Source organism: Sturnus vulgaris, chromosome 5 (assembly GCF_052056855.1).
Source record: "Sturnus vulgaris isolate bStuVul1 chromosome 5, bStuVul1.hap1, whole genome shotgun sequence".
Lineage (NCBI taxonomy): Eukaryota > Metazoa > Chordata > Aves > Passeriformes > Sturnidae > Sturnus > Sturnus vulgaris.
The window spans coordinates 15,302,145-15,424,040 of NC_142247.1; the positions used below are offsets into that span (position 1 = coordinate 15,302,145).

The 121,896-nt window shown below is 39.1% G+C and overlaps 2 protein-coding genes across 2 annotated transcripts; both read left to right on the top strand.

Annotated features, from left to right (window-relative positions):
* Positions 1 to 16,546: 16,546 nt before the first annotated feature.
* CNOT2 (CCR4-NOT transcription complex subunit 2) lies at positions 16,547 to 97,875 on the top strand. The gene is made up of 15 exons (XM_014879627.2): positions 16,547 to 16,929; positions 66,728 to 66,850; positions 75,532 to 75,598; positions 78,944 to 79,091; positions 79,692 to 79,874; positions 82,256 to 82,335; positions 83,493 to 83,618; positions 86,133 to 86,257; positions 87,774 to 87,894; positions 88,006 to 88,162; positions 89,920 to 89,981; positions 90,078 to 90,127; positions 90,906 to 91,006; positions 91,590 to 91,734; positions 96,734 to 97,875. Exons 2-15 carry the CDS (start codon positions 66,740 to 66,742, stop codon positions 96,818 to 96,820), a joined length of 1,563 nt encoding a protein of 520 aa, XP_014735113.1. The 5' UTR covers positions 16,547 to 16,929; positions 66,728 to 66,739; the 3' UTR covers positions 96,821 to 97,875.
* A 6,061-nt stretch (positions 97,876 to 103,936) lies between these two features.
* On the top strand, positions 103,937 to 121,670 carry KCNMB4 (potassium calcium-activated channel subfamily M regulatory beta subunit 4). Its single transcript, XM_014879083.2, has 3 exons — positions 103,937 to 104,316; positions 113,430 to 113,557; positions 120,814 to 121,670. Exons 1-3 carry the CDS (start codon positions 103,978 to 103,980, stop codon positions 120,980 to 120,982), a joined length of 636 nt encoding a protein of 211 aa, XP_014734569.1. The 5' UTR covers positions 103,937 to 103,977; the 3' UTR covers positions 120,983 to 121,670.
* The last annotated feature ends 226 nt before the right edge of the window (positions 121,671 to 121,896 follow it).

The following is a 121,896-nucleotide window of genomic DNA, read 5'->3' on the forward strand; positions in this document are numbered from 1 at the left end:
TAATTTAAAAGATATAATTTTGTGCATCATTGATTATTTTTGGTTCACTACCAGTAGATATCCATTTCAGCATTTATATCATCAAAGAAGTGTACTGTAGAATTTTATTTCTTAGACCTGGGTATATAGAGGTCTGAGTTACAGCCCCTTTTTGTTAGTATCAGTGAATTGCACTGTCCTTCCCATTATTAAATATTTCACTAAAGTAGCTCAGTCTAAAAATCTATGGCATAGTATAACTAAATGTCAGAGCTTCAATACTGAAAAAACTCAGAGCAAAATTCAGCAGATGCCAGGATTTAATCCTGGTGGAAGGTGCCTACCTCATAATCCCAATTTATTGCACAATGGGTTTTGACTACAAGACCCTGCTGTGAGCTGCCAACACCAGAGACCTACAGGGGCCTAAGCATAGTGCAGAGAATAAAGCCAGTCTGTTCTGAGAAGGGTGCTCCCGTTAGAGAAACATTTTGCAGTTGCCCTCTGTTTTCTCTCTTGGTCAGCCCGTGAGTGGTGAAGAACCTCACTGTCAACAAGTGACTTTTGTTGGCTGCAGGAGATGGAGACAAACCCTGTCGATGCCTCAGCATCCTGACAGGGCATTGATTCTACAGTGACTCAGAAGGAAATGTGTCACAAAATGAATCACCAGCACTGCTACTCCCAACACCTCTGCTCTAACAATTTAGGTCTCCCATATAAGCTGACAGTGACCTCATCTTACTTGTGATTCCTGGGGACGGTGAAAGCAAGAGGTGTCATTACTATGAGGCAAAATTATCATGGAGACTGCTCAGCTGTTACTCTGGAGTTTGACATCTGTAGTAGGTTTTACTCTTTTTGGTTTTTTTTTTTTTTCCGTTTTATTTTTGATAAGGATGAACTGCTTAGGTTTTCAAGAAATGAAAACTCAGGACATAATTTTCAGTATACTGTGGCCACTATCAGGATAAGGATAAATACTATTTACAATAAATCATCATACTCTTTAGACTATGGATATCTAACTATGATTCACAGCAGGACAAAAATTGGAAAATGTTTTCTTTCCTTTTTTAAAATCTATTAAAAACATTACTACAAGGAAGAACCAGTTCACTTACAAAGTAAGCTGGAAATTAAGAAGGCTGGGCCATTACAGGAAGCAAATGTGCCCCAAAGAAGGTACTCCTAATAATATATACTTTTCAGGGGAGGACCTAATACAGTAAACAATCTCTCACTTTGTTTCCATTTAGATAAAGGTTTTGAGTTTTGCTTTTTTTTTTTTTTTTTTTTTTAAATTTTACTCTTAAATTTAATATTTCACTTTTTTTTTCAAAAACAATTTAAGTAATTTTTACTTGAAGTGGGTGGTTTTTTTCCTGTGCTAGTGTTTTTAACAATTGTCCCCACCTCTCTAGTCTGGCTACTCAGAAAACACAAGAAGATACAGTAGCACACTGTTAAGGGAAAGATGCTTCTCTAAAAGCTGGTATTTCTAGCAGCAAAATACCACAAAATGTTTTTGCTTTATGCATCTCTTACCAGAAGTGGATCACATTCCCCTGAAGATCTTAAATCTCTTTGTTTGAAAAGGCACCAAACCCATTAAGGGCACCTGAAAAATGAGAGCTTGCCATAAGGTGCTGTGTGACCTTTGCCTTGTCACTCCAAACCCCATCCTGGGTGCCATGGAGCAATGACCACTGATGTCTGAAAGATAGCTGGAGTCAAAGAGCATGACCAGAGGTGCTGCTGTGCTGGCATCAGGCATCCTTGCAGGATTTAATCTCCTGATTAAAAACACCTCACATAATCAATGAGTTGCACTCTATGAGACACAAGTTCCGAAACATCAGCAGTTTGGTGATGTGCTTTTATGAGACCTGTCATCCAAATATGCATATAAAAGCTTTTGATTTTCTAATCAAAAGGATGCGTTTATCTTAATTCTCCATATGCTGAGATTGATTAGTGAAAGATATAATATATTAAAACTTCAGCTGATTAAGACTAAATTATTCATTGCAAATAAGTTATCTGACAAGTTGGCCATTATCCTGTTTCTGAACAATCAAAAACCAATCTAACATTCTTAAGCTGTATTTTGGAAGTTTTTTCCAAGTACTGACAACACAGTACAAAAACATTTCAGAAGACAAACATGGGCACTTATGTTGATTGTCTGTCAATGTAAGATGGATAAGTCTGCATAACTTGGACTGCTCTTACAGTTTTACTGAATGGATGAAAAGAAATACAGATACATCTTATGCATCTTCCAGTACAACACCCTTACACATGAATTTTCTGTATCTTGCTAGAAGATACTTAGTTGTTAAAGAACTTGTTTTCTGTTAGAGGAGGGGCACAGTGAGGCATTTACTGGTATATTTTTATGTTTCTGAAGAGGTGGGTCTGAACAGCTGCAGGATGCAAAATGGTGGTCAAGACCTTATGGTCTTTTTCAGGTTTTTCACAGACTGCAAGGCTACAATAACCCCTTTCTCTTTTGTAACACCAGCTTTACACATAGTAATAGTGTTTTTTCCACTTATCTCAAAGCTTCCTGCTGCTTTCAAAGGATCAATTTAGCAAATGCTTACTGTATTTCACACTGACTGGTTCCTAAGGAAGCAGTGTAACATACCAGCTTGCCATGTTGCCCTGTGGTGCCCAGAGACTTTGGCATACCAGTGGGATGTGGCCCTGGCTCCACTGGCTGCCACCTGCAGAGATGGGACCAGTGCCCTCCCAGGAGCTGTCTGGCTGCCCCCAGCTTCCTTCAAGGCTCAGTAGCCACTAGCCAGGTAACACTGCAGGAAAGAAACCCAGAAGAGTGAGCAAAGGTTTTGTAATCCCAAAAGCTACTATTAACTGTGGGGTACCAGGTATCCTGCAATGCCTGTGTGCTCAAACAACCCCATGGCCCAGCTGCCTGGACGGTTCCTGTGATGGGGACAGAGGTGTCTATGCCTACATTATGGCACTGGTCAGTGGCACAAGCCCTTGCCAGCAGGCTGGATGCCACATGAACAGATGAGAAGCAGCACAGCCATGCCAGGGATCTGGCTGACCTCACCCCAGGAGAAGCAGCAGCGGGCTCGGCAGCAACACACCTGCAAGTTCTTGGTGCCAATGTGCTTGGCTAAAGATTTTATACTGAGGATAGCAACACGTGGGCCACATGGACAGAGGAGCATATTTGTGTCACTCCAGGCCAGAAGTAGATTATCCCAAAAATTTTAAATAGGAGTTTAATGGCTGCATGTGAGAAACTGCTGGATTCAGTTTTTAAACGAACAAAGAGGAAACAATTATTTGCAAGGAAGGTTTGGGCAGGGGTTTTGTCTGTTGGAGGGTTTTCAGGCTGTCAGATTTTTTGCATTTCAGAGTAATGAGATTAGAAATTCTTCACTCTAGAAAATGACTCGCGTGATTGGTGTCTGAATTTTGATCAGGTTTTTGAACATTTTTCTTCTTTCAAACCAAAATATCTACATAAATGCATCTTTCAAGGAAAAATGTCACCCAGTTTGTTCATAATTAGAAGGATGTTTCAGGAAAGCAAAAGCTTTTCTCTACCTTTTAAACATGAATGCCATATTTCCATCTGACTAGGAGGGTCACTAGAGTTTGAAACTGAGGTGCATAAAATGCATTTCCAGGAAAAAATCGCTATGTTATTGAGCAAGGCTGCAATTATTTAGACCCAACCCTCCTGTCACAGTTCTTTCAGACAGAAAGAAGTAAAGGAGCCACCTACTGTGGATTATGTCTTTATTATTCTGTCTTTTTCCAGTCTCCTTTTGCAAGAGGAGTGGCTAAAGAGGGGCATAATTTGCAGAGAATTGTGCTCATCTAAGTATTGCACGTCCTGGGTTGCCAGACTCGTGTGTGTGCATCTACTAATAGCAATGCCAGACTTTTTTTCTAATCCAAGCATGTTTTAGCTGCAATCCTTCTCACTTCTATGACCATTTCAGGTATGATGCCAAAGCATGACTGTAAGCAAGGCCAAGGCTGGGGAGAGCTGGAGTGCATGACAGACAGCATCCTGGTGGCCTGAAGCTGCTTTCCAGCCATCACTGCCTTTCCCAGTGAGACAATTCATGATGCATAGTCATGGTTGCCACACCCTTGGCCTTGGAGGTGATCCTCCATGATGTGTCAGTGCTGGAAAGAAGCAGTTGCCTCCAAGGTGGGGTTCCCAGATGAAAAAGCTTGTTTTGGCATGGTGGGGGATGAGAACAATCCCTGATGTATGTGTGCTCTGATGGCACTGAAGAAATCTGTGTACTATACCTTCCCTCTGAGAGCAGCACCATAGCTAAAGGCTTATAAAAATCCTGTCATGCAAGAGAGTAAACAGGAGCTAAAAAGGTCATTAAGACTTCACTCTGAGAAGGGGGGATGCTAAAGAAAGTGGATGCTGGATGGAGGCAAGTGTACAATGCAGAACTATACCATGCAGGGAACTCAAAACAAAGGTCCAAGGAAGTATGCAGGCTAGCAAAGTGCTTGCCAAAATTCGAGACATTGAGAACAGTCTAAAAGACAGAGGTTTATGGGCAAGAATGCCCTTTTCCACTGATGAGCCAAATGGAGCTGAAGAAATTGTCAAAGGCCAGAGGGAGAGAGAAAGAAAGAGTCCCTGATGAGATGAAGAGAGTAACCTAGAAGGGAATCCCAGAAGTAGGGGGAGGGGGTATAACGAATGGTGTCATGAACAATAAAAATTTACTGACCTAGATCCTAAATAACACCAAAATGCAGTAGGGAAATCAAGCAGAGATTTATATGCTAAATTTCTTACGCTGCTTAAAATGAAATTCAGTTGAACATATTTAAATCAGAATCGGTGTTTCCACAAGATTTGGATTCTGGGACAGCACAAACCAAACTAATAAGGTGTATTCAGTGGTTACCACTGCTCCAGTGATGTTCACCACAGCTGTATGGGAGCATCCCACACACAGTTCATTATCATGATATAGAGATCTATATATCATAGACTTTTACTATCTACACTGACACAGGGATCCAGAGGGTGGCCTGAAGGGGCCAGTGGCAGAGGCAGTGGCAGTGCTGTGGGTGACCCAGCCCAGGAGAGGCTGGCAACTGCACAGGTCAGTGCTGGCACACAGCACCTAGACATGCAGTGGATGTCCAGCATGGACTTTTGTGTTAGTTAGCTTATGACATTCTCCAGGCATTTCATGCAAGATCAGAATTTCATTTTGAAAGGTAGATTTAGAATAATTCAATGCTGAATATGTGATTTAGAGAGTACCAATGGATAAAAAATGTTTCTTTTATAAGATGTGAAGAGAAAAGCATTTCAGGTCACTCCTTTGAGGAGGTAAACAGGAAAATATTTTGTATGTAAGCTATAAACAAAATAGTAATGCATCTGCAGTAGAACTGATGTAGGGAAGTGAATATCTCTGAATATCTCTATTTTTGTTGTGTTATGGCATTTTGGTTCTTTCTGTATGTGAAGTAGATTTCATTTTTCTGGAAATTTTACTTTGATGTAGAAGTAATGTTTCAATACTTCCACCACTGACATACAATAATCAGGTTATATTCCCTCTGGTAAAGTTCACAGTCTAAAATAAACAAGAACTTGGACTTCAGAAGTATGTCTGTTGGCCAATGAGTGCAAATGCCAGCTATATCTTGCAGACAAGAGAAATCAGAACGTATTTTGAAAATATTTTGATTTTACCATTTTTTTCCAGTTAATTGTTATACCAGAATTTCAGGCTGGGAATGTTTGTGTGAAAATTACAACTGAGCATCTCTTTTTTTCAAGAAACCCAAAATAAAAAGAAAGTAATGTGTTATGCAGCAACAAGGACGACTAGTAAGCTTTTATTTCCATCCCAGGAGATGGGTTTAGAAAGTAGGATCCACAAATTCTCTGTTTTTCTCCAGAGAACTGTAACAGCACAGTATTCACACACAAGACACGCATGTGACACAGCCCTTAAAACACAATTCTTAGTTATTTTCCTTGCTGTGGGTGGGTAAAGCCTCAATGTTCTTATAAAGAAGTGAAAGACTGTTTGCCCAGTTTGGAGAATACAAATGAGGAATTATTCTAAACTAATTCAATAGCTTTTCTTTTCCCCAAACTGCCATAAAATGTAAAATATTTGATAACACTGTAAACAAAAACACCATTGTTTGCACTTTTCCAGATTAATTTGTACAAATTATTGCTACATTAGACCACAGAGATTTTAATTATATGTTACAAACGATAAATTCTTTAATGCATTAGATATGATTAAACTTATGAAAATGCTCCGTCGTGGTAAAAAATATGTAAAGATACATTTTTATGCCTAGGGTTAATTCCTTCCTGCAACTTAATTTTATCTATAGTATCAGGAACATCTTCTGCAGAAACTACTGTGAGGCTAAGACACAGAAGTCATTTGACACTAGACTCAAGATATTCACTTGCTGATAACTACTGAAAATTCCATTGAATCATGCATTTATTTTTTTTTTACAATGGCAGCAGATAATGAATGGAAAAGTTGAGGATGGACACTTGTAGCAGAGCAACCATCTGGAGAAACAGAGAACAGGCTGCTTCTGGGGGCAGGGCTCAAGTGATCTGCCCCAGGCTTTGCTGAAAAATGATAACCTTGGCTCCACAGCAGCTGGTTGCTGTTCAGGGAACCTTTCAGGAGAGGTCCTGACCTAACACACTGCAACCTGGGCTCAGTTAAACACAAATCTTCCACAGGTAATTAGCAATTATAACAATGATAATACCCAATAATACCAATAATAATGTTGAATCTTGTCTTCCCAAATCCTGCTTATGAAGGCCTATGGGAATTGCAAGGGCATCTATAAAACTCCTTAGGTAATTGTGAATTCACTCATGAAGAGATAAGCCAGCAGAGGTTAATGCCTAGCAATAGATGTTTCAGTTTCAGCTCAGATCCAGAAGATTTTGGCAATGAGTATAACAGTTCACTCCCTTTTATTGCTTTGTTGGTTCAACAACTGGAAGTGATGGCTACAGACACTGCTTCAGTGGTTGATGGGACAGTGAAACCCACATCTGCACCAGAGGAGAGAGCAATGCCACCTCAAGTACCCCAAAGGTTGTTATGAAGGCTGAACCATGCACTTCACCCAGGAAAAGGGGGAAGAAGCACCACGGCCAAACTTCCCTGCACAGCAGAGCAATGCAAGGCAGTGCTCTCAGGGTAGGTCCAGTTGATGTTTTGCAGACAGATGTGAGGCCTCTCTCACAGCTCATCCTCTCTGAAAACAACACAACTTTGTTAGCTGAGCACAGAGATCTGATTATTAGGTTTCCTGGGCTAAGCAGCTTTTTGTCAGTTTGCAATGTGACTAGCTGTGAAAAGAAACCCCAATGCAAGATATGGCTATCTACCCTCAGGCTGTGATGTTGTGATGCTCATGCTGGATCCATACACAGCTGGATCACTGCACACACTGGTCCACTCCAGAATGGGCTTGCTGACCCACACAGAGCCAGTTCAAAGCCGTTCCTGATTTTATGTCAGCAGCTGAAGGATGGACAGTACATGGTCTGGCATGAAGCTAGGCTAATGATTTGGCACAAGGCCTGCTGCCACAAAATTATTCCATTTACATTTTTCTAAGCAAATATGAACCAACAGAAGAAAGGCCACTGTCTTTGAGAAACAATTTTGGGAATGATGGTGTCAGATTTATTTTCTGACCAAACCTCAGTTGGTTTGAGGGCTCAGAGTACCTACTATCCTTATACTTGTTGAGCATGAGAAATGTCCATAAATGTCCTCAATAAAGAAACATCGGTGGCTGAGTGGGGAATATGGCACCAGGCCAGAGTATATCTGGTCCACTGAAGATACCTCAGATTATCTCGTATTTGTACACTTTTAGAAAAAAAAAATCATACTCATCAACCTTTGGCTAGTAGTTTACCTGGGTGCTAGTACAGATTGCTAACAAGGATGTGGCAACCACAACTATTCCTCACAAAATATTTTGCCATTCTAACAATACTAAAAAGAATACAATTCTTGCTCATGATATTCCATGTTTGGCTGTAACTGTGATTTTCCATACTGTTTTTCTCCCAAGGTAACTGGAGAACTGAAAAGGCCAAGCTAACTGTAGGGTAATCTAGTCCATCTGAAGTCCCAGTGAACAGCTTTATCCCCTCACTGGACCTTGGGAGAGGATACTGTTACCTGACTTTTAGCAAGCCACTTCAGTTCTTTTTCATCACCTCCTCTATTTCTGTCTTGTCTGTTTTGACAGTAAGCATTCAGGAAAAATTGTCCAGCTATGTATTTATAACACTAGAACCTTGATCTCTGGAGCTTGTAATTTAAAATAAATATGCCTTCATATTGAAAAAACAGACATAACTTAATCAATATGAAAACAGAGGATGTTAGAGTTGATGCCTACATTTTAAGAAGTTAATAACAATTTCATGCTAAGAAATTGTTTTCCTGCAGTTGAATTTTCCAGGAAGGAAAAAAGGCAGGGTCCTTTTGAAATTTTTTTTTCTACTAGATTCAATCTTGCAAACGAGAATATTTCTGATTTTCTTATGCCAACATGATAGTTCACCATATACTTTACCATATAGTGTACAAAAGACAGACCTTTGGCATACTTTCCAAACACAGGCCTGAGCAACAGATCTTTGTATTCGTGCATAAACTTATTTTTTAGGAAATACTTCCTGAATATGTAGAAAAAGTAATGTTTAGGCTTTTCATTTGAGGAGATGGACTGTACAATTTCTCCCAGCTAGCACCAGCCATCCAAGTGCTACACATCACACCTATGCCAGACACCAGCAGGGACACCTACCCTTCAGGAGGTGGCAGAAGGAGCAAAAATTCCTGTCTCCCCCGCTGACTTGCAGGAAGACTGGCTAAATAGCTTGAATCAGGCTCCTCCTTCTCAGACAGCTAAAGGTGGTAAGACGAATCATATTCCTAGCTTTCAAGTTCATCTGACTTAACATCAAAAGAAAATATAAAAAGCAAAATATATTTGTGTAGATGAGATACAGGACTCCTGCCAGTACATGATATTGTATCCATTCAGTTACCAGTGGGAACCAGTGTTATGCCATTGCTTAGGTAGAAGGGAAAGCACATATACCTGTCCCTGTGCCCAGGCATGCACCACCTGCCACAGCTTCTGCCTGACAAGCTGCTGCAGAAACGGGGCTTTAATATTTCCATCTCTATATCACAATCCATAATGAAACAGGAAACATCCTGGATGGAGATATCATAACCATAAGTTTTACACAATATGAGTCGTGTTTCAGGCCTGTACCAAAATCTGTAGGGGTCCCCAACAGGCACAGCAGTTTGTTTGCACAGGAGCCACAGCTGGAGTGAGGTTAGTCTCTTGTACTAGAAGGATTTGCTGCTTACTGCAATATTTGTATCACTGTGCATGTGATCTCTAAAAGACAGCAAGGTGAGACAAAGTGATAATTTGAGAGAGAGATAAAGAGAAGGAGAGGAGGAGAGACAGAGGGAGAAAGAGAGATCTCTTTGGATCTTTATCTCTGAAGTTTCACTTTCTTCAGTGCCAGTCCAAGCAAGAAGCAGTGCTAGGCAAGGAGCATGGCTGCAATAGGAACTCTGGGCTCTGCTGCTGGTGATGGGAGCATGGTAGGCGCTGAATTTAAAATTCTGCTCACTTCTGCTGAGACACGTCTGACTGAGGAAGCAGCAAACTGCCATGGTCAGTTGATCTCCATGTGCAGAGAAACTCCACTGATCTCAGATATGACCCGTTCTTCCACTAAAAGTACTGAAAATGATGAGCAGGATTAGAGTGGGAAGAAGTGTGAGAGGTTCAAATATTTGTGCTTGCAGTATTTACAGCTGAATTTCTGTATCATGAGACTTCACAAATAGCTTGGCTTCATGGTACACGAAAATCTGAATTTATGGTCCTGAATGGGACTGGAGTAGGGAACCATGCTTGGTATCCAAGGTGTCTGGGACAGTTTTATAAAACATCAGCATCCAATCAGCTGCAGCAAAACTCAGACCTAGGAAACTTTTGGAGGGTTCTGAGATGGCATGTGCACATAATTATATATCTTGTTGGGCAGTGTAACAAAGGTGAATAAGAGGTCAAAAGTAGCTGTTGTTGCTCCATTGGTGACCACTATAATTCGTGATACAGTGGTGTTGCTCAGCTGGAAAGGCTCAGTTGCAGCCCTGTGATGGTAACGGCTACTGGAGTTTCCCAGAAATGCCAGGGTTTGGGTTTATGTAAGCCAGATTAGCACATAATACAATTCAGTGTGCTGGCTGCAGACAGAGACCAGCTTTGGTGCAGGAAGTTCCCTCTCTCATCAGCCTAGCAACATTTTGCTGGTTGAATTGGCTAAGGAAGTAAGCAACAGCTCTGGACTTAGGATCTGGGCTTCAGCCTTCACAGAGATGAACACAAGATACACCAGACTCTCTGCTGATGTTCAGAGTCATCCAATGTGATGATCAGCATCCCAGCAAAGCTTTCAAAGTAGCTTAGCAGCTGACTCTCCTTTTCAAGCCCAGAAAAATACTCCTGCAGGGAAGTACCCTGGGTCTGTCCACATGTCAATCTATCTGGCTGTGGGGCCAGCATGTGACACAGGTAGTTAAGAGCACCACTGAGGAGCTCTTCCCCAAGTACGACCAATCTTCTAATAAAGAAATGAGTTGGCTAATTTGGGATGCCCTGGCAGCAATGCCTTGGGATTTTCTGCCCAGTGGGACAGTGATACTGGAATCCTCTGGCTTCTGGTGGGATGGCAGACTATCATCAGCTGGTGTAGTTAGAGTTCATTTGTTGTGTTCATTAATGCTTACTTAGAGGAGAGCACATTTTTGGAAATAGGCCTGACTGTCAATCTTGAAAAACTGTCAAAAAGCAAGAACTAGAATTCAGCACTTTCCAGCCCCTCAGTCTGTTCTCTTCCCCAGCTGAGACCTGTCATAAGGGAAACTAATCACTCTTTTGCCTTAGATACTGTGATGGCTTTCCTCAGGCTGCTGGTTACACATTTGCCCATCATTTTTGAAAAAACTGTTGCAGTAACTCTTTATTCCCAGCTAAACTTTTAATTATGACCATCTTAAACACTTAAGTTTATGTTTTTATCAATTGACACTGCAGCTTAATGAGGAGAATGTCCTATGTGGCTCATATTCATTGTAACTACAACAGTTAGTCACATGGAAAAGTCAGGCCAAGGAGACCCCAACACCTGAAATAAAACATTGCCCGTCTTTTGACATGATCGCAACTAATGTTCTCTAGGGCTCAGTACTGGGGCCAGGTCTGTTTAATATCTTTATTAATGGTCTGAAGGAAGGAATTGAATGCACTTTCAGTAAGTTTACAGATGACACTAAGTTAGGTGCAAGTGTTGATCTGCTGAAGGGTAGGAAGGCTCTGCAGAGGGATCTGGACTGGCTGGATCAATGGGCCAAAGCCAACTGTCTGAGATTCAACAAGGCAAAGTGCTGGGTCCTGCACCTCGGTCACAACAACCCCATGCAGTGCTACAGGCTGGGAGCAGAGTAGCTGGAAAGCTGGTCTTCAGAAAAGATCCTGGATCAACAGCTAGCTGAACGTGAGCCAGTGTATGCCCAGGTGGCCAAGAAGGCCAATGGCATCCTGGCCTGTATCAGCAAGAGTGAGGCCAGCAGGACCAGGGCAGTGACTGTCCCTTGTACTTGGCACTGGTGAAGACACACCCTGAATCCGGTGTCCAGTTCTGGGCCCCTCACTGCAAGAAAGACTTTAAGGCTCTGGAGCATGTCTAGAGAAGGGCAACAGAACTGGTGAAGGGTCTGGAGAACAAGCCTGATGAGCAGTGGTTGATAGAGCTGGGGTTGTTTAACCTGGATAAAAGGAGGCTCTGGAGGAACTACACTCCTCTCTACAACTACTTGGAAGGAGCTTGTAGCCAGATGGGGATTGGTCTCTTCTCCCAAGTAACATGCACCAGGACAAGAGGAAACGGCCTTGAGTTGTAACAAGGGAGGTTTAGATTGGGTATTATGAAAAATTTCTTTGCTCAAAGTCCAGTCAGGCATTGGAACAGGATGCCCAGGGGAATGATGGCATTATCAACCACAGAAGTGTTCAAAAATGTGAGGAGGTAGCACTCGGGGACACAGGTTAGTGATGAACCTGGCAGTACTGGGTTAACAATTAGACTTTCTGATCTTAAAGATCTTTTCCAACTTAAGCAATTCTATGATTCCATGACTCAATAGTTTCAAAAGAGAAATAGAACTTCTGACCAGGCAGCTCTCCAATGACCACCAGCTGATTACAACCTTGAGAAAGGTTTCTCTTTCACCACTGCTGTAACTCCCATCTCTTTGGGGATAATGTTGCTCAGGAATGTCAGTCAGCACCTACTCTGGCACTGGATTGTGTGTCTAATGCTGCTCTCGCCTAGAAAACACATTTCCATCTGCATCATTTTTCTTCTATTTGTCTGAACAAACACTTGAAACTGCTATCTCTAATTCTTGATTTATCCTCTCATTTACTAGCACTCTGGCAGACTTCTTAGTTGCTATACAGCAATGTGAAGGATCTTATTTTGGGAAAATGCTACATTTTATCTCCTCTTTGGGGTCACATTATTTTCCAGAATTGGCAGACTTCTTTTTAAACTTGGTATTTTTTCCCCCTGATACCCTGTTATAATTAGCACTAAATCAGACACTGAAGGCACTAGAGCAGAAGGCTGAGAAAGGGTTTCCTGGTAGTAAAAATATGAGAGACTGAGATAAAGATACTTCTGCTCCCAATATTCCCTCCTGGAAACTACAAATCCAGCAGATGAGAAACCATCTGTGTGGATACCTTGTGATGCATTTTAACGCTAAAATAGTAATTGAGCTGCACTTCCAGGGCTTCCCTTGCCAGCAGCCATCCCTGGAAATCCCCTGTAGGAGTGAAAGGATAGATAAGGACAGTGCCATGGAAACAGCTGATCCTTCCCTTACCTTTCCTAAATACACTAGCAACTGGAGACTAACTTGCAAAAGTCAAACTAACTAACCAAATTTGAACAAATCTAAATATTTTGTGCTCAATTTCAGTGTAATAGTTAGGAACTATGAGAAAATACTTTAAGAAAATATGAGGTCTCAGTGCTTTTATTCTTGAAAAAATAATGTGTTGTCAACACCTCTTTATGGTGAGAGCTCTAATAATAGATTTGGTGTACATTTTGACACACCTTTATCCTTGCGTTTTAGAAATGTTAAAAAAATCAAATTGGCTATACTAATGAAAAAAATCTGCTATTTCTAGGGCAAAGATTAATGCAGAGCAGTGCTGTAACCCTACAATCTTCCAAAGAAAGCAACGGAGAGACTTTTGAACATCATTCGATAAGAAAGACATTAGGGAGAAGCTGCAGCTTCAAATTCATGAGTCTCACACTCACATTTGTAAGTCCAGCAGAAAACAGAAACCTCCGCTTTCTGCTGAAGAGGCATTTCACTGTTTTAGCTGATCAAATGCACTTTGCAATCAAGGGGCAATATCTTCTGGTTCAAGCTGTTTCTTTCAAGGGACTTAATCACTAATCTGGGAAAGAAAAATACAGCCTGTTTCACCACTGCTGAAAAGCTGCCAACACTTGCTCTAAGTGATTGCACTGTATTTGTTCTTCCTGAAGAATACAGTGACAATACGTAGGTGGGAGAAATAAAGACCCCTGCTGCATTCCAATTAACTTTTTTGTTCTATTTAAAAATTACTTATAAGGTTGCTAATTCACCATGTTCTGCCTCCAGTCATAACTGAGGATGGTGTTCTTACTACGATTAATTTGATTTCATGTTTTGGTGAAGTGGAACAGCCTAACCCTGGTCTACACATACTCTGGGTAATTTCTCCTACTTCTGCAACTGCATTGCCCACATCTGTTGGTGATACTTTGAGTCACCAGGAACTAAGAAACTCTCTGGAGTGAAGCCTCAGAAAAACTGCAGAGAATTCCCAATGAACACTGAGATCCATAAAGCATTTGGGGATTCTAAGCACACCTGACTCTCCTGATGACCTCTTCCCAAACTTTCCAGCAAAGTGCTGTAGGCTTTTAGCCTTCTGTAGGTATTAGCAGAAGCATTAGTCAGTGAAGTCCAAACAGCTGGTAGACAAGTGTTGTGACTGCTTCAGAACACACACATTCAGGGCCCAGCTCTCAGGAACGTTGGGCAGAAGGCTGTGTCAATGGCACCACGTGGATTGTTGACTGCCAGGGCCTACACACACGATCACATGCAGGACAGGATTTCTGTAATCATGCTTTATAGTTCCTTCACCAGTGCTGCTATAAACAAAAGTTTTCAGATTAACTCTTACAGGCATTCTTACACTGATTTAAGATGGATCTGTATCAGCCTAGCCTGTGAAATAAGTCAAAAGAAAGAGAGCATCGGTTAAATGAGAATAAAAATAACAGATGCGTATCAGTTTGTGGACAAAGACTTAACGAAGGAGGTAAAACTGTACCATACATGGCTCAAAATTGATTAGGACTGCCCACACAAATTAGCAGTCCTTGTGTTAAATGAGCTCCAAGCACTTCTTTAATTAAGCAGATGCAACTATGGGAAACAAGCCTCACCTTTGTAGCAAGAAGTATTGAGTGAAGACTAAAACCAGCAAATGTATGAACACATACTTGACAACACACCTTCTTTATTGGTGGCCTTGGATGTTATTTTAACAATAACATTAAAATACTAAATGCTTTCACTTTCTTTCAGAAAACAAAAGAGGAAGTAGAATACACAGCTACTACAGCTTAAGTAATTAACTTCCTCAACTAAACACAGTCTTAGGCAGCTCAGGTTAGATTTTTTCAATTAAGAGAATTTAAATCACAATTTACACACGTTGTGAGTGCTGGTTAGGTTATTTATACTAAGCTAACCAGTCTAACGCAAGATAACACACTTTTTTTCCCATTATCTAGCTCTGCTGAGCTATTCAGGCTTCTTGTCCTATAAATGCTAATTGATTTGCATGTAAACTGCAGTTTTGTAATGGACAGAGAGATCAGTCCATGTAGATGCAATGACAATATCAGGTTCTTAATTTACTTGCATCATATTGGGGGATACTGTCTGAAATGACTTCTCTTTGGGAAAATGGAACGAAAACTAGCTTTTGAAAGATTACTAAACTGTGAAATGAAACATAATGAAGCAAAATGTTTATAAACAGATATAAAAGAATTAGACTATCTAAACACATATTTAATAACAGTGAAGGTTAGTAACACTGATTGTATTTTTCAGTCTGAAAGTACTGCTTTTATATTTGATTTGTGGTAAGAGGAAATGTTGGATTTTTCAGACTGAACAACAAAAGCGGTCCAGAAGTTCATACTCTAAATAGCATGTCACTTTTGGTACTTTCTAATGGTTTGATTCTAGCAAATGCATGAGTGAGTCACAAAGGAAAGGTTTATGATTAGAATAATAAAATGCAGTGCTTTCCTGGATGGTGTATATACACATTCATCTCAATGACATGGCAGCCATGCTCACCACACAGCTAAAGCTGGTGACATTAAGAAACTGGTCTCCTGGCTTAAAAGGAAGATTGCTCTTTTATCTTCAAAACATATTTATGTTGACAGACATGTTACTGTAGTACCAATGTTTTTATATAATATTAGTGTTGCGTAACCTACTGAATTCTTCAGTAATTCTAAATTCAGCTTGGAGGTTCAAAATCAAACCTGAGAAGAAAGCACATGTGTGAAACTCCAGAAAGAAACCTGCTATTTCTGTTCATCTCTTTGCTTGAAATTTTTAACTTGATGATTTTACAACCAAACTAAGGTGTCTGTGCCCTTGTTTTTTCTTGATGGAGCAGAGCAGTCAGTTCACAAATGATGTTGGCCTTCATCCTGTAAACACTTCTGAACACTTTTACACCATTGACAGTTTGACTAAATTCAAGGGGATTATTTGCATGAGTGTTTCATGCATCGGTGCTTGCTGTATTCAAGCCATACATACATAACATACATGTTCTGATGCTCAATAAATTAAAAGTCCAGTTGTGTCATCTTGTAAATGCTTTTCCACTTTATTCACACACAAAGTGGATGTCAGGACCTGCCTCTCCACTGCTACCACACTTTAGAAAAAAGAGGAACTTTCACACAATTTACCCCATCGTCGGGTCGTTCCTGACCTGAAATCTCCACAGAGTAACGCACAGCCTGGGGGGAGGCCAGGCCGTTCCTTCTGTGCTCTGCTACCCCAAGGGAGTTGACAGAGCAGGGCCACAGGGGACGGGACAGCCCCTCTGGAAGCTGAGGCGCTTCCCAAGGGAGCGCGTCCACCCGGGGTAGGTCTGCACAAGCCGCTGGCAGCCCCGGGGGTGCACGGGTGAGGGGAGGATCGGGGAGCCCCGCTGTGCCCTGACCCTGCTCACCCCCACGCCCAGATCTAGCCCGGCGCTCCAGGCCTGAGCGCCGCCCTCTCCCCTCACAGAACGGGATCTGAGCCGGGCACGTCCCCGGCCAGCAGCGTCTCAGTGGGGCCGGCGGAGAGCGGCAGCATCCGGCAGCCCTGCGGCCTGCGGGCCCTGCCCCCAGACTGGGCCGCGTCTCCCGCGAGAGGCGGAGGGAGAGCAACCGAGGGAGCCTCGTTGCTCCTTCCTCCTCCCCTTCCTCCCCGTCTCCCACAGCCTCTCCGCAGGGCCAGGCCGTTGCGGGCGGTGCAGCAGCGCTGCCCCCGCCCCTCGGCGCTGGCGGCCGGGCCGAGCGGCGGCGGGGTCACGGCGGCGGCCGGGTCAGAGGGTAAAGGTTGCTCCCCCAGCATCCTCCGTGCTGGATACTCAGCCATCTTGGATTCGCGGGACAAGAAAATTCATGCGGTGAGTCCGGCCCCGGCCGCCCCTCCCCGGCCCCGCCACTGACCCGAGCCTCGCCGCCGTCCCGGCCGCGGCCCGATGTGGGAGGCCCGGGAGGCGGCGCGGCTCTCGGCGGGGCTCGGTGGGCCTGGGGCCGCACAACCGGGTTTCCGTTTGCTTTTGTCTCCGAGGGGGAGCGGGGGGGACGCGCGGAGCCCGAGCCGGGGGCGCAGCCGCAGGCCCAGCCCGGCCTGCCGCCCCCCGCCCTCCTCCGCGGCCGCGGGCGGCGGCGGCCTCCGGGCGCCGCTCCGGGGCCGGGTGAGGCCGCGGCCTGGCGGTGTTTGGGCCCCGCATCCCTGCGGCCGCCGTTGGCAGCTCGCCCTGCGGCCCGCTCGGCCCGCCCGAACGGCTCCTTCCCGCCGCCGCCACGCCGGCTTCTCCCAGGCCTCCTCCGTCCCTCCGAGCCCGGCCCCGCGGGGCTGCACGGCCGCCCGGCCCCCGCCCGCCGCCTTCCCTGGGCCCGGCGCCGGGGCAGCGGAACCTGCCGCCCACGGCCGGGGCTGCGCCGGCCCCGCGCTCCGCCGAGCGGCCGTGCGGCCTGCGCCACGGGCCCCGGGCGGAGAAAGAGGGTGAGACGGGGGTGCTGCTGGCTGGCTTTCGGTTGAAAAATATATATTTTTTTTTTTGCCTGCGCCTCTTTCACTCTCCTCCTCGCGGCGGTTAAGGCGGTGTGTAAACAGGTTCTGGCTTTCTCTCGGACGTGTTTGTAAAACAAACTTGAAAGAGACCGAAGGAACCAGCTTTCCCCTGCCCGCCTAGGCGGCGATGACAAGCTCTGGCGTGAACCTGACCCGTGCTGGGAGAGGAGGTGGCACAGGGTGACAGGTTAGGGATAAGAGGGGCACAGTAGGGCGGCGGGGAAAGATGCAGTAATCGGCGTTTGCAGTCTAGTTAGTGTATGTATGCTCCTGGTGAAAACAAGGTACCAACTAATGGTATTCTCGGTTTTCGGGTGGGTTTTTCTTGGTGAAGTTACAAGTAACTTTGTTTTGGAGGCTCTGTAATGTGGGAAAATGAAAATATGCTTGTGTAAGGTGTTAGTTGCTTCTGCTGCTTATCCACATCTAACACAAGCATGTTTAATTTCTGCTGTCTCTTTTATCCGGGAAAAAGTTGTTTCCAACTTTGCACCGTTTTATCCCCAGGGGAGGATAAGAACTTTCTGTGTACCTTTCATAAATATATATGTGTGTGTGTTTGTGTGACTTGAGTATGTGAAGGAGACACTCCTGTGTGCCTGCACAGCAGCATCTGATGCTGGTGTCTGACTGCTAGTCTTAACTCTTTGACTGGGGAAAGAGAGATTAAGATGAGCAAACCTGCTGTCATGTCTGTTACTGGAAAAATTTATGTTTTGGGAAACTTGGATTTGCTTCAGACTGTTAAGACTTGTGAAGACCTGCTAGAGCAAAATTATTGTAGAAGTTTATATTGCAAAGACATCTTCCTCTGGACCTGAAAGAATTGTTGTGCATGTGTTGATGTACTTTGAGTTCTCTTATAATGACATATTAATAGAACATAGCTCACAGGATCAAGTTTTGTCATCTTGAACATGGTGTATCTGTCCATGCTTTTTTTCCTCTTCATTTTGCCCCCAACTTTCACTGTTGTTTATGTTGAGTATTCAGCTGGTATGCTAAACATCCAGGCGTTGACTGCTTCTGATTTTAGAAAGGGATTTGAATACTCACTTATCAAGAGCTGACTGTCTTGACTTGCAAGTGTATTTCCGTTTCATTTTCAGGAAGCTGTTGATAAAGCTAAGAGTGTGGTAGTAGATAAACCTTGTCTACACATCTCTTCTAGAAACTTAATATTGCTGTCAAAGTAGTCATTGTTATTGCCACCTATTTGTGTGTCAGTTCTATCAAGAAATGAAAAAAAAGCCCTTGGCTAAAAATTGTAAATAAAGAACCCCCCGAAAATTATATTTAAAAACAGATTTGAGTTCTCTTTAACAGAATCTAATTTTAGGTAATTGTTATTTAGTGGAAAAAATAGGACAGTTAGTGTGTCCTGAAGTTTGATGCTAAAAAATTGTCCCATAAGTGGCTGTTTCCACCCGAAAATCTTGGTCTTTATGTCAGTTGCTTCATATGAAAATTCTTTGTGCCCGCAGCAGACTGGTAGATCTCAGACAGTATTTTGGTTTTATTTTTTATATTTCTAAATGCATTTCTGTCTGGATAGAGATTAGCTCTGAAATCAGGAACATTATTGCTTTTTTTAGCTTCTGTTGTAGCTTTCTTAAAAATTACCCTAATATTCATGTTGATGCAAGGTCTGTTGTGTAGTAATTGCTAAGTTGTAACCTCATTATGGTTTTAAAGAGGCCTTGTATTGTAACTTTGATTATTCAAAAATATCTTCCACCTTCTTTTTATGAACTCAATAAGTGAATAGAACTTAAAAATGCACCATATTTGAATTAAAGCAGATGTTTCTATCACCATTCTGACTTTATCTGGAAACTGAAGAGAAATATTGAATTACTTGTTTTCCTATGAGGTAGTATGGAAAATGCACCAAGTACAGGACTGTGTTCTAAAGGAAGTAGGCCTCTGTATCTAACTTTTAAAATTGTGTCTTCTCTTAAAGCTATAATGTGCTTGAATAAAAGGCGTCTTAAAAAAAGTGTTTTTAAAAAAAAATTCTTAAATTCTTGGCAGAATATTTGCCACATTTGTTGTGTGTGTTTATAAATGCTAGCTTAAATAGAAAGCCCTTTACCAGTTTCTATGGAAGTACAGTACCTTAGGAAGTCAAATCAATATTTTTACAACAGATTTAAACGCTCTGTAAATGATACAGTTTTTCTCATTTAAAATTACAATTAATGCAGTGTGTATGTAAATTTCAAGATTAACAAAAGCATAGAAGCTGAAGTTAGATTAACTTTGCTTTATCTAAGCTTTTGAGACATAAGTAAAAAAGTATGTGAGCATTCTGCTATACAGCAGAAATCTGCTAATAGATTTGCTTTAAATTTATGTCTCAGTTGCACTGCATTGAACAATTCAGTACAACTCGTTTCAGTTGTCTTTCCTGAGTAGAATTGGCCTTTTTTTCCCCTTTTCTAAAATTTCTTTCCAGATGTGCTTTAGCACATAGATGCTATGTTTATGTGTGTCTTGTTGGTCTCCTGACCCAGGTTCCTGGAAAAGCATATGAACACCTGAAAGTTTGTGTGTAGTCTCCTTGACTCACAAGCACCTGCTTACATGCTGATGGTTAACTTTGTGCAGGAGTTTTCAGGATGGATGGTGTATTTTGACAGCTAATTATGCTTTTATTGAGCATTATAATAGTGTAGGAAGAATTGTGTCACATGAAAATACTGCACAGTAGGATATTTTAAATTGTCCTTGTGGAATTATTTTGGTTTTGGAACAGGTGTGTATGTACCAAGCATAGTCTGTGCTATTCAACAAGATACTCTAACATAGGATTGAAAATATTTTTGCTTTTGTATGTGCAAAAATGGAAAAAAAACCTAACCAAAAACCCAGCCATAATATGTTCAGAGTGCTTATAACATATATTTTATCTTTCATTTTTAATACTCTCATAAAATATAATGTTTTTGTTGTGGTGATGTGCACTAGCTCATCTTCTGGCCTGGTTGTGTAATAGGTTCCAAGTCAAGGTGTAAATGGTTCTTGCCCAAAGGGGTTACTAAGCACCCTTAATTTGTCTTGCTGCAGCATTGGTTGTTAGTAGCATTACAGAAAAGTGTGCATTATTTTTCCCCCCCGACTTGATTACTCTGCCATCTGATTGCTTTTTGCAGTGCTAATATGTATAATTTTACAACTCTACATTTCCTTGGAGGATTTCTTTCAGATTATGCTGGTAGGTTAAAATTTTATTATAAAGAAGATTTTTTTCAGACACATCCACTTCTTGTTAAAGTGCAATGCAAGAGTTGTTAATCAGAAATTCAGTAGTAAGTAAACCATTGTTTCTTCCTGTTTTCCTTTTGATTTGGGATAATTTATGGGGGATTATTTTTAAGTATTATTTTTTTACCCCATGTCACTTGGTATTTTTTTCCTTTTTTTTTTTTTTTTTTTTTTTTTGTTTGTTTGTTTTTTTTTTTTTTTTTGTTTATTAAACTTCAGAAGCATTTTTAAAATCCTGCTTTCAGATTTTTTTTATGTGCTTGAGATCGCTCAGTGATGTTTGAATATAGTTCACAGAGTTCAAGTTATTCATCAAAAGGTGTAGTTTATTTTAACTGAAAACTGGTATAAAATAATGCTGTATTTGTGGTACATAAAATGGAAACGCTTACTTTTGCATTGCTGCTGCTGAGCAGCCAATAATGCAATAGGCTAAGTTGGACCATGCTTTCTGTCTGAGTTACCTACTGAAGTGATGGGTTACTCTGGGTAAGTCATTTAACCAATTCATAATCAAGTTCTAGTCTGTGTAAGGGAATAATGGTTTCCTGTGTTTTACTTGCCTGATTCAAGACTTGTGTGGAACCACGTACCAGTAGCAGTTAATAAATACGGTTTAAGAGGCTATGTTAACCCCCCCAAAATGGCCCTATACCAAATTCAGTAGGTGGCAGTTGTATTGTTTGCCCTTACATGTTTCAGAATGATATGTCCGCAATATTTTCATTACAGTCTAAATCTGTGTGCATTTGGAAACAATAGGAGAGAGTTTACAGGCACCAAAAAGAAGCAGTTGGACTCATTACGGCCAAGTATTTTTAATTATAAAATGTTAACATTTAGATTTGTAGGCGATATTGTGGCAAACAAGTTTTTCTAAAGCTGTTTTTCTAACACCAACGATGATACTGTAATATCATATATTATTTTTTCTGCCAAAGGGTTGTAGGAAAATGCCCGTCCTGGTGCAAAATGAGCAACTAATGCTTGTGTCAGTGCGCTTGTCTTGCACTCTATACAACTGTGTGAGTTTTTGCTTTGAGCTTCAATGTAATAGTATTTTTCCTCTTCCAGCTTATGAAAACCTTGCATTGTTTGGGGCAGAATGACTATTCCTTGTAAGCATTTTTTATTGGAATTGTGAAAACTATTCTTGAAAAGGAAATGTTGCCAGAGAATTATAATGATGGAAAAAATGTCTGCCAACCTTCCTTCTGTTGCTCTGCTGTGTAGGGGACTTGTTTGGGTGTATGCTTGAAGTCTTTTACCATTCAGTAGTGATGAGGTTTGTGAGAAAGTACTTGTTGCATATAAATATTTATTTTTTGAAAAAGTTATAAAACAGAAAAATAGCTGTGAAGCAGGTATTTTATGTAATGACTGAGTAGCCCAAAATAATGTATAAAAGAAGGTCGTCTCTTGAATAATGTGGAAAAGTGGAAATCTGAAAGATTTTCAAATAGAAATCAGCTGTAAGCAACGTCAACTTTTGAAAGACTGACAAGGTGATGAGCAATTCTGAATGTTAAAGTACCTTGTGATACAGCGTCCGCCTGTAAAACTGTTTGGCGCAAAAATCTTTTTAATGAGCTATTGGATTATTTATTGCAGTTTTGGTACTGTTCCTGATACTTTACTGTGTGGTATACTTTTCCTAACATGTTAAAAGCACCATCGTAAAGTAGAAAGGTACCTTATGTTGAAATCTTAATTTGTTGGGTTATTTGCTGGATGTGGATGCACATTTCCAGTAAGATGAAACTGATTAAGTTCAGCATTACTAAAGAGAGTAAGTCGGAGTCGGTATCACTTTTTATTTCATGGTGGAAGTTGAAGTAAATTCAGGAATTCCAGTTCCTTTGCTACTGTGGCATGAAGTTAATTTTGTTTGTTTGGGGGTTGTTGTGTTTTCTTTTGTGTGTATTTTGTTTTTTGGTTTTGAAAACTTTGGCATTTTCAGGATGATATGTTTTGGACAATAAATGCATGTTTTGTTTCCCCCAGTTTCCTGGAAGCATAGTTAGGCAAGAACATAAATGTTGTGAGACATGATGGAACAGTCACTATGAAAATTTCTTGCAAGGATAAAATTTAGTTTTCAGGAGTTTGGTGCTCTTCTGAGCTTACCTTAGATCAGTGTATGTTGTGAATATCAGCAGTGTATGGTTGATGGCAGGTAGTATTTTCATTTGGATTACTATTTTAATTAGGAATTCATAAACTCTTAATATTAATTGTGATCCTAATATTTTATTGTCTCTGAAAGACATGTAACTAGTTTAAATCATTTTTTAAGCAACAGCCAGTTCTTTTATGGTCCACAGGGTAGATTCAGTTTCACACTAGTCTGAATTAGGTTTTAAAACAAGAGTTCAGCAAGTCTTGAAAACTGGGATGGCCAATTGTGGGTCTGGTTGGTAATCTCACTAAGAGCAGGTGTCTTTAACTCCCCCTTAACAATGTATTCCAGTGTCCAGCTGCTGGCCGTTTCTATACTAATGAATACCTGCATCTGCTGAGTCCAGTTATTAAAGCAAAACCATTTTGTACAGTGTATATTAAAACTTAGTAGACTAAAGGTACTCCACAGGCCTTGGTGTTAATGTACTTAGGAGAGAGCCTGGAGAGGAGTAATAGCGGCTGCAAATGAATAAACTGTTGATAGTAGAATGTGCTTCGTGAATTAGTTTGTGTTTGTAACTGCAAGAAACATAAAAATTTAAAATAAGTCATATAGGTAACCCAACTTTCGAGTTAACTCTAAAGTTAAGCATTTTACTGAATTTATATAAATATGCTTCTATATGGAAACTGAAATCAGATGGAGAAGATTTGAGTTATGGTCCTACAGACCTCATAAAATTGTGTCTAGGTGAAAGAAGGAATTTCAAATTAGTGCACCCTCTTGAAAATAAATAGTCATACATGATTTGGTGTGTCTTTGGTAGGATGGCGGCTGGTTAAGCATCCTGTAAACACATGCAGGCTTTCAGAGTGTCTGCACCACAACTCTTCCCTGAAGTGGGGGGAAGGTCACAAAGAGATGTGGAAAAAAGGAAGTTGAGGTTTATCATGGTTTAAGTATTAAGAAACAGAACAAATCTTTAAGAAACTAATTTTTATTAATTCTGCTGCTCATAGCAAAGGTCTTTATGATTAGTAGGGTTTTTGTGTTTTAGTTTGGTTTTGTTTTTTGTCTACTGCATGTAAATTAACTTTTATGGTCTCAGATGGTTCAGTATTTTTGGGACTGTCAAGAGAGAGCTTCAGTCTGAGTCCAATCTAATATTCTGCTCCAACTGAGCAATTATTCTTTGTGCATATTGATGTAACTGTCCATGGCTCTGCAACAGATTCCAGTGCAGTACTTAATTTTGTAATGTGCTCTAAAAATAAGTGCATAGTCTTATGTAACACATCTTGTATTGTTAGCACCTAGAGGCTTCATCCTCACTGGTATGAAGTAGAACACATCCTACATAATTTTTGATTATGGGTATTTACATCTGAAATGCTTTCTTTGTCAGTGTCTATGGGCAAAGAGTAGCTTTGATTTAGGAATGAGTGGTAGTTTTAGGGATATCAAATACCTTGTTTGCATGCTGAAGTATGTTGCTCCTCTGCATAGCTGAGCAAAACAACAGTTGGAAAGGTACTATATAGTTCAGTAGACATTTGTTTCCACAAAGAAACTGTGGATTCCTGCTTACAGGTATGTGCACTTTCTCAGAGCTCTCACTTAATTTGGCTGTGCACTGCAACTCTGAGAGTTCTGAAAGTCTGTGGATGCTGCAAACATGAAAACGAGGTATTAATCATATTAATGCAGCTTTGACGTGAAATCTTCTTGAAAAGAAGAGTGACATTTATGATCAAATTACACTGTTCTGTTAGTTTTTGTACACCTCTTGCTGTAGTCTTAGCAATGTTTTGATCTCTTTAATATGGCTTTTCTCACGCTTTTTTGAATTCAGGCTGCAAATAACATATTAAATTAGGTAATAAAATGCATCATGTCTTGCTGATAGGATGACACCTGTACAGAGCAAACTTGGCATATGTAAATAATTTAAGGGACAGAAATCAAATGTATCAAGAATTATAGCTTTATCTGAGTAACTTGGTTCTCATTTTTCACCACTTCTTGAAGTAGGTGCTATGTTTTTATGTTGAAATTTCAGAGTAGAGAGTTGAATGTTCATATCTAAGTCTGAGGCCAAAATGGAGGCAACCATTCTTTTTCTATTAGTCTCCCTCTAAAAGTTAATTTTTTATAGTGTTGTTTACTGACACCCCAAATGCTTCACTTTACAACGTCTTTCTCTTTGCCTAAGAGATCTGGTGCTTCAGTGAAGAATGAATTCAAAGGGATCTGAAGAAATAGATACTTGTGAAACTAAACAAACAGGTAACCTCTTGATTAGGTTGCATCTTTAACAATAAATTAGATGTTTGTAGATGCTTTTAATGATTGCTTTGTCTGAACAATAAAATTATTTAATTTTCTAGCAATATCTAGGCCAGGTATCCATAACTTTGGGGCAGGAGAAGCACTGTCAGCCCTCAGACTTTCCTGTCAGCTATGGAGGTAATCTGTAAAGACTGAAAATGTCAAGCTTGGTATTTATGACGCCAGAATCCCAAGCTTCAGTGTTAGGGTTACCCTTGGCAAGGTATGGGTTACCTTTGTCCATCCTGAGGCCAAGCACATGTACATGTTCAGGTAGTTAGGTATGTGCCGTTTTTATGTGTATAGGCTTTGTTCTTTGTGTAGAAAGGCTGAGCCTGTGCCTGAGCCCCGGTGCAGCAGACATACATCTCTGAGAAGCAGCAAGGAGAAGGTGGGCAAAGGAGGGAAGCATCCCAGAGAGGAAGAGCCTGTGTGCAGGCCATGCCATGTTGTTCCTGGTGTGTCAGCCCAGGCCATGCTTCTCAATACTGTACTTGTAGAGAAGTAATGCAGTATTGTTATAGCAAATATGTTTTTCTCTTCCGTCTGGTATTATTTCCTCTTTTTCTTGAGTAAGAGTCCAGGGAGCCAAATGCAAGAATAATGCATTGGTTGTGTATTTCAGCATTTTTGTGCCCAGTCGGTTTTGGTTTTTTTAAAGAGTGTATCCCACAGTTTGCTCACCACAGCTGTCTATCATCTGTTCACTGGTAAGAGAAGACTGCTAACATGAGGTACTGAGCCTTCTTGGCCTGGTTTGAGTAGGGCCGTGTCAGGAAAATGTTGGTATCACCAGGTTTATGGGGTATTGTCAAGTGAAAGGAGTTTAATGAAAAGAATGTTCCGTTTATTTTTGTGTGGAGAATCCGTACACACTTTTTACTTTAAACACTTAATTGTCCTGTTAATATAATTTATCTTTGTGAAGTTAGTGTGTTTATCCCTGACTCATCATATAACTTGCTATTTATGAAAAGCTTCAGAGTTTTGTGGAAGATGATACAACCTCCCTTTCCTGTCTAATTAAGCAAAACTTTGAAGTTTTATATGAGGTTTATTCAATATCTACCTTCTTGACTTGCAGCTTATAGAATGAATGGATCGTTTATTTTATTGATTAATGCAGAGTCAGAATGAGCTTACATCCCTCTAACGTTGCCCTTGCCATGGCATGCTATAAAATTGTGTGGGTATGTTTTGATCCTTCTGAGATACAAATATTTTGGCGGCAACTTGTTTTCTGTGAAAACTTCTAGTCACTAATAATTGTAGTGACACTCTAAAGTATCTGTTACATTTTGCTTTTCCAGTAAAAATAGTGCCTAGGACCATGAGAGAATGACAGATTTTGCTTGGAAGGTAAGCTTCTGAAATTGTTATGCATGAAGACCATTCAAAATAATTCAGTTGTCAAACTAATACTGAAACAGGAAAAAAAGTGAAAATGGTCTTGCTTAATCAGTTGCCCTCATGCTTTGTAGTGTCAAACCCAGAAGACATACCAAATTTTGCATTGGTTTGCAAAAGAAAGTTTCCTCTCGTGGTGTGTTTTTTCTGTCTTAATGCAACTGCCATGGTCCTGCCCACAATATGATTCTTTCTTTTCTTTTTTTTCTCTTTCCTCTCTATTTTCCTCTCAGAGGTGAGAATCCAGTGGTGGTAGGGATATGGGTGGTAAGGGTGCTATCTTAAAACAAGATAGACAGCTGCTAATAGAATGGGTTCCACAGCAAGGCCTTGCCATTCCCAGGAAACGTCACCAGGTCCTGTTCCTGTCAGCAGTCTGACTCCTATGGAAACTGCTAAACTGGCAAAGTAAAATGGGCAAAAAATCAGAATTATAAATGGTAAGATTACTAATGAAAATGTGTCCCTTGAGTAAGAATGGGACTCCTAGTGATACCTTGTAATTACACATCTGTTACGAGAATCTAATCTGAATTTGAGGTTTGAAGTGATAGAAATCTATGCACCACTGCTGAGATGGTCATGTTGTTCACATATTGATTCTTTAATATCAAATATGCTTTAAAATCCTAGCTATTAAAAGTTTAAAATATTTTTTTCATGTAGTGTGAGAAGCTTTGAGTTGGGTTAGTACATAAACCTGGAGAGGAGTAGCTTTGTTCCATCAAGTCATGAAGGCATATAGACACATTATGCTGAAGACTAAAGTGTTGTCTGAAGACAGGGGTTTAGGTAAATGCAGGCCACTCCAGGTAGCCTTTTTTTTGTCTCCTGTACTCCCTGAATGCCTTTCGTTTTTTGCCTTAGGTATTCTTACGATTTCTTGGTTTGTTTTTGTTTGGGGTTTTTTATGCTTTTCTTACTCTTTCATCGCTTCCTTTCACTGAGTTTCATTTCTTCCTCTGCAATTTAAGAAATTGAAAAGTGGAGTTTTGGATCACCTCATTGTTGTTCCTGATGCTTAGTTTTTATATTGCAATGTCAGACTTGTCTCATTTTCACTTCATAAACTGAGAAGGATATAGATGACTGTTTAAATGAGTGCTTGAAGTTTTCTTGCAAACAAACCCCTCCCTCAGTACATAAAACCCTGCTTCAGTGGCTATTAAAATGGCAAACTTAAGGGAGTCTGAATTCAGGGAATGCTGGAATGAAGGGGTTGTTTTCCCATCTTAACTCAGGTTCCATCTGCATGTCACTGTTACATAGTTTTTTTGATCAAATACTGCACTCTGGTGCACTCTGCCCCAGAGCACTCTGGTCTCATTGCTTAGAGTGGTTTCATGGTGTTCTCACACTGAGGCTTTTCTCTTTTAATCCCGTTGTTCAGATCATGCAATCCAAAATTATAGGCAAACACAGGATTAATGTTTTCTCTCCAATTTCTTCATTACAATTTCATGGAAGTGCTTCATAATATGTTTTTGAAAAGTTATATTTTTATGTTGCCTCACTGAAGTGACAGCTGTGCATTACAAATAGAGAAACTGAGACATTGGCTTAGTATTTCATAACAGAAATACCTTAATTTAATTCGCAGCTGTGAATAATTAATGCTTCTCCATAGACTCATGAAATACTTCAAGCAGAAGGCACTTGTGAAAATATGTGTGTGGCTCCCTCAGCATTATTAAAAAAAAAAAAAGAAAATAGAAACCTTAATGGACAGACATAAAGTCGGTTTACATATGTGGCATTTAAACATCTTAGCTAGACGTTTTCTTTCTGTAGTCTCTGTGTCATTAATTAGAAGAGGACAGAGGTAGATCTTGACAGTGGTCCCTGGTCCATTGGGCAAAATAATAGGAAAATCCAGAAGGGGTGGGTCCAGGATCTGAGGCTCTGCATACTCTAGTGTCTTGAGTTTTTGGAGCTCTCTGCCTACCCATCAGCATCTTACACATCTGTCTCTTTCTTACTGCAATTTCTTTTTCTGTTCCTGTTCTGAACTCCCATTTCTCTTCTGATTTCCTCCTCCCCTGTGTTCTAGCTATTCTCCTGATAGCACCCAGCTGGTATTTAGGACAATGACAAGCATTTCTCAGTCCCAGGATGACGGGTCCTTAGCTATCTCATGGCTAAGCTTACATCCACACCAGCGCACAGCACTCCTGGGCAAGAGGGGGAAATGTTTTGTAGATCAGCAGAGAGCCTGCATGATCTTGGTGTAGCATGTGAGCAGGGTGGTGCAGAGTCTTGCAGCTGAAGCAGATTTGAGCAGATCTTCATTGTGGTGGTACACAGTGGCTTCCTAAGACAAAAACATACTGTACTTGCCACTGTCACACAGTATTGGAGTACTAAAGCATCCTAACAGACTAGATTTTAAAATGTTTTCAGCTGGAGGAGGGTATTTTTCTATTGAAGAACATTGAACTATCTTTGCTGCTCTAAAAAAGAATAAATTTGATCAGTTTGGCCTGAAATTGGCTAAAGGTTGTTTCATCCTAAAAGGCTTATGCATTCTGTAATTTGGCCAAGTGAATGAATATGGAGTCTTAATAACTACTAGTATACAATAAAATACTACTGTCTGTGCGTTCTGTAACAATTTTAGTTGCTCTTAATTTAGTAAGACTGAATCAGTATGTTTTCGTAGCTTTTTCTTCTTCCTAAGTAGTGCATTTGAAGGCAATTTAAAACAAGGCCCAGATTAAAGTGTATTTCCTGTGCATGCAATATATTGTTCTGAACGTGAAGCATAAGAAGAGCTATAGAAAATTTCTTGAAAATCCTTAGTTTAGAAATGTTTTAAACTTTAAATTACAGGATTTTGTTCAGAATTCTGAACTTTAAAATATACAGTTTTCAAAGTGGGCTATCTGCCCAAGATTTCTTTTGAAAATGGCTCTGGAGTTAAATGCTTTGAAAACGTATTTTTGTGCTCTTGAATTTTATTTTATTTTATTTTCTGAAAGGTAGTGTCACTTAAGGAGATAAGTTGTTGCCATGGGAAAATTACTGATATTTCTAGAAGTGGATTGGAAAACAGTTAGCTGCAACTTCATGGTTAAGCAATGACTACCATTGTTTATGTTGTAAATGAAGATACTTTCTGTGTAAGGGTATAGGAGGATTATGTCATGAGAAAAAGGATGAAGTAATTAAAAACGAAAGTGTTACAAGAGAGAGTCAATGTTCTCAGGTGAGGTGAAGGTTTTAATTTTATTTGGTGTGTTCACCTGCATTAAAACTACTGTGAAAATAGTGAAGATGTTTATTTAAGGAATACATGACTCATTTTCTCCACTTTGTGTTTTACAAGTGAGACTCAATACCCAGACTCAGCTGTAAGTCTTTGGGTGTCAGCTATAAGATCCAGATTTATCCCACATATCTTTCTCCCCTTAGTTTTATAGCTTTATTGCTGTTGAGTCTTCTGACTTCAGCTGGCTAATAGGTAGGCATGTAGGCCTCTGCAAGTCCAGGTAAAGAAGTACAAGAGCTTGAGTATCCTTGAAAATGTGTGCATACAGCATCTTTTCTTACTATGCAGCTCTTGGTTTCTGTGTGTAACCCAAGGTTTTGGTAAAAATCTTCCTCTGTAAATAGGCAGTAGAGGCTAAACCTGTGCTAAGCATAAGAACCCCAATAAACCCAGTATCACTTCAGCAACTACAGTATAATAATGATTGAGAAACCTTTGAATAATTTTAAAAACCCCCACAAAAAACCCAAAACCAAACCCCATGCAACAGTGTAAAGTCAGTAGCATCTCTATGGGATTATGCATTTTTGAAGACTGCCTCTATGTGCCTGTGTGAGCAGTGATTATAGAGGTCTCAAATGAGTATATGGCTAGTGTATTTTTCTGTTAGGAATCAGTTCTGGACTCGTATTTTCTTGTCCCTCACTCTGTCCTCCATGTGTTGTGGTGCTTGTCCTTCTTGGTGCAGGGCCTGTATTGAATTATGGTTTGTTTACTGGCTCTTCACAGGCTGCTTACTGCCTGCTTTTTAGACACAGCGTCTCTGGGACCTTTCCTCTTCAACCTTCTTTGTCTGGCAAAGCCAGAGTTTGTGCTTCAGAAAATTTATTTAGATTCTTTTGATTGAGAGATGTGATAATTTTTTGATGTATATAATTTTATAAGGTTGTGCAGTGTTGCTTTTGCAGTCTCAATGCGTGCTTCTCCTTTCAGATGCATATATAAGTGCAACTGGTCTTGACTAAAAAATGTATTTAAATTACAGTTTCATGCCTTTTTAATTTTTTTAAAATTAATCAGAACAGTATAAAGAGGATTAGGAGTAGAACATTCAGAATAAAAAGTTTGCAGTATGTAATATTTGCTCAATGACTCCGTGTCCTCTAATTGTGCTCTTCTCTTGAGATCTATTGTGAGAAGGTCCCTCCGAGGCCACCATGCCAATAATATGAAGTTACCCAAGGTAGACTTTGCTTCTAAAAGTCTCCTTAAAGTACGAGCTGTAGTACTTGCCACAAGTTTGTGTCCTAACAAAGTTCAAAATCAGGCTACATTATTTTCCAGTTTTTTCAATGCTTTATTGTTTTGTTTTTTTTTTTTCAAGTAGGTAATGTACTCGAGAATCACTGAGTGTTAATTTATCTTTCTGATGTTTTTGTTCTTTAAAATGTCTTTTGGGCTTTCTGACTCTAAAAATATGCTTGATACTGATGGGTTTGCATAAACTGATGGACTTGCTTATAAACAGTTGATTTTTTTTTTTTTTTTTTAAAAAGGGTCCTGGATCATTAAGAAATATAATGGAAAAAATCAAATTTTCTGAAAAAAGATAAGTAAATGGTTAAGGGAGCATCTGTTAGGGCAGCAACATACATTACTCTCATGTATATCATGTAACTGGCACATGTTAATCCTGTGCTTCAAAGAAGTAAACTACTGACACAATTGCTTTCATTTGGGTTTTTATCTAACTAAAACAATTAGAAAAGATCATGATATTCTTTCATACTTTATTATAAACTTTTATGTTCCATGTGGTTTTGAAGATTGTTGAAGAGTCAATTCTTTTAAAAGGTGAAATTTCTGTTGTATTATGCGTCAGCCTCCCTGGACTTAACTTCAGTATTAAAACTTACCTTCAGTATTAAAATAGTTTCTCAATATTGCAGTTAATAAATTTTGTTGTGAAAATTCCTTTTTTGTGTGTGTATCTGTCTTAATCCTCTTACAGAGAAGTCTTGAGATTTCTGGATTTTTTTTTTTTTTCTATTTTTGCTAATTCTTTAGTGAAGAGTATGTGCTTACTCTTAATTTGCAAACATGACTTGCAATCTCCAAACTGATATACCATCAGGTATATATTCCAAAATTGGACAATTGGTTTTTTTCCATTTAGATTTGTTTTGAGGGATAATGTAGCCTGAGATTGTGGATATGGTACGTTTTTCTTTTTTGCAGAATTAAGTAAACAATTCTCAAGTGAACGTCTTCCTTATAGAACCTTTTTATGGGAAATACACCAAAATTAAAAGCATGATATCCTTTTAAAAATATCTTTAGCTTGTGTGCATATAGGTGACAGAGAGTTCTGTCTCCTATTTGTTTCAAAGTACACCTTTGTTAAGTGAACAGTTTGGATTATTGGGGTGCTTAAAATGACCCCTGATAGACTTTCTAAGTAAGGTCTTGTCTCTAATATCTCTGTTAACCCATGAAGTAAATAAGGTCTCTATTAAAAGGTTAACACAGACATTACTTAGGTATTAAGTCTAGATTTCCTCAGTTAACTCCAAGGAACTTGTCAGACGGTTGTTGTGAAAAGTAAATGTTCAGATCCAGGGATTCCACTGTTGCAGCTGAATTAGGAGCAGGAGAACGGATTCAGAATCTCCTGTTTTGGCTTTCAGTGTCCTGGAAGTTGCCAGTAGTTGATAAACAGATACCATTAAAGACTGGGAGAAGGACTGAAAGCTGTTTAAGGGTTTATAAAGTAGAAGTCATTATTATTAAGCTGTCCTTAATTTACCTGATTTTTCCGATTCCTTGCAGCTGGTTTTGCAGCTCACCATTCCAAGGACAGAGAAAAATAAGCTCTGTGTCTTAGAATTATTTTTACTTATCTGTCATTTCTTGAGACTGCTGGTGTTAACTGTTTATAGCCTGAAAAAGGTGTTTTCTACAGGCTGTTGTAGTGGGTTTGGCTGAGATGAATTCATTTTCCTTCAGCAGCCCTCAAAGTGCTGTGCTTTGCATCAGTGGCTAGGAGGGGGTTGATAATACACCAGTGTTTTGACTACAGCTGAGCAGCTCTGTATCTCTATCATTTCCCCCACATCAGTAGGCTGTCTGGGGATGGGCAAAATCCTGGGAGGGGACACAGCTAGGCCAGCTGACCCAAATTAACCACAGGATATTCCATACCATATGAAGTCAGCTCAGATGTAAAAGCTAAGACAAAGAGGAAGAAGGGGGGCAGTGTTTGTCACTTTACAAAGTTTGCCTTCTGCAGCAGATGTTATGTGTGATGAAGCCTTGCTTCCTGGAAAGTGGCTTGCTGATAGGAAATGGAGAATTAACCTTCTTTTTTCCTCTTTACTTCTGCACGTTCAAACTTTTGATTTTGCTTTAGTAAACTGACTTAACTGTAGAGTTGTTTTCCATCTTGCTTTCTCTCCCCTGTGAATTTGGGAAGGGAGGGCCATAGAGCAGCTTGGTAGGCACCTGGTATCCAGCCATGATCAACCCATCACAGAAGCAAAAAGCATTTGATGAAGAGATTTTAGAAAAAATTGTGGGAATTAAGTTTTTGGAAGATGAGGACTGTTCAGAACAGTGTCATGTTTTTCTCTTGGAAGCAAGACACAGAAACCATTTATGCAAGATGATGGTTTCCCCTAGACAGAGATCATGGAGGAACAATATAAACCTACTCATGGTGTCAGCCTTCCGAGTGGGGTATCAGCTGCAGAGCAGTGACTTTGATACAGCCATGTCTGAGCAAGCTATTTATGATCATTACCAGCACAAAAAGCTCTGTGCTTCCTTTTTTCTGGACTTTCATACATGCTTCCTGGTAAACAATGGTCTGCCAGCACAGGTACCCGTATGACAGGGAAGTGAGCAACCCAGGAGATCTGGCTAGTGAATAAACTGTCTAGAAAGTTGCTGTGAGAACCAGTGGAGAAGTTGGTTGGCAGAGCCTGCTCTGTTAAATGAGAACTTTTTAAACTGTTCCTTGCTAGACAGTCTTGCAAGCACTGCCGTAGGCGCTAACAATTATCTCTGACTTCCAGCAAGGCAGCTGAATTAAAGAGAGCTGCTACATCAGGAAAAGAGGAAGAAGTTTCTAAAGAGATATTTCAGGTAGTTTACTGTGTTTCTCTCCATCTTAAGCATGATCTAGGAAGCTATTACTGTTCTTGGAGGTTCTCATAAAATTAGGTTTTGGAGGTCACAGATGGGAGTATTTCATAGATGGAGCAAGATCTTGGTGAGCAATTAATTTAAACGTGTCATTGAACTAGGATGTTTTTGGTCTGCTCATGGTGTGACTAATGTGATATTTCACAGAGTATCCATTGGAAATTGGCTGAGTTGAGCTGAAATCCAAGATTCTTTCTATATAGGATGCCTTTTTCCGTAAGTCTCTGCAAGCAAGTATGCTTCTTTTACCCAACATTTCCAGAATAAGTTCAGCTTTTTACAAACATCACTTAGTAAGCTCCTAGCCCAAAATAAAGCAGTTCAGTTGGGATGAGTTTGCAAAATTAAATTTTATGGAGGAAAATCTTCAAATCTGCCATCTTACATGTCTCTCAGTGGTTTTTTTTAGTTTGGCTTTGTTCAGTTTTTATCTGTATGCCTGTCTTATCCAAAGGTAGTTTTCTGATACTTTCCTAACAATCAAATTACTTTTCTTCAAGTGTGTCTGTTTCCAGGAGCCAGGCCTCTGTAGTAACAAGTCCTAAGTCGAGGTCTTGGCTGCTGTAGGCTGAGTATCCATTATAATAGACATATAGAATTTATTTTGCTAAGAATAGCAGTTTTTATAGTAAGTTCTGTTTGTCTTACTTCTCAAACTTTAAATGGAGACAGAAGCTGCATTTTTTGCATTCTATCCATAGTGGGGGAATGGAGGAGGGAACTCGTGCCTTTCAGTAAAGAGTGTAAACCTGGGTTTTGCTCTTGCACAGGGTCTTAAAATATGCTAAAAATCCTCTGTAACTTTTGTTTGTGCTACTACACTCAGCTAGTTAAGATCTGTCCAGTACTAAAAAAGTTCAGTACAGAATTTTAGCTTTGGAGACTCTTTGGTAATATGCAAAGGAAGAAGATATAGCTCCTATCACGTTAATTCTCATTGCCAGTCCTAGGGACAGTGGGGCTTACAGTATTACTGATCTGTTCCTCTCAGTGTTTAAATGGTACTGTCTGAGACCTTGGGGTTTTTTTTCCCCCGGTCTCAGTTGCACTTTACACTCTCATCAAAGTGAGCAAAAATGAATGTAGGCATGTTCAATTCAACTAAAAGCAAACTCAAAAAGAGACCTATTATTTAATCATATTAATTAAACATGAACTGTTACGTTAGCTTTTTTCAAATCTTTCAATTTGTTCTGTTACGCTTTTTTTTTGTTTTACAAGTATGTTGAACTTTCAGAAAATGTTTTGCATATTGATATTGTAACTTAAAACATACTCAGTCCAGATACGTGTAAGAACAGAGATTATACCAGCACTTTTAAAAATTGATTTGCCATGGAAGGGTTTTGAATACTTGTTTTGTTACTGTATTGTTACAGCAGCTATTTTTAAGGGACAAAAGGCTGACAAATAGGTAACAAGAAGTATTGGAATGTGAGGTAGCTAGGGCTGAAACTATTGGGAAAACTTCATAAAAATACTATATATTTTTATATTTAAATCAGTGTAAATATCATGATCTCTAGCCTTGACTTTGGGGCATTTTTTTGGATGCATTTACATGATACATATCTTTTAATCTTAATTACATATAGTAAAGATAATCTCTGGGTGCTTATTTCTAGATGCTTAATTAAATACTGCAGGACAAGGATTTAGCATACATAAGTAACATTTCTAATAATGAAATTTGACTTAGTCTGAAATGTTCTAGTGTATCTTCCCTTAAAAGGATGGTTCTTAATATATTGTAAAATAGACTGCTCAGTGTGACTCCATTTATGAGTGTGTCTGTGTGATGACACAGTTTTAATTAGGAGGTCATTGTGCTTTCAGGTGTATCTGTGCTTACGTTAAGAACTTGGTTTTTTTCTTTAGCTGCCATCTGAATGTTACTAGTGCCATATGAACTAGTGAGTGGAATTCCATATGAACTAGTGAGTGGAATTACTGTTCTGGTCCATCAAGAAATTGAGTGTGGGGTAGCATAGGCAATAATTAGCAACAATTAGACCCGAAGAGTTCTTGCATGATCACCTGTAATACATCAAAAGAAAGGTTTGCCATTTAGCTATTCCAGTTTAAAGAGCAAAAGGCTAAATCATTTGCTGACTTGAGAACTGAACAGGTTTATGAGAGATGAAATGGATAAACTTCATGTTGTTTCTAGGTACTTTGGATTTACCTACCAATCAGGAATAAAAAGGCATTTTCTAATCAAAGGAAAAATAACTTGGACACTGATCAGCTGGAAGAGATGTGCAGTTGGCTTAATTGTCAGTATTACCTTGCTCCATCTTATTAAATGAGTGTAAAATCTGGATGGGCCCTGGGAAGAACAATTGTAGGCTTATTTTTCATGTTAAGTGCAGTCAGGTTTTTGCAATTTTGATTGAGAATTACAAGTGCTCTGCCAAAACTGAATTATTTTATCTGTTAACCAGTGTCTAAATGTAAGTAGTAAAGTCTGAATTGTTAGTGTACCTGGCCAAAGACAGTTTTCAGTTAAACAGTTACAAGAGACTGTGCAGCCATATTTAATGGGAAACACAACTTTTTTGAAATTCCCATATTAAGGATATGTTATTACAGGGCAGTTATATATCATGGTGCTTTTAAAATATTTTTCTCCTTGAATTTTTCTCCCTTGCTGTCTGTTTAAAACAAGAGAAAGGAACAATTAAGGGGAAGGTAAAAGTCTCTTCTACAGTCCTTTTCTCTCCTTACAAAAAGGGGTATGGAGACAACTTAATTTTCAGACCCTAATTTAAAATAGTCTAGGCCCTATTAGTATCAGTAAAATTTCCTGTGTGTAAAAGCACTTGCTTTGGGGAAGGGATTGGCCCCAATCCCAAGCTAAACATAGCTTGATTTAAGTAATGAGTTTCTGATTTGACTTCAGTGAGGCTCGTTGTGTATATAGCATTTCCACTTAAGAGTATATTGTGTAAAAGTAAAGTAGCAGAGTGTTTCAAAGGGCACTGCTGTCTTAAGTTGATATTTTCTGATAATGCATTTTGAATACTTTACCATGAGGCCTTTTTATTTATTCAAATACGCTTTTTTTCCCCCTGCATATCACTTGCTGATTTACAATTTGCGGCAGAAACCTTTGCTAGTCACCAAAGGTATTTTGCTTCTCCGTTCTCCTGGGGCACCTTGTGCTGTCTCGTCAGGGGCAGGGTTGTTGCCCTTGTTTGTTGCTCTTGTACTCTGGTTGGTCTGGGCAGGTGGCAGTGCATGAGCAGAGCACAGCATCCACGGATGAACCACAAAGGGCCTGTAAGAATGAAACCAGTGATCTGCAAAGTGCTCTCAAGCCAAACAAGCAAAAAAGCTAATGATATTTTGAATTAACTTTCCTCAATGATTTGGCATTTGTTTGCTAGCAGGGCTGACAAGAGCATAAACCACTGTTTCATGATTTAATAAAGTCCACAAAGGGTATTTAGTGAAGTCATGTGCTCTTGATTCTCTACATAAGGGTGAAGGCATATCTCCTTACCTTTGTATTCCCGAGTCCTGCTTAGGAGATATGTAGCTGTTTATCATTAATTGCACTTTATTTTGCTCTGTTATTGTTACTGCATTACTGTAAAGTCACTCTACTGGCAACCTAAAAAATAAGGGCATTCTGGGGTTATCTTAATATCCACTTAAACGTCAGTGCATAAAATTCTTGAAACATGCATGGGATAACACCACATAATGTGGTGTTGTGTTCAATGGAGCAATTGGAGACAAAAAGATACAACTGTGTCTGGGCTGCATAGTTCAAATAAATTGAACACAATGGCTCTTCATCAGTGCCTGACTGGGCTAGACTAGCATAGGTGTGTGCTTATAGCTCCACGTAAATATATGATGATGGAAGAATTAAGCGAGAGAAAACTTGGAGAAGTCAGAATCTATTAGATGAAATAGAATGAAATTCAGTTTCAGTATATTAATTGATTTAGCTGCAATGGTGTATACTGACCAACTTAAACGAAAAAGCAGGAATATTAGATGTGTTCAGATGAGTGCTGCTGATATGTGCTGTACTCCCAGTGTCCCAACCCAGGGGCTGGGTGGTTGCTGTTGGGACTGTCTTGGGTCTGTTTCTGGACGTATTGTGCCAAAGGCTGCAAGTGCTCTAAAGCTGGAGCTTGGATCCTGCATACAACAGTTGGACAAGTACTTTGTTAACTTGCTAACTTATTCGCCCAGACATCTAATTGAATGTAATACTCTTTTAACTATACCAATCAAACAAAAAATTATTTTTGCAAGTTTTTAACAGATGTGAAGATTGCTTTGCTTTGCCTTTGAGGTGTGAGTCATGTAGGTGTTCACACAGGGATCCTTATATGCTCATAGCTATTTGAATTAGAGACCTCTTCTATTTGTAAGTGGTATTTAACTGGAGTATTCCTGGTGCCCTCCCCTGTTTGCTGACAACACTTGGCTATTTTTGTTTTTCCCTGAACTGCACAGTTTTTTACTTGGAGTTTCTGGCCTTGAAATCTACTTGCCCTACTCGTCATTGGCACCTGTGGTAGTGGCTTTGTGGTCTCTTCAAGCTCTGTGTATTGTAGGGCAGGGCCAAAAGATGGTGGCAAGGTGCAAAAGCTTCTCAACAGCAGATGAGATGGATGCTTGCTTATTTAACCTGTCTGAGCATGTGCTCCAGGCTGCGGATTTGTGGGGCACAGTAGTAGATCTCTCTCTCCCACATCGTCTGGGAATGAAATAACTTTATAATATAATACAGGTCTACAGCCATCAGAGAGAGCACAATCCCCAGGTGTTAGTAGGATAATAGCTTTGTGTCTAGGATTTAGCTGAAGGCACAGCAATGGCCTGTGTATTAGAAACAGAAGAGGGAAGGGAAACATCTTACAACCTCACAGATGCTGTGCGGTAGCTAGATTGTTCTTACCTGTAGGTATGGTGGAAACAGCTCTGCTTCACTGCTGATTTCTGTTTCCTTGCCAGTAGGAAGGAAAGGTCAGGAGTACTAGCCTTCTAGGGGGATATTTTTGGTGTTGTCATCATGTCTGGCTGCCTTGACAGTCAGAGAAATTTTAATTGTTAGAGTTTAGGGATAGGCAGGAATATACTTGTGTTTTGCCAAAGCACTTGTATCTTGTAGAGGATCTACCTGTGCTGTTTAATCTGAAAACAGATGGTCTCTCATGTTGTCAGGTTTTCTAGCTGACAGCATCCTTTCTTTTACCTCTTTTATTTTTTAGGGTTTTTTTTTCCCAAATGAGGTGGCTTTTACTCTGCTTGGAGACCTTGGCTTCAGCTTTTCCTTTTTCTCTTTTCAGACTTAATGAAAAATAGTCACAGTTGAAGGCTTTATAAGCTTCACCTCCAGCTCTAATGACCCATTTGTATGCACTCGGTTGCTGTTGCTGTAGGTGTCCCAGCAGGTGCATATGGCCCACTTTGTCCACCCTGCCTGCAGTTTCCTTTCAGTAAAGTGAAAAAAAGCCAAACCAGACAACCAACCCAAACCCACAACAAACTCTCTCTCTCTTGTTCTTGATGCACTTAGCCACAAGTCTTACCAGTCATACGTGTCCTACAGTTTGTCACTACCTTTATCTTTCTTGAGTCACTATGGAATTTTGCTGTATAAAATTTCGTTGCACTACAGAGAGAGGATTTTTTTTTACAGCCTGTTTTTCTAATATCAAAGAGGACAGCGATGAAATAATTTTATTCTGAAGCATTCATCTTCTCCTCACCTTTTTCCTTCAGGCCTTGTGACTGGCTATTTTCTTGGCTATTTAGGAAATTAATTGCTGTCTCTCTTGATTTCAAGACACTGCAATGGAAATAGAGAAGTGAGTGTCACAGAGGAAGTACCTGTATATTTTTAGTGATGCAGATTTGCTAACAGTAAAATACCTGACTGATTGGCTTCTTTATGGCACTAAGGTATGGTGATGACGTCTCCTTCAGTGGGAATAAGAGGATTCTCTTAACTGAGACTCAAGAAACTGTTATTGACTTGAAGCATCCCTTTTTCTTATCTTCTCAATGAAAGACTAAACTTTAGGCCCAGTGCCCAGAAATTTTGCCTATGTCCTATTCGGTTGGATACAGCTGACTGGGGTAATTTATCCTGCTACTTGGAGTAAGGCCCTTAGGGTTATTTTCATAACAACTTTCTCCTTCCAATGTAAAGTTTAATTAGGATTAGTTTTCCTTAATCTACAATGGGATGTCAGGTCTTGCACTTGAATGGAGGGACTGAATGGTTGCTGTCTTTGGGTTACAATGATGGTATATATCACTATAGTATAGCAGTATTGAAGAAAACACTGTAAAGTCACAGGATGTTCATCAAGACAGAATAATTTAGCATGTCAGGGATTGAGTTTGCTTTTTGTTGTACTCCGGATGTTGTGAGTACCTTAGCAAAAGTCTTGGTAACTTCATGGCTTGGATCCTGAGTGGGAGATTTGGACCTGTGAGACTGACATCTACAGATAGAGCTGTCATCTCTACTATGCATTCAGAGAATGATTCTTGAAATATCAATTCAATTTATGATTGTGCTGAAGTGGTGTGTGTTGTGAATTGAACACTTTAGCACAGCAGGGTCAAAGTTTGTCCAAGACCAGTGAGAAAGTTTGCTGCTCTTTTAAATAATATACATGCTCCTGTTTGGACTTGCTTCTGCCTGTCCTTGGAAGCCCGGAGATACTTTTCATTTTCCTTTTTCCACCAGTAATGTCTTCCAGTTTTTAGGATAATATTGGTCTAATATTTCTTGAATCAAAATTTGGGATTAAAATAGTTGATCACCTACAATGAACATTTTGAAATATCCTTATTGAGAAGAAAAACAGTGTGAAACAGCATAGACAGGTCTGGGTAGCAGTAATTTCCAAATAGAGGAAAGAAGAGAGATGGGACCATAAAAGCAGGTAGTATCAACAGGAAATTGGGTCGTTTCATTGACATTGTAAACATTTACGCTGGCACAAACCAGAATTACTAACTTATTTTTTTTTTTTTAACCGTGTGCCTGTGTGAAGGTGCTTTCATCAGCATGTTTATTCTCATTTTGGGTTATTTCAGCAATGGAAATGGCTCTATATTACAGTGATGTCGATTAACCACTTTTCGCACTTTTCCCTGTACATTAAGATTTTCTTGCTAATGTATTGTCTAGGAAGAGTAGGAAGAGTACTGGTGTTCATTCTTACCACTCCTCCTTGTAAGGAACCTTTTGTTATATCTGTGCAATGTGGACCAAGTCAGTGTCTTTGGAATGCTGTATTTTTATGGGCTTTTGTGGTGACATTTACTTGACCCTTTTTATCCATTTAGCAATCTGAAATCTAATTAAATGAGCATTTTGTAGTTTTTAGTCATCTGTATTAAAATTAAGTAGTCTTTCCATTGGAAATTCACTCCTCAGATGAAATCTTCAGTGTATCTGCTCTCCCAAATACTGAGAAAGACATGAGTTTCTGCACAGACAAGAGATGCTGATTTTTGTTATCTTGTCAGAGGTCCGATATGTGGAGGAATTAAATTGAAATATGAAAAGAAGTTGTCAAATTGTACAGGCTGATGAATAATTTTGAACGAGGCAGTTGAGAAATGCAATTGAATGTGAATATGGTTAGCCAGAAACTGAATATTGTCTTAGGTTTTATGAATTTGAATACTCTTCCATTGCTCTTTGTGATCTTTTCAGGACAGGAGGGATAAAAGAAAGCTTACATTATAAGAATTTTATATTAAAAAATAAATTTAAAATCCTACCAGTGGGTAAAGCTTTTGAAATCTATAGTCTGTTGGGAGACCTTTTTATTGAGATCTGCATGTACACACACGTGTGTGTATTGTTTATGTCTTTATATCTGGATTTGTGGATTGTTATACCCCAGTCCCCTAAGTTTGGTGAAATGAGAATTTTTGTTCTGCTGGGACTGTTGGGTTGTCTGTGTCATGCAAGTGAACAAGGATGTGGTTGTAAGGTACCAAGTAGAGAGGTTCGTTTTTGTTTACAAGTATACTTGACAGAAAAGTATGAAGAAATGTGAATGTTTTAGCATTATCTCTCCATTAATATGTCAAAGCTAGTAATTCATAATCCTGCGTTCTTTTTCTTCATATTTATCAGATGATGACTCTTTTTGAATGGAAACCATTGTTGTAATTTAGACTTACATAGCAAAGACAATGATTTTATTTCATGAGATGGCTAAAGAAGAAACTGATGCTAGAACAAGCTCCAAGTATTTATTTTTCCCTACTTAATTTTACCTGGATGTTTCTGTGCATCTGTACATACTATGTGTGACATGTGAGTCCTGGAGGTGACCTTGTCTGCAAAGTTGCTTTGAGAGCTGTGTCCTACTCAAATTAATAGTGGTAGTATCTGTAGTAAAAGATCATTCAAGATTACTGGTCCTTTGTGCTTAATGTTTGTTTTCTGTTAACTGTTTTTTGTGTAGTTATTTTGTGCTCTTGCCAAAGCTCTGCATGTTTGAGCAGTTCGTAAATAATTTTTGATTGTCCTAAGTGCAGTTCATTGATGCCTGTTCTACTTTAGGCTTCAAGTGCTGTGTCCTGAGATGCTAATGTCAATGTAGAGCTGCCTTAGGTGAGTGTAAGATGCTGTTGAAATAGAATATGGGAGAGAAAGAGTAAGTTACCTGCAGATAAATACAGTAAGTAGCAAACTTCATTTTAGTTTGTGTGTGGTTGTTCAGTTATTCATTTCAGATGCTGGTTGCATATCTGTGTGACAAATAAAATGATCTTATTCTTTTTAGCATGAGCCATTAGAATTCTAGTGTGACAAATTTAGCATTATTGGCTTTGTTCCAGTCAGTAAGATCAGAGGAAATGTGAAGTATGCTCCATTAGATGCAGAGCCTAGGTCTGCCTGACTTACATTTAACTACTACTTACAAGTTTGAAATCTGATTCACCTGCCTCTCAGACACCTTTTGTAGGCAGTGGCCTGAGATCACTCCCAGAGCGATTCCTTCCCTGGTACTTCTCTTCCTGTTGGTAAGGCCAACTTAGGCGTTGCTTTTGAAAGCAGGATTCTTAATGCAGCTGTTTCTGAGTTCTGCAATTACTGGCAAAGAACCTGTACTGCAGTCTTGGTTGGTTTGGTGGAGCATACAAAAGGGCCTTATTACCTAGAAAAACCTTTTTTTAAAATTATTTATGCATTAGTGGACAGTTTGTTCCTGAAAATGACCTGAAGTGAATGAGATTAGGAGCACTGATCAGATGAAGGTTTTTCAGGTGTGTAAAGTCAAAGCTGTATAAGAATATTTGAATTTAAAGAACGATGCTGAATAAAATTAATATTCAACTATGGCAAATGCAAATCAAAATTAAAAATTATGAATTGTCCATCAATAGTCAAGACTATTGACTCTGAGGTTACAGAGAGAACATCTTTCAAAGTAATTCTTCTGCAGGGAAAAAAGTGCAGGCAGTATTCAAAATGCAAGTATTAATGTATCTCAAATGGAAGTAGACTATAAAAAGCTATATCTGAGTTTAGTGTAGAGGAAATTTTGCAAAATTACATGCATATTTTAATATGCTTCAGTATAAACACTGTTTTGACTGGAATTTTTACTGGAATTTGAAAATTAAATAATGAAATCTTCCCAGTAGTGAAATACTTCCTGTTGGTTTTGCTCTATGTGACCTAAGGTTTTAATGTCGAAAGCACCTTTGTTTTAGCTTTGCATTAATCTGTATTAAAGTTTGGAATGCTAGAAGAAATACTTTTCAGTTTTTCTGTCCCTGATCATGTGTGCTTTGTTTTTGGGGTTTTTTTTTTAAACTGAGATTTCTTTATATTGAGACAGTTGTCCAAACTGTATGATCTGAGATTCAAGGTGGGACTGTCAGTATGAATACTGCATAGTTTTTCTGAAATCAAACAGAGGAGGAAGGAAGAGAAGCTGTTCTTCGAGAAAATGGTTTAATTTTTTGTTCCATCAAGTCTAATATTAATGGCCATTTTTTCTTTTTATTTTTTCATAGATTTTAATTTTTTTTCTGTCACCTCTACTCTGTCTTACTTTGTTCTAAAATAAGATAGTTCTTAGTTCTTTTGGGGGGTTGGGTTTTTGTTTGTTTCTTTGTTTTTTTAAATAATGTTATTTTTAAGATTTTTAAACACCTAGCAATGTTTTTTCTCAGTTTGTTAAAATGGAAGGGTGAGTCACTTTATTAGGGTTTGTAAAGCTAAAGCCTAAACTTAGGTTGCAGATGGAGTCTGATTGGGTGTTACTCTTGAAGCTTATTTTGAAAGGTTTTGTACAAAACCAAACTGTGCTGAAACAATGGTGTTCTCCAGTGGTGGAGCAGAATATTTGAGTAGAGAAGCAGTCGATCCTGTATATTTCAACAAGAGCTTTTGGCACACACTAAAATATATATACGTGGTCTACATAACTTAGTTAAGGAGATGAGTCATAGACTGCAGCTTCTATAAGTTGTTTGTAGTATGAATATTTCACTGTGAAATTGTAGGGAAATTTCACGTTTCATATGTGGTTTTTGGGCCTAGTACTTGTCAATACTTTTCCTGACTTAATGGCTGATAGAATAGAAGTAAAGGTATGCACCTTGAATAAAAAGGCAAATACAGAAATGCCAAGCAGTACAAATACATGATAAGGAGTACTGCTCAGTTAGCAGGAGAGGAGGTAGTGAGACATTCAAACCTGCAGTATGTTGTTGAGTGAAAAAGGGAAACTGACACTGTTCTGGCTTGTATTCGTGGGACTGCCTGTGTTCAAACACTAGTGAAATACAGTGGCTGTGTTCAACTACGTTAGGACCTCACATGGAACACTGTACTTAAAGAAGTATATTAACTGTTCCAAGGACTAAAAAAGAATCGTTCTAGCAATTTGGACCAGAAATGCAGAGAGGAAGAATGGAAGCTGTTCAAAAGGAAAGTCAGAGGAAAATGAAATGGACAAGGTTGTTATAATGCTTTGAATATTAGGAAGCTGGAGAGAATTTGGATAGGTGTGGTCAGATGCTGGGGATAGGTTCCTGAGGAACATTGTATAAGGGCTCTCATGGGTTTGAGAGCCATTTAATGGTGTTACCCAGTAGATACTGGCTCCTACCTTCTGGAGAACTGAAAGATCAGCCAGAAACTACCATATGGCAGCAACTGCTCCTCTTGACTATGAGGTATCTCTTTGCTAGGGAGAAGCTCATGTTTCCTGCAAAATGTTTAATTGAGTTAACATCTAATTTGGAAGAGTACAGTTTGATGCACAGCCTTTGGGCTGAAGAATTCTCATTTCCTATAAAACATGGAAAATTAGGTGAAATTAGGGTGATTTTAATGAGAATAGGGTTTTTTGTATGTGAAACAGACTAATATTTGGATAAGCATGTTGTCTTCTTAATATAACATTATTTACATATGTAATAAAATAATGAAGACTGGCATTCTCTCATTCAAAATGTAATTATTTCCGATTTGCTTTGGCTACAGTGCTCTCAAGTCTTGTCTGTTTTGATATTTGAGTAGGGTTCCACTCATGCTTTATCAATCCCTGTCCTAGGAATGATGAGGCTGGAGTGTTGTGGAATTTCAGCAGTACTGTTTCTCTTGGTCTGGTAAAGTTCACATTGTAATGGTGTGAGATGCCTTTCTTCTGTTGGAACTGAACAAAAGGCTGCTTTGGTGTAGTTGCTTGATGCTGTAAAGAGAGGAGAAGGAGCTGAGTGAAACCCAGCACTGCCTAGAGAGGCTTTGCAACTCAAGCCCTTTCCCTTTCTGCAAGGCAAATGAGCAATCTAGTTTTGTGTAGAAATTATGACACTTTAGGGATTATACCCTGATACCAATTGCTGATGCGGTGATTAAGTTGACAGATCTGTTCAGGAAAAGAATATAATCCTTTCTCTCTAATTTTTCTTACGACTTCATTATTATTTGCATGCCAGCTGTGGTGCATGCTTCCATCAGTAGGTTTATAAGACTCGTTGACAGGCGCCATTCCATGTATAGCAAGTCTGATTTAATAAAATAAATCTAGTACAGTCTTAATGACTACAGCGTTAGAAGGAATACTTAATATTGTTAAGTATAGAGATGCTAGAATTGAAATTGTAACATTTTAAGGCAAGTAAAGGAAGCAGCATTGGGGAATGTGAGGTGAATTTAGAATCTGTACAGAAGGGAGTTGGGGAAGCTGTGAAGTTTGATGACCTACGTCTTGAAGCAGAAGGATTGTTCCTGTAAACTTAGGTGGTCTAATTTGTGCTTTTTTATAGCCAGCAAAGTTGTTACAGAAATCTCTTCCTCACCTATGGTTTTCCACTGTATTTGATACTACCTCCATTTTGTCAGACGAAGAGCCAGCTGTCAGACACATGCCACTGCTGGTACACTTGTATCCAGCAGTGCCAAGTCCTGCTTGCTTTGGGCAGCAGTACTGCTCTTTGCTGGCTAGTGCTGGTGAAGGGAGAGTGTCTCTGGATTATCTGGTTATATAACTTGGGAGGCCAGGTTCCTTTTGCACACCCAGGGGCGTCTGAAACTTTCTGCTGGCTTTTTAGTGGTGCATGTTGGCTTTGCAACCTTTGTAAGTGGAATGAGGAAGACGGCAATTTGCCTGCTGTCCTGCTGTTTCTTTGCCGGATGTGACGGGGCTGAGTGTGCTGTACAGGGGTGTAGCAACATTGGAGACAGCAGCCTGTCCTGCTTCTCTTCCTCCCATTGCCCCACCATTGCCAAACTGGGTTGTGTTGCATGGTGCACTGGACCTGGGGCTGCACTTGAGTTGCTCAGGGAGTCCATAGGGCTGACTGCTGTGGACCTGGGCAGCTTGGTTTCTTTTTTCTAGGCTGTGTTTGGTGGTAGCCTCCTTGAATAGGTCCCCTAGGTGTCAGTGCTTCAGGAATAATTTCACTAAAGTGTTTTGGTTAAATGGCTTAAAAAATTTTGCAGAATAAGTATGTCCAAATTAGTTAGCAAATGTACTTTGAAATGTTGCCACTTTTCTGAGGTAAAGAACTGTAGGAAAGTAATGTGAGAAGGGATGATGCAAAATGCTGGGTGGAGTTCTACCATGCAGCTGCAGGACCCACACCTGGTTGTGTTATGCCTCTTCTGGGCATCACTCTTACAGTGTGGATGTGCTCTTTGGCTTTCTGGGGAAAAAAAATAACAGCTTTGTGATTGTGTGCAACAGCAGGTTCCTTCTCTAGACCCTCAGAGGTCACCATCCGCTTTCCCAGTTACTTTTTGGTGATCTTTTATGTTTGTTTTTAATTATTTTTTATTTTTTCTTTCCATTAGTTTCTCAAGAAACTAAGTTTTGTTAGGTGTGGTTTTTCTTTTCGTTCTTCTCCTTTGTATTTGGAAATAGGGATTCTGTGCTTTCAACTTCTGGTTTTGTCTTTCCAGTATCTCTGAAAATCTGTTGGTTCATGAATTTGAACTTGTTCTTTTGCTGTCCCGAGCATTGAGTTTGGAAGCATTTCTGTCTTTTTGTAAGGAGGAAAAATTCCCTGTAAGATGGGTAATAGAAAGAATTGTCAGTATTCAAGTTCTGTTGGGGTTAGCAGAGAATAAATTATACACAGTTAAAAATAACTTCAGGGGCATTTGTGATTTCTTATGTGGTTTACTTATGAGGCAGATCTGTATTACTAGAATAACTTGTCTGTACAGGATCAAGACATCTATGGCTTTCTGTCTGGAGAAAGGGTCTCTAGATACTGTAGATCTAGATCTGTGCAGGCTTTAATTTTTTTTTTCTGGGAAAAAAGAATCCAGCACTTACTGCTGATCCGTCTTTTTCCTAAATCTTCAAGTGAGTAATAATTTTGTTTCTAAAATGAAATTCCTATAGAAAACGACTCCTGCTTTAGTTTGAGAGTGATTATTGAGTTTTTTTGATGGCATTTAGGTTTTGCATTAAAACTACTCAGGACCTTTTTAGTTTATTCCCATTTTTATTTTCAGTGTATAAAATGTTTTCAAATGGATTTTTTTCCTGTTTATGGAACAGTAGGAATTGTAAGAAGGTTGGAAGATAATATATTTTGCTGGTAATATTTTATCAATCTACTTCATTTACAGGAAACGGTCATTGGTCAAAATTTGCTTACCTGAGCAGGCACAAAAAATTCATGGGCAAAAGTGCAGTGTGTAGGTAGGTTGCATTTTTCGGTGTGCTTAAGGTTCTTTGAGGAGAGCCTTATTCTAAGGGAGTGGGATTAGCTCTCAAAATGTAAGATTCTTGATTTTTAAAATATTTAGGTAGTACATTCAACAACGAGGTGTTGAAGCAACTGGCTTTGAAGTATGTTGATGTGCTCCCTACCTTTTTGAGTTTTTATTAAAAAGTGATGTGTATTTGAGTGGCCAAGAGAATTTTTTTTTAAATTTAAAAATTTTTGCAAACACTTTTCTTTAAGATTTGTAAACACGATGTTCCCAAAAGTGATAGTCTTCCCAAATTTGAACCTTACGAATTTATAAAGTGGTTTGACATCTTCAGTTTTTGATGGGTTGTTTTACTACATTCAGTGCATTGAAACATAGTGCAATAGCTGTTATACTTCAGTATCATTTACTGCAGTCTGTAATTATAACAAAAGTTAGCCGAGATTCTGTGATTGTAAATTTGCAGCAGCTCTGCCACACAGTCAGTGGTTGAGTTCTGCATTTTGGAATATAAATAAGAAACATGTTTTATCATCCCTTTGAAAAAAAAAGTCCTTCATATTAACAGTCTCCTTTACACATAAACATTCTTTGGAATCCCTGGTGTTGCTTCAGCTGAAGTGGCAATGGCTAAAAAGATCCACGAAAAGCCCCCTTGGTTTTGCTCATAGAGAAATATATGTTAATAATAATATGAAGTACTTTGGGATAGCATTGCATTTAATTCCATAAAATCATCTTTGAAGACGAAAGGTTCAGTATCAGGACTGTTTTGTTTTTTATTTTAACATCAGTAAGTGGAATTTCAGTGGGTTTTTTTTTATTGCAAGTCTCAAACTGTGGTGCTATGCAGTGCAGCCAGGTTTTATATTTATGGCCTAAACATAGAGTAGGAAGGAGGTGACGTTTCTAAATTGGGTATTACGCCATTTTAAATGTAAAATTTGTTACGTTCTTGTGAAGAAGGGAGGAATTTGGGTGGACTGACTCTGTGAATTATTCACTTTTTTCCCCAATAATTTATCAGCTTTTAATATGATAAAGCATGAAGTTCAAAACAGATGAGTTAGCTTTGGGGTTTTGCCAAATTGCATTTGAAAGCAGCATGGTCACGTTCCCAGGAACATGTCATGACATGCTTAGGATTCATTAAGCTAAGATGAGCAGCAGAGTCGGTAAACCTCAAGAATAGCTTGCTTTAGATATTACTCTGTTTTACAATTTGGCAATATGTGTTTGAATTTAATGATACACTGTGGAAAGTCCCAGAAGTGATTTTGAAGAATTTTTGCTTTCTGTTGTGATGTATTGTTTGTTATGCTCAGTTAGAATTCAGTTTGAGGATTTAAATGTGAATGTGAGCTTTTTCCTCTGGGCTCCTAGCTCTTGTCCCAGAATCCCAAATTGTTGGGAAAAAGTTATGCTTGGCATGGGTTGGTTTCTTGTTCTTCAGGGTAATTTATCAGTGTGCTTCTTTTGTGTCCAAGACAGTCTCCAGATTGTTTTGGCTTTCCTAGAGCAAGGCTGGGTAGGTAGTTTGCTGTTAGGGACTGTGGCTTAATGTTAGGGACTGTGGCTTTCACCAGTAGTTTCTAAAAATTATTTTTCTGGCTGTGTGTTTCTCCTCAGTCTCTCATGTAGTGCTTAAAAGGTAAGACCAGAGAAGCCTGTGGTGTGGAATTGCAGTTCCCTGTGCAGGTGAGAGCCAGTGTTTAAAGTGCAGCAATGGTATGTGTAGACTGGTAATTAAGGAGTTTGGAAAGTTGTAGTTCTGGATATCCTTGGTATCAGGACGACAAAAGTTGTCCTGACTTAATTGCTGTGATAAGGAAGGCAGATGAGCATTCTTGTTCATAAATTTATATATTCTGAACCAGACAGTAGGATCCCTTCTTAAAGTCAGTAGTGCTTGAGACACATGTAGGTGCTAGGGTAGGAGGAATAAGGACTAGTAGAGTCTGAGAACCCCATGGGATGTGATTCAGCTTATTTAAATTTGGACTAGATCTGATACTTCATGTAGCAGTACCAGACAGACCTGTTTTGAAAAACTGGATCCACAGATGAAAAGTCATTCATTTATTGAGAGCAATCTTCGGCTTTGTTCTTTCTGAAGCATTAAAATGAGTTGGCCTTGTAAAAGAAACCTTCTTTGGTTGAGCACTTCTATATCCATGTTGTCTCTCATTTCCAGTCTAGCACTTTTTGTACCAAGGAATTTTACAGAAGCCTCTCATCCCAGACTGTATGTTTTGGTTCCTTTAAAAGTAGGTACTTTAGAACAGGACTTAGAACTGAGGGATGCTTTTGTAAGAATATTATCAGATGTAGATTTTTGTCTGTATTAAATCCTTTGTTGATTTGAACAAGAATGAGAAAGTTGTATTTCAGAGCCCCTGATTCAGAAGATATGTTTGTCCCTATGAGCATATATAGGAAGAGGGAGCAAATTGTAAAGTTCTACTTTATGTTAAAGTGCAAGGCCAGTTATAAAATGTAGTAATCTTTACAGAAGGGGACTGGAAAATTGCTGTAGAGAGCTGCATGCATACTTTGCTCTTGATGAGAAGAAATTCAGAAACATCAATATAAAGCAGAAGATCAGATAAGTATTGGAAGTCACAAAGTTCCCAGAGGGCTCCTGTCTTTCTCCTATCTAGTCTAAGTCACAGCTTTTCTTCCTTGTTTGTTGGATCACTATAAATAATTGATATTTGAAATAATTTTTCCTCAGAAATTTAGTAACATTTTTAAAAAGAAGGCTGTTAAAGTGGAAAACAATAACAAAAGCAGAAAAATAGAACTAACCAAGGATGCACTTTCTACACAGAAAGTAGAAAACCTAAAGGTTTGCATTTCAATCTGTTGTCAGTTAATCTGACTATAGACTTCACAGGAAGCCCATAGAAATGAATACACAGAGAATTCAGAGAATACTTTCAAAGTGCACAAAGCCATGGTACAGTGAAAGTCTTAGTAGAATTAATTCTTCCTAAATAACTTGAAGTATAGAAACTTATAAGTCCTTTTCAAAAGAAAATTTACAGCTCCTTAATTTTATCTGCTTCACTAGGGCTATGTATGCCCAAACTAGGTATCTAAGCATTTAACCTAAAGTTTAGCAAATTTATCTTTATTAACAAAAAAAGGCGCTTCAGATAATGCATCTTTTCTCTGTATGCTCTTCATGGATTGCTGACAGATTCTTTTCCTTTAGTGTTTTTGAATCATTGCTTAACAGGCGTTGGTCAATATTTTGTTAAGATCTTTTAGTACCTGTGGGTTTATTAGGGTTTTGTTGTCATTTTTTCCCAGTGAAAAGACAGTTGAGCAAGTAAAGAAAACCATGCACAGATGCTGGGTGCTGACTGGCGTCCTGTGCAGGGGAAGTGGGATGGTGCATGTGGTTACTGCCCTCAGCTGTGCTCTTGCTCCTGTCCAAGAGGTGTCTACTTGCTGTAGGAATGGTTGGACAAGGTATTGTAGCAAATCCTGTGTGAACTTCAGTATAACCTACTAGAAGTAAATTGGTGGTACCTCAGTTGCTACTTGTGTTTGCAGCTTGCCAGCAGTCCCCGTGGAACAGGCATGATGGAAAAATTTAGGATGGCAAATTCATTGGCCACCCTAGTTCAATTTTACTGTCGCAGATGATCAGTTACTTGTTATACTTGCTTAATAGTGTTTTCCATCATACAAGAATTCATCCTTTTGATAAAGTGAATGTGGACAACAGGGTACTTGCCTTGATCTTCAGATACAGTTTCTTGGCTATTAAGATACTGTAAATTTGGGCTGTGGCTATTACATTGTCCCACCTGCTATGGCATAGTGTAACCATGGCTGTAGCCACACAGCACAGCTGGACCAAGAACCTGGCTGGCTAAAAATGTAAGGAGCCAGCCAGGAGCAGGACTGGGACAGTAGACTTCACTGCTGTAAAACACGATGAGAAATACTTGTGAAAATTCTGCTCCGTGATGAGTCACACTGTAGTGAATCTTTCATTATAAAACACAAGTCAAAATCGTCCTATTCAATGCCTTAGTATAAAACTTAGATTTTTTTATGTAAGAATTATCCACTGAATGTGTAGAAAGTTTCTCTCTGTCACTTCAAAATCCAAAAACTTGCTTATCATTAAAATTTTGTTGTTGCAGCCTGTAGTATATTGTGGTTGTGTTTGTATTCCACCTTCCCTGTAACTGATTTACTGTCACTTTTAAACTAATTTTAAAGTATCCTAAACAATCTTATCTCCAAAGAATGCTTTGAGACTTAAGTAAACGGCATTTTACCAGCTATCTATAGTATATCTGGTTTTCTTTGTTCTGCTTTCAAAGCTTTTGTTAGGTGTTTAATTTATCGAATCATTTAGACTTTTCGTTGCAGTAGCTTAAAAAAATTCATGTCAGTACTTAAGAAGTAGTAGATCCTCCTTTCCAGGGATCTCCAGTATTGGAGGCAAATGGTTTGTGTGCATTGGAATTGGTTTGATAGGTGTTTTAAGTTTAGATTCTTTTAAGAAAAATCATGTGTTTGTGTCTGATTCTTCTTCTGCATTTCACTTAGATGTGGGTGATATAGCTAGCCTTGTCAAGGTTTTTTTACGTTAATAAGCAAAAAGCTTTTGATGTATGAAATATATCCAGTCACTATATGAAATACATATTTTTGGCTCTTTTATACTTATCTGTATACATTAATAATGTCACAGTTTCTGAACTAGTTTGAAGATAAATGCTGGTCAGAGCTAGGAAAACCTACTTTTTTGTGCGTGGCTAGGTTTTGGGAGTTACAAATTGTGCACGATGCTTGCTCTATAGGCTGTTCATTTATGCTGCCTCCAGGAACATTATTCTTCATAGCAATAAGCATTTGGGTACGTCCCTTTTAAAAAGAGGGGAAAGATTAACAAAACTGCAAGGAATATATTTAACAGAAAAATATGGCAGCACAGAGATACATAAGCAATTTTTTAAGAAATGACATTGTTGAAAAGATCAAACACAAAGAATGCTCCAGTATGTGTAAATGCTTTTGACATTTGCAGATTTCGAGAGCTAGTTACGGTACACTTCAGTCGCTTAAAGAGAGCTGCAGTATCTTGGTGGTATTTTGTTTAAATTAAGAATAACTTGAAGTTATGCAACGTGTAGCTGCCTCCGGTTATCTGGTATATAGGTCCATGATGAAATGTATCACTCTCCATATTCTTGCCAGCCTGATGCTAAAGAGAAAGACATATTAATTACTTTACTGTATTCATTTAGATTTTGAAAATATGGTAAAGAACTTAGTTTTTATCTTTTCTGAACAAGATATAATTCTGCAACAATTTTTTTTTAAAACAAAACTTTTAAGATTCTGCTTCAAAATTATGCAGGCTGGGGGAGGGCAGAAACAGGATTGTATTGCTCAGGAAGCAAGAACTTCTTTCAGGACTTGGCTGACCCTGAGAATACTTCAAAGAATTTGGCATCAGATTGTGGTGTAGTGATTTAAATCTTCTGCTTTCCCCATCTGCAATACTGGTAAAATATGTTGAGACTAAATTAATTTGAGTGGTTTTTCTATTGCAAGTTTGGATGAAAGTGAAGTAATGCTGCTGGTCAGGATAACTTCAGAATCTTGTGAAATCAGATATAGGAACAGTGAACAAAGTGTATATGTTAGCTGAAGATTGAGTAGTCCCAATATCAGTAAAAATACATTTTTTTAAAATGAGACCAGAATAACAGGAAGCAATGCCCTGTTGCTTGTTTACCAGCCTGTTGAGGCACTAAACGTTGCTGTGCTGTTTTGGAACAGTGTATGCAACTGTTTTCTGAGAAACTGTGAGGAAGGTATGAGATGGAGGGAACCATCCCATGTCTGGGGCTTGGGCCAGGTTTCAGCAGCATTTGCAGTCTGAGCTTAAACTACCAATTTGAGGTAGCTCTCTTTTAAAATGTTGTGGCCTAAAGTCTGTCCATTCCAAGAAGAGTTGCTTTTAATTTAAAAGTGGTATGTTATTTCAGTTTCTGATATATGAACAAAGTTTACTGCATAAAGCCAGTTTGTTACAATATGAGAATCTGACTAAGTCCATGTGCGTAAATGAGAGGATGCGTAGCTGGTCTCATTCAATTTTTGACAGCTTTAATGGACAGCAGAGTGATTAGAGAGGTTTAAATTAAACATGTGGAAGATTTGTACAGTGGAAAGGCACAATAGCTACATTTACCATTTCCTTAATTTTACTTGTTGATTGCATTTGTGATAGCATGGTGGGAAGCTCAGTCTATAATTTATCTTTTCCAGTGTGGAGTAGTATCACTTACGTGATGAAAAATAATGAGGAATTGCTGTTCAGAAATTTAAAGTCTTAAATAATTCCAGTACTTTTCTATTATCTTTTTAAAAAGACCAGCAAAAATTTTTTGAGACTGGTTTGGCCTTGTACTTCAGATAGGATGTAAAAACATTCAAAGTTGTTTTGTCATACTTTAGTTTATGTCTGAACCTGGTACAGCTGTAGTCACAACATAGCCTGGCTGTGTTATCAGAAGGTTACAGCAAACAGGCCCTGGAATACTTAGGAAGCATCTGAAGAGTTTCATTTAATAAAAACCACGGTAAAAAAATAACTAAAAGGTAAAAGTCTGTAATTTGGACTTGGATTTTTTTATTTGCCCTGAAGAGTCACAGACTCATATGTATGTTACAGAAGGACACTCCAAAAACACATAAGTGAATTTAACTTTAACCTGTCTGTGCTCTTGGGAAATGTTTCTGCTTTTGCAGACTGTAACATTAGTCTGGAGAAGGAGAGTCACTGAGAGGTAAGTATGCTGCCAGGAGGTTGTGGCAGCTCGTAAATATTTCTTTTCCTTCAAGGATTCTATATATTAAGCATACTTGATGTTTCCAGTTGTATTTTAAGGTAAGACAAGATGTTTGATGTGCTGTGTGTGCAGAATAATTTTTTTGGCCAGAGTACTCTCAGCTATTTCTATTTTTAGAATACCTCGGGGAGGAAAAAAAAAAGCCCAAACCAAAGGGAAACCTGTGTTTCTTAAAATTCAGCTTAAATTAAAAATACTGTTATTACGGCTTTCTTGAGGTGCTTCAAACAAATGGTTTACAAAAGCTTACATTAAATACTGTATGTGTGAATGTACTGATAGAAGATAAATAGTAGCTGCTCTCTTACTCAGTTAAAAGATTTATCTACCTTGTGCTCCCTGTACAAAAAGCAGCCCCCCCAAAACACCAACAAGCACAACTTCCCCTACCCTGGCAGAAGCTGGAGTAGAGAAATGGGTCTAGTACTGATTTATTTAATGTCAATAAACTCCATCAGAGTAATGAAAGAAAAAAATATTCTGTTGTATCTCACTGTACAGTGCTTAACTGCAGGAAATGCTCAGGAAACCAGGGCTTATTTAAAATACAGTATTTTAGATTAACCAAACATGAAAATTTTGACTCTATCCAGGAGGAACTAGGAAGACAGTGCAGCTGTCTTAAAAAGTTAGTGGAATTGGTGCTGTACTTTAAAGAAAAAAAAATAAGAAAGCTGCAGTATTCCTGGAAAGAGGAGCCTGTTCAAAATCATTGTGGAATGTCCCAGCTGGAGCAATGGTTGCCCTTTTAGCTGAAGCACAGATGCAGAAATCTAGCCTCCTGGCTGAGAGTATCAGCTGGAAGCAAATAAAAAGTCAAAGGAAGCCTGTTCTTTAATTTTTAATCTTTTATTCTTATCATTGCAATAAATGAGATTTGACATGAGGAAAACACCTAAATAATATGATTATGAACCAAAATTGCATTAACACTTCAAAGTTTGTTTTTCCCATTTGGTTTATAAGCTTTTATCTCCATGTCTGATATATAGGGCAAAAGTTTTTAAACAGGAAATGAACCAACAAAAAACAGTGTCCAGTGAATAGATGCAAAATACCTAATAGATATTTTGACATACATCATCTAATAATGTTTAATATTTTGTAGGAATACAGATCTAGAAAGCTTATCAGTTAAATATTGCTTGAACGGTATGTATGGTAATGACTATAGAGATTGCTGGAGGCACTTAGCAGATGAAACTCTGTTAGTTTGGCTTAGGTGTGATGTAAGGGACCACAATAAGATTAAGAGAAATGGGAAAAAAATCATTCTCCCAGCAATAGAGCACACACGTGATCATGGTACTTGCTCACTGACAAGCATATCAACATTGTCCTTGCAACCATCTTCCCTTGCCTGTGAGGCCCAGCTGACCTTCATGTTTCCAACTCATCCACTCCCATCCCGGTGCTACCACCTCCTGCCCTGACAGTGTCCTTGATGCAGGTCATTTTCACTTTTGACCCCCTGGAGGGATCAGCCTCCCTAAAATCCCGGAGTGTTGTTTCCTCTTTCCTCACCACTAACTTTCCTTGTCAAAATTTCAGATTTGGCAGATTCTGATTTCAGTGTAAATGTTTGCATGTTACTCCACTAGGGGTTTTCTTTTTTTTTGATAGCTTCTTAGAGGATTCATGAGCATAAAAGGTTTTTGAGATGCTCCGTATAATTAAACTTTTGTATCATTTCTTTCATACTGGGAGCAGTTATCTCTGCTTCAGAAGTCAGACTGTAGTGCTGGCTTGGAGTAGACAAGGGCCTGGTTTGTTTCTCAGTTTAAGCTGTGTTGTGCATTTTCTGAGTTGATTGTTGTTTGTGGAAAATACTGTTGAACAGCTGTGAGTGATACCAAACATCAGAGGTGGCAGAGTATGTCATGCTGATATCAAAGCTGTAACACTTACTAGAGAAAAAATACTTAGCACTGCAGCTCTCTTAATTGTGAAGCTGGAATCCAAACCACTTAATCTTACTTAGTTGACTTCTGTTACAATTGCTATTTAAAATGTCTTTTTTGAGTATGTCACGACTATTGAATACCAGGGATGAATGAAAAGTCTTAAGTGTTTTTCTCCCAGAACTGTTCTAAGCTTTTTATCCAAGTCATGCTGTATTTCTTTGTATTTTTTAACATCTTTGACCTGTGTGGGGATTCAGTGAGTTAAGATGCTAGAATTCCAAACCTGGCTTATGGCCTGTCTGATTATCACTTAACCTGCTTAGCTGCCTTCATAGGAGTGCATTTATGTCCCTTAAGAATCTTTTCTCTGCTACATGCCCACACACGTGTCACGAAACATGTATTAAACAACTGCCCTGTTTGAGTGCATTCTAGCAAAGGAGGAGTACTAGCTGAAGAAAGACCAGTACTGAGGTGAGAATGGTATGTCCCTGTTATAATCCCGTTTTCTGTTGCCAATACAAGCTACAGCAAATTTTTTCAGACTCAAGCTTCCTGTTCCCTATATCTGCTTTGCCTTGGCTTGGCCTCCCTCTTTGAGTTTTCAGCTGAAGTTACTTATAACCAGTTACATGACTTATTTCATACAGAAATGAATTTTTAGAGTAGCAAGTGCAAACTTTGAATTGTTGGCTTTGGTCACAATTTCTTTTTTTGCTTCCATGAGAAATTTATAGAATGTCACATTTCTAAGGAATTCAGAGCAATGTGCATGTGCTTAGTGTGATTTTACTTTATGGGTTTATTTCTCCAGTTACCTGATCCTTTCAGCTTCAGACTGCACTTGCATCATGTGAGTTTGGCCATATACACACAGTTCGCTGCAGCAGAATTTTGCTGAACACAGAAGCTGCATTTTTGTCAATTTGCTCTGAGAATTGCAGTGTTTAAGAAAATGCCCCATTCCAGCTTCTTTCTCTGGGGCTTGGAGGGAATGGTAGGATTCTGTTGTATCTGAAGAACTTAGTGTAGTAGAGATTTTCTGATCTTTGAAAGCAGGGCTTTACAATTATATACGCTCTATTAAGGAAGTCTCCAGAGGGTATCTGAGTAGATCTAGAATTACTAATTGGGTAAAGGGTCTTTTGTTTTTTAAAAGTATATGCCACAAAGCAACAAAAAAGACAATCCCAAGTATGAAACTGGAAATAAAATTCAAATAGATGAACTTGCTGAATAAGACAATTATCTTATTCTAATTTGTTATAAAAGGGTAATTTCTGAAAAAAATGGCAAAATTTGTGTCAACAGTGAAATAGTCAAAAGCACTAAGGCAGCTCATGTGGCAAACTAATGTTTTTCAATTGCAAAATCAATTTTTAGTTTCAACTGCAAGTAGTTTTCAAGCAGTATGTTTCTGAATTACATAATGGGATGAGTCAAAGGTTATCAAGCAAAAGAAGGTAGGAAGGTGCCGTTCTGATACCTTCCAATGGTAGTATTTTATTACTGCTGACACTGAGAGAAACTCACAAAATAAATTTTTGAGGAGCCAGGAAAAGTGCCACTGTAGTATTAAGTCTATTATGAGGGTATCTGAGGACATTTCATTGTCTTTCTGGAATGGAATTTTGAGGGTTTTTTGCTTCTTTATATCCAAACTTTACAGCTGAATTTCTCCTAAGATTGACCCATTCCTACATTAACCAAGTACCAGTTTTTATAGGAAAAGTTTATTTTTATAATAATATCAGGCAAGTAGTCATTGTTCCCAATGGACAAAATTCCTAAACCATGTCCTTGACAGAAAATACAGGTGTGTGCTTTACAGTATGTATGTCGGTGTGCAGATATGTGCAGTAGTCAGGACTTGTGATTTCATTGCCATGTGTACAAAGGAGACACAGGGCTCCTTCTCAGGTCATATTACTGACTAAAGTGGAATGCATGTGGCATCATCTTGATTCCTCCCCAAGCTGCTCTTGACAGAGTGTTTGTTTGTTTGCCCTCGTCACTACTGCAAATCTATTGCTGCCTTTCTTGTATTTGAGAAGTCTTTTTTGTATGGATTTCGTTGAATGGTCTTGTCAGAAGATTTTTTCCGTACGAGTATAACTCATTGATCAGACCCATAAAAGGCATCCAGCTTAATGAAAAGTCATATCCCCAACTACTTTTGGTTTCTAATATATTCCAAGAGTTGTGTCTGTAGCAGGAGGAGAACCTGCAGGACTTCATCCCAGGATGGCATGGTGTCAGCCATGTTACAAGACCAGATGGAGTTTCTTGTAATCACAATTTTCAAGTTCATCTTTAGTAATTTCAATGTAGGTTTATTCTTATTTTAATATAGGATAGTTTTTCCTACTCCTCCTGTGCTGTTCTATTTCAGGAGTGTTTTAAGATGTTTATTTCATAGAAGTTAAATATGGTTAAAAACAAGAGCGTTGATCTTGTTCAGATTTTCTGTGGCTTGTTTAATGTTAGGGACTGCATTTCTTGGGTAGAGTTTTCATGCAGCATAGATACACAGTGTAGCTTTTGAATGCATTGTTATACTTCATGGAATACTTGTAAAACTTCATCCTGTAGATGATTGTTCTTCAGAAAATGAGTGGAGGGTAGTCTAAAATTATAACTGTATATGTCCTTTATTTCTTGGATGCTCAAAATTTTTGTGTGGAGTTCCTGCATGTAGGTTGCTGTGTATCTTGTTTGTCATAGTTACTTTTTGAAAGGACAGACTATGCAGTGTTTTAAGGAGATTAGTTACATCTTCAGCTACTGGGAGACTTGACCTGTGTAAGTCTGTAATTGCTGTTATTTACTACAATGCTGTGTGAATTTGGAAAATAATTGATTTATCATATGACTCAAGTACCTGGAATTTATTGTAAAGACTGTTCAACTTAAAGAGTTTTTTGACAGATTTATCTCTCATGTTGTGGTGGTGTTTTAGTCTTCCATATTTCTGAGACTGAAACTTAAAGACTTACATAACTTAAAAGAATATGAAGCCAGTTGGTAAAGATAACAGAATCATTAGGGTTGGAAGGGACTTCTGAAAATCATCTAATCTAACCCCTGCCAAGGCAGGGTCACCCAGAGCAGGTCACACAGAAACTAAACATGAACAAAATACCTATTACACTATTGTATGCTTACAATGGGTACAAAACTGTGCCAGTATTAAGCTAATCAAGGAAAAAAACCCAAACCTTTTAACAAAAAGAGAAATATATAGTGAAATATTCTGTTTGCCATGATGATGTTCTTTTGATACTACAAAGCTGCTGTTTGAGAGACTATTGTGGCAAAATCATAGAGTGTGTTGGTAGAGGTTATCATTCACCTTGAAGAAGTAGACAGACTGTGATTATGAAATGAGAGAACAAAGCATCTCAACTTGTAGTTTTGCTTTGTCTTTCATGTAGAAAATGAAATCTATTTGTAGCAGTGTACTTTTTTTTTTAATAGCTTTAACTTATCTCTACAGTTTGGGATTTGAAAGATTTTTTTGCATTTAGGAACTTGGTAATATATATTCTACTGTATATCATTTCCATTTAAGGTTAAATAGGAATTACCTTTGACACTGAGAAACAAGACCATAAACAATAGTATTTTTTTACTACAGATTGAATTTATGCTAGCAAACCAACTGATGGAATTCCAAATTCTGTATTTTGACTTAAATTGCAGGCTCATTTGGTGGTTCATGTGATTTTTGGTAGGCATTTTGAGAGACACTTATTTCTCACTGAAAGGCTCATTAAGGGTCCCTTTTGCTGATACTTCCAATGTGCAAGTGTTTTATCTTCTGTGAAAACAGTGATTTGTGACAGAAAAGAAACAGAATAAATTATTGCCTTTGCTTATTAAGACCTAGGCAGGAACATCAGAAGCAATAGTGTATAAATGGGTAGAAGCTCTGTAACATCAAACCGAGATTACAACTTAGAATTGCTTCCATGTAATGGTAGCCTGCCTGTTGACAAACAGTGTAGTCTCTGGAGAGGCAGGAAAGGGAAGATATTGCTAGAATTCCTAAAATGGTTTCTTTTTTTTTTTTAACTTGTATTACTGTATATAGTTTCAGTCTCTCATGAAGATGATGAGTTTAATCAGTTGTAGTTCAATGTTGGTTTTTCTACTCTATAGAAAATTACAGGTATTCACTCTCCTGTGAGATTGTATAGTATCATCTTAGTTTAGGTTTGGCTGTGTTAATGGTGTGAGCAAGCTTTCCTTGGGCACTGCCTATAGTAACATGGCAAAACAAAAAATGTAGATAGTTTTCATTTTTTAAATAGTATAATTTGCTTCAGGCTGTTAAACTAAGATTGCTATACAATCATAGAACCTCTTTATAAGTAAATTTTGAAGAAGTTTTTCTTGCAGTTAAAGACAAAATTTTTAATAGTTTTTCCATACAAATTCAGTTCAGCAAGATGTTTTCAGTTATTGGTGAGACATTTTTATGTGCTGAATTATGCTATACTGCAGTGTTCTTCGCAATTAAAAATATTTCTGTTTAAATATTCTTTTAAATAAGTATTGATTGTTGTTTTCTCAGCTGAAGGATGAAGGTCAATGACCACAGCCAACTGGATATTAGATCCTTCAAGTTCCTAACATTTGTACAGTGCTTCTAGTTCTCCTGTAGTGGTTGTTAGGAAATGTTCCACAGAAAAATTTAAAGGTCTTACCAGGTTTCTGACTGCATTTTGCTTGATGACCATAAGCTTGAAGTTGTGAGTTTTAAACACAGAATCATGGAATGGCCTAGATTGGAAGGGGCCTTAAAGATTATCTATTTCCAGCCCCTTGCCATGGCAGAGATACTTTCCACTAGACCAGGTTGCTCATGGCCCCTTTCAAACTGAAAACTCTGGGAATAGGGCATCTGCAACTTCTCGGGGCAGTCTATGCCAGTGCCTCATCATCCTAACAGTAAGGAATTTCTTCCTAACATTAATCTAAATCTACTCGCTGCCAGTTTAAAGCCATTCCCTCTTGTTTTGTCAGGTACTGGTAAGCCACAAGTAAAATATCCCCAAACCTTCCCTTTTCCAGGCTGAATAATGTAATTTCTCTCAGCCTTTCCTCATAGGCGAGGTGCTCCATCCCTGTAATCATCCTGGTGGCCCTTCTGTGGATTAATTCTATTAGGGCAATGTCCTTCCCTGGCTGGGAATCCCGGAGCTGGATGCAGCACTCCAGGAGGGGTCTCGCCAAAACAGAGGGGCAGAATCCTCTCCCTGGCCCTGCTTTGGATAGCCAAGATCCAGTTGGTGTTCTGGTCTGAGTACACACTGCTGGCACATGTCCAGCCTGTCACTCATCAACACCCCAAGTCCTTGGCAGTCTATTCATCCCCCAGCCCGTGTTGGTACCAGGGGTTGCCCTGACCCAGGTGCAGCTCGTGCTTTGAAGAAGCACGTGTGTTCACTTGGTCAGAAGTGGATGTGGTTTGTGGCCACGTGTCTGGTTAGTTCTCTTAACTCCATCCTAACATATAGTTCCTCCCCTTTCTTTCCTCTGTCACCATGAATATTTTCTAATAATATTTTGCATGGGACTACCAGTGGGAGTTTGAAGTACTTTTGCAACATTGCACTAAAGAATGAATTGACCTAAGTGCACTGTTTCTGTATTTTTAATGAATGGTTACACTGCCAATATGTCTTGTGCAACAGAGAACTGAGTTCCCACAGCAGAACAGGAAGAGTAATTAGAGGATTAGGAGAGGGATCTGCATGACATTAGTCTCAGAGACAAGAATTCTTTGCATAATAAAATTTCCATGCAATTGACATACTACTTCTGTGAGATTGTGTTGGCATATGTGTGTGTATGTAATATATATGAAAGAGGAACTTAAATATAAGAGCTGATTTCTACCTTTCTTCACTCTACCAGTCCAGACTCTGTACATGAAGGTCCAAAACCTCAAGTTCTTGTTATGTTCCAAAGGTTTTAAAATCTATTTGTAAGGGCTTCATGAACTTTGCTGTGTTTACTTTCATAGCTGATTGGGCAGTGTTCTGTCAGTCTGTGAAAAAGGAGCTGCAGTGTGTGTATGATGTTTCACAGTTGCTTCTTGTCCTAGGACATAAGCAACTAAGTTCCGTCTGCAGATCTGCCTGCATTTGGCGCAGACCCAGTTATTCTCACACCTTCTTACAAAGAGTACCACAAAAGTGTTTTTCCAATATCTGTGCATATGCTTATAGCATGAGTGACTAATGAGTATGTTAGTGAATACTGGAATAAGTTTACATGGATCAGAAGGTGCCTGCTGCTAACCTGGCAACAGTATGACACTGTCACTGCATAAACCTGCTGTAATATGAAAGTCTGCATGGGGATAAGTGCTCTGATTCAGAATTCTGCCAGCCGTTTATTGTCACCAGTGACTATCAGGAAGTAGATAAATTGGCTGCTGGTTTTAGCTTCAGAGTGAGCACTAAGTAAGCAACCTGGCTACAGCAGCTGCAGCTTACATCTCTAATCCCAGTTCCTTCTTGTTCTGTTACTGGTTTTTAGCAGCTTGCCTCATGTTATTGTGCTGTTAGTTTTGTGACAGGGCTGGATAGCGGTGTGAATTGTACTACCGCATTTCTCTGTTGTGATCTTTGCTGTGGTTCACCCTAAGAACAGGTGACAGCTCTTTCTGGTGGAGTGGAATCCTGTTAGGGATGCAGGCAGTTGCCAGAATGCCCTCCAGTGCCTGTACCACTTCTCTCACTGGCAGTTTGGACAGCTTGAAGACTGCATGTGACCGCTTCACTTGACAGTGTTGAACAACACAAAATCAAGTACAAAAATGCTGCTGTGAGGATGTGTCGGCCTGCAAAAAGTTGGGTGCAGTGATGCAGCTGAGTAGCAGATAGGAGCACTGCAGGCTCCTTAACCTTCCCCTACAGCTGCAGCCTGCTCTGTTCTCTGGAGTTCATCAGCACAGTTCTGTTAGGTGTCATGTAGAAATACGGATTTCCAATAAAAGTATCAATAGTTATCTAATTATTGAAAGTTTTCTTAATTTCTTTCTTTATAACCATGCTCTTGACAGACTCCATATTTAATATCATTGTACTTCATCAGTCTTCAGGGAATAGTCTTGATTCGTTTTGTGGGCCACTGTCGTATATGATTATCAGTATAGAAAATAATCTTTTAGAAAGATTGAATTTAGTGGAGAATTTGAAATATCTTTCAACTTAGTAAAAAGACTATATTTGGACATACTAACTTTCTTGCAGCAGCTATAGACGTATATTTTGAGAGCTCTGACCAACTGAAGTCTTTATGGTGCATATGTAGCCAGCCTTATGTAAACCTTTGCAGAAAGAAGATCAAAATCTGCAGGGTCGAAGACAGAATAGTTTATAGCTCCTTATATAGCTTATATAGCTCTTGTATTGTAGCTCAGGGTTGTGTATTACATTAGTTCAATACCACGTATGCATCAGTGACTTGCTTTCTATCACAATTGAGTTGTTATTCTGATGATGTGTCACAAGAGAAGGTTATGTGGCAAAAAAATAATCATTTTCTTATCCCAGGTATTGTTAAAGGAGCACCAAAGAATTCTTTGGGACTTGAGAAGCTGCTTTTCTGCTTCTCAAGAGCAGTAGTTGAGTGTGAGTCCAGCTTCTCTTCGTTGCTGAAGATAGCTTTGCCAAAGCATTTCGCTATCCTTTTTACTGCAGTTAAAGATAACTGCTGGTCTCTCTGCACTTTACTCAGGCAGAGCAAAGGACAAGATAATCCCCTTAGCCTGTTAAATGCTCCATCCCATCTGGTAGGTGATAATTGCATTGTAAGGGGATTAACACAGTGGGATATGCTTACAGTGTAATGAAAGCTTCACTATAAGTGTGAAAGTCAGCTGATTGCATTCTATCACTTGGGGACCTTATATTTGCACATATTTTGTAAAAAACATAAAAGAAATTTCATCTGGGGAAGGTATGCAGTAAATTTACATGCCATCCTTCACATATTTGTAACAGATTTTATGTTTCTTCTGGAATATCAGTAGTCTGAATATCTGAAATCCTGTTGTGGGAGTAGTGCAGTAGACTTTTGTTTAGCCAAATGTTTTGAGATCATTCCGTGGAGTATAGCTATATTAAATGCATCCCAGGTGTTGACTAGTGTTAATCAAAAGTACTATGACTTTTAAATCTCAGGGCTTAATTGTTACCAGTCTAAGAACAGTCATGTATTTTAAATACTGCCTGGAAATATTCATTAGTAAAGGTGAAGTTTGAATAAGCCACACTGTGAGGAATATCACAGTAATTTTGTGTCAGCGGGGATTTCTGTCAAGAGGATTTCTGGCTGAAAGTAACTCTTCTTGCAGCCAGCCAAAATAAGTATTTTGAAATTTCAATTTCAAGCAAGAGCCTAAGGTAGTGCAAACTGACTATTGAAAAAAAAAAGTTTAAAATTCTATGTTTTTTAAGTTAGTAAATCTTAAGGTTCAGAGTATTTAATAAGCTAACTGTACCTTAGCTTCCTTACCTTTCAAGATGATAAAGATCCTTGTGAAGATAAGTTTTATGTAGGGCAGTAGCTCAAGGTTGATTATCACCCCGTTGATTGCACTCTCTCCGGTCTCCCCGTACGGTACAAGGCGCTGGGTGAGTTGCTGTGTGCTGACCTGCGTGTGCCGCTTTGCTGGTTTGAACATTAACCTGCTTGGTTAAAGCGGGGCTTGGTTGGCGCACGCTGTGCTGGGATATGGCTTCAGCGTCAGATGATTCCATGAGAGTCAGGTATAGAAGTACACACGGTGTGCAGTAGATGCTTTAGTGATATTGTATGACCTTGCTGCTGGATTAAATTTTCTAATGAATTAAGATTCTGTGACCAGCTGTGTGGCTGCTGTTTCTCTGGTTTCCATTTTCTGAATTAGAAACTGTGTCTATGTGCCCTTTTGGGAGTAAGGGTAAAATAAAATCTAGTGGGTTTTTATGGGCTGTCTGCAGTAACCTTGCCAGTCTGTGATGAGGTTGTTGAGTGTGGTTAAGCTCAACCTTCTCTTACTGAATCATGGAGCTGAGCGGGGTCAAGTAGAAAGCTGGTTTTCCAAGTTCTCGTGATGAGACATGGAAGATATCACAGATTTTTTTTTTTTCTTCTTCTCTCTTTTATTTTTGTTGTTTCTTTTAAGGTGACTGAGCTCTAATGAATATTCTTAATTATTTCCTTTTAGGCTGAAAATGTTTACCCGAGGAGAGGAAAACTAGGGAAGTTTGCTCTTATATTCTGGCATGTTGTAGTTTTAAGTAAGCTTGTGTGTAAGATTGTGGAACTCAAAAAATAAACATAACAATACCCTTCCAAAAAATGAAACCATGTCCCCTTTCCCTACCCCAGTTGTTTCTGGAATATAAGTGTGTCATATGAAGATCTTTCTTGAAAGAACCATTACACTGGCAATATATGGAAAGTAACTTTAAGAGGAATTTTCAGATACTTAATAATAGATTTTTAACAATCCTTCCATATATATATATATATATATATTTAAAATATATACCAACTATGTAGCAAATCAAATCATATATGGTATATAATAAGTTTTCTTCTCATTTAGGTGACAAACAGCATGTTTGGTGCTTCAAGGAAGAAGTTTGTAGAGGGGGTTGATGGTGACTACCATGATGAGAACATGTACTACAGCCAATCATCGATGTTCCCACATCGGTCAGAAAAAGATGTAAGTTGAATAAACTTATTTTTTCTCCTTTTAGTACTGAGGTGGTTTCAAGTATGTGAAATGTATGTGAGGAAGGGCTTCATTTAACTTCAAGCTGTATGTGGCTCTTTCCAGTGGCAAGTGCTTCAATTTCAGTAAATTTATTCATGTAAACTTCACCCATATGCTTGCCAGTGTTGTTTGTTTCTTTTTTTCATCTTGAAGCATTGTATTTGTAATTTAAATTGAGTTATTGATTATATCTTATGCTTCCATGCAGTGTCTACAGGATTTTTGTTGTGGTTTTGCATTTTACGTCTTCAGCCGTTTTCAGTTTCTGAAAATGCTTCGTGCAATTTATTTGCCAAAGTATTCTAAGTTAGGTATTTAAGCTAAGTTAGGCAATCCTGCCTTAAATTTCGAGGACTTTTGATATGGGTAAAGAACTAGCAGTAAATAATTTTGGACATACTACTTTTATTTCAGCCTCAGTGTAGCTAAGAGCTACCTGTTTTTTACTAGAGAAAACAGTTGTAGATAAACAGGACTAATATGGTAATTGAAATTGAAAAGTTGCATGTTACTCACATGCACAAGTTCTTCCAAGGTCATACGGATACTGACTGGATAGGTTATTTTAGGCCCCCAATTTTGATGGCTTAGATGAGATTATATCTTGCTTATGCCATTTTATGCTTCTTTTTTACTAAATAAGTGGCTTTGACTTGAATCATTGCATGCTTGCTGAGCTAAATAGAGAAGAGGAAGAGAGTATATATGCATGAGTGCTCTGTAGATTTTTCTGCATTTGGTCAGTGCATTATAACCAGGTGAATAATCCTTTGCAAAGAAATTAGGTGTTTTACAGTACTTTCAAAACACAGAACAGATTAAGAAAATAGTTTAACTTTTCCCTGGTAACAAATGGTATCCTCGTAATATAAATTGGCAAGATGATGCACTGGGTGCCCACAAAACGATTGCAGAGCTTACTTGTGACTAATTTCACCAACCTGATTGAGCTGTCTATGCACTCAGCAAAATGATTTTCAGGACATGGATACATGTATTTTTATTTGGATGGAGTGACAGTGGTAGAAATTGGTAACTCAAGGCCGTCATACTTTTGAAACTACAGTTGTTAAATGAACAAAACAAAAATGCAGATGAGAAAAGATTGGACTGATGCAGTCTGAACTTCTTTGATTTCTCATGAATGAGAATGTAAGAAGGGCTCCACAGGGTTTGACCAGTCTAGCCCAATCCACTGAAAAATGTGTACATGAGCATGTAAGATCAGGGCATCTTCTGTTGGCTCTGAACTGTAGTCATAAATCTCATAGTAGGCACACATGCATTTTAATGAAGGTCTACCCAATCAGAAAAGGAGATTTTTTTCAATTAACATTTCTTTCAAATCTTGGCCCAGTCCTTTGCTGTTCATTTTCTTTTCCAGTCACTCAACAGATAGTAGAATGCTTGCAGTAAGTTAGTATTAATACTTCTAATTTGTAATTTTAATTGTGGCAGGTGAGATCTTGCTTGAAGATTGGATTTGTCTCATTGTAATTGTTTATCTAGCTCCCTAGCACCAGGAAGTCCTCAGATTTGCATATTGAGTACAGGAAAATGGGTTGTTGCTTCTGGGAGCCTGCTTTCCAGAGGTTTCTTCCATCCTGAGCTGAAGTCATGTCTATGATGGATGAAATTCAGAGGTTCCTCTGTCATGAGACAGTTGCACAAAGGCAGATCTCGGTGGTGCTGATACAACAAAGGGAGGTCAAAGGGCTTTTACTGTGATTCTATTAAAGGGATTTATAAAACCTTTACTTTTACTGGGTTTTGAAGTACTTGGCCTTATAAGGAGATGGTACTTTCACAAGAGAGAAAACCCTGAACGTTTAGCTTGCCTTTGTGGTTGAGATCCAGAATCTTGCTAAGTTTTGGAAAGGAAATGTGCAAGAGTTTAGTCAGTTTTTTGGAGACAGCTTTGTCTTTAAGGCTGCTGAATCTTATTGATCCAGATGAATTGCTGACTTTTTAATGCTATTATTTCAGGATTCTGAGGAAATCTATGGTGTCTTCTTTCCTAAGGTATCTTTCTTGCCTTAGTCATAATTTTACTTCAGATGCTTCATATAGAGTTGTATGTATTTAAGAATTCCCATGAAACCCCCTTGTGTCAGGAGCAGTTCACACTAATGCTGGTTGGCCGAATAGAGATAGTGTACATTAAACTAACTTCTAATTGTCTGAATAGTTTTGATCCATTTGTGGAGTGAGAAAAAACCCTAAAGTTTTATTTTGAGAAATAAATAGATTAATGTCTTAATTATAAATGGCAAACAAATATTTTCACATGCATTACTTTGCGTGTAAACGTTCTTGTAGATTTGATTGAATAGTGAGTTGGTTTGTTCTACTTGCTTTGTGAAACACGTGGCTTAGGCTTTGCTCTTTGAAGTGTGAGTTACAAAGCAACAGAGTTACTTTCCACCTTCCAAAAGAGTGATTAAACATTCCTTGCATGTATTACTGAGTACGCAATAAGGGTATTTTTTAAAAAAACACAACCAACAAAAGAAAAGAAAAAGTAAAAAAACTGAAACCCATACCCCTAATGGAAACAAACAAACTTTAAATGTGTGAAATTTGCAATGCCCTTGATAGTGGCAAAAGTGGTAAAAAATAGTTGGAAGGAATTGCAGAGAATGAGATGAGTAACAATTGAAGGAGCTCCGTGTTTTAATGCAGTTCACTTTCAGAGCTTATCATCATCTGCCTATAGTGTGCATTTTCATAAGAAAGTTACACAGTATGCTGAAAGAATAAAAAGTTTCAAATACAAAATGCGCCCTTTACTGTGTTGCCTATAAGTTTGCACCTGAGTGGATTTATCAAATAAAACAATACATCATAACCTAATTTTGCTTAGAGACAAAAGTGTGTTTTTATACTATTTCACACAGTATGCAAGTATGTATCTGAAAAATATATATCTGAATATAAGATAGTTCACATCTCTTTACAATTTGAAATTTATGTCACAAGGAAATTAATTCTACTGTTGATGACTGTAGTATAATTTTCATTATGATTATGTTTGTATTTAGGATTTTTATGGAATAATTGAATGACTATGGTAGGTGTTCCATACTTTTCTGTGCTTCATCTTCACTTCATCTAGAAGCTTTATTTTACTGCATCTCCACTTCACAACATATAATAATTTTTACATGTCAGCTCTAGCTTTTGAAGTGGTGCCTTTAACTAGATTAATTCCATGCATAAAATCATGTGCATTTAATAGAATGTGAAGATTATGGTTTTACCCAGTAACTCGGTTCATTGAACATGCATGGTGGGTATTTTGTTTAGTTTTTGGTTTTTTGTATGCAACTGGTTATTTAGTTGGCATAAAGTATTTTCTTTGTTGTCCTAGTTCTTAATTGCTTTGGCTTTTTTTACAGCATCTTTCAATGAGCTTTCAGTAGTCATGTGGCTCGTTGATAAACTGTGCTATCAAACAGTGTCTCTACACAGGGAAAATTTGTTTTTACTTGGTTAGCCATGTTACCCTCACAGTAATAATGTCATTGTCATTCAAAAGCAGCATCTTTTCTCTAAGATCTTGAAATATTGCTGCCATCAGCAGTGTGGTCCTACCTCCTTTGCTCTCCAAGCGCTGCTGGAGGCAGAAGATCACAACCAACCTGAAACTATGAAATATGAAAGACTGAATACAATTTCATTTATTTTACAGTATTGTATTTGGGTTTCTATTTCACAAATTATTTACATCAGTGGTTTTCACTGGCAGGTAATACCCTGTATTTATATATGTATACAAGGTTTTCATTGATTTATGATGCTGAGGTTTGGAAATACTTTCTTGTAGCATGAGAATTTTGTGAGTGCTGTATTAAAAAGTGGTTTAAAGAGGAAGACTAAACATGGCTAAAAAACTGTCGGAGTCTAGAAAAATTAATATTTTTCTCTGTTATTTGTTGATTTGTTTTACTTATTTTTTTACGTCAGTGTAACACTTCCTTCTTTTGAAGCTGTGGGTGGGTCAGATGTTGTTATTAAATAGTGCAGCACAGATGGCAGATACTAGAAATAAAGTAGCATAAATACAAAATGATGCTGATGTTTGCATCTGTGAGAAAGAAACCATCATTTATCAGGCCAGATATTACTCACAAACTTGCTTATTCTAAAATATTTTGTTCTAGGACTTGACTTTGTAGTGCTAAATAAATGTATTTTAGCTAAAGCTTGCCTCGTGTTTAAGAAAGTAGCTTTGGGCTATAACTACATAATGTAGCATCCTTCACAGAATTGCTTTCCTGAGTTTTCTTGGTGCCACCCTGCAGACCGTGGCAGTGATGGTGGCAGGCAGCTGTCCCCACGCTGAATTGGGGCATTTCGTGGAGGAGGCAGGATGCTGCAGTGCACGGGGAGGCAGGAACCTGCTCGGCCAGCTCTGCTGCTCAACCTCCCTCCCATCACCTCCCTCTGCTTTCAGGAAGGCTGAGCCTATGTTCTCCACTCTCCTGAGAGGGTCGTAAAATGCAGTGTTTCTTCACAGTTCTTGGCAAATTTAAGTATTTCCTGATGCTGGTTTTTTTTTTTTAGATTTGTTGACACTCTCAAATGAACTTATTGCAGTAAACTGATCAAGAGTAAAGAAAGCAGTTACAGTAAAATCTCTCAGCACTAGGGTTAGGAAGTTGTCTGATAGCCCCTTGCAGCTTACTGATTCTTGGTGTGGACCAGTCCAGGAAAATTGGGCCATCTTCTTGGATCATCAGTTGGTTTGAGTTTAGATGTGTAATCTTCCATGAACAAAAGTGCGCTGTCACTGTTTGAGACACATGAATAAAATGTCCATGTCTTAAGCTGAGTGTCATGGACTCAGTCTTTCAGCCTGCCAGTACTGAGTGTTGGTCTTTCCTGTATCCTGGCAAGATAAAATGCAGCCTTCATGTTCCACAGGGTCTTTTTTGCTCAGTAGTCCCCCTGTCCCATGGGAGAGGCAAGTCTTAGGCCTGTTCTGTCTCCTAATAACAGCATAGGAAAGCTAATTGAAAAAATCTGTGTAGTTCAATGATAGAAATTTTGAATAGAAGCAGAAATCCCATGCTTGGTTTTGTGGCTGTTAACCACTAGCAAATTGACTTAGGTTTTTACAACTATAAGTCTGAATGTTCTTTCCCCTAAGATTCTAACATAACTGGGTGAAGCTTAATAGGTCTTAACAACTGGAAGAGGATTTAGTCACCTTAAGGCTGCTTTGGTTTTTATTAAGGTTACGGCTTGGCTGTTTTAGACAAAAAGAAATTCAGATGACTTCCAGTCACAGTTGCAAGTATGCTCTTGGAGAGTTGTTATATTTTCTGTGTCATGTAGCAAGTAGCCCAGTCAGATGAAATAATGATTGCAAAATGGCATAAGAAATGCTTTTAATACTACTAATACCATTCATCCTGAATCTTCATTATTTTTGCTAGGGGGGTTTGAGTAGGCTATAATGGTGACTCAGGAGGCTTTGAATGCAAGTCAAGGTTCTGGTAATATAGGTTAAAGTTTTGCTGAATTTAATTTTTGTTGTATGGAAATAATTAAAAAACAAGACAATTTTAAACTGTTTCTTACATAGATATGACAGAAAAAGGTGTTTAATAAAGTAGAGATGGACTAAGTGAGATACCCATACAGCATATTCCTGGTCCATAAGGTTTGAGAAATGCTGCATTTAATCTGCCTGGAACAGATCCACAAGATTTTTTATTGATTTTTTTCTTGAGGCTTGTTATCTTTGATGTTCTGAGTGTGTTATGACATTAAATTATCAGACTTACTGAATTTAACACTTGGCCTTTTTTATGGTTTTCTATAAAGGTTTCTCTACAAGTAATTTTGCAATTAACTTTTCGTGTAAAAGTAAGTGACATAATAGATATGACCTACTTTGCAATGTTTCAAAAGAAAATCTTTCTACTAAGCAGTGTTCAGTGTATATTATTTGCTACCGCTTTTAAGTGAATTTTAAAAATCAAGTAGTACTCATTGTACAACAGGTGGGATTCTTTTTTGAGTCGTTAAAGTAATCAGTTGCCTCTTCGAGGTTTTCTAATTATGGTTTTTTTTTACTCCAAATGAACATTATAAATAAAAGAATTTATGCTGAGGTCTGTACTGTCTCCTGCTTATTACATCACATGCCATCACAGCAGTTTTTTAGTTCCCTGAGCAGCTGTGCTTATGGGATATTCTTTTTTGGCATAACTGTTTTGCTTACCTGTCCCAAAGCTGGTAGTACTTTTTGGCTGATGTTTCTATCACAGTGTCTGGTGTGTCGACTTTTATTTTTGACTTGTGTGCCTTTGTCATTGTCTCAGAAAGTGAGACAAGGTGTAACTCTCAACCTCTCATTTTTCCCCATCGAATTACAATTTTTCACACCTTGCAACATGCTCTAGTATTTTCCAACTTGTCAAACTTTAATGTTTTTTTTAACCTCACCATTTTACTTTGTCTTTCCTTATCTTAAAAACTACTGTGTCAGCTGGTTTTATCAATGTTTAATTAATATAAATTTGTTAATTTGGGGAGGGGGGGAGGGGGAAGTGTGCATTAGAAATCATATCTCCCAAGCGTGCTTTGGTTAGTGTTTCAGAGCAGTATTAGTGTGAATGAATTCTATTCTTTCTGAATGAAAACAGGTTGGAAGAGATGCTCCAGCACTCACTAATGGGCATCTAGTGCATGGCATCAAGTGTTTTAGTTAGGAATGCATGCAGTAGCTGGTAGGCCCTCAGAAACAACTTTTTTTTTTTACAAATGTACTTCTCTCTAGCTGCATCACTTGTTGATGCAGATATAGCCTGTGAACCTGGTTAATATGAATGCTGAGCTGAGGCCACTGGGTGTTAAAATTAAAGTGAGTTTTTGTTCAGTGAGTTCTTCAGTAAAAAAGAAAATCTTGTCTTGCTCTTTCAAGCCTCTTTGTGTGCTAGTGTGGTTGTTTGTTCCTGTAGTTGCTTACTATTAAATATCTGCATGTTGTTCTTAATACATGTGAGTAAAATGTATGCTGAGTTAGGTTCTGATACATTTTATGATGATCTACAGTAATTGCCTGCTGTAATTTCTTATTTCATGTCTTCTGTATATATTGAAAAAAAATCATAGATACCTAGTGACTTACTGATATGAATGCCACTTAGATACTTAGTGACTTACCCTGCATGTCTTCTTTCTCATTTCTACCATCTGGATTTGGTCCCAGTATAGACAACTAGCAGATTCAGTTTGTAAGGTTTGTTTGAATTTTACATCTGCCTTGATTATATCAATAAAGCAATTTACAGTTTATTGCAGTTATTTTGATTTGGATTCTTTACTCTCAAGTTGAAAACTCTTGAAATTGCCTGATGTCTAAGAATCCAGACATTCCTTTCCTTGAAACTATCCTAAAATTCAGTCCAAGTCCAGATTAGTTCACTAAATAAGCAGCTATTTGCCCATGTGTTACTAAGTAGAAGTAGCATGTTCTGTTTTGGGTGAAGGGATTAGGTCAACTAATAACTCTTCTTAGTTTAGGGGGACAATCAGCTACATCTAGTGTTAGTGAACAGTTAATTGATGAAAAGTATACAGGGATGGATGTTCCAATATTTAACTTCCCTTAAGACTGCAAAGGATTTGTTTTCCAAGTGTTTAGATTATGTCTTGTTTCTCAAATTCATTAATTCTTTACATTTCTTCAGAAGCATGGAGAACAGTTTATTGTTTTCCTCTTAAAATAGTGACTGGAAATCTGGTGTCATGTGCCTAGATTAGTTGCCTTCTTTCTGGAGTATGCAAACCCAAATCTCTGTCTTTCTTCATAGAGGGTGATGGTGTGTTATTTTTGTGGGGTTTGTTTGTTTGTTTTGTGGGTTTTTGGTGGTTTTTGTTTGGTTGGTTTGGTTTTGGTTTTGGTTTTTTTTTTTTTGGTTTGTACTCTTCCCAAGAGTCTCTGTAGTTTGTCGCATTTCTGGTGTGCTGTCTGAAAGTTGATAAAGAAGGGTTTAATGGAAATACTTGGTAATACGTGATTTCTCTAAAGAGGGCATGGTAGAGCAGGAAATACTGCTTCTGACATTTGTAGGTCCTGTTCATATTTGTGTACAAGCATGAAGCCAGCTCTTAGGGCAGTATATTACAATTTTAACATTGGAATCTTACCTGAAGTTCATATCTGTTCATACATACCTGCTGCTACCTATCCACTCATATTGTAAATGATAATAGGAAACTCTCATTTGTTGGGCAGGGAAGGATCTGTTTGTATGAGGCATGTTTTGCAGAGAAAGAAGACCTCTGATTTAAGTAAATGACTATTTCTTCTTTCTGTAACAATGGGTCTTCTAGCTGCAAGGGTAGAAAACCTGAAAGCTTTTAGATCTTCTGTGTTCTTTGTTGCAAGTAAAATCTGTGTTTACAGGTAAAGTAATAAATTTTTATTGATGTGTAATATACTGCTACAGGTGTTACTGTGCAGGTATTTCGGGGAGTTTCTAAAATTTTTCATGACTTTGAGCAAGTTTTCAGTTATATTGGTTTTCTTGGCATAACATAATGTTGTAAATTTCCAGAGCAAGATAGCACAATATCTTTGTCTTTAATAACCTCTTATTCTTCTTACATTTTAGATGCTGGCATCACCATCAACATCAGGTCAGCTGTCTCAGTTTGGGGCAAGTTTATACGGGCAACAAAGTAAGAATTCTTTTTGTCAATAATACGTTTATTTTATGCTCAATATATTAAACTTTGACACTCTGGAACATGCAGATGGCTTTGTTTTCTGGTGATTATAAAAATGACAGTGTGTCTCCTTATGTACAGTTATTTTAAGATACATTTTTACTTTGCTTAGAATGCATTTTTGCAGTGTTTAGTGTGCAAAATGTCATTTTGTCACTTTAAAACTGCTAAATATCCAAATACAATCATGCTATAAAAATTTTCTGTGATTTAACAGACTCTCTGAAGGAGAACCTAAAGAAAGAAAGCTGAGCCAAAATGAGCCTAGTTCAGAAAGCTATGTGAGGAATAGAAGGAAATTATACCTTAAATATAACTGATACTTCATGCTCTACAGGAGCACGGTAAATCTTGTGTACATGCTTGGCAACTTGCATTTGGCAAAGAGCTGTGCCATTAAGATTATTGCTTTCTGCACCACTGTTTTTTTCTTTCGGGTACCTTGACAATTTCGTGTGTCTGGCAGTCATATGGACACTGCTGCAATAGAAGAGCTATAGAACGGCAGTCATGGTGTTAATGCTAACTTAGGGACCACCTAACTTAGGGCCAGCTTTGAGAACTGAACCTCCTGCTAACTGAGAGGTGCACTCAGGCAGTGACTCCGAATATCTGGGTTAGATACAGTTCCACAAGTAAAACTGGTTGTGAATATCATCTCTCATGTGTCACTATATGCTTTTAAATGTTTTCTTCTGTCTTGCTAAGTGCATCTGACTCGGGTTCCAAGAAAAAGTGTCTTCAGAGTACTTTAGAGAGTCTGCATTTTTTTATCTAGACAAACTGAAAGCTTTGTTTGCTAAATGCATGGCCTTCCCTACTTCTTTTTGGTTTAAAAAACACAGTGGAGTTTTTTGTGGGGGTTTTTGTTTGTTTTTTGGTGGTGGTGTTTTTGTGGAAGTGTTTTTTTTCCTTTCTCAGTGGTTGTTGATGAGTGACCCTGTAATATAAGCCACCGTTTTATTTTGCTACTGAGATTTATATGAGCAGCTTCTAGTCAGTCTGAGACTCATGTTTGGCTCTTATCTTTTAGGTGCTGATTCTGGCACTGTTGAACCTTTCCGACTTTGCTGTGTACAGATATTGAAATAGTTTATTCATTCTGTTTATCACAGTTATTTGTTGTTTATTTTTGAGGTCATCTTTTTTATCAACTGGGTTTTTCACTCGGTTGCTGTGCCTAGGATGTAATCTCTGTAACATGGAGACATGCATGCCTAAAACCTTCAAAGTAAATGTTATCAGGTGTCAGTTTCTACCAGAACTTGACAAAAAGGGGCAAGAAACTTTTTTTGTTGAAGTCATGGCTATGATTAAAATACTCTTTAGGAAAAACAAAGCTGATAATGCCTGTACACTTTTAATGATTGGTAGCTGTCAGTCCTTAAGCAAGATGTCATGTTACAGCATTAATGTAACTTAAGCTTGACCAGTAGGAAGTAAATCGACCATTTCATTGGCTTGCCTCCAACATAGCCCGTGTAGATCTCATCTTAATTAGAAAAGTGGAAAAAGAAACTGTAAGAGAAAAGGGTTTGGGGTTTTATTTTCTTCTTTCAGTGAATATTTCAACTTCCCCCCTCCTTGCCAGGAATATGATTCTACTTCACTGTAAGAGCCCTCATCTATAAAAACATCTAGTTTAAAGAAAGCCAATAAGAAGAAATAGTCATCAGTGTGAAACTGGCTTTGCTAAAACAAATGCTTGCACAAAATTTAAGTTGAATATCCTAATTGTGTTTTTTGGTGTGCTCTATCTAGTTTGGAAGCGTGTGTATTTTTTCTTTACTGTTTTATTTTTAAAATCCCACGTAATTGTAAATCAACATGAAATATTATTTATAATACAAATTTATGCTCATTGAAATTATTCTGAGGCAGCAAATTGCCAAAATATTTACAGTGAACATTTCAATGTAATCAACTTTTAATGAAATGTTAGGATGCTTATTATAGCAAGTCACACTACCTCTTAATCTGAGTGTATAGAGATAAATCTATCTGAGTGTTACACACTTGAATTTTATTGCAAACTCCCTGGATTTGCAAATTGTAGGGTAGGACACAGACTGTAGTTCTTATTGTGTAAAAGCTGAATGAGTGGGAGATTTCTTAAGACCTTGTCCATGATAATAATTTGAGCATATGCTGTGTCTGTTCTTTGCATTCTTAGTGTTTAACCACTTATACATTGGCATATTCAGTTCTTCTGCTGGGGTGTTCTACCATGGGAGAATGCTGATCCATCAGAATCTTCTTTTGTTTGGTCTGCAAGATTAGGTTTTGAGTTCTGTCAGTCTGCCTCAGCAGCCTTATGTCAAAGCAATGGGAACTGTCACAACCATCATTTTTTATATGCTAAGTTTGTTACTATTGACATGTTGCACTAAATGACATTTTCTTGTCTTTGAACATAATTCTGAAACTTCTTAAACACAGAATAAGTGATGTGAGAATGATAAAAAACTTAATAAAGTTTTTCAGCATTTTGAAACATGGCAGTTACTGGTTATTTTCTACTGTTCTCTTTAAGTAATTTAATTTTTTACCTCACGGAAGTGCTTGCTTTATTCTGTCACGCACCATTGTTTGTGTAGGAAATACTTTTGATCACATTGCTAAGACCATTCTATATGTTTTTAAATGCTAATAGAGGGTTGTTAAAATTCTGCTTGCTTTCTTTTCTGATAAGGTCAAACTTGATCACAGACACTGAAGTACTGTTGCCATAAGCAACTTGAACTGTAAAGAGAGAATTGGCCTCAAATGTTGCTTTTGTTGTCCTAAAAAAAGTGTTATTGTTAATTAAAGAGTCATCACTTTCTTTTTTTATCGGAGATTTGCTTAATTTTTAGCAAGAGAAATCAGTGTTCTAAATACTGGTCAAATACATACTTAATTTATTCAAAAGTAATTAGCATATTTCTTGAATGCAGTTACCGATTTTCCAAAAATGCTGCCTTCTTTTGAGATAATTTGTAGATTTTCATATCCTTATCAAAAAACTCAAAAGTCAACCCTTCATCTGCAGTATATGTCTCAAAGGAAACAAAATTTCGTGACTTCAGAGAAATTCCTTTAAGAGCCTTTTCCAGAGTTAAACAAAAATGGGGCTAAATTTGATGATTGAGTTTCTACTATCCAAACAAGAACTTAGTTTTTACACTGCACTTTCCTTCAGTCTTTACACTTTTTTTTGTACGTTGTCAGCGTAAATTGTTTCCATCTATACCTGATGGAGAAGACTTTGTTCCTGATTGCTCTATATCTCCACCCCTCTGAATTTTTTTTCAATAGGTGCACTAGGCCTTCCAATGAGGGGAATGAGCAACAATACCCCTCAGTTAAATCGCAGCTTATCACAAGGCACTCAGTTACCGAGCCACGTAACGCCAACAACAGGGGTACCAACAATGTCACTTCACACGCCTCCATCTCCGAGCAGGTATTTATCGATAGCCAATATTGCTGCCATTGTGTCTTTCTGCAGAGCTCTTGTTAAATGCTCTGCATCTTTTGCCTCATACGTTACAGTCTGATAAATTAAAAAAAGAAGAAAAGTGGTTTCTCTGGGCTGCTGCCTGTGTTAGGGAAATAATACCATAAAAAAGTAAGGGTTTACTGTAAGACAGTATTTAAGTTTTGTATGTAAGGGACAAATTGCTGGCAAATTCTGCTTCAGAGTGTAAGAGTTTGTTATTTGATTGTACAGTTAATATTTTGCTTTGATGTCATACACTGCATGAGAATATAAAGATAGTAGGTCTGAAGTGCTCATTAGAAAAGAGCTGTAACAACTTTTCATATATATAATACTGAAGTATTTATCTGATGAAGGACTTGATTAGCATGTAATGGGTAATTTGGAATTTCTGAAGAAATACAGAGCTGCATTAATTATAGAGAGTTAATCCAAACACACTGTTTGGTCACTAAGAACAAATTAAGTTGCAACAACTCAGAGTCCATCCTGCGTTAGTAATCTAAATGAGTAGCCAAATACTCTTGTACAGATTCATCTCTGTGGATGGTTTTTCTCTTTCAGGGGGATATTGCCTATGAATCCTAGGAATATGATGAACCACTCCCAGGTTGGTCAGGGCATTGGAATTCCCAGCAGGACAAACAGCATGAGCAGTTCAGGGTTAGGCAGCCCCAACAGAAGCTCTCCAAGCATAATATGTATGCCAAAGCAGCAACCCTCTCGACAACCTTTTACTGTGAACAGGTAAGGCTCTTTAACTGGACCATCCCTGTACAGCTATATACATGCTACTCTGGAAATGTAATTTTTTTATCCATTAGAATAAATCTTGAAACCTGTGTCATGTACTCATGTCTGGGCAATAAACTTGGAAGCTCCTTGTAATGTTCTTGTAAGGTCTTTGAGGCCTTTAAGCTAAGTTCACTTTCTGACTATTGAATTTCTGTTGCATCCACTTTAAAGTATGTGATGTTTCTCATGTATTCCCAAGTTTATTTTTGAAGCATACCTTGAATTTTTAGCATCTGCATCTATTTTAAAATTGTTCATCTTTGGGAAGAAGTAAGGCAAATTTAAAAACGTGATAGTTATTCTGGAAGAGTAGTAAACTGATTTAGACAAAGTAAGGATCTGGTGTTTTACTTCTTTAAATTCTAGAATGCTACCGAGAACAGTGGCTTACCATTCGTTTAAGGATTTAGTGCTCATTTGGAGGCCAAAAGTTTCTCAATTGCTTCTCTTTTTCTAACTCTGGGCAGGATACTAACATCATAAATCATTAGGCTTTAACTGTGTTACAGTGCTGTGTTTATGCTACATTCATATTGATAAACTTGTAGTAAGCGCTGTCCTAGTTCTAATTATTTAATGTGTGTAGTCACAGCTTAGCATGGCTGACTGCTTTTGCAGCTTGGTTCCATTACCTCATGATCTCTGTGCTCCCAGTTAAGTCCTTTTTCTTCCTTCAGACCCTTCTTTAGAGGAATGACTTAAACAGAACACAAACAAGCTCACGATGGTCAGATCTAATCCAATCTAGTATTTTACAAAATAGATAAAGGAAAGTGAAGACTAATGTCACAGTTATCTGAATCTTAAGCAGATTGTTTCATTTTGTAATTTCACACTGATACAGGCATACAGGTAGTGTTCTCAAGCCCAGCAAATAGTGAGGTAGCAATAGCAGTTTGTGGTCTTGGAGCATGAAAAGACTTCGTATCTTGCCTCTAATTATGCAGTATTTGCCTTTTCTATGCTGTCTAGTGGCAAGTAGAGCTGATAATTTTAAAAGATAATATATTTTAAAGTGATTTTGAAATTTGAGATCACAAAGAGATGAAATAGTAACATACTTAAAAACTCTGTGTTGAGGACAATTATATTGGATATTGATACATGTATACAAAGTACTTGTTTAAATATCATTCAGCTGTAGGATAGATAATGAAATCCCTGTGTGTAGGAACATTTGAATTAAAATGCTCTTCTTATACTCTTTAGGTTTCTCACTTTGAATAAAAGCTACACGTTTTACAAACTGAGAAGGAAATATCTCTGAAACAATGACTGGTTCTTATTCCACAGTTTATTAACCTATGGAAGTATAGTAGTAATACATGTCCTCTGTTTGAGGGTGTTTAACAAAATTTTGAAATTACTCTTGGGGAAAAGAATTTATGGCATTTGCTTCTCAGGTGTATGAATTATGTGACTTTCAATAAGCATTTTCTGAATAGTTGCTTAGTTGGAGCAATGAAAGTTTTTAGGTTAGGTTTTTGAACATGTAGCATTTGAAGGTATTTCAAATTAGAGTTAAATGCTTCAGATTTGTAACTAAAAAGTTTGCATAGGTGAAATTTCCACTAGGGAACCATTTCATATTTTTATTTGTGGAAACTTGCAAAATATCAGCTTCTCTCCTGTTAGAGGGGAAAAGTGGATGTTGTGATTTCCCACAGGGCAGACATTCAGAATTTCACTCAGCTGGGGGCCTGGCTTTGAGCTTCTTGACATCTCCGGCTCCCACAAGATGAAACAGATTATTTGTGAACCTTTCTGTGCAACCACAGTAGTCCTACATGATATTTAGATATTTTCAAACATTTTTGCTTGACTATATGAAACTTCAGCTCATGTCCTTGTATGACAGAGCCCATTCCTCTGCTCACAGTAATGCCACATGTCCATGGTCATGATTGCACACTGTAACTGTTCAGCTTGTAAATAGGTCATGACAACCTTGGTCATTTTCATGATCCAGCTTCCCACCTGCCAATGAATGGATTACAGCCTGACTTGTAACTACTGCATTTAATGCTGCCTCATTTTTATATATGAAATTATTGAGTAATGATCATGTTAGTCACAATTTGTTTGTTGAGAGATGTCTTAATACACCATGGCTATTAAAAAACTAAGCTTTTTGAAGTCATTCCAGTTGACCTGATTGAGCAGTGCCTGTTGCTGCTGCGCAGTGTTTTCAGAAAATAATTAAAAACCAAGTTTAGGCTAATATGGGTTGCTTAGGCTTGAAATAATTTCAGTTTTTTCCCCCTTTAATATCTTCCACTAAAAATACAAAATATGTATATCCTTTTGTCTGACTTCCTGGATTTTCTTCACAGTATGTCTGGATTTGGGATGAACAGGAATCAGGCATTTGGAATGAATAACTCCTTATCAAGTAACATTTTTAATGGAACGGGTGAGTTTACTCTCTTTAATGTTGACCTTAAACTACAGTAGAGATTTTTTTCTAATAAATCTAAATGAAAATATTTTGTTTTGTTAGAGTGCAACTTTCTAGTAATTTTCAGATGTTCCATAGAAATGCTGCTCCAAGAGCAGTGCTAGATAACTGGTACTATTTTATAGCAGTGAATTTCAATTCTTTTGAAGACAAAGTGAAAATAGTTCTGTAATACATTTGCTGTACGTCACATGCCTATAGATTATACTTACTCAGTTAGAAATGCAAAACAGCTCTTGAATTTTAAAAGAGTGTTGGGGGAATAAAAGATATATCGATATTCTATGAAAACATTAGGTATGTAAGAACAGTGGGAAAGCATTTTTTAAAAAAAATCTCAAACTCCTTTTGAACAGCTGTTTTATCGTGATCCTTTCAGTCAGTAGTTAAAGTTGTGATTTTTCTCTGGGAATTACTTCTTCACCTGAATTTAATGAACTAGAAAAGGGAAAACACCTTCATCCATAAATGATTTAGGTTCATGTGTGCTGATGTTTCTGTATGTGGCTGTGTATATGAAGCAACCTGAGGTGCTGGTGATGTCACAAGAGTGGAAGGGTTTGGACATTCCATAGGACGTTGTGACATTTTTATAGATCTGCAGCTCTGGCCTCACTTATGTAGCATTTCCTGCTGCAAATCAAAAAGTGTTCCCATGTAACTTGCACTGCATTGGCTTTTCAGCTGCTTCAGCTTTATCTTACCTAATCTGAGGACAATAGAGCTCTTTGATGCTGCTGCTAATATGGGTTATTCGCTCAAATTTCTTCTTGATAGTGTTTCAAATTTAAAACAGATTTTAAAAAAATTTTAATAGCTATTCTAGAACTGTAATTTTGATAGTTTGCCTGTATTTTGTGTGTACAGTCTTTAATTCAGGAGGAGTAGACCTTACTAAATGCTATTGACTAGCTGCTGTTTGAAAGCAAACTTCAAATGTACTGATATTCTTTAGGGTAGTCTTGTAACACAAAGGCTGTAGTTATTTGTAATAATTACAGAATGAGAAAAAATACCAACTTGAAAAAAATCTGTCCTACATTTATCTTGCTCATAATGAAGTCTTTGAAAAAAATACATATGGGAGTTAAAAATGCCTGTTTTTATTGTAGATGGAAGTGAAAATGTGACAGGACTGGACCTCTCAGATTTTCCAGCACTAGCAGACAGAAACAGAAGGGAAGGAAGTGGCAATCCAACTCCATTAATAAACCCTTTAGCTGGAAGGGCACCCTATGGTAAGACCATACTTTTGAAAGCTCTTCAAATGAAATGAAACTTGCTTGATTCACCTTTCGCTATTCATAAGTCAATAGATAGTCTTTTCAAAAATGCCAGACATGAGCTGCTAAGAATAATTTTTAAAAATGAATAATCAATACCTGTGATTGGAAACTCCTGTTCATAAGGTTTAGAATTCATCTGTATTAGTTTTACTGTCAGTAGGGATTGTTGGGGTTTTTGGTCTGTATGGTATGATTGCTCTGAGGCTGCTCACTCTAGAAATTTCTTAGGTACTAGGTTTTATTCAAATCGCATGTATACAAGAGCTGTTGATGTCTGAGTAGCAAATTGCAGAAATAGTATTTTATTAGTAGAGGTGTTATTGTGTAGGAAGTCATAAGCTGTAAACATACTGTAAACTTGTACTGTTTATTGGTAGTTTTTGCTCTTGTAGTGTTCAGTATCACCCTTATGATAAACATCAGATTTCAAAAAATAACCTGTAAGCATCAATTATTATCACTCAGATTCCAAGTATGTGTCATATAATTCTTGCTGTACAGGTTAAAAAATAATAAAAGGAAAAACCTTTAGGTGGATGCAAATCTTATTATTTGGGTCTTGAAAATATTCAGGTAAGCTTAGCGTGAGGTACAAAACTTTATTTTTTGTTACTGCTTTAGTAGATTTTGTTACGCATGTTGCATCAGCTACTGTGAAAAGTTGCTTTTATAACTGTAAGTTATTTCTGTGACACTTGTCAAATTTTGAACCAAAAATAACCTAGTGTTTTCTAACTATAAAACGCTACTGGTTTTCAGAGATAGCGCCAACTTTAATTGGACAAAATAGATACCCCTTTATCAAGGGAAAGTAGCCTCATGGATTTGGCATAACTAAGGCCCTCTGCATAAGATAGCCATGAGAAAGAGTTTAACAAGTTAAACTAAATTGTTAAACACAGAAGAAAAGTGACTTCCCCAAATGAAGACACTCAAAACTCACACTATGCATGAGCAGAAACTTAGTATAGCTAGAGGCTTATGTAAGATTTTGCCTAACATAGGGTGACTTGGGTTGTAAGGAACCTTAAAGACCATCTAGTTCCAGCTGTGAAAAAAGAAGACAGGTTGTGAAAAATTGATAGAAGATAGGAGGGAAATCCACACAGATGTACTTCCAGCGTGGAGCTTGAATTCAGTATTAAACAGCACTGCAGCATAAAAATATCTGTAATTGCTCGTGTGCTTACACCATTTCCCCATTTGGTGCTAGCATAGCTGTTTGCATGACTGCATGATAAACCACAAAATAAAGTTCTCTGAAGAGCTATCCTGAGCATCTGCTTAGTGCAGCAGATGTGTATGGAGGTAGAAACAATCAAAAAAATTAAAAAATTGGGTGTTGTCTTCCTGCACAAGATGTGGAGAACACTTTTGGTTGTGGACAAGAAATAAAAGGTTGGAAATACAGCAGAGACCTACTTTCCTCATGCTTAGTTATTCAGGAAAATTATGCTTCAAATAACTTTTAGATGGAATAAGAATATCCATTAAAATTAATTCATTATCAATTTTATTCATCCAGTGGAAGAAATTGTAATAACTCTGGATGAAAAGGCTGAACAGCAGAAACAAGATTAACTGAGTGTTGGGTTTTTTTCTTAAATAAAGAAACTTTGATCTCTAATTCCAGAACACTGGAGAAAGTCGTATGCCGTCATCTACTGAACCATTTTAGTCCTGTCCATCTACTAAGAATCTTCAAAGAACAGGACCTAGACTTCCTTCTGTCATCTGTTCCTCTAGTGCAGTGTTCTTTGCCACCAAATCACTGTATTATGTCTCAGTAAAGTCTTCTCACCCTTGGGTGCGTGGTATGGTGGCTTGTTTGGTTTTGTTTGAACTGGCATTAAAAAAAAGTTCCTGTTAAGTTGTCAGAATCCTTTTTCCAGTGTGACTGGCCTGCTTTTTTTTTTAAATTAGGATCAGAGCAATGAGAGTTGCAGGCTAAATGTTTTCAGTTTTCGTAAAGTTGGAGTAATTTTTATGTCAGAGGCAAGTATTTAATTGTTGACATGTTCTGCTGCAAGTTAGCTGGTTGTCCTTTGAGAAGGACATGCTTCTGAAGAGATTATGCAAAAAAATTCTTCATGCACTTAGGGGACAGAGAGAAAATGTATTATGCTTTTAAGAGCAATACATTCTTCATCAGTGGATTTACCTGAATACATCTTTAACAATGCCTGTGAAGATTATTTGATTATTTAGATGTGCAAAACAGGTGCAGGGGATGTGTCTATGAATTTAACCCGCAGTGTTTCTCAGCTCACACTTAAATAAGAGGCTTTAGTCTAATATGTGTGGATGTTTTGAATGAATATGCTTCGTTTTGCTTTACCTGTTTTCTAAGTCATTGCTATACAGCTTGTGCAGTAAGCAAGCTTGGACAGTAAGCAAGATCAGCAGCAGAAAAATATTTTACTTAGCAGTCATTTAATGTTATTCTTGCTTTCATTTTGATGATAGTTGGAATGGTAACAAAACCAGCAAGTGAGCAGTCCCAGGACTTTTCAATACACAATGAAGATTTTCCAGCATTACCAGGCTCCAGCTACAAAGATCCAACATCGAGTAATGATGACAATAAATCTGTAAGCAAACCTTAAATCTTATTTTCAGTGTTCATACTTCTTTTGATGATTGTATTTTAAAATGGTCAGTGATTTTATTTGTAATAAGAGATTTTCAAATTTGACCTTCTCAATTAATGAGAGATTTTATATAAGCAGCATTTGAAATGTAATTACGTAAATGGACTTTGTCAGCAAGGTTTTTGGTCTAAACAGTCACCCTGCTTGGACACATCAAAACTTAATTTTTGAGACTTGATAATATTTTTTAAGTTTGCAATTTGTAATTCTTTTTTCCTAGCAATTGTAGCTCATTTTTTTGCTACTGATGCCTGACATCAGTAGTAGTAATCTACACATTTTAAGATTTTTCTTCAAAGTTGTCCAGTCCGTTAAAAGTTAGGTGGTACAATATTGCTTTAAATTAAAATGCTTAATGGAGATGTGGACTAAGAAGGAACAAGCTCTTTTAACAGAGGGCATTGATGACTATATTGTAAACTAGTGAGGTATGTTACATCTTAAGTATTGGTATAATTATTGTTCATTAGATATATAGCTTAGAGCATAAGATTATGGGCTTTTCTTCATTGTTTACTCTGAAAGCTTTGTAATAAAAATGCTGTTTTATGCAGACAAAAGGTGAATAAAATGTGGATGGCAGAGGACACTTTCTTACAGGATTTGATAAAATGTTCTAGTTTCTGATTGTTTTATTACTTCTAATTTCAAAAAATACGGTAATGACATTGGCATAAATACTGGTGAAGAAGTAGTAGACATTACTACAAACTCACGTGAGAACTGAAAAATGAACTATTCAAAAAAAGAGACATGGGGAAGTCTGGCCCCCAAATGTTGTGGGCAGCTCTGTCATGAGGAAAATGTTCTGATACAGTTAGTACTGTCTACAGTAGGGAGAAAGAGAGTAAACGTGATTAACTGTATAACTGTAGACTTGTTATAAACAATATTAAAGAGTTAGAAATTATACATATGGCAAATACATTTTGTCAGTATATAGATTTCTGGAGCATAGTCTGTTTTCTTGCCAGACATAGTCTGACATAGTGTTTATATCAGACATAGTGTTTACGTGTCTTTCCTGATAGCTGCAAATGTGCCAATTGTATGTTGCTTGTACCTGAAATTGGCTTGAGTATTACCTGTTACTGTGTTGTGGAGTGTTATGAAGGAACAAGACTATGGGGAAAATCCATAATGTGGTGTGTCCAAAAGAACCTCTAGTCACACGCACTTGGGATATCCACTGTATATTCCAACTCCAGAGTAAAATTATTCTTTTAGACTGCAAAATTTTACCCTATTAATAATTAGTAATTCTCTATGACAGATATACTTGAGAAAATGGTAAATAGTACATAAGGTTTATCAACTCAGGGGCTTCAGCTTGATACCATTGATGAGAGTGACTTGATGTACTGGCTTAAAGTGCTTGACTGAAAAGATATGGTCAATAAGTATTTCCATTTTAATTTGTTTTCATCATAACAACTTTGTAATTTATTTTTAATAGAATTTGAGTACATCAGGCAAAACATCATCCAGCACAGACGGGCCCAAGTTTCCTGGAGATAAAAGTTCAACTACGCAAAACAACAACCAGCAGAAAAAAGGGATCCAGGTGTTACCTGACGGTATGTGTCATTCCACTTCTGCTGCTGTAAAAGTTTTGACAGTCATTTAGATAACCTTGTTGATTCCTCCACTTCTTAAACGGAGAAAATTAATTTGTTCTTCTTGCCCAGGTCGGGTTACCAACATTCCTCAAGGGATGGTGACGGACCAGTTTGGAATGATTGGCTTGTTAACATTCATCAGGGCAGCAGAGACAGATCCAGGAATGGTACATCTTGCGTTAGGAAGTGATTTAACAACACTAGGTCTCAATCTCAACTCTCCTGAGTAAGTTTCTGGGGTTTAATCCTGTCTTCACTTTTGGTTTTATTATGCTGTCATTCATAGTCTGTTCACTTAATTCACTTGACTATCAACCCCACAAGCTGGTTTGCCAAATAAAATTTGAAAATGTAATGACAGTAAAATAAAATTTTCGTAACTAAGAGAACTGTGCTTCAGGGCAAGCTTTCAATAAACCTAGTGGCTTTGCTTATTCTTTTAACTTCTTTAGGACTTTCTTCGAGAAATTGACAGTATATTGTTTATAAATGTAATGTGTACATTCCTTTTCTAATAATAATATTCCTTGGGGATATCTACATATAACTCTTGGCAGTTTTGGTGATAAACTAAACTGATACAGTGTAATGATGAGCAGAACATCTACAGTGTCAGGCTGCACTGAAGATTAGTTTAAATGAAAGTGTAGTTTTACAGTTAGCTCCCAGTGACTCAGTTCACCTAAGTGAATTAGTTTAGTCATGTAGGTTTGCTATAGAGGCAGTGGGGAGAAAAGTAGTGATTGCACTGATGTGCTTGAGACAGGTGAAATGAATAACCAGCCAACCCAGGGTGCCTCTCTTTTTCCACTAGTTACAGAAGGACCTTAGATCAGTTTGGACAAAACTGGTCTTTTAGGTGACTTGTGAGAAAAAATTCGTATCTGGTGCTCTGACTTTCAGCTGAAAATTCATACCTTTTTGTTTCATCAGATTTATATAGTTTTAGCCATATAGACAGAATAGTAGATGTATTTTAAGGTTTGCACTTACTATATTAAAAAAATAAAGACCAGACAGCATACACAGACAGTTTCTATCTTTCATAAATTTATATGAAGATGCATGTAATCAGGGAAACTTGATGAGTTTGGATATCAAGCACAGGCAAAATTGCTCCTTTTTATTCTGCTTTCCTTAGCAGCTATGCTGTAAATAACTGTATTTTTAGTATTTAATTACTGTATATAATGTATTTAGGTTCGTGAATGGAGAGGATAGGGTTAATATTTGATGCAGACAGTTCTATACTATAAAGCTGGTTTTACTTCATGCAGCAGAAAAGCTTTGCAAACAGCCTGTGCAGACCTTGGTGTCTGGCCTGCCATCTTTCCTTATGTTAAATATTCTTTACTTGCTTCACGGATTGTTGTTTGAAAAACTAAAACTATGTCACGTGAAAAGAAAAATTTTTATGCCCTGTGTGGTAGTTTGGTTGGTAGAAATACCTGTGTGGCATAAAAACTTAGCACAATGAATGTTCTTTTAGTAACAAAATTTTAGAATTCTGTATGTATTGTTAGTGATTTAAATTATCCCTTCTAACTCCTGTTTTGAAGAAGAGTAAAATCTTTACTGGTTAGTTTTAAAAAGCAACCTGCGAGTATAAATTTTTCCTCCCCTTTTAAATCATAGGCTAATAAATCAGAACCCACCAGGCTTGTGACAACTATTCCTAATGAAATTGAACCCTGAATAATAACACTGGATGCCTGAAAAATTTGGGACCTCTGACACCTAACTTGGAGGAAAGATAGATTTAAAAGGAATCTTGACCCTTTAGTTTCCCATGGAAGTTTAAATGCAACTTTGCATATGAAAAAGAAAATGAATAAATGTAATTGCTTTAGGAAGGTTTCCTTCTTCTCACACCAGCTAGGGATTTGGCTATTAGATTTGTGAAATTGATTATGGAGGGGTTTTTTTAGTTGGTTGGTTTGGAGGTTAATTTTTATAAATTTATGCTTTTTGTTTTTTCTTCAGAAATCTTTATCCCAAATTTGCATCCCCGTGGGCATCATCACCTTGTCGACCTCAAGACATAGGTAAGAGAGAAATAACTATTAAATTCAATATTAATATTTGCAAATTATATTCATTTACATGTCTTAATAGTTGCATCAATTCCGATTCTTTTTTAGACTTCCATGTTCCATCTGAATACTTAACTAACATTCACATTAGGGATAAGGTGAGTACGTGTGTCTGTGTGCGTGCATTTTTTGTTAATTGATTACCAGTAATTTTCTAAATTTTCTTTCAGATAGGTAATGTTCAAAATCAGTCCATGTTGTGCACGTCCTCAGTCTTTCTAGAAGCAGTGTTGTGTTAACAGGCTGATTGGACACATTAAGCACCCATTATATCTTACAAAAAGAGAATGAGCATGCAAAAGAATAGCTAAAATGCACAGTATGTTTTTAAGAGTTTGCCCTTCATGTGGAGTTGAAGTTTTTTTGTGGTATAATTCAAATGGCAATTTAAATGGAGATATTCTTGCAATATGCTCAGAATTGTGTTCTCATTTATCTGTTGCATTCCATATCTACATGAAAAGGGATTTTTTGAGATATATTTTCTTTCAACTGTTTGTAGGGATCATTGAAAAATAGCATAAGAAATTTTAGTAGTGTTACTTAATAGGGCGTGAAGGCAGCAAGTACATGCAGAAGTTGGTTTTTTGGGTTCTTTCAAATAAAGTAAGTAGATGGGAATACACAAATACAGGGAGAAAATTCTGTCTTGCTGGTTTTGTTACATCTCTATTTTTCTAGGTTAACTAAAAGTGAAGAAAAATTGATTGTTTTAATAATTACTACTCTTGTTGTATTAGAATATAATTTTCAACACACTTATAATGGAAGGAGGGAAGTTCTGGATGTATTCCTGTGTTATTTAAGTGGGATAGTGTGTTTTAAAACATTTATCTATTGTGATTTTTCATCCTCGTTTTCTTCAATCTTTTGCAGCTGGCTGCAATAAAACTTGGCCGATATGGAGAAGATCTCCTGTTTTATCTCTATTACATGAATGGAGGAGATGTATTACAGCTATTAGCAGCAGTAGAGCTGTACGTTCAAACTATTTTGTCAGTCTTATATGAGCTAATCTATTGCAATAATGAAATGGCAGATGTTAAAAAAATACAAAACAAAAAACAGAACATCCAAACAAGATTGACTAAGCCTCTTGCTTTCAATGTCTATCTTGAACTGTAAATCTTTTTTTAAAATACCTCCTCCAACCTTGTTGTCATTTTGTACAGTTTTTTTACATTTGTATAGTGGAAATCAAAAGCCCCATCTCGTGTATCTTGCGTTATGAAGCACTGGAAAAGACGGCAGGTGCCAGTCATTATTGAATGTGTAACCTACCTGTCATCAACAAAATAAGAACCAGTAAATATTCTTAAAAAGAGTTTGTTGTTAGAACCTACCAGACTTGAAGTTTCTCACATGTTTTAGTTTGAGATACAATAACTGTATGGAAGAGGTGTAACCGTGAAATCACAGGTTTAACCATGTCGTAGAAATTTTCTTTGAGATTTGACTGCATTGGTACAGTTCTGATTGAAACCTTTAAAGTCAGTTTATTAAGTCAATTTCAGATAACTAACACTAAGAATTGTTTTTCGTTTCTATTACAAATGAAAGATTTAACCGGGATTGGAGATACCACAAAGAAGAACGAGTATGGATCACCAGGGCACCCGGCATGGAGCCAACAATGAAAACCAATACGTACGAGAGGGGAACATATTACTTCTTTGACTGTCTTAACTGGAGGAAAGTAGCTAAGGTATCTCTCTTCCCTTGTGTGGATATTCTAGGTCTGTCAGCCATGTATTTTTACAAAGACAAGAGTAAAATACAAAAACGTTCACAAAAATCTCAAGCTTTCTAATCTGTTATTTAGGTTCATTACCTTAAATTTTCATGTGTGAGGGAAAAAGATTGTCTGAAACACTGGCTTGTTTGTGGAAAATAAGGAGCAGTCTTTCTTACCTCCCGTTTTCTTTGGGAGGTAGAAGGACATAAAATTTCTTTTAGGAGTTTTGTTGAAATTGAATGCTCTTCCTGCAGCAGAGAGTTGATGAATGAAAAGCATTATTTGGTGTTTTAGATACTGTACTTGCAAACATTTTATTACTTCGCTTTAGAAAATTAAATAGGATGCTACTGCACATCACTTAGGAATTTAAAATGGTTGTGGGATAGGTTCAGGGAATGCTTTTTTGGGTTTTGGGTGCAATCTCTCCTTAGCCATACTTAGGAATTCCATGCTCTGTTGTTTGAAAATCAGAGTTCTTTAAAGTAATTTAATAACTTCTAAGGAGGAGGCATATTTCCATGATGCTTGTTTTCTATACTGTAGACCAAGAGGCATTAAAAAATCGGAAAGCTATAGCTTTTTCCTTCCCAGCTGTCATAGTCTATTTGTCCCATTCTGTCCATTAATACTGGCAATAATGGTCTGTGTCAGGCCATCTGTAGATACTCTTATCACACTCTTTTTTTCTCTAAAAAAACAACAGATCAAATCAGATTGACCTTGAAGCTTTGAACTCAATTGATGTGATTCCAGCATGTTGTAACTGTATTTTGTGGTTCCACGTGCATAGGTGTTTCATAGAATAAGAAGTCTTTTCACCTGCAGCCCAGTTTATGAATTATTTGTTGAAAAGGCATTTAATTTCTGTGGGCAGGTTGTATCTATACACTTGGAGATTATGGAACATTGCATTAAATAGTTGCATGTCTATTGATGTGTTTTTAAACATCTGTTTTAAAGAGAATAAAGTTCAGTGTCGTCCTCTGTCTATACAGTAGTTTGCCATCTAGACATTAAATAGATACATACTATTTTTACTTCCTCCCCCACTCCCTCCACCCAGTAATTTTGCACAGTTCGTGCAAAGTCCCCTCAGGAATTAACATTCCAGTTGCCTTGAAGGATACGGGAGGTTCTTTAGTCCAATTGCAAGTGTGACTCCTTGCCTCTGCTGACCTTCTGCTGCCACAGGAAAACCCAACAATCTGTAACTGACAGTTTTAATGGCAAGCCCTGCTTTTATGGTTTTTCCTAAGTGCAAGGTATTTCCAAAACTTCTGAACAAAAGCACAACTCCTCAAAAAGAAGACCCAAACAAAAGGAAAGTTTTTGTTTCTACTTGAATTACTCATTTGCTTCATGGTATATTTCCTTAGGTTCCCCAAGATGCTGTTTAAAGATATTTTATTATTGCCAAAGATCATCAGAGGGGAAGCAATTATCTTTTGAAAGGATAGATTTTTTTTCTGGAGTCAACTGAATGTGTTCCATTTATTTATGAGAAACGAGCCTTGTGTAGTTTTACATATCGATGGAATTGTGGTTTTAGCTTGTGTGGACACACATTTCTTTTTACTAGGAGGAAGTGGTGCCCATTGTATAAGGATAGTAACTTTTTTAGTGTCTCCTTTTTCTACCTGTAGTAAATTTATGCAGCTGCTGTTTGATGCTCAGCATTACTTTTTAAGACCGTATTGTCTCTATGTAGAATCCTGAGTGCTATTCTGGAACTCAGCATCCAATGCTTGAGTGATGTACATTCCATCCTCCTGTTAGGCATTCCTGAGATACTGGAGATACTGCTTGCTGAGGGTAATTCCCCCCAACATTAAGAAGCAATTGATAGCTAGGAAGGAGAGGGATAGAATTTTCTAAAGTTTTGTACTTGCAGTGCTATTGCAACAAGGAATTTGATTATTTTATTTATTCTCCCCTAGTGTCCATAAGAAGCAATAGTATCTTTTCTTCTAGGCTTGTGTATTCCATAATGTAAAAAATTGAACTGGAATATTATTTTGAACATTTTATTTAAGTTTGGGCAGGCAAATTGAGCATTGATCACAGCAAGCTAGAGAATGATTTTTGGGAAAATTGAGATTTTTATTGCATTGAAAAGGAGTTGCATGCCAGAAATAATTCTGTGACATTTTCACCTTTGATAAATAAATAAGAACTTAGGTGCATGTGGTGTGATCTTAGTATTCCATGGCAATGTTACTACCTCTGGTATTAATTTCTGGAGTGGACATTTTCTCTGAGGAAGACTAATACAGATTCATGTATGGCCAAGTAAATTTTTCTAACAAATGCAGAAGTAATTAATAAATATTTCAGAAGATTAGACCTATAAGGAGCTGGAACAAAAAGAATTCTGATAAATTGCAATCTCTTATTATAACTGTTACATTATTAGTTGTTGCTGGGAAAATCAATTCCTTAGAAGGCCACAATAATATTTGGTGCTTAACAGTTTCACTTGTCCTTTTTTGAAGCAGGCATACAGGAATACTTGCTCATAAATTACTGTCTCATATGTGCATATTCAGTATTTTTCAAGGTGCTTTATAAATTTGGTTCTTGTTCTAGTGTAGATGCTCAAATATAGGGCAGCACATACTCTGTGTTGTGCTTTGCAGACATAGTGTATTTTGCATTATGAGCTTATGTGTTTGTCCCTGATTTAAATTACACTGCAGTATGAGATATTGCTGCAGTGAAGTACAACTAAATCTCAAGACTTACATTTGCAAAAACATAAACCAGTTGTGATTAAGTAGATTTAGTGTTCTGGATTGGTTTTAACAAAAGTAAAGAAGGCTGAATAACAAGTAATATATTTATCTTTTTTCTTAAACTGTAGACTCTACTTTTATATTCTTAATAGATAATAGACTGAAGAAAAAAAATCAGCAAAGTAGCTGAGTAATGCGAATTCCTAAACTATTAGGAAATAAAATCAAATTGTCTGTTTTGACACATACTTTGACAGCCATGAAAGGCAGAGAAAGCTTGAGTAGCTTCTCTATTATAAAATGACTGCAGAATGACTGTGATCATGGAATCATAGAATGGTTTGGGTTGGAAGAAACATTAAAGGCCCTCTAGTTCAACCCCTGTACCATGGACAAGAACACCTTCCACTAGACCAGGTTGCTCAAAGCCCCATCCAACCTGGTCCTAAACACTTCCAGGAATGGGGTAGCCACAACTTCTCTGGGTAGCCTTTTCCAGTGCCTCGCCACCCTCATAGTAAAGAATTTATTTCTGATGCCCTATATAAATGCTGCCCTTCATCTTAAAGCCATTCCCCCATGTCCTATCACTACCCTTGCAAAAAGTCCCTCTCCACCCTTCTATAGGCTCCCTAAGACCCACCCAACCTAATCCAGATTTGACACCAAAGTACATGTATGGACTTGCACCCCTTCATCTTGCTTCTTACCCAAGGAGGGAGCAGCACCTCTTCAGTCTCAGCATGTGTGTCTGCACGAAAAGAGAACATACACCAACTGACATGCAGTTTTTATCAGGAATGCCAGAAGCAATTCACTTGCATATATATGACCTAAAAAAGCCTAGACAAACAAACACACCACCTAAATAGAAAAATAACTACAACCCCAAAAACCAACCAAACAACAATATTTTAAAAAAAAGCTAAAAAAATCTTTGGAGAGAGCTGGGAACTAGAAATTAAGCAGATGTGCAGCATTTCAGTGCAGATGGCTGTAACCTCACATAGGTTTTGCTACTGTTTTCCAGTTTTAGGGACAGTATTCTCAGGAGAGTACAGAATGCTTCATATTTTCCACTACTTTGTTTCCTTACCATGCTGAATGTTCTTTCTATGCTAAATGGACCTTGTTTTGCCTTGAAAGAAGAGAGGTCTGAGAGTTGGATTTCCTCAATTTTATTTCTGTTCTTGGATTAATTTAGTACAGATTTACGTGTACTGAAATACTATGCTGTTTAAACACTTCAGAGAGTATTCTAAGATAATCTCTTTGTTATTCATGTGATTTCATCCCTGTGTGAAAATGGTGGGCTAAGTTTGCTTTGCAGATACAGATGATGTTCTGCTGAAGTTCTCCACCAAGTTAGATAAAATAAATTACTGTGCATGTCCAATGTTGTTGAATTACCAAGAAGTACCCCTAAAGAACAGTTCTGAAACTGCTTACCCTGTTTCTTGAATGAAGATAAAATAGGGATGAGACACAGTTAAACTGCTGAAAGGGTCTGAAAAATAGAAGGTTTCAGGTTTGATGGGTCTGGGGCTTAAATATGAGTATGAAATGTGGAGGAGTATTTTGATAAATTCTGGCTTAAGTGGGTCTCAGTACTTTTTACCTGGACATTTTCACAGAATCATTTAGGTTAGAAGAGACCTCAGAGATCAAATCCAGTCCTTGACTGATCACCACTATGTCAAACAGACCTTAGCACTAAGTCCAGTTGTTTCTTGAACACCTCCCTAATGGCCAACCTGAACCTCCTCTGGTGTATCATGAAGCTATTTGGTCTGGTAGTGTTACACAAAAATATTCCCAAATTTTAGTTCATCCAGAATAAGCCCCTATACTCCTGCCATATTGAAAGACGGCTTTTGTTTATAATTCAGCTCATGCTGTGATTGTGTTTTTGTGTTTTGTGTATGTGCATATATAAAATTGTCTGTGATTATAACAAGGGCTCTGAGGGTCTTGTAGCATTCAAAAGAATAGGAGAGCCTACGTTTTGTGGGTGTAATGGCTTAGGATTGTTGTAATTTACTACTTTTTTCTCCTTAAAATATGGAATTTAAGATAGCAAAATCATGGGGATTTTGATCTCCTCTGTATTTGTGCTTTTCAAGTATGGTTGGTAGACCAGATCTTGACAGGTAAATGATACATTGTTTTATTTGGGTTTGTCTTTTTTTTTTCCCCTTCTTTTTTTTTTTTTTTTTTTTTTTTTAAAACTGCAGGAGTTCCACCTGGAATATGACAAATTAGAAGAAAGGCCTCATCTGCCATCAACCTTCAACTACAACCCTGCTCAGCAAGCCTTCTAAAGACTTCCCTTTTCTTGGGGTATGGCTGTCTCAGCACAATACTCAACATAACTGCAGAACTGATGTGGCTCAGGCATCCTGGTTTTAATTCCTTGAGGATCTGGCAATTGGCTCATGCGAAGGGTCACCATTTGAGGTCCTGCCTTACTAATTATGTGCTGCCCAACAACTAAATTTGTAATTGTTTTTCTTTAGTTTGAGCAGGGTCTGAATTTTTGTTTTTGTTTCCTTTTTTGCCAGCAGACAAGCTTGGGTCTGTAAAGACAAGCGAGTACACTGACAAAAGTTTACCACTTAGTTTTCCAAAATGTAAAAACAAAAAAAAAGAAAAAAGACAAAAAATTAGACAACAAAATTTGCATTGTTCATTGTAGCACTATTGGTAATAAAAAATGTTTGTGCATTTTTATGTGAAGATCCTTCTCGTATTTCATTTGGAAAGATGAGCAAGGTTTGCTTCCTTCATTTTACTTCCCCTTCTGTCTTTGAAAGGCAGTTTTCGCCAAGCTTAATGCAAGAATATCTGACTGTTTAGAAGAAAGATATTGCCACAGTCTCTGGTTAGTTTCCAGAGTTGTGTATTACTGAGCTTCATCTTTCCAGAATGAGCAAAACACTGTCCAGTCTTTGTTACGATTTTGTAATAAATGTGTACATTTTTTTTAAATTTTTGGACATCACATGAATAAAGGTATGTATGTACGAATGTGTATATATTATATATATGACATCTATTTTGGAAAATGTTTGCCCTGCTGTACCTCATTTTTAGGAGGTGTGCATGGATGCAATATATGAAAACGGGACATTCTGGAACTGCTGGTCAGGGGACTACTTTGTCGCCCTGTGCACTAAAGGGCCAGATTTTCAGCAGCCAAGGACATCCATACCCAAGTGAATGTGATGGGACTTAAAGAAGTGAACTGAGACAATTCACTCTGGCTGTTTGAACAGCAGCGTTTCATAGGAAGAGAAAAAAAAAAAAGATCAATCTTGTATTTTCTGACCACATAAAGGCTTCTTCTCTTTGTAATAAAGTAGAAAAGCTCTCCTCACTGCAGTGTTGACTTTGATTTGAGATTGTGAAATTATTTCTTCAACAATGAAAAATGGAAAAAAATTGAAGTATTAAAACTATCGAGCTGTACAGTGGTTAAGACACTTGAAGAGTCTTTTTGCTGCTGACAAGTAAATTTATGAGAATTTAATACTCTTTTCCACAGTAAAGTATCCATGGCCAAAAACTTTGGTTAACCTTGGTTTCAGATCCCCTCTATAATAGCAAATAATTCTTAGAAAGATGGGTGGGTACCATGTCAAATGATAGAAAGATGCTTCAAGAATTCGTCACTTGGGAGAAGCTTGGGTTAGAACTGGTCACAGCTTTGTTCCATGTTGATATTTTCCCACATAAAACAGAAATACATTTCATTTGGTGATCGCTGTTACTTGAACTTCCAGTTGCAAATGAACATGAATATATTGGTTCTGAAAATTGTTACTGTTCTGAGCAGAGAAAGAAAAACCTGAACTGTTGGAATGGTTTTCTTTTTCTAGCTATGATTGCCACTTCTCATTGAGTTGCCTCTGGTGATGCACATCATTGCCTGAAATTACCAAAGCAAGAAAAGACATGTTAGTGAATCCTGGGATTTTTTTTTTTTTTTTCAATTTTGACCCATTTTTCTGTGTAGTGCAAAAGCAGCTTGTTTGCATGTATTGAATTATGCTTGGAAATTGGACCATTAGTGGCCTTGCTGTGGTTCTGTATCAGGTGTATGGTGAATTTTAAATTCTGAACTTTTTTTAATATCTATTTTAAGATGGTAAACATAAAACTATAAGCCTGTTGATTATATTTTTTTCTATTATTAAAGCAAAGTTTTCCCAGCTTGAAAGAAGAGAATGGTTATAATCCGTATAACTAACACAGCTGAAGAAGATGGTGGCTTTTTTTTTTTCTCACACCAAAGCAGATTCAAACATATATTTGAATATCCAAACATAAATTTTTAGAACGATAATTTTCCAAAAGCATCTTGTTCCCTCCACAATGAATGTTACCTTTTTTTACTGGTAGAGGTTCACTGTGACTTTTTTTTTGGTAAGGATTCTTGAAGTGATATTTCCTTCTTCAAATCAAATGTAATTATTTCTCATGATCATGGTAATTAACAGCATATGGTAAAGGGAGCAAGATCAATTACATTAAAATGCTAAATACCTATGACACTTTAAAAACAATTTAGCTGAGACTGGGAACATAAGGTCTCCCAAAAAATACTTGATGATACGGTTGTATTCAACTGCCCAGTCTTTCAAAAATGTGAAATAACTGATTTTGGGAAACTTCTCACCTGTGAGTACAGAGCTGGTGCTTTTCTCCTTCCAGGTGGAGCAACAGTATGGCTCTCAATTATCAATTAAATAAGCATATATGGAGACTTTAAAATCTGTGAATATTATTCTCTGGGTTGAAGGAAGAGAAACAGATGTAAACAGAAAACAAGATCTAAGATTGAAACCACTTCTTAATTGATACCATATTAATTTTAAAAACTGAAAAAAATAACACTGCTTTCTTTAGTGAAAGGAAGAAAACCTCAGCCCTCATTTACATACTCAGGTGGCAAATGGGTGACTGAATTGCCCTGCAGATTTTCAGACTGACAGTTAAGGTCTGAGGCTTATTTAATATGTTTTTACATTTCAGTAACACCTTTAATAGGGAGGTACTAGAGTGCTGTTTTTAAAATGCCTTTATTTGAGGCGGGTATTTTCCCCCATAACTAGTTTTATACAACAATGTGCAAGGTAAGTTCCAAGTAGAAAACCCCGTGTTCTTGGAAAGAAGTAGAAGTATTCCTATTTCTGGCCTGTCCAACATGCTCTCATAGCCCTTGTTGCATATTGTTCACAAATCTTTATTGAATAGTTAGCTCCACTTTCTCTGCAAATCCAGTACCTTCAACTTCCAGGGTTAACATAAATTTCACTGATTTGATAACATCTGGTATTGTAGGAGACACTTAGTATTTTAACAATTGTTACTCAAACCACCCTACTTGTGGAAAAATCAAGGGTATCAGAGAGTCATGCAGGAAAGAGTTAAGGATGCTCCACTGGGGTGTTTTAAAAATGAACAAACAGAAAAACCACTCTGCACTCAATCTCCTCCACCTTAGTGCCTGGTGCCACAAATGCATAAGCACATGAGAACGTTCATGGGCTTGATTAATCTAATTGAAGACCCAAATAATCCAGGGAAGCCTGCAGATACTCACGTGAGTAAAAATATTTTTCATGTGACTCTGACCTTCAGTGAAGCGTCACCTGTGCCTGTGTCGGGATTCACGACTGACCACACCCCTCCCTCATGGCTGTGACATTTCTACACTACAAGGATGTATGATCGTGTCACTTGGCTGCACGGCCTCTCTGACATCTCTCTGTCCCCAAGCCAGTACTTCTTGTTTCTGTTTTACAGTTTCCATGAAAAAAGGGAGAATGTACCCAAATAAGAATTTGTATATTGTAGTCAGACACAGGATTTTTCCAGAGTCTTGAGGGACTGTTTCTGTTGACCATGAAGAGACCAGAAACAGGCCTTGGCATGACCTAGGCAGTGCTGGGAAACAGAGGTCTGTGGGGCCATCAGCTTGGTCTTGAGTGCCTCCTGGGTGGCCATGGCTATGGAAGAAGGCTGTCCATCTTCTATATAGTACTGTTTAAAGTTACTAGTCACCTAAAAGAAACTCCACTCCTCCAACGCCCCCCCACCCCAATTCATGGTGACTTCCATTTGAAAATACTTCCATGGCTGGACATTGAATGAAACGGGAAGGAAAAATTGATTGCTATCTGTCACACTCAAACCTCTAAATGCACAGCTGCCATCCTAAGCATGGGATAGCTAGACATTGCTTTGATTTAAGGTCCTAAATACAATTGCTATTAAAGACAAGTTTCAGAGCGTGCTTAGTTTTCAAGTCCCTTTTCATTGTGTCCCTCAAAATTTGCCACTGCCCAAAATTAGTGCTATTAGAAGTTGAATTCTGGTAATGCAGATTGGATTAAGAACTTAGTCTGGATTGACAACTGATGCTTTTATTTTCATATATAGTATGTGAATTAAGGGTTTTTTTTCTCTGTGATAAAGCATGCATGCTCTCATTTCCATACTCTGAAAGCTTCCAGTACATTAAAAAGACCTGAGGAAATGCAGCTGAATAACTTGCTTTAAAATTTTGGTTTTAATAATTTCCGTAGCTTTACTACTACTTTAAACCACTTTACTGTTAGAGGTAAACTTTATTTTTTTGAAAATAACGTTAAAGCACATCAAGCAATAGTTTTGACTTGCTGTTTCAGCTTGCTTCTGGATTACAGTGCTAACCAAGTTTGTGTTATTTTTCTAGGCTTCAGTTTCTCATTTGCATTTCATACTGTCTTCTTGCTATTAATGAGCTAATATGTCAGGTTTTTCCTGCTGAAACTACCAGAATAATTTTCTGTAAAACCACCTTTTTGAACTCCTTCTGGTTTAGCAAACAGTCCAGTGAAGTAGCCAGTTTTCATGATTGGACTATCCTGCATCAGCTGTAAATAGTCCTGATGAGGAGTGGAAGGAAGGCAGGTATCCCAAAACTGCTCTGATGAAGACATTGATGAACCTCTGTGGAAACCCTTCAGTGTTCTCTAAGCTCTTATTCTCAACTAAAGGGTTGGTTTGGTTGTTCCAGAGATCTCTCTTGCCTTGGAAGGCCAGTTAACTTTCTGGTGAGCATCACAGTGTTGGTTTTTAAAAGGCATTCTCTTGTTTATATAGACATTTGCTTTCGGAAAAGGTGCTTCATTACTGGCATTTTCCTGGAAGAGGTGCAGTCAGCACCCCAAGGACCAGCACCAGGCTTGTGCAAGGAAGCAGGGAGGTGTGAGCCCAGTCCCGATGAGCAGTCTGCTGGGTTTGGTGGCAGAGCTGCACCGTGGCTGCCCAGCTCCACGTCCCTGACCGAGGCAGAGATGTTCTCAGCACTGGCCGTGCCAGGGGAGTCAGTTGGCCACAGGTAAGGCTGTCCCTTGGCTGGGGGGCAAGGAGGGGCCCAAAAGAGCTGGCAGCAACCTGTTCTGCTCTTGAAGTTTTCATACAGGCACTTAACTTTGTGTGCCAGCTTTCTCAGCCCTGGTGGCTCCTGGTGCAGCCTGTGGTCCTGGAGCCAGCATCCCCACTCCTGCCCTCAGCAGGTGACAGCAGAGCTGACCTCTTCACTACAGACCCCCTTTACTCTGCTACAATGATCAGGCATTGATGATAATTTTTCACTTCCAATTGATCCAAATAGATTTGAATCTTGACTCAAAGTGCAGAAGTTCAAAATCTATGAGATCACCTGGTGGAACGCTAAGGTGAATGCTAATCCCAGTTAAAATACAGCTTCAGCATCTCCCCAGCGGTGGATGATGTGGGGATTGGATGCACAGGACTAACTCAAGCCACCCAGTGAGCTATTAATTCCTGTCTGACAGCACTTTATTAAGTACAAGGGATTGCAGGGAGTTGAACCAAGTATGGAAGACCAGCTGTTCAGGAGGTAAGACAGAAGCTACAGCTCATTTACACTGAGAATGCAGAGCTGGACCTTCCCTTTCAGATGGTAAGTGACCAATTGACCTGATTATAATTTTATTTTTTATATTATGAAAACTATGCAGCAAGCCACCACCAGTAGAAACTGCTGTCACCACAAGTGCTGGCAGCAAAACCTGACGATGGGAGTGGATGAACAGCCAAGGACTAAGCAAGTTTCTAGTATAGTATAGTATATATAGTATATACCTATATAGTATAGACCTATGACAGGTCTAAGTCAAAAAAACAATCCCGGGCTCAGAGCTGGTGTGCTTTTTCAGAAACCCTTTGTTAATCAGGGCAGGTTACTGCAAAGCAGCTGCCCTGAGAGGAGTGTGGTAGTGCACTTGTGCAAGCAAGGACAGCATTTACACCCATCTAAATTCATGGCACAGTGTGGACTCTTAATAGTCTTCCTGCCAAACCTTGCTCAGTAGTCCATTTGGAGAACCTATGGATCTGCTTCATTTATAACAGTTTGACGTTGCACTCTGCAGTGGGGAAGTGATTGAAGGAGGAAAGTGCTATTTCCCGAACTTTTTCTGTGTTTCTATACCTTCTTGTCTGCTGTGTCATCAAGTTCAGCTATCAGCTCTGAGGCTCACTTTTTTTTTACCTAATTGCCTGTGGTAAAGACGACAGAATGCAAATATAAGTACAGCATATGATATTTTGGCACCGAGGAGCTTGTGTTGCCACAGTGGGAAATGCTGGGTAATAACCAAACTTTATCTGCCAAATAAATATATTTTCTTGAATCAGCTGCTTTTCTTGCAAACCTGCTTGGAAGAGAGCACTTCTTAGGGAGTACCTTTAAAGGTCAATACCTTCCTGTTCAAAGCAATTCCTGTGTGTGATAGTTATCATCTTGCTTATCTGTTGTCTCTGTCCCCGCTGTGCAGATGCTGATTTTGGGGCTGGCCAGAACACTTCACCCTGCACCTCAAAGAAGTTAATATTTGGCCTATTCCCATTATGTTCCTTTTCAAATAATAAGGTGAAAATAGAAGCTGCCTTCTCACTTGTAGATATTTAATTTCTTTAATTTCAGTTCAGTTTCCTCCTCTATGCATAGCGACCTAGCAGACTTTGATGCCTGGGGTTACTAGACAGGACTTTACACAAGATATCCAGGATTTAACCAAGCCAGTGGTGAGATGTTGCCTTAATGGGGGGCCACAATGCACCCAAAGGACCCCACCCACCCGCTTCTAGATATTGTACATTGCATGATGGTACCCAGTATTAATCCGGACTAGCCCTCCACACAGCAAATCTCCAGGGTCAGATAATCCCGTTGCAAGCTGTCCCTTTCCACCCCCGGAGGGCCCTGAATTAGGTCAGACGGGATTAAATTTGCATTTTATTTATTTATCTATTTCTTTTTTTTTTTTTTTTTTTTTTTTTTCGCGCCGGTTACACGCGCAGTCAGCCTCGGAGGAGGCGGGGAGGGAGGCGGGGAGCGGCGGGAGCTTTAGCCGATGGCAGTGGCTGATGCCCGGCGGCGGATGCCAGCGGCAGCCGAGCGATGGCGAGGAGCCGGGCGGCTTACGAGTACACGGAGGCGGAGGACAAGAGCATGCGGCTCGGTTTCCTCCTCATCGCCGCCGGCTTGCTTTCCCTTTTGGGTTTGGGTTGTTGCTGGCTTCGCCCGGCGCTGCAGGAGCGGGGCGGCGGCGGCTCCGCCAACTGCACGGTGCTGGCGGTGCGGCAGCTGGGGGAGCGCTTCGCCTGCACCTTCTCCTGCGGGGCCGCCTGCCGCGGCACCGCCCGCTACCCCTGCCTCCAGGTCCTGGTCCGCACCTCCCGCTCCTCCGCACCCGCCCTGCTCCACGAGGACGAGCGGCAGCTGCGCACCAACCCCAAGGTGAGAGCCGCGACCCTCTTCTCCCAAAATGCGGGGCGGTGGCGGTGGTCCCGCCGCCGCAGTCGCTGCCCTTTCACCGCTCCTGGCTCCCGGCCTCTTTTCGGTGCGGGGTTTTCTCTTTTGGGAAGTAGGGGGTGGGAAGTGAAGTGAGGGGGTAAACGTCCGAAATGCTGCTCTGCTTGTTGCTTGTTGCTCATTAAAAAGTATAGTATATATCTATAGTGTTTGTCTATAAACATGCTATGCATTCTACATCTATATTTATATGCTGTGTTTATATATATATATATATACACATACATAGGATCTCAGGGAAGATTTAGGCTAGATACTAAGAAAAGGTTCTTCACCCAGAGGGTGGTTGGGCGCTGGAATAGGCTCCCCAGGGAAGCGGTCACAGCACCAAAGCTGACAAAGAGTTCAAGAAGCGTTCTCTCTCAAACACGCGGTGTGACTCTCGGGGCTGTTCTGTGCAGGACCAGGAGTTGGTCTTGATGATCCCAGTGGGTGCCTTCCAATTCGGGATATTTTGTGATTCTATATAGCATAGTATAACAATCTGTATATAATGTATAATACGCTGTATAGTGTATGAAACTATACTATATACTATACTTGATATGATACATGCACACACACACGCACACAGATGCACACAGCCACACTCTCACACACTCTCACACTTGGCGGCCAGTCCCATTCCCGGTCCGTTCCTTCCCTCCCGCCTCCGGAGCGCAGCTGGCGAGCGGCAGAGCAGGGAGAGCTGCGAGGGCTCCGCTGCCGTTCCCGGCCCGCCCGCCCGAGCCCCGGGACGCCGGTGGGGAGGCGAGGAGAAGCCCCTGCTGCCGGCGGGGAGGAGAGGAGAAGCCCCTGCTGCCGGCGGGGAGGGCTGTCTGCCCGGGCACTGCCCGGTGCCGCTGCGCTGCTCGTCCCGGAGGATGCAAGAGCCTCAAGTTCTTCCTAGAGCCGCTCCCCAAAGCGCACGGAGAAACGTCGGTGGAGCCGCTGCTGGCGAAAACAGCACCAAAACAGAAGTTTCCTCCGTGCTGTTGTGATTCTTAAACTCCTCCATCACCCACACGAAAAAGGACCAAATGAAGAACTCGTGAAAGTTGCATCTTCCAGCAAACTGGGGAAGTCTGAAGGCAACGTGTGACTTGTGCTTTCTCTTTCCTTAAAGGCAGTTATTCTGCCTTCTTCTTTTTCTTTTTATGCTGGGTAAAGATCGCCTTGACAGCACGCACCTGAGTGGAGAAGATCTTATTAAGCAGTTTGAAGAAGAAAAAAAAACGTGTCGGAATCCTACTCCTGAAAGAACTTGAAATTGGGAGTGTAGTGGAGAAGGAAATTTCAGCTCTTTGATCGAGATGTGGATGGAACATAGTGCCAAGGGCCATGCTAAGCACGATGCAAGGGTCTGTTTGCAGGGGTGGGGAGCATGCTTGGGTGTCCAGGAGATGTGCAGCCTCACATCTCTTCAGTCATACTTGTGCTGGTGTGCTCTGTCCCTTGGAAGGCAGGTTAAGTTTCACACTCAGGGTTTGAGGGTTGCTTTTTTTTTTTTTTGCATTGGCAGCTTGGAAGAGTGGTTGTGGTAAAAATCAGCAGAGTAAGTAGCAGGATGGTAAATCTGACAGGATTTGGATTAAATTTTTGGCACCACTCAGAAGTGATGAGTGATTGAAGCTGCAGTGCTGGATGGAGCCTGATTGCAAAGCAGATGAAATGTTGGCCTGTGAGGGAGCTTTGCAAACCTTTTCCTGGGAGCTCTGCTGCCAGGCTCCCTGTGGAGAAGGCTGTGGTGGCAGAGGTGTGCCGAGCTGCAGGACTTCTCTAAACATCGCTCCATTTTCAGGTGGACAGGGAGGAGCCGGTAAAATGCAGGAGAAAAGTCACCCTTTTGATACGGGAGATGACGCGGCTCTGCAGAGGGTGCAGCTGAGCACGGCCCTACAGCTCTGCTGTGGCCATCTCCAGCAGGGATGGGAGATGGGAGATGGGAGGTGAGTGCTGATTGCCAGCAGAGTTTCTAGGCTTAGCAGCTCTGACAGCATCACAGGCTCAGCAGAAGCTTTCAAATTGGACCATAACCACAACACCTTTCTGAGTAGTCCAAGGGTTCTGTTTTGTGCTGGTTTTGCTTCTTGACCCTGTTTTTCCCTACCTTTCTGGAAGTCTGGTGGGAAGAGAAGGATTGCACATGCCTGGGAGCTGAATTGCAATTGCAGGGGGGCCCTCTGAGCTTCAGAAGTAATGCCTGTAAATGTCACTCAGAAAACTATTTTATTTAACAATTAATTTTATATTAACTCTTAATAAGAAAACAGGGCTGTTGGCAGTGTGTGTTACTTTCCTGCTTTTACACATATAATCTGTTTTCTTTACCTTCCACCTTGCATCTTTAGGTGTGGGCTGTTTATCTTGGGATATTGATTGCTGAGGATTAAATCTGATTTACCAGTTGTGACCAAGCAGAAAGGATGCATCTTTTGATGTAACTGTGTTCTTTGGGAGTAATTGAATTTATCTCAGTGGAAAATTGTGTAGAAAAAAAAGTGTTGTCATTATTTTCCCTACTTTAAGAAGCTTATGTCAAACAAATACAAAATAAGAAGAAAAGTTGGTTAAGTGTCATCAGGAAAACATACCCTTATAAGGGACTGAAAGCTGTATCTGTTGCTTTGGTTTTCCCTTTTTTTCCCTGGTTCAACATCTGTGGAGCCAAACAGTTATACTCTCCTTTAATTTTTGATTGCAAGTCTCACTGTCTGTAAAAGCTTTCAGGATTTTATGATGAAATACATTAATTAGAGCCATAGAGTAGGAATCTGCTGGATTTAATGCTCGGGATCCTGTACGTATTTATGAATAAACACTTAGAGAGCTGTTTAACCCTTCCTGTTCCCATCACATTTTTGCACTATGCTTCCTTGTGTTCATGAACTTAGACATATGTACAACACATTAATCAGTTCCAACTAGCTAGAAGGGATAAAAAAGACTGATTTTGTTTTGAACAGTTTTAAAATTTTACTTTCTGCTTAGCTGCTTCTCTTTGTAGGGTAGCAATTTTTCTCTGTAAATCAATAGTGTGGAAAAGGCATAGTTCAGACTCCTTACAACACACAGCAATACTAAACCAGTTAGAAGTTTCACTCCCTCCAAAATCCCCAGTGTTTGATTTTGACTAAAAATCTTCTACTTTCTGTAGTAGAGTGGGCTGACATAAAAACATATCACAGATATGAATCTGTCTGTTTTAGTGTTTGTTCTAGTCTTCTTCTAGATGCAGGAAAAATAATTTTTTTTTTCTTCTCTTGCTTTCTAAGATAATCACATCATTCTACAGCCCAGGATTCATTTTAGCTCTTAAAAGATTATATAGCTGGGTCACAGTTAATCCAGGAATGTATATATAAAGCACCGGACACGATTACATTTGTGTTCAGTCTGAGTGATCTGTGGATTTCTTTCTTTTTTTTTTTTTTTTTGATTGCTGTCTCAGAGGAAGAAATTTATTGGAGTGACAGTAGCCTTTCTTCAGCTGCCTTGATAGCAATAATAATCTCTGAGATAAGGGATAAGCAGGATTAATTCCAAAGTCAATTTGTCTCTATCACTCTCCAGCCGTCGGGTTCGTCAGTGGTGCAGGGACCAGGCCATGGCTGTGCCTGGGGAATGTGACAGGGGTAAGTCAGCTGCTCTCTGGCTTTTTACACATATCCCTCTCTACATCTGCAGTTAAGAAGGCTTGGAAGGAGTTACCCCCTTGTTTTGCCAAAGAAACTTTTAGGGGAGTGACTGGTGAGACAGATGTTAGCAGCTGTGTGGCAGGTTCTCCCCATCCTTGTCCCCAGGCAAGGGAGCAAACGCGTGGCTGTCCCTTGTCTGCACTTCACACCTGCCTGTGCTCCTGCCACGCTGCTCTGTGCCATGCCTCCCCCTGACAGGATGATGTGCAGTCATCTCTTCTGTGCACTTGTAAATAGAATTGGGCTTAATTTTTGGACTCTCTTAGATATGACCCATGGCAGAGGAGATTTCATAACAAAATATAACTTCACAATAATTTTGTGAGAGTCTGGTGCCTCTGGTGAAGCATTCAGATCTGTGTTTGGGCTGGTACCTGCGACAGGCCAGCCATGCAGATGCTGCCTAGCAATTCCTCTGGAAGTGGGCCCAGGGGCCATGGATAAACCCTATCAGCCACTTGTCTCACCTGGGGTACCACTCCCTGCCTCGAGCCTCTGTGAGGGAGTTTGATCACTCCCGATGGGTTGTGCTGCTGCTGATCATCTGCACTGACAGATGCAGGTGAAACCAGACACGGTGCTCAGCTCCAATTCCCTCAGGACACTCAGCTGGGAGGGGCAGTTTTTTGTACTAATGGAGTGAGCCCACCTGCCCGTGTCCTGCCCCAGGGGGATGGCTGTGGCAGTGAGTCCTCCCTTCCATGCCATGAAGGTAACACACTAGTGAATGGAGACACACACAAAGTTAGGAGAAGCCAATATATTTCTTGGTGTGGTGGGTGACCCTGGCTGGACTTCAGGTCCCCACCCAAGCTGCTGTATCACTCCTCAGGTGGACAGGGGAGAGAAAATCTAACAAAAGGCTTGGGGATTGAGATAAGGACAGGGAGAGATCACTTACTCTTTATTGTCATGGGAAAAATGGACTTGACTCAGGGAAATTAATCTGCTTTATTGCCAATTAAACCAGAGAAGAGTACTGCATAAATAAAATCAAATCTAAAAATGCCTTTCCCCTACCCATTGGTTCTTCCTGAGCTTAACTTCACTCCTGATTTTCTTTGTCTCCTCCTTCCCACTGGCACACAGGGAGAGGGAATGTGGGCTGTGGTCAGTTTCTCACACATTTGCACTCCTTCCTATTCACACTGGTTCCCTGCTCCCGTGTGGGGTCTCTCCCACAGGACACAGTCCTCCATTCCCTTCTCCAATGTGAGTCCTTCCCACAGGCTGTAGTTCCTTACAAAGTGCTGAACATGGATCCCCCACAGGGTCACAGGTTCTGCCAGGACCTGCTCCCATGTGGGCTCCCCTCAGAGTCACAACCTCCTTTGGGCATCCCTTTGGTGGTGTGGGGTCCACCATGGGCTGCAGGTGGATCTCTGCTCCAGCACGTGCTGTGGGGCTTTGCCACACCAAACAAGAGTTGCATGCTCTGTCCCATAGATCAGGAGCCAGCAGGATGGTCCTCCACATGTCACTTGGAAACTGAGTTTGAAATCCTGCTCCTGAATTACTTTGGTTTGTCTTCTATTGGGCTGACTTGTTTCTGCTTTGGGCTGGGATGTCTCTTTGTATTTGAAACTTTCTTGGACTTGTCTTGTAGTCTTCAAAGTCCGTCTTCCTTTTAATTAAAAACTGAATTAGGCAGGAATTGATCTTTGAAAAGCATGAAATGCAGCCTGGAACTTAAACCATAGTCAAGAGTTCATGCATCTGTGCTTTCTCTGTGATATGGAAGAATATCTGCCCTCACGAAGTGTTCAGAAGGACCAGGAATATTCCCAGGCATCTGCAGGGGCACTGAAGTGGGAGCATCCAGCAGCAAACAGATACAAATCGTACAAAACCTTGATATAAAGATGTATTAGCTGTTCACTGACATTTTTACTGGTGTCCTAGCTTGCATGTTTGTGCTTTGACACCAGTATTTCATGACATGTCTTGTAAGGGAAGACTACAGAATTAATGTTTCAGAAACTGCCTGTTGCCAAAGTGGAAGCTATTTCACATTCATCCACCAACTCACAGCAGCAGAAATTGTGAGGATATGATTCCCTTTTATCTGCCTGCTGGATCTGCTTTGGAGGGTGATAGAGCTGGTCAAGCAAAGTGCCATAGGAGTGTGCTTGGGAGGCTGAGTAAAGAGAGATCCACCTGCTACCTGGATTGGAAAGGGTCAAAAAGCACCTTGGGTTGGTGGGGACTGTGCTGGCATCTCGGGAAGCAAACAAGCTCCAGTGTTTGTGCAGCAGCTGGTATGTTCACACTGGGATTGCACCTTGGGTGTCCTCTGTGGTTTAAGGCCTTTGTCACATTGAGTTGATGTTTTGGGGGACTCTGGGATTCTGGGACAGGGACCACGCCTCTCTTCAGGACTGTTAATCCTCAACAGGCTGAAGCAGCGAGGCCACATCAATTTATGGCAAGACCCCGGGTGTCTCCTTTGTGTTTCCCACATGAAGATAAAGAGGTAGAAATGTATCCAGCTTGCTTTCTGTCAGCTGGGATTACCTGTGCAGAGAATGGTGTGAAGTTTGAGCTATGGAGAGCATTCACTGTTGTGCCCGACTTCCAGGTGTCCCTCCTGTAGGTACTGGCAGTACTCCCATATGCTGTCTTGCTTTGGCATGGGAAAATACAGAAGTGTTGCCTGGAGAAACTGTCTGTGGGACCCTTTACATCTTCCAAACCAAGAAAAATCCTTGCCCTGGAAAACTCAGCTTTTAATATCTTTATATTGAGCTCACAGCATGGGGACTGATGGGAAAAAAATGTGAAGTGCTCTGTGATGAAATATACTGGGAGACAGTTAAAGCTTGATACTTGCCTGTTCAGATAGACATCTCTTGGGAAAAGAAACCTCTTTGGTTGTTTCTAAGCCTGAAACTCAGGATAGGCTAAACAACAGCTCACCAGGTTATAAACTTTGTGAAGGATTCAAGTAATATTTTGTGGGGGTGGAAGATCTCTGAAGGATCCAGAGGAAGTTTAACCAGGACTGGTGAGGTGGTTGCAGTTTCATAGCAGAGGACAGCAGTAGGCTCAGCCAGCAGGAAGAAACATTTCAGAGGATAGAGGATAGATGTGTACCAGAGCCAGGAACACAGGAATAGGAACTTTGAGATAGCTGAGTGAGTTTAGGCAAAATAAAGTCTACTAGTACTTAGCTTTTTTTTCTAGTTCTGCATTTTGTGTGGCTGGTTTGGGAGCTCTTTCTAGAGCCCCTGGAAGCTGGGGGCTCAGGAAGAGCTGGGTGGTGATTACAGTCAGATGTAGGCAATGAATGCTCAACTCGTGGGATATGGTGCCATTTCCAAAGCAGGAAATGCTCCATAAAGGAAAACATCAGAGTGGAGGATGTTGGAAATGCTGGACCCCTGACCAAGCAGGGAGGAGGGGACCAGCTGGGACGTGCAGCATGTTGGTGCTGTCAGGGGGTCAGAGCAGAGCCAGCAGTGCTCTCAGGTGTCTTTGTGCCAAATTTGCTGACTCTGCCCAGCTGCTGCACAGATGTGTTTATGCACTGGGAGTGTGGAGGAAAAAGGGCGGGTGTTTGATGTTTCCAAAGTAAGCACCCATGGTTTGGACAGCCAAACCAAAAATTCTGCTGACCAGGGAATATTATCTAAGATGGCAATAACAGTATTTGATAAATCCTGCATTCTGGTTTCTAAAGTAGAGTGGTGTTGCTGCTCATTTCTATCTCTCATCAGCAGTGGGACAATCCTTATTTAGGGTCCTGTGAACAAGGAACTAAAGGAAGCTCTGTGCCATGGCACACCAGACAGGAGTCCATGTGAAAATGGAGATCCTTGCATGTGGAAAAGGTAGATTTCTGTTTGGAAGCAGCAAGGAAGACTTTGCAGATTCTTTAATTCTGAAGCATGCAAGACACTGGCATCAATTTCAGATGCTGACAGAAGTGGTCAGATTTTAAATAATCAGGGGAAAAATGCTGAGATTTCTCCTTTGCCCTTGGAATGACAAATCCTCAAGCTGTTTTATGGTGAACATGGACTTGTAGGTCTGTACATCTTAGGTATAGTGTGCAGCTGGGGGCAAGGTAGGTCCCTGTGAAACCTCAGCAGAAGGAGAGGAAGCACTCACTAGGCACAGTGAGTCATGGTGATCTTTGTTCTCGTGTTAGAGAGGGTAGCACTGTCTTTGCTGTTACTGCCTTCAGGATACTGTGCAGAAAATAATGTTGTGATCATATGTGGGCCTCCTTTAGGGGCTTCCCAAACCCTTCACCTCCTGCATCCTCATCCTTCCTAAGTAGGAGGCTTTTTAGCTACATTCCAAGTCACACTTTTTTCTGTCTGCAGCTCCCAATTTTAAAGAAATTAAAATTCAGTGTGTGCACCTGGAGCCTTGGTGTCCATACATCCTGCAGGGTGAAAAGCCTCTGTGTTATGGGAGGATCTGTTAACTGTGCTACTCAGTGTGGTTCAACACCTCCTGTCGTGATCTCCTGGATGGATGCCTGGTAAAAACGAGAGGGATTGTGCTTGGACACTGCACTCTGATAGTGCTGACACTTGATTCTGTGCACTATTTGTTTTCTGTTGTTTAAATGCCTATGGCTAGGACTTTAGGGTGATGTGTCAATGACTTGGAAACAAGGTATGTGTGTGTGTGTGTGTGTGTGTGTGTGTGACCTGAAGGGGAGCCTCTGAAAGCCCAGTCCCAAGGCCACTAAGCTGGGGGAGGAATTTCCCTTGATTTCTGGGCTTTGAAGCAGATGTCTGAGGGTGAGATCAGCAGATAACTCAGCTGTTCAACTCGACTTCTGTACAGCAGAAGCAGATGCTGAACCTTTCTACTGAAGCAGGGCTCTGAACTTTTTTCTTCTTTTCTTGTGTTGAAATCTTGGAAGAATACCTACTTTTATCAGTGGACATCAGCCAGATATCCCACCATCTGGGAAAGCTTGCTGGACTCTGGATTATTTATTAGCATGATATTTAAGAAACCTTGTGATTATGTGCCTCACCGAAAACAGGAAGTTATTCAAATCCAATCCATGCAGCTAGCTAGGAATGCATAAAAATTAAATTATAATTTTCACATTCATCATGCCAAACCCCAAGATGTTATGAGGTGGTTTGGTTTAAGAGTGGAACAAACATGGCAAAGCCTTTATTTTCTTTCTGAATGCTACTATGTTCTTTTCCAGTACCTGAACAGAATAATTAGCAATTGAAGTTCAGCTAATATTTCTTTTCTGTTTCATTGGAGCTTTTGTTTATTACTCTCTGTCCATTTCAGTCACACTGGTATCATGGGGAAATCACAGAGAAGTGATGCCCTGCGTTCTTGAGCACAGCAGTAACTCTGTTTTGCAATGTGTTTTGGCAGTGTTCATACATCCCTCCCTGTGCAAGAGACGATCAGGAGAACTCTGAGAACGTCACGTACAAGCAGAAATACTGGAAAGAGAAAGTCGGTTCTCAACCATTCACATGCTATTTTAACCAGCACTTGAGGTGAGTAATCTCTATTTGGCTAGGCAGGAGTGCTTATGCATCTGCTTAACAGCTGTCCCTTGGTTCTGTTTGAAAAAATATCTAAATACATGCATATGTATATACACACACAGAGACTCCCCTCCAGAGCAATGTGGTTTATCACACAGAGCTGAGTGCAGAGCTTTGCAAGACAGCTCTGTTGATGAAAAGCCATACAGAAAGGAAAGAAATATTTTTACCACTTTAAGTAAAAATATAAAATTCTGGGAAAAGTTTTCCTTAAAACATGCAATTTTTATAGCAAACAGCATCTTGGCTTGTAACACTCAAATGACAGATTTCTGGTGTGGATATTAACATTCCTTTTCTCCACAGAAAAGAAACCCTACTGTGTTCATGGAAGAAAATGGGAGATCAGTAAATGCTACAAACGAACTCAGTAATTGTGTTCACAGAGGATTAATGGATCAAATATGTGTAATAAACAGCAACAGAACTGCCAGGTTTCATACATGCTTGCAGAGTAGAAAGTTGTAACCTGAAGCCCTTCTAAAGTTGTAACCCCTTCTGTTTCAGTTCTCACTTTTATTGCCAGTGTTGATGTGAGTTCCATGTGTACGAGAGTGACGTGTGGTTTCCTTCCTTCAGTAAACAGAAAGGGGAGGGAGTCCTTCTTCCTGTCTCTTTCTGATGGTGATATGCCAGGAAATAAAAGGTGACGTGGCTGCAGGAGGAGGTTAGTCCCATCCCACAAACACTTGGAAGTTAAATAGATGAGGGAATAGCTCATGACTTGCAGGTGTCATTCGGGGCTCAGTGTGGGACTGTTGGCACCAGATATTTAAGTTCAGAAAGACAAACAGGAGGGAAATGGATGGCAGGCAGAGAAAGGCCTGACTCTCCTGTGAGTGTCCTGCTGAGTGCCTTGGGGGCTCCAGGTTTGTCCTAGGCTGGCTAAAATAGGAGAGACTGCAGACCTAGTCAGCATGTCCAGGATGAGCTGCTTGTCCCTGGTTAACTCTTTGCAGAGGGACACCACCAAAACTTTGTAGCAATATTTTTTCATTTAGAGGAGAAAGAAATGTTGCTTACAGCATGCAGAGGTTAAAACTTACAGCACTCTGTGTGATGACATCAGACCTGTCAGGGACCTTCTTGGGAGTCCTCTGGTCCACAGGGTGCCAATGCTTGGATCCAAGGAGCCAAGTTATGATTATGGTTTTTCTGGGCAGGCAGGTGTTGCCAGTTCCTTGTACTCCTGAGAACTGGGACTTGCAGCACCCACTGCCCAAGTGAGCAGGAGAGTCAGAAACATGGGATTGTCTGCAGGAGAAGTCATAGTTAGGATACATCTAAACTGATATGGAAAGGATGATGTGAAAATTAACTTTTTTAGTCAGTGGAGAGAAACAGGAGCCTTAAACCTTACCCCAAAGTAAATGCCTGATACAGGTCAGATGCCCAGAGATGTTTATTTCTCCCCTGTAAAGGAGTGTAGGGTGGTAGGTGTCCAGAGCTATGTGAGCTGATTCTCATATTACATTTTGGTGAAGCAAAGACAAAGCTTTTCTGAGGCTGCCTAGCATCTGACATTTATGTAAGCTGGCACTGAAGAATTGTGCAGCACTCAGGAAGGGTTTTTTTCCCTAAAGGTGCTGAATCCTGTACTGCTAAAAGTTCTTGCCAGCACAATGGCTGCCTTGAAACACTGCCTTTTGCTGATCATACAACAATTCATACACAGTATAAGAGAGGCTCGCTGCCAGATACACTAGAAGATAGTCTAAGCCGAAATGTGGACACCATCTATTTTCTCCCGGAGATAGCAATGAGCCTTGGGGGATAAGTTCTGCTGACTAGGAATGTGCTTGCTTGGGTATACTTTTAGAGCAATGATGACTAAGCAGCCTGTGAAGCAGTGAAAAGAAATCATAACAAACTGAGGGAGAAATCTGTTCCCTTCAAAATAGAAGTGTGCATATTTTCTGACAGTATTTTTTTCACTGTGTGGATAAGCTAACTGTTCTCTGTCAGTCTGTATAAAACAGATAGTAAATAGTTCCTTAGAAAATGTAGTGTTTGTAATATTAATACTCCCTCTTTTGAAACAGAATAAAATTCTAGGTAAATATACAGGCAATGAACATCATCTCCTCTTCATCGAATTTACTTCATCTTCATTGTCAGAGCTATTGCTGTATGCAGAGTGTACTGTTGGGTAACATCTCCCTTTCAGTTTGGTGGTTTCAACAGGTTTCTTTGAAAAGATGAAAACAAGGGGTGCCATTCTTACAGTTCAAAGTTATACGAAATGGATGAGAAGAAAACTTGGCAATTTTAACCATTCTTAGTTATCAAACTGCCCAGCAAAATTACCTGCCTAACGTTTATCTTAGGGAATCGAAGTGCAGCTTATCTTGGAGCTCAGTGCTTTACTGAAGTGTGAGGTTTTGCTTTGTCACTGTAGGCACTTTAGTGTCCCACTCATCTCTGACAAGCTTTGGGACAAGGGGTTCAAGCTGCATGGGAAGTTGCTTTCCTGGATCTCTGGTAAAGATGCCTGTCTTTTAACATGATTATACCCCAGTCTGAAGGAACCAGAAACCAACCTTCAGTGTTCCAGACTCTAAAGTAAAGGACAAATTCAGATGAAGTTCTCAGGCTGTTGCCAAGGTTTGAGAAGGCACAGAACTCTAGAGCTTTGGTGTTCTGGATCTCACACCGAGTGTCCCAGGGGTCGTGCAAAGAAGGGCCACAGCTGCATGTCCTGAAGTGGGAGACCTGCAGGAACAGGCAGGATGGGATAAATCCTGTCACTTTACTGCTTCACGTTCCAGGTCTCATTGACATCCACAACAAGAACAAAAAGAGAGAAACTAAGATTGCCATGAGCTTAGACCTCACTGTCTCATGCCATGCAGAGACAGACAGAGTGACCTGTGTCAAGTAATCTCTAATTAGTGGCTGATTTATGTGGTGTTATTGCTTGTTAACTCTGGGTTTGTCCCATATGTAAGAACACTCTGTGTCTCCTTTGCTGTGGCACAGCAGATGAGCCAGCCATGCTTTAAACTCCTCCGTGTTTGCTGCAGGATTCTGTACACAAATTCATCAGAGATCTGAAGAGCAAACCTTGTCAAGTGATTAGTGGCAACCTGTATGTTGTTGGGGTGCCCTGCAGGGTTCCCACTTATCTCAGAATAAATATGTGTGTAAGCCAAGGGTGCTCAGGTAGTAGGGCTGCTCATCCATAAAATTCTGGAACATAATTCTTGGTTTTCTCTGTTACTTCACAGTTTTCTAAATTAATTCCCTGCACCTGTGGAGCTTGGGCCTGATGGGGAAAGGACTTTACTGTCAGTAAGACACTGTGCTGCCTCTGCATGCAGCCATCCAGCTGAGAATCTTTGCATCTTGCAACAATAAGGGAAAAAATGACTGCTTGTCAGAGTGAGGGGATGTGAATATCTCTGGGGAAAAAAATCAGTGTGTTGCAAACATCTTTAAATCCCGATTGTTTGAGTATGAAATACTTGTAAGGTTTCCCTATCCTGCACCTCCACCTCTGTCAGATATTGCTGTGCAGCATAAGGTTCACAGTGTGGTTCTTAAGTGATGACTGAAATGTTTATGTGCCTGTAACCTTTTGGTCCTACATGACATTTTTTGTAATCCCTGCATTGCAATTCTCCCCATGATGTTCAGTAATTGCTCTGAAGGCTCTGATGGAGGCCTATTTTATCTGGTATCTGTCTGAACTACCTGGCAGAACCTAACAGGGATGTGTTGTATAATGCAACTAATCCAGTTAGCCCTGCTCAAAGCTCCACAAGGGTCTAGCCCCGAGCTCGAAGTCCTGCTAAAAACAAGCACTGGTTTCACCTTTTAGCAGTAAAAACAAAATTCCTTCCTCCTTGTCTGTTCAGTGAAAGCTGTGTTTTCAGGTTTAAGGCAAAGGCTTCTTCAGGGATTTTTTTTTTCAGTTTGTTGTTTAACACAGAGACTGCTGCTGGGCAGTGGTGGTGCTGCACAGTGGCCATCACTGTTCACAGCAAGAACCAGGTCTGAATGCCCGAGCTTGGCTTGTAATCATTGGGGGTTTTCCCCCTTTTGTCCCACTACCTCTGCCACTGCTTTGTGCATGGATAACTGGTGTTAGGATTTTGGGTGCATTCCCTCAAGAGGCTTTGCATTTACTGGAAACCTGAATGGCAACATTGCTAGGAAGAAGAGACTGCCAATAATCAAGCTTATGAAGAAAATGCACAACCCCTCTGCCAACATTTTTCAACTGAAGTACTATGCAAAGTCACAGAGCAAAGATAGCTTTAATAAAGACACTGTACTTAGAGGAGCAAGGCAACAAATTTAAGTATATCTGCTGATTTTAACAGAGAAAAGAAATGTGTTTCTAGGCATGATGTACCTCCTTTGGGTTCAACATCACTGCCTCAGCACCAGGGGAGTGATGCTCTTAGGGTTCCAGCAAAGACAGTTCTTTACCATGCGAAGTCTTCCCCTGGGACAGAGCACCTTTCCTTTTCTTTTTCCAAATAAAACAACAAGCCTTCAGACTCTGGGAGCAGGCAGGTTCACCTTTAAAAAAGTAGCATGGAAAGTCAAAACCTCTAGCTTTGCCAAGCAAACCCAAAGCAGTTAAATTATTGTGTTTCTAGTGCCACAGAATACTTTGAATTGGAAGGCACCCACAAAGATTATCAAACCCAGCTAACGACCCTGCACAGCACCATTCCCGAGTCACTCCATGTGCCTGAGAGCATTGTCCAAATGCTTCTTGATCTCTGTCAGGTTTGGTGCTATGACCACTTCCCTGGGGAGCCTGTTCCAGTGCCCAACCACCCTCTGGGTGAAGAACCTTTTTCTAATACCCAACCTGAACCTCCCCTGACAAAGCTTCATGCCGTTTCCTTGGGTTCTGTCACTGGGCATAGCAGAGAAGAGATCAGTGTCTGTTCCTCCTCTTCCCCTTGTGAGGAAGTAACTGCAATGAGATCTCCCCTCAATCTTCTCCACACTGAATAAACTAAGTGGCCTCAGACACTCATATGGCTTCCTCTCAAGGCCCTTCACCATCTTTATGTCCCTCCTTTGCAGGCTCTCCAACAGCTTAACATCTTTCTTATATTGTGGCACCCGAAACTGCACACAGGAATCAAGGTGAGGCCACACCAGTGGGCAGGGACTCTTGCTGTACCTAAAAATAGCAGTGATACCCATCTAAACCCAAACCTCAGCTCAGGATCTACTTAAAGACTTTGTCTGACTCTTTTCCAAAAGGGAAACTCTTTTTAATTACTAAGTCACAATCACATCTATAATGAGTGTTTGACATCCATCACTGCTACATTTTTGGTACCCATGTTTTTCAAAATATTAAGGATTCAGTCAAAAGGATATCTTACTTTCCTCAATCATTTTCTTTCCTTTTATTGAGTCCAATTTTCTAGGTTTTTACTTGTCCCTGGGTTTTGAACTAACATCTACTTAAAAAATACTTAAAATTCAATGTCATCAGTAAGTTCAGAGATGTGAAGATTGAGTGTTGCCTACTTATGGCCTCCTTGCCAATTAACACTGTTATTGGCAGGTGATGATACAGTAACTGTGAGGGAGCAGGCTTATACATCTTGTGGAAGGATTTCTCTGTTCAGGTGCACAGGTTGGTGAGTTTTCACCCATCAAGTTAATGCTGCTTTATTCAGTTTACAGTCTCCACCTGTGCCTGCTTATATATCTGGAGGATTTTGGTTGTGCAGAATTCATGCATTCCACTACTGAATACACCTGGGACACCCGACAGAAAATTCTTTCTTAGCGCTACTTTCTGATCAGGGCAAAGCTATGGTGGGAGACACAGCACAGTCATTGAACAGGTATCTGCTCCCATGTGCTCCCATGTGTTAGGAGACTTTGATTCCCAGGATGTTGCTGGATGAGCCGGGGTTGCCAGGATTTTAGGCTGTGAGGTTTTTTTCTTCCAAGAAGTGTTGGATGGCATTGACAAAGCAGCATGTGATGGGAGTGTTGGATGTGAGGACCAACATTAGTCAACGCTATAGATATTTTTCGAACTGGAGAGAGTTCTGTTTCTCTCCTTTGCAGATAGTTTTCCAGCAGACTGTGTGTCTCTGGCTGTAGATGGGAAAGCAAGAGTAAAGTGCAAATGTCATGGGACTGATTTAATAACTATTAAACTGCAAGGGAGACCAGAAAGAGCCAGAGCTGAAGAAAACCTGCCACCACATTTCCCAGACAACATCCCAGACTTGGAAGAGGCAGATGGACAGCAGATCTTTCAGCCACGTGGCACAGCTAGATTTCCAAATGTCTCGAGATGCTTCTGCCTGCAATTTTCCTCCTCCCTCCATTTCCCTTTGGAAATGCATGAACCTCTCACAGACCCCACCATGACTGTGTATTAGATGCTGCTGGTGGAGGCAAGGAGGTTCAGACCTTCATGGGAATCTTGCCAAATTGTGCCTGTAGGAGCCTGGTCAAGTCTACTCAGGCACTGCTGTCTGCAGCCCTAAATCACAGCTTATTGCTGGAACAGCCACTGCTGGGAAGGAGCTGAGCTGGGAGCCTTGGCCACCCCAGGGCAGGCTGTAGTCCTCTCTGGGATAGATTTTGTACTGGCTGCTGCCTGCCAGTGCAGCTGGGCTAGCCTGGCCACCAGCAGTCCAGAGTTGAGGACAGGGACCAGCTCCCTGCCCAGACCCAAACCACAGCCAGGACTTGCTGCATCAGGAGCCTCCTTGTAGCCCCATGGACACATCAGTGCACAAAGCTAAAAGCAAAGCTTTGATTACTGTTTAAACCCATCTCATAGGACCTGATAACATTTGGAATAGATATGTATTAGTGCTGCCTGGTATTAAATTTTTGCCGGAGTGGTTTTGCAATCCACAGTCAGTGTGATACTGTATCTCTCATGGCTGTTTGTGATGACCACGTTCCTTGGAAGATGTAAATCACCAACACTTTATTTTTTTCTTTGTTTTTTGTTCTTTTTTAATCCAAATGAACTTGTCAGCCTGTAAACACTGCAAGTGGAAAGCTCTCACAATCTGCAATGATTGCTGGTGATAAAAAGGCAAATGCAAGAAGTGAATGAAATGGTCCACTTAATCAAATTCTAACGCTTTGGCAAATAAAGCACCTTTACTCTTACCATGTTAGATGACTTCTGCTTATGATGAATTGATGATATTATGTTGATTTATATTTTCTCCAACTTCTGTTCCTCTTCCCAGGCCGGATGATGTGATGCTGAAGCGCACCCATGATGAGACTGTTCTCTTGCACTGCTTCCTCTGGCCCGTGGTGACTTTCCTGGTTGGAGTCCTCATCGTGGTCTTGACCATCTGTGCCAAGAGCTTGGCTGTCAGGGCAGAGGCAATAAAAAAGAAGAAGCATTTGTGAGCGGCAAGGCTGCTCATGGAAAAGAAAAACCTGCAAGAAGGTCTCAGGTGGTGCCACCTGCCACACCTGCAAGTCTGCGGGGGCACCCAGCTGCGTCTCCTTCCAGGGTCTGATCTGTGGTGGAGTTGCTCTTGTCTCAGGATTGTTTTTGGGAGATTGCCCCATGAAATGCCAGCTAATTGCTTCTTCTGCTATGGCACTAAATAAGTATATTCGACCAAAAAAAAAAGAGAAAATCTACACTGCACCAAATATGCTGTGTGCTGTTAGTGCTGAAGAGCAGCTACCCAGAAATTGCGGCAGTTTATAAAACTCCCTGATGATGTTATTTTCATCTCCACGAAGTGATCTTTGCTAATGTTTAATATGAAATATTTAATATATTTACTTTACATAGAGCATATTTCCAAAATAATAAAGTTTTATTGCTTTGGGGGTTTTAACTCTTGGGGTTTTGTTTAGTTTTGTTTTGTTTGTTTGTTCTGTTTCTTTTTCTGCTTTAAGGCAAATGTAACATTGTGCTGATTTGGTTTTTTTTCCACTGTGTAGAACTTAATTTTAAAATTCAAACTTTACCTTCTGTCTAGACAAGCTCTTTCATCATCACCCATTCACTGTGATGAAATAATTCTAAAAAAAATGAAACAGTTATTGGAAAAGACGATTAAATACTGAATCTATAGCCTCAGCAGTATTCAGTCCCTAGTTTTTCTTGTCCCCTCTCAGATACCCTCTTCATGAATGCTCCAGGCTGTAAGGAGCAGGGATTTTGCAGAAATGGTTTTACATTAATATGTTTTACCAGCATCTTGCCCAAAGAGTGCAGTGCCTGAGTGCTTGCTGAGGAGAGCCTGTGTGTCATTGGTGTGACTCAGGGCACCAGAGAAGAACATCAACTCCTTGTAGGGCTGTGG

What these genes read in the sequence shown, in the direction of transcription:
- CNOT2 (XM_014879627.2), top strand. Translation starts at nt 66,740, where the DNA reads ATGTTTGGTGCTTCAAGGAAGAAGTTTGTAGAGGGGGTTGATGGTGAC. An exon ending in ACGCCTCCATCTCCGAGCAG is followed by an intron (nt 79,092 to 79,691) that starts GTATTTATCGAT and finishes TTTCTCTTTCAG; the next exon opens with GGGGATATTGCCTATGAATC. An exon ending in CTATTAGCAGCAGTAGAGCT is followed by an intron (nt 91,007 to 91,589) that starts GTACGTTCAAAC and finishes TACAAATGAAAG; the next exon opens with ATTTAACCGGGATTGGAGAT.
- KCNMB4 (XM_014879083.2), top strand. Translation starts at nt 103,978, where the DNA reads ATGGCGAGGAGCCGGGCGGCTTACGAGTACACGGAGGCGGAGGACAAG. An exon ending in AGCTGCGCACCAACCCCAAG is followed by an intron (nt 104,317 to 113,429) that starts GTGAGAGCCGCG and finishes GTGTTTTGGCAG; the next exon opens with TGTTCATACATCCCTCCCTG. An exon ending in TATTTTAACCAGCACTTGAG is followed by an intron (nt 113,558 to 120,813) that starts GTGAGTAATCTC and finishes TCCTCTTCCCAG; the next exon opens with GCCGGATGATGTGATGCTGA.